This window comes from Nuphar pumila, chromosome 1, assembly GCF_984573655.1.
Source record: "Nuphar pumila chromosome 1, dmNupPumi1.hap1.1, whole genome shotgun sequence".
In the NCBI taxonomy this organism is placed as follows: domain Eukaryota; kingdom Viridiplantae; phylum Streptophyta; class Magnoliopsida; order Nymphaeales; family Nymphaeaceae; genus Nuphar; species Nuphar pumila.
Window position 1 is genome coordinate 177,157,046 of NC_143249.1, and position 121,896 is coordinate 177,278,941.

Sequence of the window (121,896 nt, forward strand, 5' to 3'; positions counted from 1 at the left end):
CGCAGAGCTTGGCGAAAGGAGAGGCATTACCTGACAATACAAATCCGTGGCTGCCACGTGTCAAAAGTTCGAGCCGCTAAGTGCCACATCCTCAGCGGGCAGCCGTCCTGTCTTCCGATCTTCCAACATCCACCTGAAAAACTTGGCCCCAGCCCTGACCCTAACCCTAACCCTAACCCTAGGTTTCCTAACCAGCATAGGTCGTCATCTTCCTCAAGCTTAACACCTAGACCCACTAGTCACGGTTCCTCCAAGCCAATATTTCTGCTATATGTCATTCTGGGTCGTTGAAGACCCATGTGGCCATGGTAGTATTTTTTTTTTCATGCAGGAAATACAAGTCAATGGGTGAATCTTTCTAGACAACTTGCAAAATTATGTTTTAATAAGTTAATTATGGTTAAAATGTAACATAAATAACATGTATCAAGCACCATGAAATTGAAACCCTAGATTGCATATTAAACAAAGCCTCTTCTTAGTTTTGTGTTAATTGTCTTCAGGACATGACTTGGGCTCAAGTGGCATGATTTGAACTAGGGATGGCAGTGGACTGGAGAAAAATGGGAGCCTGCCCCATATCGCCCCATTTGGACCAAGGATGGAGGACATGAAACGAGAATGAAAGTGGGGATGAAGGTTAAAATCAAAACCCATGCAGGGATGGAGGCGGGGATGGACTTACGCTTCTCCCGTCCCGCCCTGCCTTACTCTCGCCCCATCCCCGATCCTCGTTAGTAAAATAACTAAAATGCTTTTAAGGTTGGCAGTGGACAATGGAGGACATGAAATGAGGATGAAGGCGGGGATGGAGGTTAAAATCAAAACTTTTGCATGGCGGAATTTTGAAACGGACCGAGGTGGAAACCTTGTACTCTGCCCCGCCCCAGTCCACTGCCATACCTAAATTGAACATATTCTATTGCATGCACTTGTGTAAGTAAGCTGAAGTTGAGGTGAGATTAATTGTTGGAGTCTTGCATGAAATTAAATGAGTATGAACAGAGTTAAATTGAAGAATTGAAGGTAGTAAAATGGACCAGACAATTATTTGACTAAGCCAAAAATTTCATCTTCTCTGTCAAACAAGGTCCTTAAAGACCCATGTGAATATGGTGGATTTTTTTTTCCAAGTCAATAAAGGAATCATTCTTAGACATCTTGCAAGAATTCATTGTCTTAATAGGTTAATGATCTTTAAATGCAGCAAAATAACATGTTTCAACCACCAAGCAAATAAAACACTAGATTGTATATGAAAGGGAGGGGAACGATAAATGAAGGTCAGCATGGTCTTGGTGAGAGCTTGAATGGTTTTCCGTTTAAAGATGAGTTCATTCATTTCTGCTCAAAAGTGAGACTGGTGTGTTTCTATACCTACCAAACTTTATTGGGCTTGACCTTTCTTTTTCCTACAACAAGCCACATCTCTCTCTCCAACAGGGGCCTCTTCTTGTTTGGTAGGAGCTGGTTACTTCGCGTCACCATGTGTTGAGACCAGTGTGACAAATATCATGAGATTTATGAAAAATCTTGCGATAATATCGTGAGAAATTGTCTGAAAGTTTAAAACGGCAATTTCTCGTGAGATTTTCAAAATATCATGAGATTTATGAAAAAACATAAATACTGTGATTTAAATGCAATATTTATGTTTTAAACAGCTATTTATCGCAAAAAAAATCATGTATTTTTATTTTTGAATATTTTTTATTAATATTTTCTTATAAAAAATAAATTTTATATTTTTTAATTTAATTTTATTGCCGAGATTTTGCCAAAAAAATGCAAGATTTATGGATTTTTTTCAATTTTTTCATGAGTTTTGAAAAAAATGAAAAATTGCAGATAAAAATGTTTGTCACTATGGTTGAGACTAGGGTTACCGAAAGCATCATAGGGCACGAAAAAATGCATTTCAAAAGCACGAAACATGGTGCTTTCGAAACATATTGGAAAGCGCAAAAAAAAATATGAAAACCGTGCTTTTCGTTTAGAAAAAGTTCAAACTCGCATTTGCTTTTTTTTTTTTGTGTTTTTATTTATATTTATTTTTTTCTCTTTTTTCGCTTCTTTCTCGCTTTCTAGGTCGCTTTCGAGATGATTCCAGATTCGCTTCTAAGTGGTCTCGCACTTTCCATTTTCAAAATTTTTGAAAGTGTCTTACTTCTCCTTTCTGAATCGCTTTCTGCTCTAGCTTCTTCAACTGACAACTCTGATTGGGAAAACCCAATAATATGTTGGGTAACTGGTTGGGGTCTGACTAACACAAACTTACCTATAAAAAAAAGTCTCTCTCTCTCTCTCTCTCTCTCTCTCTCTCTCTCTCTCTCTGGCTCTGTGGTTGCATGTAGGTCAGCAGGCAGAGAGCTACAATGACGGGTGGACAGAAGGGGCATCATTTTCTTCCCCTCAAAGTGATGCAAGGGAACCAGCAATCTCTCATGCTTTATCCCTTCCTCTGTATCAATTTTTAACCATTCCAAGGCATCATTACCACATGCAATATCTACCCTTCAAAATTACTCCATAACCACATCACTCCATCCTCATAGTCCACACTTTTCTGCTAGTCCTTGATAAAGTAAGAGTGCAAGCCCAATAAATTAATAGTTGAGAGAGAGAGAGAGAGAGAGAGAGAGAGAGAGAGAGAGAGAGAGAGAGAGAGAGAGAGATTCTCGTGCAGAACTCAGAGTCCACACTTTTCTACTACTCCTTGATAAAGTAAGAGTGTAATACCAATAAAATTAGTAGTTGAGAGAGAGAGAGAGATTCTTGTGTAGAATTGAAGTTCATGGCTTAGCTTGTGGTGCATTCTTTTTGAAATGATATGACCAAATGTGTCATATGTCGAAGAGTAGGGCTACCGGTTGAAGTGTCTCTGTGATCCATGCGTTTGCGTGATATTGTTTAAAGGTGGGCTCTACATAGCGTGAATACGACTGGCCCCACCCCCTCTCTCTCTCTCTCTCTCTCTCTCTCTCTCTCTCTCTCTCTTTCTCTCTCTCTCTCTCTAAACCCTAATTGTTTGTCTATCCATTCATATTGTGTTCCACATGACTATCTGACCATTCCACTCAATTAAAAAAAAAAACTTCAATTGAGAAATATCATAATATCTCAAGAAATTGCCTAATTCTCGCAAGAATTTTCAATTTGTGATAAATATCGCAATATTTACGGTTTTAGTAATATTTATCGTGAAAACCCCCGAGATTTCTATTTTTAAATGTTTTTATTTATACTCTTATAAAAATTAATTTTTCATATTTTTAATTTAGTTTTTATTGCAAAGATTTTGCAGAAAAAAATGAGAGATTCATGAAAAATTTCAAAATCTCCCAAGGTTTTTACTCCCTAGATTTTGCTGTTTTTAACTTTTGTCACAATTAATGCCGATAAGAACCCCAAAAAACAATGCGCACGTTTTGGCACCAACTCCCAGCTAATCTATTCGCTACCTTTCTGTTGGTAAGCTACTCGCCGTGTTTATGGGTTGGGTTTGACCTGGACCCCACCCGTACCATGCCCAATTGGGTCAGGGTTGGTGATAAACAAGAAGGTCCGGTTAGAATCTGGGTCAGACTTGAAGGGTTCGATTAATTTATAAAGCCAGGTATGATTTGTGAAATTTCATACCCGACCCAAGCCCGATCCGACTTTTGACTTAGATTCACAAATTTTCAATGTAAAAAAGATCAAAAATATTTTTTACCGGGTTTGGTTCATGGAATCCTTATAGAATCCTGGTATGGTTTTTCTTATGGTGAGTTCGATTAGACCTGGGTTCGTGAATTATCTTCAAAATTTTGGATGTAATTTGATATGCTCCCTAAAAAAAATAATACCATGTGATCGTGAAATATGTTCAAAAATTTGTAGGTAATTTGATATGTTCCCATGCCAAGTAGATGTTGCATAAAACTAGATCAGGAGATCACATGCTATTTGTTCAAGTTGGTGGATCTGGGACGTCCAATGCTTCAAGATGCACGTCCCATATCATGCTACACCATCTCTCTCTCTCTCTCTCTCCATATACAATTGTACTGTCTGTCTCAAGATGGACGTCCCATATTTTTTTCTTCAGAATTTGCTGATAATAATCAGAATAAAATGTTGACATTTTAATTCAAATAGTAATATCACAGATTTTTGATGTGATATATTGGATTAGAACACCGGTTCAACTATTGCATTTTTTTTTTTTGCGAATTTCAAAATTCATTACCTGTATTTGTCTCAGATGCCTGTATCTGAGATAGATGAGCCACCTTGATCGGGTACCATGAGATGGTGTTTGGTGACCGGGAGGACAGATCTGGTGATACGCCAAAGCATTTCTCATTTGTGCTTCCGCAACAACAACTTGATCTAAACCGTTCATGTGCAAAGAGCGGGGCCCACCATAATGGCGTTGGCGGCATCATTATGACAGGAGGGGTGGCAATCGGGTCGGGTTGGCTGGTTGGCGGGTCGGGTCAGCGGGTTGGCGGGTCAGCATACCTCAACACGAACCCGACCCGTTTATTAAACAGGTCGATTGTGGCAAACACGAACCCGACCCATTTATTAAACGGGTAACCCGACACGACACGGTTAACCCGTTTAATAAACAGGTCGGGTCAGGTAAACGGATTGGCAGGCGGGTTGGCGGGTCGGATTCAGGTAAAAGGGTTGGCGGGTCGGGTTCGAGTAAACGGGTTGGCGGACGGGTCGGGGTTGGGTAAACGGGTTGACGGGTCGGGTTTGAGTAAACGGGTTGACCGCCCGCCTAACCCGTTTATTAAACAGGTTGGCATACCCCTAACACGAACCTGACCCGTTTAATAAACGGGTTAGGTAGGTCGACCCGTTTACGACACAAACCCGTTTAAGCCAAACCCGAACCCGGCTAAGAAGCAGGTTGGCGGGTCGTGTCAGATTTTGCCACCCCTAATTATGAGCGGCCTTACTGGTTGCCATTGATGGATAGGGATGACAGTGGATCGGGGGAAAATGGCACCGCCCCGCCTCGGACTGGGGATGGAGAACTTGAGACGGTGACGGAGGTTAAAATCAAAATCCATACAAGAATAGAGGCGAGGATGAACTTATGCTTTTCCCCGTCCTGTCACGTCCCTGTCTCCAATCCCGGCCTTGCCCTGCCCCGTCCCATCCTCAATACTTTTTTAGGGATGACAGTGGACAGAGGAAAAATGGGGCCCGGCCTTGCCTCGCCCCATTTGAACTGGGGATGGAGGTTAAAATCAAGACCCGTGCGAGAATGAAGGGCAGGATTTTGAGACGGGCCGTTCCCAGCCATCCCTAATGATGGATGGCGGTGCCGATGCAAAAACACCAAGATCGGTGATACAATATATCACGTGATCCCCTTCACTAACAACCATCATGAAGTGTATTTGCCACCTGAAATTGAAGTGTGGGAGCCTTTAACTTGTGGGCTCGGTAAGGGCTTAGGTGTTGGTGACCACCCTTGAGGTTTACTTAGCATGGGGCAGGTCCATTAAGTGAACCTATTTTTGGTAAGAATTTTTTGTCATAAAAAAAGAATAAATTGAAGTGAGGTAGTAAGCTGACTCCTTATTAAGCAGGGATAATCGACAGATTGCTCGTGTTTCTCCAAAAAGATCAGGTGAAAACACATTGCACATTTTAAATGTGCTGCTGCACCCGAAAGCCAACCATCAGCTGTTGTGCATACTTTCTGTTACAAAATTCTGATGCTTCCGTTGACATGATGCTTCAGACCCAAGTGAAACCGGGACTCGATTTTCGGGTATGGTATCGGGTTCAAACCAAAGTTTAATTGAGTTCGCTATAACAAAAATCATACCCGGACCCGATAAGAATTACATGAACCAGACCCGAACCATACCCAGTAAAACCATATTTTTTATCATTTTTACATTTAAGAATTACATGAACCATATCCAGAAACATGATTGTGGATTTGCGGTATTTTTTTTTTTGAAATTCCAACCTCATAGATGTGTTCAGCACAATTGATTTATTAGAAATTGACACTTGGATCATGCTTTTTGAATGAAAAAATGAAATTTGGAGCCACAAAAATTTATGAAAATTGTAGGCTGTTGATTTTTGAAAACTTATAAAAACTTATTCATGCATCATAATCAAATGTTGCAAAAAGTGATCCCTATAAAAAACAAGCTTATAAATCACATCTGTGCAGTAGGAATTTCGAAAAACATCAAAAAATTATGAAAATCAAATATATTTTATTTAGTAGGTTTTGTATAATGTAGGTTTTCATTTCTCATATATATATATATATATATATATATAAAGAAGAGTAATGCATTCCTTAAGCTCCCTTTTTTGTTAGGTTTCCTTAGTCTCTTTCAAAAATCATAGTTTTAAGTATTTTTTTCTTACGTCTAACACTGTAGATGTGATCTATAGGTTTTGTTCAGTGGGAACCAGCTTTTGGATCGCTGGAATCTGACTTGTATACAGGTTTTTGCAATTATCCAAAATTAATGGCAATGAAAGTATCAGTCTTTTCTGGCTCATAAAATGATATTTTTTCATAAAAAAAACATGACCCAAGAGTCACAGATCATGCTAAACACATCTAATGGTTCAGATCTATCACAAAACACTTAAAACTTATATAGCAGAACCAGAAATGAGGCCTAATATGTTCAGTTCTCTATAAAGAATAATGCATAAAATATATACAAAGAGAAGGATGCATAAAACAAAAACTATACATAGAATATGAAATATTAAGTATAATATACAAAAATATATATTTTAAATATAATATTATAAAAGACATATATAGTTTATATATAAATAACATAAAATGTTTTTACAGAGACAGCTCATGTCCAGCTCGTCTCATTCAGGGACAAACACAAACAAGAGCCCAAGTCACGAGCTCAATCCACTGGCAAATGAGCCGGGCCCGAACATGCCCTGATTGGTTCGTTCAGCTCGATTTGTGGGACCCATCTAAAACGTGAATAGCTCTAAATAAATTTGTGGGACCCATCTAAAAAACAAAGTTTATCAATTGATCACATGAATGAATTGAAGGGACAAGTGAGAGTTGAATGAAAACCAAGTAGCATTTGACAAGAGTTAATAATTGAGCTTTTACTTTTCCAAAATAGTGTCCTTAACCAACTTTCCAAGTTATTGAATATCATATTCTCAACATTAGGGTTTACTTGGACACCCTACACTTACCAAACCCTATAGGGTCCGGGTATGGTGATAAATAAGAAGACCCGATTAAGATTCGGGTTAGGACCCGAAGGTTCGATTAATACATGAATCCAGGTATAGTTTGTGAAATTTTATACCAAACTCGGGCCCGACCTGAATTCTGATTAAGACCCACATTTTTCAATGTAAAAATGATAAAAAATAATATTTTTTACTGGGTATGACCCGGGTCTGGTTCATGTAGTTCTTATCGGGTCTGGGTATGGTTTCTCTTATGTTAGGTTTAATTAGACCAAGATCCGAACCCGATACCATACCCAAAAATTGTGGGCCCTCTACAAGCAATGTCACTCAACCTCAAGAAGTTTTTGCAAGAGTGAGAATGACTAAAGCTCTACATCACTATCGTTGTCTGCATTGGAAAACCCAAACTGAAGTGAATTAATTACCAAAGCAAATGGGTCATGATTAATACACTCCAATGGTTTTTATAACCGAGTCTACTAAGCTTACTTTTGGTGAAAGTTAGCATGTGCTTGCTTGTGAAAATGACTACCATTGACCTGAAAATAGTGATGAAATCGTAGCCGCCCATCTCGATCAGAAAATGTTTTGAAAAGGTCATATAGCTTAAACCCTTAATGCTAAATTCCCTTATATAAAAGGCACATACATCATACCCATAAACAATTTTTTGTGGCCCTACATAAAATTTTCTCAATTTTTATAACTCTAGTGGGACTAGGACAGAGTCACAAATCCGTTTCACTTGATTTCCATGAAATCTTTGACTTAAAATTAATGGATCTTTAAAAATATCAGGAAAATCTTGAAATTTTGCAACCCACAATATTAAAAAAAAATGAAAAGGCATAAAAATATGGAAAATTTTAAAAAAGATGATAAAATTGATTAATATGAAAAATAGATGATATCTTGATTTTTCTTGAGATTTTATCGTGAGAATTTCAAAATATCTGTGATGAGTAGCTCTGAAGAAACCTTTACACGTGCGATAGAACACGTGTGCGAATGCGGATACTACCTATGGATGAGTAGATCAGATTCCCCTCGTCTGTTTTTCTTTCCTTTTTCTCAATACCCATCGCTTGTGTAATGCTCAATGTTATCACTATAGGTGCTTATAGGGGTGGAAATCGGGTCGGGTTGCCGGGTCAGCATACCTCAACCAGAACCGACCCATTTATTAAACGGGTCGGCTGTGGCAAACACGAACCTGACCTGTTTATTAAACGGGTTGGTGGGTTGACCCGCCTGCCTAACCCGTTTATTAAACGGGTCAGCCGGGCTGGCATACCCCTAACACGAACCCAACCCATTTAATAAACGGGTTAGGCGGGTTGACCCGTTTATTAAACGGGTTAGTTTAAGCCCAACCCGAACCCGCCTAAGAGGCGGGTTGGCGGGTCGTGTTAGGTTTTGCCACCCCTAGGTGCTTATCGTCCTGTATAGTATGGTACCAATTGTCATGATCTTTTTGCTTAGGACCGTGTGATGCCTAGGATGTAGAATAGGCAAGCTTATAAAGCGGAAGCAACATGCCGGAGCAACGCAATGCGGTGCGTCAAGAGACAGCATTGAGGAGTGAAAGCGAAGTGTGGACGACAACTCTTCAAGGTCACCACATAGGAGCGAATGCCCAATCAGTGCACAAAACACTTGGGAGACAGCTAGGGATGGCAGTGGACCGGGGGAAAGCGGGGCCCCGCCCCGCCTCGCCCCGTTTGGACCGGGGATGAAGGGTATGAAACGGGGATGGAGGCGGGGGTGGAGGATAAAATCCATCCCCGCCGCGGAGGCGGGGCGGGGGTGGAGGATAAAATTTTGAGGCGGGGCGGGGGTGGAAACCTTGTCCCCCGCCCCGCCCCGCCCCACTGCCATCCCTAGAGACAGCTCCAAACTTGAATTAGCTATTTTTTTAATAAATGTAAAAATACCAAAAATAACTTTTTTTATATTATTTTAATAGATTTAACATGTGTCACATTATGATTAACACATAATAATTTTTTTATTTATTTTTAAACCGATACACAACTATTCACTTATGGGTATGGGTCGATACAACTGAATCGGGGGCCAAACGATTCAGGGCCGACCACAATTGGTTGGTCAAGGAACCACCGTGTTTGGTGCACTGTGAACAGCTGGGCCCACAAGCGACAAAGTGAGAAAAATAAGAGAATCATAGGGTTGGGGAAATTTTCATTCAGAGAACGACGCTTTTCTCATTATTCTGAAAGCGACCTCTCTCTCTTTTTCTTTTTCTCTTTTTAATTTTTGACATAAATTAAGTTTTTATAACAATAGTCAAGTAGGGCTGGTAAACGAGTTGAATGAGCCAAGATTGAAGTGTTCGAGCTTGGTTAATCCTTGTGGCGAGCCAAGTCGAGTTTGAACGGACTTGTTTATAGAAAAAATAGAGTGGTTTAAAAAAATACATGTAAAATATATATAATATATTTTTTAATACAAAATGGGCTTAATCGAGTCGAGCTGAGTGGTGTACCTATTATTCACATTCAGCACGCTGAGCTAGTTTTACGAGTTTGAGCAAGCTCTTTCTGAGCTGAGCCACGAGTTGCTTGACTTGTTTCCCAGGAGTACAAGGACTTCTTATGACTTACCCTTACTCTCAACTAGGGATGCACACCGAACCAAGTTGACTCGGGCATGACTCAATTAAAGTTTGGCTCGAGCTTGTCTGCTTCGTAAATGAGTCGAGCTTGAATCGGTGTATGGAGTTCGGACGAGCTATCGAGCCGAGCTTGAATGACCTGTCGAGCTCGGTAAAGCTTGACAAGGCTTGGTTCATTGCAAACCCCATATATATAATATTTTTGCAAAAAAAAAATTAGAACTGCATTGTTACCCTAATGGTTAGGGCGTTAGTTTTTATTAAGAACCTGTTGGGTTTGAATCCTTCTATTAGTGTCTTTTTTCACTGAAAATTTTTAGCATGTATAGAATATTTTCAATAATACTAATTAAAAGATTTGTTTTGGCTTAATGGTAAGTCCTTTGATTAATGTTTAGGAGGGTGGGGGATCTAATCCCTCATTCACAATTTTTTTTTATTAAATCTTGTTTAAGCTCAGCTTGGAACTGAGCCGAGTTCAGACAATGCCTCACAAGCTCGACTCGAGCTTGGACAAAGTGATTTTGAAGTGAGCCCAGTTCGCACATCCTAGGCTCGGCTCGTGTTTATCCTTGCCCTCATCCACTTAAAAGTAAGTATTTTAAAATAGATAATTAAAGTGGCCTATCCTATAGCTTTTCTACTCTTAAGCAGTGTTGTCATATCATTGCCAATTGGTAGATTTATATTGTATGGGCTCGAAATAGATACGGTACATGATTGATTTGGACTATATATTTTTTAAAATTCAAAAAAATAGCTAAAAAGATATTTTTATATACTATTAAGTTAGCATTTTGAAACAAGTGTGACTAGAATATGAGAATTGGAAGTGTGACTAAAATGTCTTTAAGGATGGCAGTGGATCCGGGAGAAATGGGCCCGGCCCAAACCCGCCTCACCCCGTTTGAGCGGGGAAGAAGGACATGAAATGGGAATAGAGGTGGGGATAAAGGTTAAAATTAAAACCCGTGCGAGGATGGAGGGCAAAATTTTGAGACCAGGTGAGAGTGGAGACCTTGTCCCCCACGCCCGCCCTAGTCCACTGCCATCCCTAAACTCAGCCCACATATTTATCTGATCAAGCTCTGGTTGACACACTTTATGTTCATCACTGAAAATTCCAGTTTGGGTTGGATCGTAATCATTTTCTCATGCATGGCAACCTGATCCAAGTGGACAGGTAATTCTCAAAGAGAACAACCACATTTAGCATAATAGTAACATGAGGTCCACTTCTCAGAACTTGGTGTTGGGCTTTCGGGTTGAGGAATTGGAATTTCAAGGAGAAAATCACAGCAAACTCAAATGTAAGAAACTAAATAAAAAGAAAAAAAAGTAAGAAATTCAGTGAGCTACGGTAAGGCCATTTTGACTAATGATATCGGGTCTGATATCCATCCAAATCCGACTCTGGTTAGCTAGACTCAAAGATGTAAGTTGGATCTGATTAATAATTGGATTCAGATTCAGTTTGAGATATTACATCCCAATCTCTAAATTGAAAAGCATGTTAAAATCCAGATTTGGTGCTACGTTTTATCATCTTAAAAAAATTAAATATTTTATGATAGACATGCAAATTCGCTACATCACCAACCATTCACTCCATCCCATAGAGAGAGAGAGTAGCTCTGGGAAACAAGCTGGCTGCTTGTGGCTTGGCTCATGTTCTGCTGGTAAAGAGCTCGTTCGAACTAGTAAAATAGGCTTGGCAAACTGAATATGAACAGGGCTGGAATACGAACAATATGTACTCAGCTCGGCTCGACTCGACTCGACTCTTATAAGCTCGCTTGGTATTAAAAAATATATTTTAGATATATTTTACATGTATTTTTTTGTAATCCTATTTCTTCCTGCCCTAAACCCATATATGTTTTCTATAAACAAGTCTTCTGCTCAAACCTGGCATTTTAACTCGGCTTGAATCCCACAAGAATGAGCCTAGCTCAAACACTTCAAACTCTGATCGTTTACCATCCCAGAGAGTAGGGGTGGCAATCGGGTCAGGTTGGGGGGTCGACCCAACGGGTTGGAGGGTCAGCATACCTCAACCTGAACCCGACCCGTTTATTAAACGGGTCGACTGTGGCAAACATGAACCTGACCCGTTTATTAAACAGGTAACCCGGCACAAGCCGCCAACCCATTTAATAAACGGGTTGGCGGGTTAGCATGTCGAGTTGGCGGGTCAGGTTGGTGGGTTGACCCGCCCGCCTAACCCGTTTATGAAATGGGTCAGCTGGGTTGGCATACCCGTAACACGAACCCGACCCGTTTAATAAACGGGTTAGGCGGGTCAACCCATTTATTAAACGGGTTAGTTAAGCCCAACCCGAACGCGTAAGAGGCGGGTTGGCCGGTCGTGTCAGGTTTTGCCACCCCTACCAGAGAGAGAGGGAGAGAGAGATTAGTGTTCCACTTGTCCACAGTACACGCTTGATTTGGCGGGGACTCTGCCTTCTGGGATACGGCGTTCACCAGTCCCTACCCGGTTCTTACCTAGTCGTCCGTACGTTAGAGTTAGAGATAGAGATAGAGAGAGAGCCTTTCTTATCGCTCTTTGCTCGGAGGACACGCCCAAAAAAGTCATAAGAGTAACTGAGACGTCTTCCTGCTTTTACTGATTTACTCTCTCTCTCTCGCTCTCTCTCTCTCTATATATATATATTCTCTCTCTCTAGTATTTCTTAAGAAACGACTGGATGGTAAAAATCTCGGCAGGAAAAAAAACTCAGGAGATTTTGAAAATTTCATAAATCTTGTTTTCATTTTTGGCAAAATCTTGGGAATAAAAAATAAATTAAAAAATGCAAAAAAAAAAAATTTATAAGAAAATATAAATAAAACACATTTAAAATAAAAAAATAAGTGGTTTTCACGATACATATTTTTTAAAATAATAAATATCATGATATTTGTCACGGTTTGAGAATCTCACGAGAAATTGCCGTTTTAAACTTTCAGTCAATTTCTCGCAACATATCGACAAGATTTTTATAAATGTCAAAGAGGTGTGTGTGGGGGGGGGGGGGGGGTGTCTTGGTTATCACTTGGGTGTTTGCTTGAGCCATACTTCTCTTACAGGAACGAGCCACTGCACGTGCGTGGGCTCTCTCCGGACTCGCCCATCGAGTGAAGAGAGAAGCCAAATGCGTCAAGCAACGTCCTCCTCCTCCTACACTCACACAAATCCCCATTCATAGAGACCACATTTGAGGGAATAAGGAATGAGAATGAAGGCTTTCCTATGTTGCTTCTTCCTCCCTTCACTATTTTTTTATACATATATATTATGTTATTTAACCGCTTATCCTATAGTTTATATTGGGTACACTGACATCAAGGATTCATCTTTGTCCTTTTTTTAAAAAACAAATTCTCTCTCTTTCATCACTCTTGTTACTTTCTTTGTAACTTTCTTGCATATTACATCACTAGAAATGACCTTGTTGTGTATGGTGAATAGCAAAGGTTTTGATGTGTTTGGTGTTTGTTTGGACACGCTTGAGATACACCAGAGTTCATAAACTTGGTCACCTCTGTGAATGGTCTTAGCTTAAGCCAACAAGCACTGGAACCACAGTTCACGAACTTGGTCATGCAAGATAATGTTTTGTCCCGCCCCTAGTGATGCACTAAAATCCACGCTTCAAATCAAGCCACCCAAACATGGGTTATGGCACCAGGCAAAGTCTCTACTATCTCTTACTTACCTTCTCATTATTTATTTTTTTAAATTTATAACCCGAAAAAAACTGCACCCAGTACAAAGACATAGTTATGCTGGCTTAGCCAGACATAGGGTCGTCATGCCGGCAGCGTAAAACTTCGAGGTTAGGACGCCTGCCCCTGAAGCGTATGCTATGCATTGGCTTGCGCAAAGAGGTGACTCCCATGGGTATGGAATCTTGACTGCCCGTCAAGCAAAAAGAGCCCTACCCCACTGTGCCGAGCCACCTTGGGGCAACATCAAAGGACTTAGAAGTGAGTTTGATCGAGCCCACTTAAGACCTACTTGGACTCACCTCTCTCTCGCACCACTTATTGATGGTAAAAAACAGGAACAAGGGTATTTTTGGTAAGAGAGAGAGAGAGAGAGAGAGAGAGAGAGAGAGAGAGAGAGAGACGGTGGTTCAATTCCCTATGGGGATGGTGACTTTCCGTGTGGTTAAAAGTGTTGACCGAGCAACCTGGAGAGCGGGGAGCATTACCTGACAAAACGAATCTGCGGATGCCACGTGTCAAAAGTTTTTCACGCTACGTGCTCTATAGTCAGCGGACAGCTTTCCTGTCTTCCGATCTTCCAACACCCACCTTAGCCACACCCCCCTCTCCTCCTGTGGGTCCCACCTCTGAAAAACCTGGCCCCACGTCCCCCATAAACCTTCCTGTGGGTCCCACCTCTGAAAAACCTAGCCCCACATCCCACGAAACCATCCTAGTGGGTCCCACCTCTGAAAAACCTGGCCCCACGTTCCCCAAAAACCTTCCTGTGGGTCCCACCTCTGAAAAACCTAGCCCCATATCCCCAAAACCCTCTTGGGTCAGAGCCCAGACCCTAACCCCTTAAGTCGTCATTATCATAATATCGCGAGATTTATGAAAATTTTTGCCAAAAAATTACCTAAAAGTTGACGGCAAATTTTCGTGACATTTTCAAAATATCGTGATTTTTTTTGGCAAAAAATAAATATCGTGATTGTTTGGCAAAAAATAAATATCGTGATTTAAACGTGATAGTGATATTTATGTTTTAAAAGGCTATTTATCACGAAAAAATCATGTGGTTTTTATTTTTAAATAATTTGTATTTATATTTTCTTATAAAATTTTATTTTTGTATTTTTTATTTATTTTTGCAAGAATTTGCCGAAAAAATGCAAGGTTTTGAAAAAACTCAAAATTAATCTCACGAGTTTTTTTTTTACTGTCGAAAAAAACATGTTTTTTAAACTTTTGTCACTATGGTAGTTCCTCTTTTTTCTAAATTGTTGATGCAAATGCATATTAAAGCAAACAAGAAGTTTTTAAGCATAGAAATGCATGCAAGACCCATTTTGGTTTGGCATAGGTCGTTTTCTATGAGAGAAAAATTGCTAATAAATCTGAATGAATAGTTTTTTTTTTTCCTCTTTTGGGTAGCTAGTCCAAGGAAAAGGGTTTTGGATCAAAGTGATATTGAAAATCACCATTGATTTTCTAGGGTTTTGTATCTGATGCCAAAACCCTCAAAATTCTTTTGAATGGTGGATTTGGTGTCCCGCCTTTGATCCATCAGGTTCCAAGGTGGATCATGAAAATTTCCATTAATGTTGTTTTCCAATATCACCTGATCTCATCTAGAAGTAAAACCATAGTTGCATAGAAACTGTATTTTGCCTTACAGAAGTAGGGGTGTCAACGGGTCGGTTTTACCCAGTCCCGACCCAGACGAAACCCTATAGGGTCCGAGTATGGTGAAAAATAAAAAGATCCAATTAAAACCCGAGTCTGGACTTAAAGGTCTAATTAATACATGGACCTGGGTATGGTTTGTAAAATTTTATACCAGACCTGGGCTGGACCCGAGTTCAAAGTAAGACCTGCAATTTTTCAATGAAAAAATGATAAAAATAATATTTTACTGGGTATGGTCTGGGTCTGGTTCATGTAGTTCTTATGGGTCTGGGTATGGTTTCGCTTATAATAGACATGATTAGACCCAGGTTCAGACCCGATATCATACCCAAAAATCTGGTCCAAGTCTGGTATAAAACAGTTGAAGTCCCTCCTACCAGCCAGAGCTTACAGTCAGCTTTGACCATGCAGCAAGGCTTTTTTTTTTTTGAAAGGCAAGCTGGGGTTAGGCGGACCCTTACCTGAACAACAGCCGCCCCATGTGGCAGGGGGATTCGATCCTGGGCCTTCAGCTTGACATAGGACCCCACTTACCACATGGATACCACCTCGGTGGTTGCGGCAAGGGTTACCCTCAACAAGGAAGGCTAAGTCCTTGTGTGATAGGTTCTTACTTTTTTTTTTTATTGTAAGAAAAACCATTGATCGGAATCCTCTGGTGTAGCAAATGGCAAGAAACAAAGCCTCTTCTTAGCCTTGTGTTGAATGATCTTGAAGACTTGGCTCGGGCTCAAGTGGCATGAATTGAGGTGAGATTAGTTGTTAGAGTCTTTCATGGACCTAAACCCTGTTTGGAAACTAGGAGCTGGGATAGGAGTTAAAGCATTTGCCAAAAAACTTGGTCAAACTACCTTGTGTTGGTTGTTCGAAAACTGGTAGCTGGGATGGAAAGTGAGGTCCCCTCACCTTTATAATTACACTAAAGAATGAAATCCACAGCTATACATCCAAGAGGTGGTAGCTGCCAAATCCAGGATTTGGAAGCTCCCACTTCCTCAAAAGGCACTTATTATCCCAGCTACTATATATTCCAAACAAGAGCATGAACAAAGTCAAATTGAAGAATTGAAGGTAGTAAATGGACTAGATCATTATTTGATTAAGCCAAAATTTCATGGGTGAAGGCATATAAATACTTCTTCGCCGCCGATAGGACGATGTACTTGCGCTTGCGCTTGTAATACAATTTTCAAATAAGTTGTTATCTAGCAACATCACCCAGGTCTGTGCCATCCATGTAAGTGATGATGTTCTTGGAACCAGATGACTTGGTTTTGAAATTTGTATTTTTTGACCCTTTTAATACTTCTTGCAAGAATTCATGGTCTTGGTGAGTGCTTGAAAGATTTTTCATTTAGAGATGAGTTCAATCATTTCTGCTCAAAAGTGATACGGTTGTTTCTGTACCAACCAAACTCTAATTGTCTTGATCACCTTCCTTTTCCCTCCAGCAGATCAACCATGGCTCTCTCTCTCTCTGTTGGGCTCTGTTGTTGCATGTAGGTCAGCAGTCAGGGGACTACAATGACGGGTGGACAGAAGAGGACAACTTTTTCTTCCCCTCAAAGTAATGCAATGGAGCCAGCAATCTCTCATGCTTTATCCCTTCCTCTATATCAATTTTTAACCATCCCAAGGCATCATTACCACATGCAATATCTGCTCTTCAAAATTACTCCATAATCACATCACTCCATCCTCAGAGCACAGTTTTCTACTACGTACTACTTGATTTAGTAAGACCAATAAACTAATAGTTTAGAGAAATCTAAAAATATGTTTATGCAGAGTTGGTCTAAAGCAATGTTATCAGTATCTGTGGGTATCGGCCTGTATAGGCCGATATACACATAGTATCGGCAGAATTTCAATAGGCTGCAGGGCTAATACGGTTAATTTTTAATAAATACAAAAATACTAAATGTTATTTTTTGATATTATTTTTTATTATTTTTAATAATTTTAACATGTGTCACATAATGACTGACATGTAATAATTTTTATTATTTTTGAGCCGATACAGAACAATTAAGCTGAGTATCGGTATCGATCGCGCCTATACTCAGCATCGGCCTGTACAGCTGAATCGGCAGCCCAACGATTCAGGGTCGATACCGATACTGACAACATTGGTCTAGAGAGCCCACAACTCATGATCATCTCCAAGCTGAAAGGATGTCATGAGTTTGAAACCCACTGATGTGCCTCCCCTTGTGCATCTCGGTGTACTCTATTATGAGCAAGCAGGAGCTTGGATTTTTCTCACAATTCAATGAAGTGCTTTTTTCTCAGTGTCATATATATATATATATATATATATATATATATATATATATATATATATATAAACTAAATAATTTTTTAAACTTTTTACATTTTATTTTCAACTTCTGACCTAATAGATGTGATATACGTACTTAATTTTATAGGACCAGCTCGAGAGAGGTCCATGACTTAACTTGTGGTGCATTCTTATTGTTTAAAGGTCGGCCTTACGTATCATGAACAGAATGGCCCCACCTCCTTCTCTCTCTCTAAACCCTAATTGTTTGTCTATCCCATTCATAACCATTCCACTCAATTAAAAAAAAAACTCAAATTCGAATGTCCCCTTTGTGTAATTCAGTTTTTTTTGTTGAAAGGCAAGTTGGGGTTAGACAGACCCCTACCCATAGTGACAAATATCGCAAGATTTATGAAAATCTCATGATAATATCGCAAGAAATTGCCTGAAAGTTTAAGATGGCAATTTCTGGCGAGATTTTCTAAATATCGTGAGATTTATGAAAAAACATAAATACCGTGATTTAAACGTCATATTTATGTTTTTAACGGTTATTTATCATAAAAAACCTGTGTTTTTATTTTAAAATAATTTTTATTACTATTTTCTTATAAAATTTATTTATTTATTGCCGAGATTTTGCCAAAAAACATGAGATTTATGAAAATTTTCAAATTCTCGTGAGTTTTTTGAAAAATGATATTTTACAACTAATACCATACCAGTTTTTTTTTTTGACAGAGAAAGCTAGGGCGGACCCCTACCAGTTATACAACTAATACCGTTGGGATTCGAACTTGCAACTGTCCCAACAGAAGGTGACGTGCACTAACTGCTCCTGCCAGACAAACCAGAGGCCCCGTTGGTACATATGCCCATACCAGTGATACAACTATACCATACAACTATACCCCATTGGATTTTGAACCTACAACGTCCCAATACAAGGTGACGTGCACTAGCTGCTCCTACCAGACATGCCCCCCCCCCCCCCCCCCAAAAAAAATGCTTAATCGATGTGCCACATGGCGTCATAATGCGACGTGACATCCTTGTTTTTCAAGGAAAAAAAAAGGTTGAATTTTGGGTTCTTATCGGTAACATTTAAGTTAAAAAATGGCGATTACTGCCCTCACTCAGTACAAAAATAAAGCGCATGTTCTTGGCACCAACTCTAAGCTAAAATATTGGCCAATTTTCTTTTGGAAATTATCCATTCTGCCACTCGACAAAGGGAGGGGCCAATCTACAAATTTGAAAAAATAGCCACAAATATTGCTTATATTTTCGAAGGCCGATATAATGCCAGCAGCAGAAGATATATTTTCAAAATATCAACAATTTTTAAAATAACACGTTTTTATCGAAATATGGAATGCGACAAATGCAGTTTTTGGTACTTTTGCATTATTTATGTTTTCTTGGGATTTTTTTTTTGGGAAAACAACAAATTTTAAGATTTTGCAAGATCTTATTCTCTGGCTGAGATTTTCCTGAGAAAAAGTTTCCATCTGATTAGATATGTGACTATGGCTCAAAAGACTCAACCATTGCTTAAGCTGGTGTGAGTCTAATCATGGTCATTCAAAATTGTGATATACCAAGGAAAATGTTAGCCAAAAAAAACAATCAGTCTAGCAAAGATGAAATGAGAAGCAACAAGGGACATGGAACGACTTGATTCATGAATTGAGATAAGAAATGAATGTGGGAATAGGGCTCACAGAGCTCACCCTTTGGGATGGCAGTGGACCAGGGGAAAACGGGGCGCGGTCTTGCCTCGCCTCATTTTTTCGGGGATGGAGGTTAAAATCAAAACCTGTGCAAGAATGGACTTACGCTTTTTCCCGCCCTGCCCTGTCTGCAATCCCCGCCTTGCTCCGTTCTGCCCCGTCCCCCATCCTTCTTTAGGGATGGCAGTGGACCCAGAGAAAACGGAGCCACGCCTTTCCTCACCCCGTTTGGACCGGGGATGCAGGACATGAAACGGGGATGCAGGTTAAAATCAAAACCCGTGCGAGGATGGAGGGCAAGATTTTGAGACGGGGCAGGGGGTGGAGAACTTATCCTCTGCCCCCGCCCCGGTCCACTGCTACTCATCCTTTGGTAGATGGGATAAAGCATGATGATACTTATGTGTCTTTGCTCAATTTGATGGCCATAGGAGCATTCATATGTAGGCAACTGAGAGAGCAGATCAGGTGATCCTTCAATCACTTTAAGAAACTGATTTGACATCTTTGCATGACATCTTGACTGTCCATTGCTTCATCCTACTTGGACCATGCGGTCTTTATACAATTTGTGGACGGTGAGGATGCCAAATCACTATGTTAAAGTAGGGATGGCAGTGGACGGGGGGAAAGCGGGGCCACCCCACCTCGCCCCGTTTGGACCGGGGATGAAGGGTATGAAACGGGGATGGAGGCGGGGGACGAAGGTTAAAATCCATCCCCGTTCGGGGATGGAGGCAGGGATGGACATACACTTTTCCCCACTCCATCCCGTCCCTGCCCCATCCCCGCCATGATCCCTGCCTCATCTCAGCCCCGACCCATCCCCATCCCCATCCCCATCACTTAATATATAAGAAAGAAACGAGCTAGAGAAACATCTTAACATCTCATTAGCTGAATACAACTCACAATGCTCACAAGAACCCTGCTTTCCTGGTTAGGGGCAACCAAGGTTTGTCACTTAATATGGGTTTATCACGGTTCGAAACCCATGGGAGGCATCTCCAGCCATCAGGTTGAAGCTGGGTATACTCCCTGGTAGGCATAGGCAGGAGGTGTAACACCATGGCACACCCCTTGCCCCTAGGGAGTCATCTTGCTTCGGCACTGACCGTGACTTTACATGAGTTGGTGGTGCAAATTCATCCTTTTTTAACAAAACGGACATGCGGAGAGATGTCTATTATTTTATTGATTAAAAATAAGTTTTGCCAAGGTGAAGGCTCAGGTTCGAATCCCTCGGTCACATGGGGCTTAGGAGATATCTGGTAGGGGCCTGCCTAACATCAGCTGGTCTTTCAATTTTTTTTATATTTTAGTGTACAAATATTTAATTATTATAGAAAATATTACTAAAACTGTTAAAAGCTGTTTTACAAACAACAAAACATTGGTGTAAACGTGTCGGGCATGTAATGGGTCATGCCCCTAAAGGTGCCAAAGAAGACGCTTGGCATAAAAAAATATCAATGAGAAATTGTGGACCATGGGTCCTATACTAGGGGCACGTTTGGAATAGAGAAAAACTTTTATAGGGGAAAAAATTGCCGATGAGAGTTTTTGATATGAGAAGTTTTCCAAAAGAAAATTGTTGGCTTGTTTGTGTAGCATGATAAAAACAAGGTGGAAAAATGTGAAAAAAATAAGATAGAGGAGGAGGGTGGCGGTGGGTGGTGATGAGATGGGTGGTGGGGAGTGTAAAAATAATTTTTTTTTTTTTAGAAAACATTCCTCTACCCTCTTCATGGATGAATGTTTCCTATCAAAAAGTGTACCTTTTAGAAAAACTCTTTGGGCCAAAAAGTCTTTCTTGTTTGAAAGGGTTTGAAAATCCGTTTTCATTTTGTATCACTTTTCCTACATCTTTCTCGCTTCCAAACTTGCCCTAAAGGGGACCTTACCTTATCTCATCTTTTTTGTTTTTTTGGTATTTAAACTTAATAATAATAATAATAATAATAATAATACAAGTCACTTGGTAATCAGTGTTAATCCTGCAATTCCTTGGTGAGTTAACGTGCCCTCCAACAAGGCAAGGGCCTTAAAAAGTCTCCCTCTCCATGGTCCTCTAAAAAAATATTTATTATTGCATAAAACAAGTAGGCAGTTGAATGACACATGCGTGTGCCCTAACCCTAAAAGCTTCACAAAATATATACATTTAACAACTAATCACACGCCTTTGTATTCAATGCAAGCAATCTACCTTATTTTGGTTCCCTTTTTAATATTTCCATTTAATTTTTTTTTCTTGGGCTCTCGCCCAATTGCGATGGGTCGTGCAAAGAACATGTTAATAAAAAAAAAAACCCTTTAAAATAATGCCCAATTCAATAGGACACTACATATTCGATACGACCACCATACTCAAAATTTGCTTGCTCTAGCTAATTAACCATGGTTAGGCTTGCTCTTGGATGCCTTCAAACCTTGGTTATGTAACACGACCCCGTCTGGGCTCGGTGTGGGTCCAAGCTTGGCTCGAGCCCATATGGGGTCTGAGAGGATCGATGCCCACCTAGTGGGTACCATAAGTAGCAGCGTGCACCAAAGTTTGTATGCAAAGGGAAGACATTGACTGAATGCGCTATGATGTGAGCTTCCTCGGCAATCAAGACCACCAATTACTCGGCGATGTTTTGGAGTGGAATGCCCTAGAGGTAGGGGTGGACATTGGGCCAGCCCGATCCAAGGCCGATTAGGACCCGACAGGGACAACTCGGTCAGTGCCTACCAAAAGCCTGACCCAGCTCTTGTTGGATCAGGTTGGTTTCTTTAATTAAACCCGAGTATCATGTGCACTGGGTTAGGTCTTGGGCTCCATTCAGATGCGCAATTAGCTTTTATCCCCACTTGAACTCGGTTTGTTTACCGCTAAGGCCAGGTCAATCCCAGGACTTATCAGGATTGGCAGCCCAAACCCGGCGTTTCTTGGATCGGGTAATCGATTACCTTTTGGGTACCAGAGCAGATCCAGTCATCAGCATAGCTAGTACCATGTAAAGGTACCTCAAATGTTTGGATGTGTGGCATCCAGTGATTGGACCGAGTAAGGATCATTGGATCTGGTCTCGTTAGGTACACGATCCATCTAGAGTGAAGACAAGGACATTGCTGTTTCAAAGAGGAATTGGGTCGATTTATAGAGGGGAAGTAATTAAAGGCTTGTGCAATGGGAAAAGCAAAGCCTTGTTGAACTTGGTTGTCTTTCACGTGATGCCAAGCTTTTTGTGGACAGCACGTGAAACGTGAACAAGTTCTTGACAATCTAATAATTTTGCTTGCTCTACAAAACAAACAAACTTCATTGACAAGAAGTAAAGAAGTTGGACTTAATTCATGAACTTGGTCAGTATTGGTATGTTTTAACAAGAAATCCCATCTTGGGTACATACGAAGCATGGCCAAGATCATGAAGGCCAACGCATCTATATGTAATAAAATATCATATTTTATGTTTTATGGATTACTAGCAAAATATTGGAGTTAATTGATACGTTCTGCATGGCATGCAAAGAAGATGTTGCATAGATCATGTTCATCAATTATAAAACTCCCATGCATGCTGACTATGACTAGGGCTGGTAAACTAACTGAGCAGCTCGTGACTTGGCTCATCACAAACTCGTTCGTGATTGGTCTGTATTAATGAAAAATATTGGTGACGAAAAACTAAATTTAAGAAAATTGAGATCTCAAGCCTAGAGGCATGTTTTTAAGATAATTATATTTAGAACTTCAATCGTCTCACTTATAAAATTTCAAAGATGCGAAAAGGGTTTGTTCACAATTAAGTTTTAAGAATACAATTAGGCTTAGAGCCTCAAGAGAGTCAATCACCTTTCCTACGCTTGAACTTGGCAAGCAAAATCGAGAACAAAAAGAATAGAAAGCGAGAAAGTTTGAGAATGAGAAAATATGCTAATCTAAAGACATTTTTGTGAAAAATGAAATAAAAGGCCAAGACATTTTTGTGAAATAAAAGAATAAAAATGAAGACATTTATAGACTTTAAGAAGGCCAAAACATTTTTGTAAAAAATGAAATAAAAAGCCATAAATCCAATGATATGAAAATTGGATAAAAATGACCCTGAACGGTCACCCACCTTTGATTAACGATCAAGGACCTTCAAAATCGTCCAACAATAATAATGCCCCCATAAATGCTATATAAATGCATTTTTAAAGTCTTTCAAATGACCAAACCATTCAAAAATAAAAAGTCAAAAGATGATTTTGGTCAAAACGGACCTCAACACCTCACATAAAAAACCTGCTCAATAAAAAACCTCTCAAACCTAACTAATAAGAAACATTTATCGAATTTTCAGTGTTTTTTCAAATTTTTGACCTTACGATGTGATCTATGCACTTGTTTTTGTAGGAATCAATTTGAAGTATTTGATTATGATACATGAATATGTTTTTATAAGGTTTCAAAAATCAACGGCCTACAATTTCATAATTTTTTGAGGCTACAAATACCATTTTATCTATCCAAAATGCATGATCCAAGTATCATTTTTTAGTAAATCAATCATGCTGAACACATCTGTAAGGTCAGAATTAAAAAAAAAACACCGAAAATCTGATAAATGTTTCTTATTAGGTAGGTTTGGGAGGTTTTCTATTGGGTAGGTTTTTATTTCTCATACAAACATTATATATATTCTATGTAATAATTAACATGAATTATGTTACACGAGCAAGCCTGTGTTCAGCTTGTCTCATTCAGGCATGAGCTGGGTCACGTACTCGGACTTGTAAACGAGCCTAGACTGTTTGGCTTGTTTACCAGGCCAATATATGATAAAGTTCATGAACTTGGTCAGATTCCAATTGCTGTAAGTTTAACAAATTCTACAAAAACATTGAAATTATTGGACTTGATCATTTAACTTCTTGCACTCTACCTGATTATGGCAAATACGGTTCACATAAAAGATTACCAAGTTCATGTTTTTTGGATGCTTCAAGGAATGTCCCAATGCATCCTAACTAGGACTTGTTTTTAGTAAGATGCATACTAGAACACAGTAATGATGTTCTAGAGGTGAAAACAGCTAACACCAAATGAAAAAATTCGAATCCCTAGATGATGATTTTCCAAATGGACGGTGCAGATGCTTGCTGGTGACAGCAATATCCAATTCATGCAATTAAATGAGCACAAACATGCAATGTACCTCCACTTGATGGCATTGCCTTAATCAAAGATCAAAGATTGGTTACAACCAACTGAAGCAAAAATCATAAATTTTCAATTGGGTATTTGTCTTAATGACTACTTTATGTGAGGGATTACCCACTGTATCATCTGGGCCAGGCAACCCCTCATCAAGCACCGTCCATCTTGTCGATGGACAGCACCTAGCTCTCCAACCCCCTGTTTTGTAAAAAGTCATGGTGGTTATGGACTTAATTTAAACTGTGGAAAATGATGTAGGTTTCTTTATTTTGACACCAATTAAAAAAGGATTATAAGATGCCTTTAGTTGCCTTGCACTCATGATAGAACACTAGCAAATGTGTTGATTCAATTATGAAATGCCTAACAGATGCAGCTCATTTTATTTATTGAGTTTGATTTCTGTTGGGAATTTTTACTCTCTATGCATGACAGACAATAAGATGGTTTTAATGCTAATGTTTTAGTTGGTAGGATTTTAAACATAATGAAATAAATAATAAAATGGTTTAGGATGGTTTGGATGAAATGAAAAAATGCAACTGGAGTGTTGTGCGATCGTAGAATGCCATTGCGGTTGAAGGGAAAGTTTTATAGGACGACAATTAGACCCACTTTACTATATGGTATGGAATGTTGGGTTGCCAAGAGACAGCATTTTCAAAAAATGAGTAACTGAGATGTGTATGTTTCGATGGATGTGTGAAAATACACTAAAAGATAAGATTCAGAACGAGAAAATACGTAAGAAGGTAGGCGCTGCATCCATTGAAAATAAGATGAGTGAGAATCGTTTACGATGGTTTGGGCATATTCGGCGAAGGCCTAATGATGCTCCGGTTAGAAGGATGGAGAAATGAAAAAACATATTAGCTAAAAGAGGTTAAGGTAGGCCTAAGAAGACTTGGATGGAGATGATTTTTTTTTTGAAAGGATATGAATGCTTTGAACCTCACCGAGGACATGACATTGGATAAAAATGATTAGAGGAGAAAGATTCATGTGGAGGACCCAGAATGATTTTCTTTTTGGTTCATATCGCCGACCCCAATTGTTTGGGATGAAGGCGTTGTTGTTGTTGAAATAAATAATAAAATCACAAAGGGAAAGCAAAGATAGTTAGCATTCATTGGTCCCTGAAATCTTTGGAAGGTTTGGTTGTGTTTGCTTGGTGAATACTGAATACCAAACATGATCCCTTTGGTGATTTTTAAAATGACCAACGTGTCCCCGAGAGTTAATTAGCCAACTAATGTGTGGTTTGATTGAGAGAAATACTAATGTTTTTGGTTTATGAGTTATCAGGAGGAGGTTTCTCGGCCACGGCACCCTCTTCACCGTCCATCTAGACAATGGACGGCATCAAGTGCAAGCTATCAGAGATCAAAGATCATATTGTAATGCTTGCAATATTGAGCATTTCACCGTGCTGGGTCCTTTTGCTGCAGCAAACTAAACTTTTTACCAAGATGATTACCCTCACTGACTTGGCATGCATGTTACGGTGCTGCATGGGAAATGCACGAAAGATCTCCACCGTCTGTTCTAAAGACCAACGGTACAGATGTTAAATGTGGGGCCACACCAACTGCTGCATGCATGCATGCACAACGATAGGGCTGCATTTCAACAGTGGTAGCTTGCTTACTTTTTAAGTCAGCGCGAACGTGTAACTCTTGCATGTTCTCTGTGAGGCCCACCATCCTGACCGTAAATGCAGAAATCGGACAGCCTAGATAGACGGTGGGGCCCACATTCACGAGGAATAATCATTCGGACAAAAGCATGCTACATTCGACATGATGGATCTAGGACGTTCAATGCTTTAAGATGGACGTCCCGTATATCATGAAACACTTTTTTTCCTCTCTGTCTCTCTCTACATCCTGACCGTAGAAGCCCAAAACGGGGATTACCCAGATCGACGGTGGGACCAACGTTTCATTAGAAACAATCAGAAAAAGAAATGAAATGTTCAAGACGATGGATCTGGGACGTCGAATGCTTCTTGATGGACGTTCCACATCATGAAACACCCTCTTTCTCTCTCTCTCTCTCTCTAGGAATTTTGAAATGACACTGATATCCCATGCGCTGTACCTATCACCAGGCTAAGAACTTATCACTTCCAGGTTCGGTAGGCAAAAGGAGAAAATAAATAATTGTTTACTTATATAAGCCGTCTTCAAAATGACAGTTTCATCCCTAATATCTTTTGGGGATCCGTTTGTCATTTCTTGCGTTGTTGGGAAGAAACCCCGTTCCTCTCGCGGCCGCGAAAAGATCGCCGATCTTTTTGATCGTCTACTGACGAGCAACGTCCTTCGCGTGACCCCGTAAGGGCGCCGTGACCGCGAGAGGAACAAACTCATGAATTCCCTCCATGTCCCCGAACCCCCACGCTCCGTGAAAAAATCGCCGATTATTCACCCCGGCTACAGCTTGCGCGCGGCCTCGTGTGTGTGCTACGACCTGGGTCTCAAACTGAAAATCTCTAAAGCCGGGTCAGAGGTTGACCCCGTTCCGTTCAGTTCCGTTCCGGCTTAAGTTAACCACATAAGTAACTAAAGTTAGTTGCCTAAACAAAAAAATTAACCACCCTAACGAATGCAATCTCTAGAGAGAGAAAACAGAGGTTTCTAGAGAGAGAGAATGAGCATGGAGTCTTTAGAGAGAGAAACAGTCAGACTTTTGCAAGGGTTTTTTTAGTGAGAGAATGAGAAAAACCTCTAGAGAGAGAAAGTTTTAGAGAGAGAGAGAGAGAGAGGGGTGTAGACAAGAAGAAGGGATTTCTAGTAAAGCAAGTAACCGCGAGGGGCGGTCAACGCCAATTGACCAGGGTGGGGAAGGGGTTAAAAAAAGTGGGGAGACTAATTAAAAATTTCGTTTTCCAAAATTTGCTGTAATTTTTAGTTTCGTTATTTTGTTCTTGTTTTTGTTTTTCTTTCCTTTTTTTTTACTGAAGTGGGGGAGAGAGAGAGAAACAAAAGGGAGAGAGAGAGAGGAGGAAAGGTGGGAGGTGTTATTTATTGGGGGTGACGGTGAGGCTGTGCAGGGCGTGTGTGTTGTTGGGGTGTGAGGGAGCCCTTCTCTCTCTCTGTGGATGTGAAAGAGAGCGATTTGGACTCTGAGAAATTGGTTGGTGATTCTCTTTTTGTTGGATATTGATTGTGTTGGGGGTGTAGGGATGCGGACGAGAAGGGGGTTGTGCTACCCAAGAGTAAGGTTGACAGGGGAAAGGATGGAGGAGAAGCGGAAGAGGGTGATTTGGTGTCAGGATTTCCGGCGTAAGCGCCGGAGAACGGAGTCGGAGGGCGACGGGCGGGAGGATTTCTTCGACCAACTTCCCGACGATCTCGTCCTCTGCATCCTCTCCAAGCTCAGCTCCCGAGCGTCGTCGCCGGGGGATTTCGTCAACGTTCTCGCAACGTAGGGACTCGATTGCTCGATAAAAATCTGATTTTTATTCAAATCCTCTATGGTTATATTAGCTCTCTTTTATTCGGATTCTTGTTGTGATTGTTGAGGGGTTTGGTGGGTATTGATTCACTTTTGTTCTTTCTTTGATTGGGTTGTTTCAGGTGTAAGAGATTGAACGGGTTGGGATTGCATCCGCTGCTGTTGGCGAAGGCTTCCCCTGGAGTTCTGTCTATCAAGGCGTCGAAATGGTCGGAATCCGCGCACGGGTTCCTGAAGAGGTGCGCCGATGCGGGGAACGTTGAGGCGTGCTTCACTCTCGGCATGGTGAGTTTGTTTTTTTAGCACGTCAGAATTCCGACCCTCCTCAACCTCCTCTCAGTTTCTGTCTGTACCAGGGGCAGTCGTCTCCATTCCTCCATTGAAAAAGAACTTGGATGGGATTCTTGAAGCATCTCTCTTTCTCTGCTAGTCCATTGAAAGAACTAGAAAATTTAGATTTTCGACAATACCCATAAAGCATCTCTCTCTTTCTCTCTCTGCCAGTCCATTGAAAGAACCAGAAAATTTAGATTTTCGACAATACCCATACAACATCTCTCTCTGATTCTGACGATGGTGGTGCATTTGGGATGGACAGATACGGTTCTACTGCTTAGAGAATCGAGGGAGCGGCGCGTCACTCATGGCAAAGGCGGCGATCGCGGCGCACGCGCCGGCGCTCTACTCCCTGGCCGTGATCCAATTCAACGGAAGCGGCGGCACCAAGAACGACAAGGACCTCCGGGCGGGCGTCGCCCTCTGCGCCCGCGCGGCCTCCCTTGGCCACATCGACGCCCTGCGCGAGTTCGGCCACTGTCTCCAGGACGGCTACGGCGTCCGCCAGAACGTCGCCGAGGGCCGCCGCTTCCTCGTCCAGGCAAACGCCCGCGAGCTCACCTCCGTCCTCTCCGCCTGCTGCGCCGCAGGTGGCACCGGCGCCTCCCTCCCCCACCCCCACCACCACCAACTGCCCCGAGCCAGACGAGACCCTGCGAGGTTCCGGCCGTGGCTCGCGAGCCTCATCGAGAGCCGGTGGCAGTCGGCCGGGTGCCCGCTCCTGAGCGACTTCGGGTGCAACGTCCCGCCGCCCGAATCTCACCCCGCGAACCGGTTCCTCATGGAGTGGTTCGCCTTCCGGCCACCGGAGGGCGGCCTCCGGCTGTGCTCCCACGTGAGCTGCGGGAAGCCGGAGACGCGGAAGCACGAGTTCCGGCGGTGCTCCGTCTGCGGCAACGTGAACTACTGCTCGCGAGCGTGCCAGGCGCTCGATTGGAAGATACGGCACAAGCACGAGTGCGCGCCCATCGGGCCGTGGGACGAGCAGGAGGAAGAAGATGACGATGACGGCGAAGAAGAAGACGGCGAGGAGGAAGTGGAGGATGAAGAAGCAGTAGAGAGAGAAGAGGAAGAGGCAGGTGATGCAGGCTTGATGGAGGATGACCGTGCCATCGTACGGTAGACACAGAGAGAGAGGTGGGTGGCCACAAGGATTGTACAGTTTTTTCTTGTCCTTTTTTACTTCTTTTTTTTCATTTTCCCACTTTTTCTTTAAGTGTGACGGGAGATGTTCTTGTGTACCATAGGATAGAGGGTGAAAACTTGCAAAAAAGAAAGTTAATTTGTTTTTTTTTTTCCTTGGTTTTTTCCCTTCTCTTCCCTGTTTGCTCAAATGTAGTGATGTGGAAGGGGTATCGAGTAAATGTGATGTTTTGCTAGGAGGTCAGAGAGAATCCGATCCCATTTGGGCACACAGTTGGTGGGCTCATGTGCTGGTTGTCTTTGTTGGGTGCGAGGTGACTGTGCTGCAGTTTCTGCGGTGGCATTAGCTGGTGGTTTTGTTCAGATGTATACTTGTTCCATCAGGGCATTAATGAGATGACCGTTTGAAGAGAGAGAGAGAGAGAGAGATGTGATTCTTAAGGAATCTATAGGTATTTGGTTGGTGGAGAAGATAAAGAGATTGTGGGTGTTGGAAGAATCTGTAAAGTTTTTCATGGATTTAAAAGGTTTGTAGTCGCTACCCTAAGATATATACATAGAGAGAGAGACTTCTGCGGAATCTGCAGGTTTTTGGTTGATATGGAAGATAAAGAGATTGTGGGTGTCGGAATGTGCAAGTTTATGGTTGATCTAAAATGTTGAGTGAGAGAGAGAGATTCATGTGCATGTTCATTTGGTTATTGATGATCAAAGGGAGTCTTTAACACGTTTTGAATATTGGTGAAGCTGATTCATCTGTTGTAGGGCAACGAATTGTTGGATGTTTTCCCTGTTTGATCTTTGCCTTGAGGTTAAGAATTAAGAGCAAAGGTTGCTTACGGTTTGAGAAGATGAGGTAATTCAAAGGTGAAGCGGCATCCGAGGCTTCCCTTCACCTTTGGTCAAAAACAGACGGTAAACAGAGAAGCAAAGGTGAACTTGACTAAAAACTAAAAAGTTGGGAACGCTGGGGACACCGACAAACCCTTCTTCTGTTCCTTCAAAACACAGTCTGTCTGTGAGGGGGACAGGATGGCAATGAGTGCAATTGTTTTGAACGATGGGCAGCATATTGCAAGAAACAGTAAAAAAAAATCGTACCTTCCTGATAATCAATATCTCTTGTTCTCTTCTGTGTACGTCGTCTACGCTCTATGTCACGCCTCACTGTATGTACATACGGTCGACAAAGACATCAAGGACACGTTTGGAAGCTAGAAAGATGAAGTGATGAGTTTTCCTAAAAAAATACACTTTTTGATAAGAAAAATTCTTTCAGAGGAGGTAGAGGACAAGGAAAAAATCATTTTTTACACTCACCACCACCCACCATCACCACTACCCACCATCTCACCATCACCACCACCACCACCACCACCCTCTTCCTCTCTCATTTTTCACATTTCCCCACTCTGTTTTTCTCATGCTACACAAACAAATGAAAAACTTTCTTTTGGAAAACTTCTCAAATAAAATACTCTTGCAAAACTTTTTTTTTCCTATGACAGTTTCTCTCTTCCAAACCGTACCCCAAGTGTCTGTCCATCTGTCGCTCTTTTTTCATTAGTAGATCTTTTTGGGTGGGAATCTGTGATTTCTAACGAATATGGAGCTGCTTTTGGATTTTACCGCTTTTGTGTTTTATTGAAATGGGACCCTTCTCTCTTAGGGGTCTAAATGAGACCAACTGTGATAAAGACAGACGTAAATGTAATGTGATAGATTGATAGGTCTGTTTTGTATTGGTTGTGATATCTGTACCGTCCATTCATGGAATGGACGGTGGGGATGGAGTCGTGCTGGGGCACTCCAGATCTTAGTGGGACCTGCAGATCAAGGTGGGGGGGCTACTGCATCCACGTTCTTTGTATAGGCAATGGAGATAAGGTAGACCAAAGTTGTGGATATCTCTGCCAGTGAGAAGATTTTGGCATGAAGTTGTTTGTGTAGCTATTCCTAGAAATTCAAGGGACAAAGGTTGGTTCTCCTCACTTTTGCCATCCATTATAGAAATGGATGTAAGAGATTTAGCTACAAGATGTGTTTTATACAGCACCTGCGCACACACAGACACACGTGTGTGCGCCTGCGGCACACACATTAAAAAAAAATGGTAGGTCTTAACCAGTTCATCCACTAGAGCCATTTTGCTGCTTTCAAAAATTATTTCAAGAGTTTCCTGCTTAAACTGAACTTTAGAGATGCATTTTTAGGGACGGCAGTCGACCCGAGCGAGGGCGAGGGATAAGGTCTCCACTCTCGCCCCATCTCAAAATTTTGCCCTCCATCCCTGCACGGGTTTTGATTTTAACCTCTATCTTCTATTCATTCACTGGTTCGGCCAAGATGCCTACTTCCATGAAAATAATTTGTTCTTTTTCTTCTTCTTTTTCTCACCCTCTTTTTCTCTCACAAACACAAACTTGATTGATACTCTCTTACATACCAAAATACAATTCATTACCTTACATTTTCGTAAGGCTCATATTAAGCAAGGTAAACCAGGATTTTGGAATATACATGTAGAGATTCTTCTCATAAGTTAAGCTGAATATTTTCCTTGACTTCAGCTTGGCTTTAGTTTCTTCATTTTCTTGAGTTGTCACACTTGAGGTGATTCCTTTTTCTTTCCTGATTTCTCTTCTGATTGACTTGTAAAACATTCATTGTTGCGTTGATGGATTTTTCTTCTTTTACTTGTTGCCTTGTTTGGCTTGCTTACCAAGCTAAACGACACATCTTGGTAAGACTTCCTGATCTCTTGATCTTCTTACTTATTTAGTATTGCAACTATATTTAGTATTGCAAAGTTGCCTTTATGAGAATACTTAACAAAATTCCTTAATACGCCCCCTTCAGTCCAACATGTGATCTACATAGGAAGAGTTCTGAGCACCTTCCTTAACATCATGTCCTCTATCCCGGGTCTAAACGGAGCCATGCAAGACGGGGCCCTGTTTTTCAGTCCTTTCGCCACTGCCGCCTTCAGCCATTAAAAGAAAGAGAGGAAGGAGATGAGAGAAATGAGAGCTGGTGTGGCTCATTAGAGGAAGGAGATGAGAGAAATGAGAGTGTGCGTGGCTTGTTAGAGGAAGGCGAGGAAGGAGAGATTGGAGAAAGGTTTTATGTTAGGGTTAAGAATATATATATATATATATATATATATATATATATATATATATATATATATATATATATATATAGGATTTTATAATTTGTATAAGGGTATAATAATAATTTCTTTATTGAGGATCGGGGACGGGATGGGCTGGGGTGGGATCAAAGAGTAAGTTCATTCCCGCCTCAATCCTAGCATGGGTTTTGATTTTAACCTCTATGCCCGTTTTATGTCATCCATCCCCAGTCCAAATTAGGGGTGGCAAAATCTGACACGACCCGCCAACCCGCTTCTTTGCCGGGTTCGGGTTTGGCTTAAACAGGTTCATGTTGTAAATGGGTAGACTCGCCTAACCCGTTTATTAAACGGGTCGGGTTCGTGTTAGGGGTATCCCGGCTGACCCATTTAATAAACGGGTTAGGAGGGCGGGTCAACCCGTTTACCCGAACCCAACCCGCCAACCCGTTTACCAGTTTAAGTATTGTATTTCTGTAAAATAATCCATTAAAAATTAGGACAACTTTGCATCTAGGCGGTTCGATTTCCAAATCTGATGGTCTATACCTACTACTACCTTTGTCTTGCTCAAACAATGAGTAGCAGTAGCGTCAATTGGAATAAAAAAGGAGCTGTCAGTGCACGTCTCCTTGTGGTGGGATGTTGCAGGTTTAAAAGCCCAGTGGTACGATTGAATAATAACTGCAGGTCTAAAAAAGGAGACAGAAGCACTTTGATTGGTGTGCCAAATCAACCTTCATTCTTAAAAGAAGGGGGATCGATGGTCTAGATCACATCTAGAACGTTGGTTTGCTATCCGGACGATGTCAATCTCATTCCACATTACTGACGTGACGTAGTGTTGTTCTTCGATTAGCGACTGATACTGATTATCTATCTGGATTCTTGGACAACCAACGGTCACGATTGCACTATGCCCCCCACAATATTTGAACTGGTGTTGGTAATTTGATTTCGTATAAAATAATGTGCATTTTTTTTCTTTAGTACGTTCCATTCAGGCATCAATAGTGAATCTGAACCCGACCCGCCAACCCGTTTACCCGACCTGACCCGTTTATTAAATGAGTTAACCGTGTTGTGTTGGGTTACCCGTTTAATAAATGGGTCGGGTTCATGTTTGCCACAGCTGACCCATTTAATAAACGGGTTGGGTTCGTGTTGAGGTATGCTGACCCACCAACCCGACCCGATTGCCACCCCTAGTCCAAATGCGGCAAGGACGGGTGGGGCCCTCGTTTTCCCGATCTACTACCATCCCTATGCATTTTCTGTAGATTATTCAGCGAAAAAGAGTGTTGTATTAGGCATTTTCTCAAGTTAGGATGGACTCTTAAAGAACATAGAAATCAATGGTTCATATTGCACCAAACTTTTATGATTAAAAGATCAAGTTTTTTTTTGTTAATTCCATTTAATACAAAGAAAACACTTTTATCGTAAGCAATATTTGTACATCTAAAGGTTCTGTATTTTTTTTAAGGTGCTTAAAACTAGGGGTGGCAAAATCTGACACGACCCGCCAACCCGCTTCTTAGGCGGGTTCAGGTTTGGCTTAAACGGGTTCGTGTCATAAACGGGTCGACCCGCCTAACCCATTTATTAAACGGGCTGGGTTCGTGTTAGGGGTATGCCAACCCGGCTGACCCGTTTAATAAATGGGTTAGGCGGGCGGGTCAACCCGTTTACCCGAACCTGACCCGCCAACCCGTTTACCCGACCCGACTCGTTTATTAAACAGGTTAACCGTGTTGTGTCGGGTTACCCGTTTAATAAATGGGTCGGGTTAGTGTTTGCCACAACCGACCCGTTTAATAAACGGGTCGGGTTCGTGTTGAGGTATGCTGACCCGTCAACCCACCGACACGACCCGCCAACCCAACCCGATTGCCACCCCTACTTAAAACGTTTGTGGATAAATTTAGCTAGAATCTCTCTCTCTCTCTCTCTATATATATATATATATGAGTGATAGGTAGGTGCCTTATGCTTTTTTGTGCCTACCGAGCTTTCAAAAGATTGTTTCTATTTTTTCTAAATGTGATCTACGTGCTTGATTTTGTGGAAATCGAGTTTTGGATCGTCTGAGTCCAACACCAAGTTAGGTTTTTATAAAGTTAAAAAATCAACGGTCTACAATTTAAAAAATATTCAATGCTTAAAAATTGATTTTTTTCTCAACAAAACATTATTTAAGTGTGATTTTCTAGCAAATTGATAATGCACAACACATCTGTAGAGTCAGATTTTTGAAAAACAACCTAAAAATCCCTATCCAAGCTCATTTGGCACATGGTAAGGACAAAAGGCGTAAGGCACCTACCAATCTCTCTCTCTCTCTCTCTCTCTCTCTCTCTCTCTCTCTATATATATATATATATATATATATATATATATATATATATATATATATATATATATGAGGAATGAAAACCTACCCAAAGAAAACCTCTCAAACCTACATAATAAGCAATTATCAGATTTTTTGGTGTTTTTTTGAAATCTAATCTTATATATGTGATCAATGCGCTTGTTTTTATAAGAATCAGTTCTTGGAGCATTTGATTTTGATGCATGGATATATTTTTATATGGTTTAAAAAATCAACAACCTACAATTTCATTAAATTTTGAGGCTCTAAATACCATTTTTATCCAAAATGAATGATTGAAGTATCGATTTTTAGTAAATCAATCATGCTGATCACATCTCTAAGGTGAGAATTTTGTAAAAACACCAAAAATCCGACATGTTTCTTATTGGGTAGGTTTCCATTTCCCATATATATATATATACACACACACACCCCACAGCATATCGTCCCCCTGGGTTGGACGAGGTTGGATACATGGTTCCACACCGCACATCCAAAAAAAAATCAAAAAATGAAGTTTTTAGGTGTTTTTTTACCATTGCTAAAACCCATTTTCACACAAATTTTTGTGTGCCACTTATTGCGTGCACAATCAGCACCACAAAAAACCCCAATTTAGCATTGGATTTTTAAGTGTTTGATGATATAAATTTCTCACATATATATAGTCACAAAAATATGAAAACTATCATGTGAACTGTGATTTTTATAGATTTTTTTTGTTTTTTTTTTGTTAAATTTGAAAATAGATGTGATCTACATGCTTGGTCTTATAACGACCAGTTCTTGATTCATCTGATTATGATGGATAATCAAAGATTTTTTAAGGTTTTAAAATCAGTGGCTCATAATCTTCATAAATATTCAAGTATCCAAAAATAGTATTTTTTCATTGAAAATACATTATCCAAAAGGGTTCCTAGCACATTTACCATGCATGTTAAACACACTTACATAGTTGGATTTGCAAAAAAGGTCTTGGAAATGCCTGGTTCACACGGTAGCTCTCATATTCTATTATATATATATATATATATATATATATATATATATATATATATATATATACATACGGTAGAGGGTAGCTGGCTACTCAGTTTTGTGCCTACTACTAATTAAAGAATGGGAGGTTTTTGGGTTGTTTTTTACAAATCCAATCTTGCAGATGTATTCAAACTAGTCATTTGCTAAGAAACAATACTTGGATCATTTTTTTTATTAAAAAATGTAATTTTTTAAGTCTTGAATATTTATAATATTTTTAAAAATTTTACACTGTCATAATGTGCCAAATTTTTATAACTCAAACAATCACATTTTTATATCAGAAAAGCATGAAAGTCTTGATCCTTAGCAAACAAACCATGCTGTATTCGTCTATGCCATTATATTGAGTCGATACAACTTGCACCTATGATTTCTAGCTCATTAGTTTTGTATCTTCATTAGTATCCAATATTTACCCTTTTAAATATAAGTAGAATTTAAAAGAATGGATAATAGATACTAATATGTCACTGGCTAGCCCTTAACAGTAACATGGAGAAATGGCAAAAAGAAGGGGGTTGTTATTCAACCCACTAGTTCTCTGCATAACGGGTAGGGATTCCATCATTTGATATAGGATTGGTTCTACCCCCACATTCAATTCTAGCCATCCAATCAACGATTAGGATTGGTTCACGATTTCACCTGGATGTGGACAGATCCTAGCCGTTGAGATGGTTCAGGTGGCCGGAAACCATCCTATGTCAAAGGATGAGATCTTTTTTAGACATCCATGCTGTCTATGTGGGTTGGCTTAAGCCATTTCAAGTTGGTCCTGTATCCCTTACCACAAGGCTTAAGCCAATGGAAAACTATCCCCAATCAGAATGAAGGTACTCTTGGAGTTTTGCCTTGTGGAAAATGAAACAGAGCTATGAATTTCCCTCAATGGTTGTATAGCAGATCTGGTTTACCACACTTTATAAGTGTTCGCCCCCGAGCACTGAACCACACCTCCATTGGTTGTGCTGGGGTTAAGTAGAATGAGCTTTATCACTATTTGAGATTAAGAAATGGCGATGACAACCCAAGATGCAAAGGCTCACCACACAAATGTTAATAAAGTGAATAACCCAGAATCATTTTTGTCTCATGCCAGGGAAAGTCAAGTGAAATCTCATCTTTTTCCTCGACAGAAAAAGCTGGGGTTAGGCAGACCTCTACCAGTTATACAACCATATACCATTGGGATTCGAACTTTCAATGTCCCAACACAAGGTGAAGTGCACTAACTGCACCTGCCTGACAAGCTGAGCCCTCGTTGGTAAGTGAAATCTCATCTTAAAGCGTACTTGTCAGTTGAGGAGAAATGAAAACCTACGAAATGAGCACAATGCTAAATGAAACATGTTATTGATTTTTTGGTTTTTTTTTTTTTTAAATTTTAACCATACAGATATGTGGACTATCATTTTGTCAGAGAGAAAACTGCAAAGGGTGATATTGAAGTGTATTTCATTTCGTCTAATAACAAATAGCTGACATCCTCATTAAAGCCCTACTAAGACCAAAATTTCACTATTTCAAAGACAAGCTTAGTCTCTTAAAGATTAGCTTAAGAAGTCATGTGAATGTAAGTTGGGATTTGGGATTGATCCCATATCACGTTGAATTGAGATTCTCTCAATGAGGTCATTACTTAGGAGTAGACTTGGAGATCAAGAACGAAAGGTTTATTCAAGACTCTTATCTTAGTAGTTCAAAACAAGAACTCCTTCCCCTCAAGAAAACTGAAAAAAAAGACTCTTACACTCAAGCTTCATTGTAATCTATAGGGTTTGAAAACATACCTTTTCCTTGAAGCGGAAGCGAAAAAACCGGACCGATGATGCTCGTTTTGCTCAACGGATGTGTGCCCTCACTTGGAGAGAACGACGAATCCACGAGTCCAAATGCCCACTGTGTTGAATCACCACAAAGACAGTTTTTACCTTCTTCTTCTTCTTCTTCTTTCTTTTCACGATACAAAGATCTCTCTCTAATGAGATCTTTTCTCTTAAACACTCACTGTGCACAACCACCCACTGTGCATAGTTTTTCTGTTGTGTTGAGATCTCTCTCAATCACCACCAGCGTACACAACTCCTTGTTGGTTCATATTTCAGATCACATCGTTTCACAATCAACATCATGACATAAATCAAGATATACAGTAATATGGAAATCATGATTAACAGTCGATCGAAACAGAAACATGGAGCAAACATATCGATTTCTGTATGATACCAAAATCCAGACAACAACACATGAACAAGCAGTTGCAAAAAACACAATAAAAATATGTTAATATTGTATAACAGGCTAAGGCATACGAAAGTACTCTCCTTAGAGAAGATTCACCCCCACATACAGTGTAAACAGGGTCCAACGTCCTTCCCTCAGGATACAATAGCCTCGACGATCAGGATCGGTGCACTCCAACGGATCGTCCTTCGAAGACTACTTCTCTGAACCGCTGTTGCAGAAAGCCCCTTCAAGAAAAACCCAGGAGAGAGAGAGAGATCAGTAACAGGGAGAGAGAAAATGCAATCTTTTTTCCTCAAAATTCTGTACGTCTAGCATATATGTAACCCAGCCCTAACCACATTTTTATAACCCACAAACAATTATAAAAACATGAAAGGGATCTGTTATAGAATCTGAGGAGTCGATACCCGTTAACGAACACAGACTACGAGGAGTCATAACCCGTTATCATTTCTCATAACCCATTAATGAATCATATAAACTTTGGGTAAAAAGGTACTTTGGTCTTGATTGGACATGGCTCTAAAGGGCCAATTACCCGAACCCGAGCCCAGCTCGGCCCGGCACGACACAACACGACGGGCGGGCACGCACGTGCACCTGTGTGTGTGTGGTAGTCATCCCATCCTCTTGTTCTTAGGAACAAGTGTAAGAGTTTCCATATAGGTTATAAAGCCTATAACTTTCTTGAAACTCTTCAATATGGGATTATTCCACATCATCAAGTCCAAACTTATTCCAAAAAGGAAAAACAACCCACGTTTTCTTTATTTGAATTCTCTCACCTTTCCTTTCTACATCCAACATTCCCCCACAAATTCAAAGAATAAAAATGGGAGAAAACCAAGATGCAAGATGGGATAATCTGCAGCATGACATATCATGCTTTCAGTAATGGTACCTTCCGGTTTGAACCACTACCTTAGTTGACTAACTTTACCCCCACATGAACGAAGTGAACTGAAGTCTTGAACTTGAACCTTTGGTGTAGGAGTATCCATTAGCAACAACACGATAAAGGTTCTGGTTGTAATCTTTAGGGGCAGCGCGATAAAGGCCATGCACCCGAATTCTGTTTCATGAGTGACTTCAGGAATAACCCAATTTCTTAAACTGCGGCCACACAGTCACACTCACATAGGTGGGCTTCTCCAGAGATGCACTGCTAACATCTCGCCTATAAGGTTTTGAACCCATTCAGAGTTTTAACTCTTTCTTAACTAGCAGCTACAACACCTTTCCAGAGTAAACAGGGGAACAAACACAGATACATAGTATCCCATAAATAAGGTGCTATCCAGTTCACCCTACAGCTTGTTATTACCACATTGAACCTACTTTATGGGATCTCCACTCAGATAGGTTGGGTTGCTACCGTAGATGAACTATTGATGGGTTTCAGTCTCATCCCCTCTCTGGATTTTAGGACTAATAACTTATCTAGTCCTTTCGTTAATGGATCAACTGTGTTCTCTTTGGATCCAACATAGTCCACAACAATCACTAACTGAGACACTAATTCCCTTATAAATTTTATTCTGACTTGGATGTGTCTTCTCTGCTTTTGATTATATTTTGTGTTTTTGATTTTTGCAATTGTGGTCATATTGTCACAATGCACAAATATTGCAGGAATTGGTTTGCTCATTAAAGGAAGTTCCTCAAGAAGTCCCTTTAACCACTCAGCTTCCAATCCTGTGATATCTAAAGCACAAAGTTCAGCCTCAAAAGTAGACCTTGACAAGATGGTTTGCTTTACTGATCTCCAGGCAACTGCGCCGCCACCCAAGGTAAAAACATACCCTGTCACGCCATAATTTTCAGAGTTTATGGGTATCTAGCTCACATCACTATATCCTTCAAGAACGACAGAGAATCTCTTGTAATGCAAACTCAAGAAAATAGTTCCTTTTAGGTACCTAAGTATCCTGTCCAATGTCTTCCAATGAGTATAATTTGGATAACTTGTGTATCTACTTAATTTTGTCATAGAGAACAAAATATTCGGCCTCGTGCAATTTGCAAGATACATCAAACTTCCAATAATCTGGGAATACCTTAATTGAGACACAGGGACACCAGTCATATTCTTATGAAGAGGAATAGAAGGGTCATATGGAGTTGCTACAGATCTCCCTTGGTTATAGCCAAAATTTTCAAGTACTTTCTCAACAAAGTGAGATTGAGAAATGACTATCCCCTCAGCTGAACGAGTCAACTTTAAGCCTAAGATCATATTTGCAACACTCATATCCTTCATATCAAATTTACTACTAAGAAACGACTTTGTCGCATTCACAATTCTCATATTGGAACCAAACAATAGAATATCATCTACATACAGGCATAAAATAATACAACCATCACTTTTAACTTTGCAATAAACACACTTATCAGATTCATTGACAATAAAGCCAAATGATAAAATAATATTATCAAACTTCTCATGCCATTGTTTAGGGGCTTGTTTTAGTCCATATAATGACTTAACAAGTCTACAAACTTTGTTTTCATTACCAGGAGCCACATAACCTTCAGATTGATCCATATAGATCACTTCTTCAAGATCGCCATGCAAGAAAGCGGTCTTCACGTCCATTTGATGAACCGAAAGATCATAAATGAAAGCCAATGCAATAAGCACCCTAATTATGGTCATCCGAGTAATCGAAGAATAGGTGTCAAAGTAATATATTTCTTCCTTTTGTTTTAACCCCTTGGCACCTAGTCTCGCCTTGTACTTGTCAATGGATCCACCTGGTTTCAACTTCTTCTTAAATATTCATTTACACCCAATAGTAAAACTACCACTAGGGAGGTCAATCAGTTCTCAAGTACCATTAGAAACAATGAAGTCCATTTCACTCTTTATGGCTTATTTCCAATGCCTTGCTTCAGGGAAAGCTATAACATCTCGAAAAGTGGGAGGATCATCCTCGATAAGGTAAGTGATAAAGTCACTTCTCAAATCCTTGGTAATTTGTGGTCTCTTGTTCCTTCTAGGTTCAACCACTTCCTTAGACTCAATGAGTCTAGGATGGAAACAAGATTGTTCAACCCCCACATTTGTCATCCTTTCCATATGTTCGGGAATGAAACCAGAAGTTGAAGGTATATCTAAAGAAGAAATATTCTGAGGTACACCAACTTTCATAGAAAATACATCCTCAAAGAATGTAGCTTCTCGAAGCTCAATAATAGAGTTTACATCTATGTCAAATATCTCAGACTTAATTACTAAGAACTTGTAAGCATAGTTGTTCTCTACATAACCCAACAAGACAACATCTACGATTTTAGAACCCAACTTTTTCTTGTTGTGCTCTGGGACAAGTACCTTTGCAAGGCAACCCCACACTTTAAGGTATTTCAAGCTAGATTTTCTATTTCTCCAGAGTTCAAAAGGGCTATTGTCCTTATGCTTCTGAGGAACTCTATTCAGAATATGGCAAGCTGTCTCAACCATTGACATACCTGCTTTACTTGATCTGATCCAAGCATGTACCTTGCCTTTGGTTTCAGTACTTTGCTATTGTACTCTTTGAGTTTCAATTCTGGTCTTTTATATATTACTTTTAAATCTATACGGGCCTTCAGATTATCCTTCATTTTCCCTTTCAGATTCATTACCATATTGAATATATTATCAAACATATTTTTTTCACATGCATCACATCTAAATTATGTCGTGTCAATAAGGTTGGCCAATATGGTAGTTCTTAAAATATAGATTTCTTTGTCCAATTGTGATCCTTCCTAAATCCAAGGAAGGGTGTCGGGCTACGGGCATCTGTCAGTCTACATAGAAAGTATCACAATCTTCTTTAAAATCTCTATGATAGACAATCTTGTGGGTGGACCTTCCATTTCAGTTGTACCTGCTCGAAAAACATTCCTTTATTGTCAAAACAGATGGTCGCTGGGTAAAAATCGACGGTGACAATCAAACCAGCACGATTTCCTTCTATATGTAATCTAAAAGATTTTGTATTCTTCATGCAGTACGGACATGCCAACCTCCCATGTGTGCTCCAACCAGATAACATACCATATGCAGAGAAGTCATTGATTGTCCATAGAACAACAACCTTCATATTGATGTTTTGTTTTTTGTGGACATCGTACGTTTGAACACCGTCATCCCACAATATTTTCAGTTCATCAATCAATGACCTTAAATATACATCAAGATTTTGGCCCGGAGAAGTCTGACCGGGGATCAATAGAGACAAGAAAAGATTTTAACGCTTCATATACAAGCTTGAAAGAAGGTTATATGGGGTGATAAATATCGGTCAACACGAGTATAGGGTTGATCTACCCCAAACGAATTAAATTCATCTATACATAAACCTAGCCTAACATTTCTCACTTCCATTGTGAAGTTCTGATGCGTATGATCAAAGTGCCTCCAAGCTTTCGTCTCAACAGGATGTGTGATCTTGTCTTCATCATGTCGAACTTTATTTGCATGTCATATCATTTGTTTAGTTGTTCTCGAAGACATATACAATCGTTGCAATCTAGAGGGAAGTAGCAGTGTGACTTGTATGACACTTCTTTTGACCTCGCGCTACCATTTCTCCTTGTCTTTGGCTTTAACCGAGGATGTCCACATGATAAACATGATATGCTATTTTTCTTGATCTTTGAAATACATGCAATGATTTGGACAAACATCTATCTTTTGATACCTCATACCTAGAGCATTGACCATAACCTTCACACGGTAGAGATTTTCTGGCAATTTCTCATCTTTGGGCAACATACTCTTAACAATAGAGCACAGACGATCAAAACATGATTGACTCAAATTATACTCTGACTTTAAATTCAGTAGTTGAAGAACTGGAGACAAGATAGTGTGACTGTTGTAACTATTTCACAATGGCTCATCAACATCTCTAAGTAAGTCATAAAATCTACTAGCTGCATTGTTTGTTGCTTTTTTCTCTACCCCAGTTGGTGCATCACTATGTCCCATAGTATAACCCATTTTTGGTCCTGCAACATCAAATATCAAATCCACATATGGATTATCGTGCACCACATCCACCCGTGCATTAAAATTATTCCAAAATTCTTCACTATGAAGCATCCAATTCTGATAACCACTAACAAAACCCTTCCTGTATAGGTGATGTCTAACGCCATGAGGTTCTACAAATCAATTATTCTTACACATCATGCAGGGGCATCTGATCCGACCGGTGGGATCCACTGTACTGACACTTGTCATTGCGAATTCAATAAAACTGTCAACACCATCCATATATTCATGCGATACCTCATTATCAACTATCCTACAATACATTCATTCACGGTTTGCAGCCATTTTGTCCTATAATATTACAGATATTATCATCACCAGTTAAAAGAAAATCATAATAATGCTATGATGAAAAAAATTTCTAATTAATCTATTAATTCTTGTTTGGTAATTGTTTGTGAGCAATTTTTTGTTTCAGTTAATGCGTAAATTTTCTTTCCCTCTATACCACAAACATGCTTAACATAAAATGCAATTCCATGAACTATTATACATGCATTGATAATTCAATATTTTCGTGTGTAACACCATCACATCATATTTATACACATCACGAGAATATTGAGAAATATAAAATCACATTCCATAAAATGATGCATTTATTTGAAGCATGTTTTCATGATACAATTTCACATGAAAGACATAATCAAATGAAAAATAACTTCATGCAAAAATGGATACAGACACATCAAACATTGCAATACATTCATATCAAAACAATGTCAAACATGTATCTGCAACAAACACACTCCAATATCCCGCTAACTACTACCATGCAATTCGAACTCCAAAAATAAGAACACTTCTATTTTTATACATTAAAGTCATGCTCAGTATGATCTCCAAACTCCATCAAAGCAGTCCTAGATATCCACAACTAAGTGAGTGTATGTGATCATCACAAAATTTTTCCTCTCTTGTGGTTTCTCTCTCTTACTTCTCTTTCCCTTTCCGACCTCTATTCTCTCATTTTGAAGGAAGAAAATAAAAGACAGAAAGAAAGAAAGAAGAGAAATGAGAAAAGGAAGAAGAGAAAGGAATTCTTTTGCGGGGTCTCACTTGACCTTAATTTGAAAAGATTTAAAAGATTACTCGCCTCTGTTTTTGAAATATTTGCGGGAAAATTGGGAGACGGGATCCGCTCGTCGGTACGAGGTTCGACCGTTCTTGGCACCTTTACCAGGGGTAATTGAACCAAGGGTCGAATTTATGCCTTTTGCTTTGCCTAAATATAATCTAAGAATTTATTCTAACTCTAAATGCACAAAGAATCATACTTGTGCAATGCAAGGATGTATGCTCCTTTTGAAAATGCTTTGGAAATCTCCAAGTATTTCTGAGATGAATCTGATAATGCAGTGAAGAGATAGTTTTTAACTTAGAACTTAAGGTTTTAAAGTTCTAAGTCTTTGGAATAATCAGAGCTTTGAGAAAAATAAATCTGAACTTTGAAAAGAAAGGTTTTGAAGTTTGAGATAAAAAGAAGAAGAAAGAAATTTCAAAGTTATAAATGGACTTTAAATCAGAATAGAGATAAAATGGAATTGAATTCTAACTTTGAAGTTTGAAATCAAAATGAAATGTGGTAAATCAAGATATAGTTGAGAAATGGGATTGATTTGAAAGTTGGGATTCAAGATGGAATTTGAATCCAAAGTCTGGATTCTAAATTGAGACCAGAATTGAATTCTGGATTTAAAATTCGAAAACAGGAATTGGATTTGAAATCTGGGATGAAATGGAATTGGAATTGAGAATAAAAGTTGATTTGAAATCTGGAATTTAAGATGGAATTTGGATCTAAAGTCTGAGATCCAAGATGGAATTGGATCTGAAATTTGGAATGGAATTTGGATCTGTAATCTGAGATCCAAGATGGAATTGGATTCTGGATCCTAGAAATGGATTTGGATCTGAAGTTTGAGATCTAAGGTGGAATTGGATTCTGGATCCTAAAGGGAATTTAGATCTGAAGTCTGAGATCCAAGATGAAATCGGACTCTGGACCCTAAGATAGATTTTGGATCTAAAGTCTGAGATCCAAGATGGAATTGGACTCTGGATCCTAAGTTGGATTTTGGATCTGAAGTCTGAGATCCAAAGTAGAATTAGGCTCTGGATCCTAAAGGGGGAACTGGATCAAAGATCTAGAACCCAAGATGAGATTTGGGTTCTAACTTTTGGATTTGGATTTTCAAAATTGATTTGAGAATTTGAATTTTGAATATATATATGAATTTCAAAGTCAAATTGGACTTTGAATTTGGAGCTTGAATTTGGAATGAATAAAAAATATAAAGATTTGAATTTTGAAATTTCAAAGTCAAATTGGACTTTGAAATTGAAATTGAAATTTAAATCTTTGAAATAAGATAGAAGAATGAATTAAAATAGAGATTGAAGAAAGATATTTGAGATTACTTGGATTTTTGAAAAAATAATTTAAAATATGATGCAATTCTATCCTATATGATGAATGAATTTAAAGAATTTTGAAATTGGACTTTGAAAAGCTATTTCATTCTTTAAATGAATTAAAAATGAGATTGAAGACCTAATACATCCCTGGCTATGGTCATTGAATGTATTATATAATAACCACATTTAAATTCAAGTGAAGAATAAAATATATTTTTGGTGCTTTTATAGAGTTTAAAATGAAATTAACTCTCAATATACCCTGACTATGGCCATTGGTATATATATTGAATCAATTTTAAACTAAACTCTGATAAAAGAGAAAAATATTTAAAGAAAATATGATGAAAAAGGATCCAGTGTGGATCCAATGTTATTTTATAAAAGATAAGAATCCTAAGTTTTGTTTACATCCTGACTATGGCCATTGATGTAAATCATCAACTTAGGATTAATTACCTCTTATGAAATGGTGCACGTGCCATTCGTGTTCCCATTTGTGAAACTTTGAAATGAAGAAGAATAATGCAACAAATGACATTTATATGCTCATTCATTTTAATCTAGATCTGAAAATGTAAATTCTCATTTGATGATCTAACTATTACATCGTGGATATGACTCCTGAAAGGATGGAAATATCTAACTTGAGAAAGGGAAATCTGTAATCCTGCAAAACAGGATTAACACTTACAAAGGCATAGAAATATAGAGAAAATCCATGCTGAAAGTGATATGCACATAATCACTATTAATGAAAAGATGTCTATACTATATATAGTACATGGTGAATATGTGATGTAGGTGATGGCAGGTGTTTGTAAAAGGTGATATGATAGCTGTAAGTGACAAGGATATGTGGCAACAGAGATAGCTACGTGAAGAGGTGGGTAGGAAAATGGTAGATGATATAGTGCTGGGAAGACATTGAAGGTGGGTATCATGCTGCAGGGATCACACAGGTTGCAGTTGGTCATTGCAACGGTGAATACGTGATGGTGGTCATATATTACAAATAGGAGTGTGGCAATGGATAGGGCAAGGAATAGGTATGTGAGAAGGCAAGTGATGCAGGTAATAGTTGAAGAAGCTGTGTTGTAACAGGGGTTAGGTGCTGGAGGGGTTCTAAGGGAAGATGGGATGTAAATGGCAACGTGTATGGTAGTGTGAAGCTGGGTTAGTAAATGGTAGTTGGAAAATGATGATAGTGAAGACATATCTTAACAAGCTAATGTTAAGAAACCTTATTGAAAGTAAAACTGAGGTTCAGTTGAAGAATAGATTTTCATTAGCTAAAAGAATCACTGGACTTTAAACAAGATTTAGGCTAATCCTTATTTTCCTACAGAATATTTGATCAATCTTTGGTGATTACCCTGGAACAAAATCGGGTATCTAAAATGGCTGAGATAGAGGAAAACACGCTAATACTTCTAGATGCACTAAATATTATTGGTACCTGAGAAACAAAATTTTAAGGTATGAAAAGGGGTTGAGGCCCAATACTTGTCAACCGTGAGATATAATGAATGCCACAAGGGAGTATAGGTAACTGGTTAACTGTGAAAGGCTAATTATTACAGCAGGTAGATGGAGATATGATGGCGGATGAATAGAGGGAAAGTAAGTACAAACGGTATGAGATTGAGGAATTTAAGTCAAGCCAAACACAATGGGAGGCAGTAAAATGACAAAGCTATATTATCTGTGGGTATATGGGTGTCTAAACGGAGAAAAGATAAACAGGCAGTTTAATGATCAAAACAACTGCTGTAATATTATAAAATACTAACCTGGTTGTTATAGGAAGGTTGATGGATGCATTATCATTTACTGACTTTAGGAGAAATTCACAGAGTTTTATAACTCAGAAAATGTGTTCATTTTAAATTCTTACTGACCACAACAACTGAAATTGCTATTAGCTGAAATTACTGACCATCCAATACTGAATTTGATCTTACTAACATTGGATAATTATGAGTAACAATCGGAATATCCCTAACAATCCTGAACATGTTCATATCTGAGCTTTCAATCAGAATCATGACAACTGGTATGCATTGCGAGTTCCATGAGATTCATGTATCCTACGAACATACTAGTCACATGATTCAAGCTAAAACTGATCTTACAATTTATGGCAGGAGTGGTTGATGTTGCGCTGCTGCTGCAACCACAGCAAGTTACTGCAAGAAAAACCTCTCAAATAAATTCATTACAGAATATCAAGATTTCAATACAAGTCATGTAACACCGATTTCCTTTGAATTGATTACTAGCACCTTTCCAACAACAACAAAAAAAAACTCACCTGTATAGCAATCAGCTATATGCATACATGAGAGGGACATTAGGCAGATGGGTATCAAATCAAGTAAACACTCAAAGATCAAGGAAATATTTGGCCAAAATATATACAGATTGCACTAACAATTGCTTCAATTCATCTTATGGGGAAAAGGAAATAAAGAACGCAGGCACCCACACGTACATAAAAGCAGTGTTTATGGCAGGTACTAAAAAAAAAGAAAAATGCTTCCACTGATCCTAGTAGATGAGCAATAGTTCCCTGTAAAAAGGAAAACTATCTAGTTGCTAACTACGATATAACCCCCTTTGTTGAACAGATGGCCAATACACTGATGTTGCATACTCTGATGACACAGGTTTGAATTCCCTCATTGCAATAAGATCACCCAATGGGGTCAATGTAGAATGGGTATCTGTAGATGATCACCCTAACTGTATATAATACTTCCACGTTATGAGAAGGAAAAAAAAACTTTCGAGTGAGCAAACCCATCCAATTGCTCAAAACTAATCAACCAAGCAAAGGTGGAGATACTGCCATGATGAACATCACGTGAGAGCAGTTGATAACATGAATCAAAGTTAACAGGAGCAAAAACCAGAGATCAAGATACAACAGAAAACGACTAAAAAAAAAGGAAAAGGGGAACGACGTATGACCTAAAATCAGATTTGAACAGAAATCAGATGGGTCAAAATTATTAACAGGGATTGGAATATAAACTAAGCAGAGAGAAACAAAAAAAAAAAAAAAACGAGATGAATTGTTGAATCAAGGAATGCAAACGATGTTGTCGTGGCTTAAAATTCGCTGAACAAAGAAGGGATCAGCCTCCTTTGGCTCCATCTTGCTGGTGCGTCACCGTCCAGGATCAAACCGACCTCCCATCTCAGGAAACCGAGGGCATCGTGGCAAAAAAGAAAAGAAAAAGAAAATGCGGCAATACATAAGAAATTAATAAGATGTAGAAATTTTGTAATGGACATCTGATAAATCGGATTAAAAAGCAACATAGTAGATGATTCAAAATATTATATTAAAAAAGGGAAGACAGATGCCATAAATTCGCCATTAAAAGATCAATCAAATGAAATACATTGTAGAATAAAGAAAAGGAAAACGACGATGATATCGTAACCTCAGAACAGGACATTAGCTATGCAGAGACCCAAAAAAAAGAATGTTTAAAAGAAAGGAGGGGAAAACTAGAAGGAAATTCAGAGATAAATTGCAAAGAACAAAAATGTCGGAAAAGAATTCCATTAATGTAACAGTGGATGGGTCGGTCCTACTATAGGCAGACCGATCCCACCCTTTTGCTTTATAAAAAAAAATGCTACGAAAGAAAAACCCGATTTCTATGAAGAACCAAAAAAAAAAAAGGGCAATCACTTACTTGTAACGACAAGAGTTCTGAAGGAGGAAGTTGCAGCTCCTCCAATAGCTCAGAGGAGAGGCTCCCAGGGAGAGAAGGGGGAAGAAGAAGAAGAGGAAATGAAGAAGATGCGTATGGAGGGGTGAAAAACGGGTGCTGATTGGGAGCCATGCACGCTCTTTTTAAAGAGGAAAAGGGGAAGGTTCGGGAGGTTTGTTGGAGATGGGCGGCCAGAGGTGAATCCGTTGGTGATGGAGGGATTAGGGAGGAGAGCACATGGGGAGGAAGGTTTTGGAGAGGGTTTGTGAAGGTTGAGCCGAGAGAGGGAGAAGGCGGCTGGGCGATGAGGGAAAGCAGGCCCTTCGTATCCGACCCCTTGTAAAAAAACCCTAACAAAGTGTTTTTTTACAGGGCCCTTCAGACTTTTCACGCGAATTTTAAAAAGGAGGCTCCTTCGACAAAAATTTTCATAAAAAAATGGTTTTAAAGTGAGGTCTTTTAGAAAAAGAAAAGTTTTTAAAAGGTTTTGAGCTCCATTTTTTTCTGATTTGTTTGGTATTTTTTAGAATAAAATCTTAAGATTTGCGAGGAAATAAGATTTAAAACTGATTTTTGCAAAAAAAAATATTTACAAAAGAGAGTTTTCTAAGAATTCAGGTTTTTTTTAGTTTTTGAAATTTTTCTCAAAGAGGGGTTCAGATCCGATTCGGATCAAAACTGGGTCAGAGATAAGATTTTGGGTCTGAATTCTAACGAATCCAAGAAATGAATGGAGTTTTTGGTTAAAAATTTACCCGGTTATTCAGAAGGCGGAGGTCAGGGGCAAAGAAGGAATTTTTGGATTTTTAGAAAATTTGGGGTGTTTACAGTGTACGAACAGAAAAGTGTTGCATCCAAGAAATTAAATAACATGTGATGCACTTGCATCACTTACTCACTATGGGTATTTACCCGATTTGCATTGCTTTTGCCTATGCATTTTTTCTTCTTTTTTTTTACATTGCATTTTAGCCGCATGCGATGCTTAGCACTAAGTATCACGCATTTAGCTCTGTAACGTACCTGCAAAGCACAAATATACAAAACAATACAGGGAGGAGGCTCGACCCCTCCCTGGTGAAAAAGAAAATAGGGAGGGGTCGGAGTCCCTCCCTCGCATCCTGTAAGATAGGGAGGGGGCTCAGCCCCTCCCTGACGAAAAAAAAAAACCAGAGAGTGGGATCGGCCACTCCCTCTCATCTCGTAAGACAGGGAGGAGGCACGACCCCTCCCTGGCAAAAAAAAAAATAGGGAGGGGGCTCGATCCCTCCCTGGCGAAAAAAAAAACAGGGGAGGGGGCCGAGCCCCTCCCTCGTATCTCGTAAGACAGGGAGGGGGCTCGGCCCCTCCCCAGCGAAAAAAGCACAGGGAGGGTGTCGAGCCCCTCCCTCGCATCCCGTAAGACAGCGAGAAAGGGAGGCTCGGCCCCTCCCTGACGAAAAAGGTAACGGTCGGCAAAAAAGGAAAGAGAGAGGGGAGTCAGGGGTTACCTGAGCCGAAGGGGGAGGTCAGCGGGCGACAGAGACGAAACAGAAAGGGACTTGAATTAGGGATTTAGGAGAAAATTAACGACGAATTAGCGAAGAAAAAATTCCGTCGCTACTTGGCGATGAGGTAGTGATGAAAATTTTCTGCCACTGATCCATCGCTAAGTTGCGACAGAATAAATTTCATCGTTAATTCATCGCTAATTAGCGGCGGATTACCGACAAAATTATATACGTCACAAATAAGTAAAATTTTAGCGACGAATAGCTTTCTCTCGCTAATCTGTCACAAATTTGCAACGGATTATTTTCGAGGAATTAGGATAGGAAAGAGACATAATCCCAACATCGACTTGGTCAGCAAAGGATGAAGAGGAGTCCAGTTGGGAGCACAAGTCTTGTTGGAAGGGACAAAGTGGCAGGTAGGTGATGGATCTCATATCGAATTCTGGTTCGATCCATGGATTCCGGGAGGACCTATTTTTCAGCAAACTTCCATAGAACACTTAGTTGGTGATGTACTCAAACCTTCTACACATCCCATTAATGAAGTCATTCACTCAGTCTGCTTTCCTCTAAACAGGATTAAGGATGGAGGGCTATGTCTGCCTCCCGAGGTGGCAAGAATGGTGGAACACCACACATGGGACCCTGGTATAAGGGGTTCCATTCAATGGCACAGGGGAAGAGAGGTGTTCACTAAGGCAATATGGGAGGATATTAGGGAGAAAGGAATGATAGACCCTGAATCCAAGCTTGTTTGACACAAATAGCATTATTGCCGTATCAGCCTCTATCAGCCGATATGTATTGTATCACCGGAAAATCCATACGATACTGACCTGAATCGGCTATTTTTTAATAAATGAAATCCTGGAAGGACCACACTTCGGATTGGTTTCCTTGAGTATAGGGGCATTTTTTTTATCTTAAAGTTATAAGAATGATAAATTGGTAGTGGTCGGCCAAACCCCAGCTTGACTTTAAAAAAAGAAGAGGAAAAAAAAAGCACCACAGTAGAAGCTCTTACGTAAGATCATTTTCAGTTGTGTATACTGTGGCCAAGTTTTTAAAACCCAACTGAATATTAATTATCAACTGTGTAATGATATTAGTATAGTAAGAGAAGCAACAACATAAACTCTTCTATGAGATAACTGTACAATGATTTAGTTTCAGTGTTCAGTTTTGCTCCTTTGTCTGAATAAAAAAAAAACCATAACTTCATATCTTTTCATTTGATGATTAGGGGCTAAAATACAGGTTCAGTCGACTCCGACCCGAATAAGGCACTTTTTGTTGAGAGAAGGGTCTTTACAATAAGATTCTAACGGGTATATATATATATATATGGGTACCAACCAAATATTTTCGTAGGTTTTTGTACTTTTTTTCTATGGATGTGGTCTAGAAGCTTATTTTTATAGAAACAGACTCTTGAATCATCCAATTACTATGTATATGAAAGATCTTTTAAGGATTGAAAATCAAAGGCTTAGAATTTTCATAAATATTCAAGCATAAAAAATCGCATTTCTTGATCCGATTACAATAATCCAACAGTGATTCATAGGAAATGGACCACGCCAAATGCATCTGTAGGGTTAGATTTAAAAAAAAAAAGCTATGAAAATCTCAATTCATACCAGCAAACATATTTGGTTGGTAAACATATTTCAGTTTCCCTATATATATATATCTTAGGAAAATGTTGGCATATATAAAATATATAGTATGCATATAAATATAAATAAAGAAGCAAAATAATGAAAATAATGTAATCTTTTAGTATCACATTGGACTCTAAAGATGTTACGATAAACCCCTACTTTTGCCGTGCTGGATGAGAATGTGCTGCTCCGGGGTGTGTGAAGACGCTCCGGATGAAGGATGTCGGATCAAATCCCATTGCTACCTCGTCACTTTTTGTGGTTAGTACTGGTCATAGTTGGCAAGCTCCTGGGTCTGAACTGGTTGACTCGGCGACTCAGGCCTTTATTTGTAATTTTATTCAAAAAATTAGCAATTTGAAAAAAAAAACTTTGAATTTAGAGAACCACCTTTAGCTTCATATTTAAAAAAAAAGGAACATTTTTGTATTTATGAGACAATCTTTAGCCTTTAATTTCAAATATAAGTCTCACATTTTTTAAATTTTAGATATGAGTATTTTTTTAGAAACTGAGAGACAAGGGCCTACACTTATTATTGTCCTTAGATCACAGGAGAATCACTCTCTCATTAGTGAGTGATTCTCGTTCAAGTTAAATCTCATGTTCAACCCAACATGAGATTTGAACAGTGAACCGATTTCGAATCTCATGGGTTGGAGTGTGATTTTGAATCACACAATTCAAAATCATACCTGTAAAATACGGGTGAACGTTGGGGTTTTTCCCTCAACGTTCGTCGTGGTCAAATGAGATTTTTTTTTCTCAAATCAACCAAACATGAGAAGTGAAATTTCATGAGAAAGTAAATCATGTGATAGTGATTATCAGGAGATTTACTTAAAAGTTCAAACTGTTTACCTTTTTCTTTTCCTTCCAAGGATGAATAAGTATTTTTAAATTTTCAAAGGATAATGCGGAAAACAAAACGGAATCACGTTTTTGAAGATGATAGATGTTTGACATGAGATCTCTACTTGACTGTTTCAAAAACCAATATTTGCTGTGGAATGACTGAATGTTGTGTGATACAATTATAGTGACAAAAGTTAAAAATGTCTAAATATCAGCAGCCAAAAAACTTGCAAGAAATTTAAATTTTTGTGATAATCTCGCATTTTTTGGCAAGAAACTCGGCAATAAAAAATAAATTAAATCTATAAAAATAAAATTTTACAAAAAAATATAATTAAAAAACATTTAAAAAATCACAGTTTTTCATGATAAATAGCCGATAAAAACATAAATATAACCTTTAAGACATGATAAGTATGTTTTTGATGAAAAACTCACGAGAAATTAAAAATATCAGGAGAAATTACCGTTTTTAACTTTTGACTAATTTCTTGCGATATTTTCATAAATCTCGCAAGATTTGTCACTATGGATACAATTATACAATCAATGTTGTCAGTAATGGGCCGATTCGTATCGGCAGAAAATCGATACAATACTAATTTGAATAAGCTATTTTCTAATAATATTTTAAAAAATGCTTAAAATTATTTTTTTAATATTATTTTAATCATTTTAACATGTATCACATTCTGATTGACACGGAATATTTTTTAGCCGATTCACTTGAAAATCGGTATAGGCCGATTGGCCTGAATAGTTGGCCAAACGATTCGATAGCCGATACTATTTTGACATTGCATACAATTGCTAAACTGGCCCTGTCGTATGATAGAATGGGCAAAAACACTTGTTCATACCATGATGTTATCTGTGTCAAGGTGGCTCGACTGCGGAAAATCAGTTAAAAGTTGATAAGAATTATATATTTTTTATATAAATTAAAATGGTTAAACATGATGCGCAAATCAATCGTTATTGTATAATATTTTTTTATAAATTAAAATATTGATTATTCTTAATATAAAATTATTGTTTATATGAAAAAAAATAGTAATAGAAACAAACTCGATACCCATTTATTAACGAGGCCGATATTGATACTCAAGTGAATCGTTCTGAATCGGCCAGAAAATATTACATATCAATCAGAACGTGACACGTGTTAAAGTCATTAAAATAACATTTAAAAAATAAATTTAAGTATTTTTATATTTATTAAAAATAGCCTATTCAGGAGTAAAGCTATCGATTTTCTGATGATACGATACGTATCGCCGATACAGGCCGATAAGCACTGATACATACAACATTGCCTAAAACCATTTTTTATCATTTTCTTTCTTTACTTGCAGCCTGGTAGGGCTGTAGAAATTTGGAAACTATGTTTGTGATTGAAGTGGTGGAGGCTGCAGGTTCGTCTTGTTTTATTTTTAAGGGACGATTACTAGTAGTACTGTTCGACTTCCTTAAATCATTAAAGTTGCCATGAGAGTGGTAAGACCCCTTGAAGGTTTTTAGTCTTTCGAGAAGCATTTACTCCTCAACTTAGTGCGTTTCCTCTTTATATTATACATCACTCTTGAATTATTGCTTTCTGTTGGAGTTGAAGTCACTCACACACTCTCTTTCTCTCTTAGCATTTAGTTGTTTCCTCTTTATCTGTTAATAATTGTTTTCTCTGTTGGAGTTGAGAGGGGACTGTTTTTTTCTCATGAAGAATGGGAAACCAAGCGACAGTCATTTCGTCTGTCTAAACTCATGGTGCACCCCCAGGGAGTCGCCTTGCTTCGGCACAAGCAAGGAAAATAATGCCCTTGCCCTTTCTTATATGCAAAGAAGAAGATGTGGTTCCTTTTTTTTTCCTGCAGAACATGTGATTCATATCCAAGTAGCCATAAATTTCGTGAAGCAATCATGGTAGTATAAATTCCAAATAAAAAAGATGAAAAGAAAAGAGACTTGCAAGGAGAAATGGCGATCACCTCCCATCAAGGAATTCATGACTGGAAGAGTTTGTCAACTCCCTCTATTTCAGTGTTCCGAAATAAGGAACAAAGGGAAGTGGGAAAGCCAATTCCCTGACATTCTGAATCCCAATATGTATTGTTTGTGCCAATAGAGTAAAAAAGGGAGTTAGCAAGTTGTTGGAGATCTTAAGTTGAGAGTGGAAGTGGCTCAGGTCCAGTCTGGATATGCACCACCCCTACTGGTGATCCAAAAGGCTGTCGCCAACTAGCACGATTTGAACTACACTGATGTTAAATTGATCCGGTTTTATCCAGATATCCAACCTACCGGCTTTTATAGGATCAGTTGACTTGCAGTTCAACCCAGCCAATGTAGTCATGGAAGTAACTCATCTGCTCTGCACCAGGTTGTCATCAGATGCATACCCGATACGGTCGGACTGGAGAACAAGCCCAGTTGGCTTGACCTTTTTCAATGTGAGTCCTAGACTTGCTGGCTTGACCATATGCTGTGTGGAAATTAATTTCCTGATCAAGTACTATACCTGTTGAGCTTATCATCTTTGACTCCTTTAATCACCGGAGAAACAAGTCCTGCCATGTTTTGTTTGATCCCCAGTCCCCACTAACAAATATATCATCTGCTGATAAATAAAATAGCCATAGACCATAGTCTAGAAAGTTGGCAGCAAGAAAATGGTAAAGCTTGATCTTTAGGTGCTTTTCCTTTTCACATCAATTTTTTAAGCTTTGGAAAGATATGAAGAGCTAACGACTACTATAAGTTCTTCATGGTTGGCACATCCCGGGACAACCACTAAACAATAAATGGCATGTGATCCGTTGAGCTTGTGAGCAGTTGTGCCCGACATAGACACTTAAATGTGGAACGAGTCGTATTTATTGAGATCATTGATGGGCCTGTACATGGTGATGGTTGATCACCATCTAAAGCTCGTGAATCCGCTTTTCGAAGTGGTGAAAATAATGGTATTGGTTGTGCTTTCTGCTGGGTTCCTGGCCCCTGCTTGTTATATATTCCTCTGAAGCTGAAGAAACCAACATTTGTGAGATGGGTTTGCAAAGGGTTCCTCGTCTGTTGGTGTTTTTGGTGATGTTGGTGTTGTTTCAGGTGGGTGATTCTGCTGTTTTTATGCGTTTCAACAGCACACCACCAGCTAGAACACGCTTCACAAGTGCTGTTTTCCATTACTCCCTAGTAGACCAGAGAGGTGGCAATCCGTGTGCCGAAGGTGGTTGCTCTGTATACTGTGAGGTAATGTGCCTTCATTCTTATTTGAACTCTGTTTGACTGTGGCTGACTGGACTCTTGCTTGAGCTCTGTTTGATTATGGTTCTGAACTAAGTTTCTTCTTTAAATCATGGAGATGCCCAACTATCATAGAGTTAAATCTGGTGGTCATCTTATATGATGGTAGTAGTAGTATTTCATATTAACTTGAGTTTTGATATAGTTTATTATTGGTTTTTGCTTTCACTCATTACCTGGCTTTACGTCGTTTATCCAAAATCTGTTATATGATTTATTACCATTGATCATTGAATTTCTCCCTCCTGATCTTTCTTCTCTTACATATCTAGCCTTGTTTTTTTTCTAGTATAATATCCGGGTTAGAATGAGTTAGGTTTTCTTTCGATTAGTGAATAACGCCCTTGAAGGCCGCGATCACCTTTTTATGGTCTCTAGATACGTACTGCAAGCTCTTTATCAGTTTTAGCAGTTTTTTTTTTTTGAAAGGTCAGTTTCAGCACTTTTGTGCTTTCCTATTTGACAAATCCTGTAATATGTAGCTAGAAATCTTATTTTAGGTAAACCTTAGTGTATGCAAAGATAATCCGTACTGGTTCCTGGGGAATCCAAGTTGTATATGATAGAGGTCTGCCTAACCCTAGCTTGCCTATCCCCAAAAAACAAGGTTTTCTTTGGATTACAATTTTAAAATGTTGGTGTTACGCTGCATAGAAGCAGCTGTGTATTGCGCTTAGCAGAATGGTTAGGATGCGAGTAGAACCATTATAGTATTCCAATAGATTATCACTATCCGACTGCAAGAAAATGTCATTGATTGCAATATTCCTTGCTTGTGATGATTCAAACTCTTATACATTGGAGCAAGCCATTTTGGTTCTTTGCTTTAGTTAATCTAGATTCATGGTTGGGGAATCAACCGGATATATGAAGTGTTTATAACTTTACTCCTTGCTTGTGGGTTCAAACTCTTATGAAGCTTTCTTGATTCTTTCCTCTAGTTAATCTAAATTCATGGTTGGGCATCAACTAGATATATGAAGTTTATAACTTTATGGTTGATTTAGATGCCATTATCGCCTTCTGAATGCACAAAGCCTGACTATACGATTTTAACAGCTCAATGGTCAGCCTCTAAAATCATGTCCGCTTGGACTTCTAATATTGAAGAACTTGACTGCAAATCAATATCATGTACTGCATCTTAAAGCTACAACCTCAGTTGGAGAGAGAATTTTTTCCTACAAATGGTTCATAGGTAAAAACCTTGTTTATGATCCTGCTACTCTAGGTTTTAATGTTCATTGTATAAACTAACAAGTTTCTCACAGTCCAGTTGTTTGTCTGTCTTATTTTGTTTTATTTGACATATCTTGGCAGATACTGTAGCACCAACTGCTTCGCTTTTCAGTAGAACTGGTTTTACAAATGCTGAGAATATCTCTATTGACATTACTTTTAGTGAGGCTTGTACTATTGGAGGTGGATTTAGGTGTGTAAATGCTTCAAGCTGTCCTGTAAGTCTCCATTTTGTTTTCCTTGTCGACTAATTGATTTTGAACTATTCAAGATGTTGTAAAGCATTTATTCAATGTTGGTACACAGAAGAATATATGTTAAGACAGAAAAAGTCTTCGACTTTAAGTAGAAGCAACTGTGAGCGTGTTTGAGGATGAAGGAAAGACAAGATGAGAAACATAATATAAAAGCGTGCATGCATCACATTCATGAGTTTGTAGGATCAAATTTCACTTCAAGGAATTGTATTGAGTTTGGTGAATCAGAACAAAACTTGTACAGGCTTCCTGCATATTTTTTATATGTATGTTAATTAGTATGAGTGGTGGAAAAACACTACTTCTTTATGAAAAGGTAATAAAACCATGGATTGTTGTGGCAGATGGAGAGGTCTCTTGTTATTCCACAAGGCAGATGCCCCTTTGTTGCCTTGAAAATGCTAAAAAGGGAAAAAATCATGATAAGAAGAAAGAAAGAAAAAGAAAAGACAATAGTATGTTACAAGTCAGTATTTATATACAACCCTATTTGAGTGCATGGATTCAAGTATTATCATTATCACCATCAAGCTGTATCCAGACTACATGATGTCAGCTACTTGGATTTAAATATCATCTTTTAATTTTGCAGCAAATAACAAATAGATGAAATGTATCATGTTAGATTAAGCATCTAACCATATCCTAATCAATTTAAACGTTTTTCTGTTCCACACCAAATTCTCAATTTTTTTCCTCATCAGTCTAAAAAAGGAAGGTAAATTACATGGAAATATGAAAAAGTATAAAAAACAGGATCCGAAAGTATATATTAAATGTGAAAATTAGTGATTCATAATTTTCTTTTTATTTAAGCGATGAAAACATATTATTGGCTTTTGGCTGCCAAAAATAATAACAGGTGGGGTTACTCTATTGCTTCATTTTTAAAAGTTTCCTTATTGCATAAACAATGTTTGATTCTTTTACTTCTTTTCTTATGTATGTATCTTCTTTTCAGGTCACAGTGAATGGACCTGCCAGAATAGATGTATCAACACTCCAAACAATTAAACCAGGTTACAGATATAGATTGGTTATTGATCTCTCCAAGAGCACTCCATATGGACGTGTAGTGGTTGAAATGGCTGATAAGTTCTGTACTGATCAGGCAGGAAACTTTTTCACAAGATCAAATTTTTCTTATCTCATTGTTCGGTTTGGTATGGAACATCTGCTCCTCACTTTTTTATTCTCATATTTTATTATCTGCTGTTATTTTTTCGTGGTACTTAAGTTTATTCCTTTTTGTGATCTAGATAGAAGACCAATACTCGCCAGTTTATGGACAATAATTCCAACGTACAAACTAGAAATCAATGAGATTCCACGAACTGTTCTAGCAACCAATCAGATAGAGGACTTGAAATTTTTCTTGGACTTCAGTGATCCCATTGTAAATACAACAGATGACATATTAAACTTGTTGCAAGTGAATGCAGGTTTCCCCATACCAATCCACTGTAAAAGCCACGGAAATAGGCGGTTTGGTTTTCAAGTAGGTAACCATTTGTTCTGTCAATTCATGCAGTACTGGTTTCTTTTGAATTCTATAGTCAGAATATAGGAACTATTTTCTAGTAAGAGTTTATTGGTGAATAAAGATAACCAGGGATAGCTTTCTGTAATTAATCTGTTGTGCATGAAATATGGATATACCAACCCCCTAAACCCAAAGCACGCCACATCCTATAAATAAATAAATAACAACAATGGTAAAGTGTTGTATTGGGGGTCATTTTTGTTCACAATAGGGTTGACAGGAGTCATAGAGTTGGCCATGGATATTTTATTGATGTTGTGTTTTTTATAAGAGTATTTCTGTTTTGAATGTACGATTATCTTCATTGCACTAATAAAAGAACTGTGATCATTAGAGCTCCCTATGTTTCATTTCCTAATACCTTTTATTATTATTCTTGATCTTCTCTTACTTTGAAACCCACACCCATCACCATAATACCTCAGGAGATCATGTTCAACACCTTTAACTTAGAGGGAGAAGGTTGATGAATATGAACATTTACCAACAGTAGTTCACCAGCTGACGCATACCAATTTCAACTACAAAAGAGTAATATTCTTCACATTTCATGCTGCTAAATTCATAAATTCTCCAGTGGGAGACATCAAGGTGAATTGTTGACTGCAGTTTATCTTAGTTGCAATCTGATCAGACCCCACCATTCCATACCAAAGATCTTTTCTTGCACAGAAATAAGTTGGTCTAGATAAAGTATATGATAATATCAACTGAAGAAATGGGTGCTAGCGACTTGAACTGGCAATCAAAAGGACAAACTGATTACTACATAAAAGTTGCTTTATGCATTGTATTGCTTAGGCAGTTTGACCTGCAAGGTTTCATACTGAGATGAAAGCAATGACTATGCTTAGGACCTACTAAGCTTCAAGTGGAAATCATGAGAAGAAGTGCATGCAGCGGATTGTCAGTGTTTGAGAATCACTTGCAGATTAAAAAAAGAGGGAAAAAATACATTCTCATATGACATGGGTGAAACATGTTCTTTCCTTTTCTCTCTCAAACTATCATCTTGCCAGGTTGAAAGACTTTCTCACCATATAAGCACATCTCTTGCCTAATGATCTAGGTAGCCCTGATTCACCAAGACAAAATTTTCCTACCAAAAAAAATCTCAAAGCATCGCCAGCATTGCTTAAGATGCAGTGTATTTTTTCACTCTGGAGATACATCAGCATTTTTTATAACTCTGGGTTGTCAGCTTTTTAACGTAAGGAGATTATAGTTCAACACCTCAGTTGAATGCATGCTTTAAAACGGTAAACACTTTGATAAGAAAATTAATGTTCTTTATATGCTTGTGTAATTTCTCAACCGTAAAACAAAAAACATATTCCTTCACAGTGCAGAAAGCTTCAAGATTATTGCTGCTTACTCCTTTACACATCAACATCATCCTGAAAGTCTTGCTTTTGCTTCTCCTGAATCCAAATGAATCAAGAAGTCCAGCCAATGCATCAAATATCACCTGTATTCTGCAGGCGTTGCCTTCAATATCTTTGGCTGCTACCATGCATGTGATGTTGCACATCTTAGTTCCTTCACTCTTTGCCATGAAACTCTGAAACCTGAATGCAATCTCTAAGTTTTCCACTTTTGGATTCAACTGTCAGGCTGCAGTTTGTGCATTTGTTCATATGCTATCATGAAAATCCATGATATGGGCATGGCCGATCAATCAGAATGCATTGCAACCCAATCAGTTGCATGCGTTCATAACTATCTCATGCATATTTTATTTCCTGTGTATTCAATATTCTAGTCAATTAACTGCAGTTAATTTTTGTACATTACAATATACTGAATTGGATCTGAATTTCTATTATTGCAAGTGACATGCTTGAGGAATTGCTTTTGTAGCTTAAAAATGTATCCAGAACTGAGATAGTCACAATCAAGCTCCGGTCTGCTTTTCTTATTGGACGAACAGGCACTGCTGTTTCTTATGTTTTACCTTTAATTTTCCTCTATGGTATGTACACACACTGCATGCTTGCTGAAAATTTTGTATTCTGGTGCTCTGGTTTTTATTCTTGTACTGAGGCAATTCCAGGAACAAGACAGATGTTAATTTTCCATGCACATTATTGATTTTATTTTGTAGATTCTACAAGACCAGGAGTAAAGCTGAGCACAATATCCTTAGGAAGAGCTAGAGAGCCTATCATTGATGTATTAATTGAGTTCACAAAGCCTGTCTTTGGATTTGATGCTACTGGGATAGAAGTTGGTGGGGGGAAACTGGCAAGGCAGGTGCATACGAATTATTCTGAGTATAATTAATAATTACTATTGTTATATTATTGTTTGTGTCATTGTCATTGTTGTTGTTATTATTACCATTATTATTTTTTTCCATTCTGTTGTTGATTTAGAGAAGGCATACGATAGAGTACCTAGGGACGTTCTCTGGTGGACAATGATGAAGAAAGGTGTTTCTCTCAAGTACATTAGTATAATTAAAGATATGTATGAAGGAGTAGTAACCAATGTCCGCACTTGTAGAGGGGTGACAACCAATTTTCCGATAACGGTTGGGTTACATCAAGGATCTGCTTTAAGCCCTTTCCTATTTGCGATAGTGATGGATGAGCTTACGAGATCAATTCAAGATAATGTACCGTGGTGTATGTTGTTTGCTGATGATATTGTTTTGATTGATGAGTCTAGAGCTGGGGTTAATGCTAAGTTAGAATTATGGAGACAGACATTGGAAGCTAGAGGTTTTAAGTTGAGTAAGAGTAAGACTGAATATATGGAATGTCGGTTTAGTAAGCAACGAAGTAGTGATGGGAGTGTAGTGAAGCTTGGTGAGCAAGATATACCGGTGAATGATTATTTCAAATATTTGGGATCCATCATTCAAAAGTATGGAGAAATTGATGGAGATGTAAATCATAGGATAAAGGTTGGGTGGATGAAATGGAAAAGTGCTACTGGAGTGCTGTGCGATCGTAGAATGCCATTGCGGTTGAAGGGAAAGTTTTATAGGACGACTATTAGACCCGCTTTACTATATGGTACGGAATGTTGGGCTGCCAAGAGACATCATATTCAAAAAATGAGTGTAGCTGAGATGCGGATGCTTAGATGGATGTGTGGAAATACAATAAAAGATAAGATTCGGAACGAAGAGATACGTAAGAAGGTAGGTGTTGCACCCATTGAAAATAAGATGTGAGAGAATCGTTTACGGTGGTTTGGACATATTCGGTGAAGGCCTAATGATGCTCCAGTTAGAAGGTTGGAGAAATGGGAAAATATATTAGTTAAAAGAGGTCGGGGTAGGCCTAGAAAGACTTGGATGGAGATGATAGGAAAGGATATGAATGCTTTGAACCTCACCGAGGACATGGCGTTGGATAGAAATGATTGGAGGAAAAGGATTCATGTGGAAGACCCAAAATGAATTTCTTTTTTGGTTCATATCGCTGACCCCAATTGTTTTGGGATGAAGGCGTAGTTGTTGTTGTTGTTGTTGTTGTTGTTGTTGTATTCTGTTGTTGATATTGGTATTATTATTTTCTTGTACTGGCAAGTTGGAGAATGCCCCCAAGAGTGTCCTATCAGATGAAAGAGCATTATAAATCCATAGCCATCTGCTTTATCATCTGATAAGGATATATTTTTCCGTGCATCTGTTGGCTAGATGTCTTCTGCATGTATGTCTCACAGCCATGCATACTGTTTTTGTTTAGGCATTGATGTTTACTTTCCATTGCTTCAGTTGGAATTCTTGTATCATAGTGATAAAATCCACCTTATCAATAATAGAAACTCAACCCTGCCTATCTCAAACAGATAGCAACATCAAAAGACTCCTAGAAGGTCCTAGGGCATCCTGTGACAAGCAGTGCATCAAACTGGACTAAGGAAAGATAATATACATATACTAGTTAGTCTGTTCACAATAAAATGTGAAAGAAAACTGAAAGTAACCAAAGCCAAATAAATGAGTCTATGAAATTCTGAACAAAACATTATCAGAAGCCAATATGCCCTGCTGATGTGGTGTTTGCTTCACAAGGAACATACTGACAATTAATGATCAATGTATTCTTTTACCAAAAAGTTAAGTGGCAAGTATTATTGATGCTTAACATGCAATCCACCATTTAGGCTTCAAAGCACCATTTTGATTACTTAGAGAGACTACTTTTCATTTTGAACTTGGCTAGGCCAGATTAATGCCTGTTCCCTCTGCCATTTTCCACAACAGAATGGGCATTGACATCACTGCAAAGTAGTTTCAAAGGAATAAACATGATTTTTTCCAAAAAATCTTCTCTTTATGCTTTGTAGACATACACTCTTCTCTTTAGTTTCAAAGGAATGAGCATGAATTTTTCAAACATTTTTCTTTATGCTCTATAGTTTATATATTGTAAACTGAATTTAGCTGTAGTGTTAGTTCTGAAAAAGTTTATTTTTCCACACATAATTTACAGTTATTTTAACAACTATTGCCAAGGAAGTGACTGTAAAGCTGCAGTAGCAGTGTGTACTTGCGGTCAAAATATTATTCCTTTCTGGTATTATTTTCCATTCAAAAGTGAAACCATAGAATAATTATGATACAAGAGTACATAATTTCTTGCTGTTTAACTAATCATTAAGTATTGCTGCTTAAATGGCACATTCAAGGTAATGGACTTGTACTCTACATTGTAGTTTGTTCTTATTTCATACTGGAGATGCCTAATGAAATTTTTTGCTACGTATAGCTGATTAAATTCTTATATTTTACCTTGCCACTTGCAGGTTTAAAGAGCTTTCAAAAGCTCTCTATTCTTTAAGCATTCTATCTGAATCTCAGAATGTTGTATCTGTACTTATCCCAGAAGGAAAAGCAAATGATATCTCTGGAAATTTGAATCTGGCTTCCAACTACTTGAAAGTGATGTTTCGTAAGAAATGAGTTTTGGATTTAAATTTTAGTTGTTTATCATGCACATACTTTCTTCTGCTTTGTAAAGTTTTCTGTTGCTGAAGCTAGAATTCAAATCTCTTACTTTTTGTTAAACTAAAGTCAAAGACATTTTAGGATTGATGCAAAGATTTCTATCTTTTGTCATTTTAACCATGTTTTTTTAAGCTCTAATTTTAAAAGTATCTTGTACCAAAAAGTTTAAAGAAAGTTCTATATAATGTTAAGCTTTACTTTTCAGTTTTTCCAATGTTCTTTCAGATAGATACTTTACAAAGTGATTGTATATACTAATTATTGCTTGACAAATCAAGGTGGTTGCCACTGTTAAGCTTCATGAGCATGAGAGTCAAAAGTTTGAAACAATTTGGTTTTGATTCACTTGATTCAGTGCACAATAACATCAAAATTTTAGAATTAGAAGTCCCAAAAAGTTGAAGGATCACTGATTTTTGAAATGGGAAGATGCCATTCCCTTCAATAAATGTAATTCCATTTTATTGTAGAAGCATCCAGGACCAGGAAATTAAGTTCTGTTAGCACTCAAGTTTTCCAAATTAGATATTGATGGACCTAGCAAAAATTTGCAGAACACAAGAATTTGCCTTTAAGTTTTCTAAAGAAACAAGTTTCCGTTGTGGACCAGCTGCTGCTCAACCCTCTACACTGACAGTGGGGGGATGAAAATGAACTCAAAGTGATCTTGGACCAGTCAACTTCATTGAATTCTATTTTGAAAAGTTGGTGGACTAACCCATATGAAATATCTTATCTTTGTATATCAATAAAAGATTATTATTAAAAGAAATACTAAAAAGTGTCCATCTCAAAAGAAAGAATAAATTAGAATAGCATCCCCCTAGTAAAGTTCTCTCTAGTAAAGTAGGTATTCTTTTGAGGATTGGTTTTTAAATTTCAGATGGAGCTGGACCACAAAAAGGTATCGGTGAAGGAAGCCATTTTCCATTTATGCATCAAATTACACCAAGAAAAAATGATAAAACCAATGAATTCCAACTTTGGTGTTGACTTAATGTTCCGGTAATCATATCTTGGTACAAAGAACCAAGTCTTGTTGCTTACAATATATATCCATATTGATTTCTCCCAGTTACTGTCTTGGTGCAGATTCCGTACCTGCTGTATCCATGGGACTGTATTCGTTTGTAACCATGGGGTTCCTAGTGACGTCTTTGGCAGCTACTGCTCTTGCACTGGCTTCGACAAATCTTGCAGCCACTGGTGCTTTGACTGAGGAGCTAGCAAGTACCATTGCAGACCCATCTAGAAACCTCCTAGTGAGTGTCATATACGCACGCCTCAACCTGGTTAATGTCAATGAAATGATCTAGTTATGCATAATATAAATCCAATTAGAAACATATTAAAAGTAATTCTTAGTTCTAAATCCTGATATCTTTTTAATTCTGAAAGAGAATTAAGGCTATCAATGTATAGTCTACTGAATATGTTCTTTGCTGACATTCAAATGATGAAAACATCTAATAGGGAATGACTGGTCACCTGCAAGTATTTGCCTTCTCTAGTTGGCTTTCATCAGACCTGCCAGTACAATATTCTCATACAGTAAAAGGTCTCAGGTGGATCATTCCTCATGCATGTGTTCCATGGAAGAAGGAAGATACATTTTTACGGTCTTACAATCAGTATCCATATGGAGGCCCTGATTCAGTGTCAATAAAATATGGAGACCGGTTCCCAGAGCATCCTCTTAGTGACAGAGAAGTTGATGGCTTTGTTGGAATCAGAACCATAAACAACAGCCTCTCTCTTAAGGCCAGTGACTATTTTACATATTTTCTGGTTGGTAGCCCTGTTAAACCTGACGCTTTCTGTTTTTGTGAAGTCATTAAATATGCACCTCCTTTGAAACATTAGTCTCATTTTCTGCACAGAACAGGGAACCATTATCTGCGGCCAATGTGATAAGCAACGTGAACAATTATACAGGGTAAACATGACAAGTTTGTTATGCTCTCTCTCTCTCTCTCTCTCTCTCTCTCTCTCTATATATATATATATATATATATATATATATATATATATATATATATATATATATATATATATATATATATATTGTGTGTGTGTTAGATTTTGGTCTTTTTATGAAATTTCATCGTATGGCTCAATCGACGTTTGAACATCACTTTTGCTAGAGCCTATCCACTTAAAGCATACATTTTATCAATATTTTTAAAAACTAAAGATCTACCTTAATTCAATCTACAATTATATAAAACTTGAATTACAAAGAAAAGGGTTGAAGGAAATCAAAGGAAAACAAGAATGTTTAACAATTCTCTTCACCCTCCTAAACTATTCCTGAAAAGCCTATTTTTAAAGAAAACACTGCTCTCATTGAGATATGGGTATGTTCAGGTCTGAGTCCAAAATCAAATATGTTTATTTTGTAAGGTGACCACATCGGGATCTTATATTTGAGCCTCATATATGTATATCACTGTCACCAATATCGGCGATATTTTGAAAATATCTTGAGAAATACTGATATTTTAAGGTAGCCGATATTAAAGGGAATATCTCGCGATTTTGTCAAAATATCGCCAGAAGACAAACTATCATAATATTATCACGATATTTTTGGAAAAAACTCTTTTTTTTAAGTTTTCATTTTCTATTTTTTTGTTTTTTTTATATTCTAAAACCTTTAAAACATGTTTCTTTATATTTTTGAAAGAAAAATAATGCAAAACTTATTATTTTCTTAGCTTTTTTGTTGTTATTTATATTTTTTCCAATTTTTTAAACTCTCGAGATTTTTCAACATTTGAAAATCTCTCTGAGAAATATCCTCGCCAAGATAATACCTTGAACGATATAGGTGACTATGATATATATATATATATAGAGAGAGAGAGAGAGAGAGAGATGGAGCAAAGTTTTGGAGAGCATCTTATTATCAATTACTAGCATTAAGTTTCTTAGTCATTTTGTACAGATGGCAGGATTTCCAGAAGAACATGTTCTGGCTTGGAACAGTGGGTGGCAGTTTAATTCTGCTGCACCTGTTCATGCTATTGTTCCTAAAATGGAGAACAAAAACATCAGTCAAAGGAGAACTCTCTACTCCAAGATTTGAAATTTTTCTGATGATTATTTTGCTTCCCTGTTTATGCCAGTCATCTGCTTTTGTAATTAGAGGTATGAGCTCTCCTACTAAAATTTCTAAAAGGTTCCATTCATATTAATTCCCGTGCATAAACTCTAATTCCGAATATTTCCAAAAGGGGGTACGACTGGAGGAATCACCATTGGGGCGCTTCTACTGGCTGTTCCTGTTGCACTGGTCTTATCAATTTGCCTATTCTTAACCACTGCAGCGTTCATGGGGAACTTTGTCCAATATAAAGAAGTTATCATTGAAAATGATGAGAGGGGCACATGGTATAGCCATATATTGGATACAATTGCAGGAAAATGTACAATTGGAAAATGGTGTCAAAGGGATAAGTTGCCATCAACTTTTCTTCCAAGATATGGGATTCTGTTTGAGGATTTTAAAGGCCCTCCAAGATTCGTTTTCGTTGAGAATAAGGAGCCTGGGAATATCCCCAGTTGGGTAAGCAGTGACCACAGTGGCATTGGAAGGATGAGGGTCATAAGTTCTGATGATGGCAATGATGATGCTACTGTTCCTGCCATTGAGCGGATCGCTGGTTGTGCTAGATCAGGATATATCATTGTTGATCTTATCAGAAGAATAGCTCTAGGCATCATCTTTGGAGCATATCCATTGGAAAAATCACTTCAGCAGAGCATTCTAGCCCTTAGCTTCACAATGGTGCAATTCCTGTATCTCTTTTTGCTGAAGCCATACATCAATAGGGGAGTTCAGGTGGTGGAGAGTGTCTCCCTCCTCTGTGAGGCTGCTCTTTTTGGGCTTGCTTTCTTCACTGCACATAGGCACAAAATGAATGAGCAGAAGATGGCTGGTATTTGGATGCTTTTTTTGTTGCTAATAAGCTTTGTGGGGCAGCTCTTGAATGAATGGTATGCCTTGATCAAGTGTCTGCTTAGACTTACACAATCTGAGAAACCTTCCTTTGGTTTGGGTATGAAAACTGTTGTAAAAGGCTTTGTTATTCCTTTCATTCCAAGGAAGCATTGGCCCAAATTCGTTGACCGTGGATTCTCTGAGCCCAAAACAGGTCTAGTTCCGGTTGTTCCACTAAATCCAGAGGCAGAACTAGAGATCAGAGGAGCTGGTCCACGGCATGTTGGCACAGCAAGTGCGATGACTGCAACTGTGGTTCCTCTGTGCCTTCCAGATTCGCCAAGTCTCAATGTCCAACATGAGCCATCAATTTCCTTGCAAGAAACTGCAACAGTGGCTCGTTTAGGATCATTCCTCAGAAGTGTCTCAGCAAGCACCAAGAGGAGCAAAGTGAGAAGTCTGGATGAGAAGCGGCCAAAGGGGCTTAACATTGCCTCCAAAAATGAGATGAAGCTCAGAGAGTTGGCTAAAGCTAGTTTCCCAGGAGGGAAGAGGAGTAAAGAGGTTGGTCCTAGTTGTGCTGCACAAGACTGTTCCTTTGGATCAACTGATGGCTCAGAAACCTCCTCTTTAAGAAACAGATGATAAGCTCAACACAATGCAACATCACTCAGGAGAATCTGTTCCACAAACGGTGTTTATGGTTATCAACAATCATATCATGAGAAGGATTCTGACTGCTAGTTGCATGCAAAACTTCAGGCTTCTACAGAAGATTCCCGAGTTACTATCCAATCCTTGGTCTCTCTTCAAACCCCTTCAGTGGATGTCTTTTAGGAGAAAATGAGCTTGTTTGATTGTAGGGTATGTCATAGCCGAGGCTTTCTGATTTTCACACAGCTGGAGGAGAAAAAAAGAGGAGTTTCTTGGTTTAGTAGAGTTGACTTTGTGAAATTAAAAGAATACAAGGTTTGCTCATCAACAGGCAGGCCTAGAAAACTTGGTGTCTCAGTGCAAGAGTGTTCAGTTTGCACTTGTCTGTCAAAAGTGCAAGCATGGTTTGAGAAAGAAAGCTTTGGTTGTGGGCTTCATAGTTGTATTGATCAAAATTGATTTATTATTTCAGATACTTTTGTGTTCTTATTATCCCCCCATTTCAGAGTTAATTTTCATGAATTCTTGCATTTGAGAAAGTATGTTTGCCTTAAATGAAAGTTCTTTTCACGCTGGTAACTCTGCAGAGAAACTATTCCTAAACCTGTCAGTGTAACCCCCTCTAGCTGAGTGAGGATCAGGTCAGGGGTGCTCTTGACTGCAAGCCATCAGGGTCCTTCTGATGCCGCTCATCCAGGCGATGAACGGCATCCCCAACTCCATGGTTGGATTGATAGGTCCCACAATTTCTTTCAGAGCTATATATGTTGGATTAACCACCACGATGTGGATTCATCCCCACATCCCGGATGATCTCTTCCGATAAACTGGCATAGGATCAAGGGGGAACGGTTACGCAAACCGTTCCCACCCTATGCCCTATATAAGGGTGTCATGAGCAACCCTTTGAGGCATCGGTAATCTGCTAAAGAAGGGAAGAGGTCTACTCACCGGCTGCATTCGGAAGCCTACGTTCGTGGTGGCTGCAGCCCGGCTGAGCAGAGAAATCCCCTTTGTCCTGAACGACTATCACCCTCCAGCTGCAACCTTCTCTGCTCCAGTCGAACCCCACCATCGGCAACAACAGCCCAGCAATGGCTGCCTCAAGTATGTAGCGCCTCCCCTGTGCTTTTGTTGTTTACATAACAACATTTGTTTGTTTGGATGCCTCAATACAGGGTCACCGGAATCAACAGCGGAGGCGATATCGGATGACCCCAACAATGAGTTATGGGCCCACACTCCACATCTGCTACGTGGGGTGTGTCCTGGTCGTCTGGCTGTGCAGGTCGTCGGCACCGGCGACTGTCATCGTAGGGCGACAGAAAAAAAAAGGTTTCGGGTTTTTACCTGTGGTCATTGGGCTGCAAGAGCATCAGCCGTCGTCGGTGGCAACCGTAGAATGATGCCGACTTAATGGCTGGCATCTGTCTGGCGACACAGCCAACATCTGTCCGGCGACGCAGCACAATGGTTTTTATGTTTCCTCTACCATCGGGCGAGGAGAGATGTTGCACCGATCCGGGCTTCGTGAGGGTCGCCGGCAGGTGTCGCAGCTCGCCAATAGGCAACATCAGTCACCGGCAAGCGACGTCGGTCGCCGACAGGTAAATGGGGAAACCCCCCTTTTTCGGCTTCTTTCACTGTTTAAAATAAAAAACAGAAACCCGAGGGTTTCTGTTTATAAAAATAGTGAAATCGGGTCCGGATATTGGTTTTGATCCGGGTCTGACTCAGATTCGTCTAGTGCCGGATCCGACCCGAATACGGTTTCCTTTTGGGTCAGACCCGGATCCGGTTTCCTTTCGCATCGGACCTGGATCCAGTTCAAACTGGGTCTAACCTGGATCCAGTTCAAGCGGGGTCCGACCGGATCGAGTTCAAGCTAGGTCTGACCTGGATTCAGTTAAAGTCGGGTCCGACCCGAATCCAGTTTGAACTGGTTCTGACCCGGATCCAGTAGGGTCTAGGCACTATTTGTCCTGAACCGGATCAAGGACTGATTCGGCCCCTTCCGGGATCGGTTCAGAGTCATTTTTTACTGGTTTCTTCCAGTTTCTCACCGGTTCCGATATGCTAAGACTTTGTTTTCATAAATATAAGAAAATACAGGGATTTTGGCGTACGGTTATAGGGTTTTTATGAACCTTTGTTTATACTTGACACCGGTTCAGGCCCTTAGATAACCGGTTTGGGGCAGTTTCAGACCAGTTCAGTGTGCTTTCAGATAGGTTCTTGCTTATGGACTCAGGGTTTTATCCATTTAAGCTTGACTTTTGTTATTGTTCATGCATTTATTTGTAATTATGCATGCGTAAATGATTGTTTAATATTGGCATCAAAGATAGGTTGATGACTTAGTGAATTCATTTCATCAAAGTGACTGAATACACGTATGTTGTCAAAATTTTATACTATCATATGGTTTTAGCCAATATTACTGTTGTACTTAGATTCATGAAACAACAGTAATATTGACCCAAATATAGTTTTATTGTGTTTGAAATTTAAGTAGGGTGGAATAAGGTAAATGTGTCGAGATATATCACACATGTGTATCCAAAGGTACTTTGTGTCGATGGTCTAACTTCACAAGAATCTTAGTTTTACCGAATATGGTCGGTAGGCAAAGTGGTTTCGCGTGTTAGAGCACTTACCAAAGTAGGACTCCGATGACCCCCTTCACTCGCCTGTAAATAAGCATATTAAGGGTTTTTATTCTTTTGCTTTTTTCATTAAAAGTTTTAGCCTCGTACGAATGACTTTTTGATACATGTCTTTTTTCGTGCAGTTTCTAATTTTGTGATTTTAAATAGCTAGTTGTATACCTTTTCTAGATGGATCAAATTTTAGTGATTGAAAAGAGACTGTACTTTTTACATTAGGGTATATGGATCTAGCCCTAAGGATAGAAGAATTTGTTGCTCTAACTGATCAAAGTATTATTGATCAAAAGACTGCTTTTGAGAAGTGGGAGCGCTCGAATAGACTTAGCCTATTGCTTTTGCAATCTAAGGTGGCTAAGAATATTCGTAGTGTCATACCACAATGCAGGGCAGTTAGAGAGTTTTTAAGTGCTATTGAAGCACAATTTGAGTTCAAACAAGGCCAAAGCCAGTACCCTGATATTTAAACTCATATCTATGAAATATACTGGAGGAAAAACATTCATCAGCACATTTTGGAAATGAGAAACATAGCGTCTCAGCTAAATGACATGAAGCTCACCATCTCTGGTTCTTTCCTAGTGCACTTAGTTCTAGCATCCTTACCCTTGGAGTACAGACCTTTCAAAATCTCTTACAACACACACAATGATGAATGAATGTTCAATAAACTTATGTCCAAGTGTGTTGAAGAAGAAGAGAGGTTGAAAGGGAAGAAGATAGAGTCTACATATGGCTTCTCATGCATCCAAGGTAGGACCAAGAAATAATGCATTTAAGAGAAATGCTAGGAAGAAGCCAATAGGGGATAAGACATCTCAAGGCAAGCAATCTGACTCTGATCCTATAAAGTGCTTCTTTTGTAAGAAGAAGGGACGCAGAAAGATAGATTGCATAAAGTACAAAAAGTGGTTGGAAAAGAGATATAATTTGTCATTTGTTTCTCATGAATGTAATTTATTATAAATTTTTGAAAATAGTTGGTGGATTGATTTTGGTGCTACTATTCATATTTCTAGTTGTCTACAGTTGTTTATGAGCAGAAGGGAACCAACAATGCATGAGAAAAGCATCTATTCGGGAAACAAGATGTGTTCAGGTGTTGGAACCTGCAGAATTACTCTAGATACAAGTGTCATTTTGGATCTTCATGATGTCTTTTATATTCCATCATATAGTAGAAACTTAATTTCAATTTCGAAATTGGATAAATTTGGATATTGTTTTAAATTTGAAAATTCCAAATTGTTCATTTATAGAAATTCAATTGAAATTGGTTCTGCATCAGTTTACGATGGATTGTATAGATTGAATGTGAAGATCCAAACTCAGGTGTCTCTGACTTCTGAATACGCATTGGTTGGAAATAAACGTAGCTTGATAAATGATAAATCTTACATGCTTTGACATCGAAGGTTGGGTCATATCTCTGAAAAGAGAATAAAAAAACTCGTAAATGAAGGGATCTTAAAATCTCTAGATTTTACCGACAATGATCCATGTATTGATTGCATAAAGGCTAAGCATACAAACACATATAAAGAGGGTGCCAAACGCAGTAGTGAGATATTAGAGATAGTTCACACAGATGTATGTGGACCTTTTACCCCCTGTTACACAGGCGAGAAATATTTTGTCACATTTATTGATGACTATTCATGGTATATGTATCTCTATTTGATTTTCGAAAAATCTGATATTTTTCAGATGTTTAAGGAATTTAAGAAAGAAGTAGAGAAACAAACCGATAAAGTTATTAAAATAGTCAGGTCTGATAAAGGTGGTGAATATTATGGTAGGTTTACTGAGATGGGGCAAAGGGAAGGACCATTAACGTCATTTTTCAAAGAGGAAGGCATTGCGCCTCAATGTATCATGCATGATAATACCTATCAGAATGGTGTAGCTGAAAGGAGAAATTGCACGCTTAAAGAAATGATCAGGGCCATGTTGAATTATTCAACACTTCCCATAAAGTTGTGAGGTGAAGCCTTAAGGAATGTTGTGCATATTTTGAATAAGGTTCCTACGAAATTTATGCTTAAAACTCCCTACGAGTTGTGGACAAGTAGGAAACTATCAGTCTTATATGCACATATGGAGATGTCCTACAGAGGCTAAGCTGTATAATCCCCACGTTAAAGCCTTTGATGCAAGAACAATCAGTGGATATTTCATTAGTTATCCAGAGAGATCAAAAGGGTACAGGTTTTATTGCTCATCTCATTCACCACAGATTGTTGAAACGGATAAGGCAAAATTCTTTGAAGATGGTTCAGTAGGATTAAGTGCACTTTAACACCTTGGTTTTGAGGAAGTACATGATCCAGTTTTGTCACCTGTTAAGGAAAACACTGAAAGATACTGCATTATTATTCCTAATGATGATATGGTTGATCATTTAGTTGTTGATGCACAAATCCAAAGTGAACCTATTGTAGACAATACGAAAAAGCACGAACAGGATGATCAGGTTCAATCTGAGCCTGAAGAACGACCTGTTTAAAGATTCACAAGAATTAAGAGATCTGTCATACATCCTGATTATGTGGTGTACCTTCAGGAGCCTGGTGATTTCATAGATATGGATGATGACCCGTTGATTTTTATAGAAGTTGTGGAAAGCAAACAATCTACACACTGGATAGAAGCCATGAAAGAAGAGTTAGACTCTATGGCTAAAAATCAAGTGTGGGATCTTGTCGAGTTACCTAAGAGAGTAAAGCCCGTAGGGTATAAATGGGTCTTTAAGACCAAGAAGGACTCCAAAGGTAACATAGAGAGACATAAAGCGAGATTGGTTGCTAAAGGATTCACCCAGATGGAGGGCATTGACTACAATGAGACATTTTCTTGTCTCAACTAAAGAGTCAATGAGGATAATTTTGGCCCTTGTAGCTCATTATGACTTGGAGCTACACCAGATGGATGTGAAAACAGTGTTTCTCAACGGAGATCTGAATGAAGCGGTATATATGAATCAACCTCTTGGTTTCTCTGAAAATGATCGTCTGATTTGCAAGGTCAACAATTTAATATATGGACTTAAACATGCCTCCCGATAGTGGTATATTAAATTTTCCCAAGTCATTGTGACTTTCGAGTTTACAGAAAACATTATTGATCAATGTATTTACCTTAAGGAAAGTGGGAGTAAGTTCATTATATTGATGTTGTATGTGGATGACATTTTACTTGCAACCAATGATATAAAGTTGTTTTCAGAGACAAAATAGTTTCTTGCATCACATTTTGATATGAAAGATATGGGTGAGGCTGCTTATGTTCTTGGCATTGAGATCAATCGAGACAGAACAAAAAGTTTTCTAGGCCTCTCTCAGAGATCCTATATAGATAAGGTGTTAAAGCGATATGGAATGGAAAATTGTTCTCCTAGTTCAACACTCATATCAAAAGGTGACAAACTGAGCCTAAAGGATTGTCCACATGACGATATTGACAAAGCACAGATGAGTGCTTATTTATATGCATCAGTTGTTGGCAGCTTGCAGTACACGCAGACATATTCTCGACCAGATATTTCTTTTGCAGTAGGGGTGCTTGGCAGATTTCAGTCTAACCTAGGTATACCTTATTGGAAGGCTGCCAAGAAAGTCTTGCGGTACTTGCAAGGGACAAAAGACTATATGTTGACGTATCATAAAGTTGATGACCTTGAGGTCATTGGCTACTCAGATGCAAACTTAGGAGGATGCCTTGATAGTAGAAAGTCTACTATTGGGTACGTCTTCTTACTTGTTGGGGGCGCAATCTCTTGGAGGAGTGAGAAGCAGAGGACAATTGTTGCCTACACCATGGAGGCATAATTCATAGCATTGTACGAGACTACCTCGCAGGCTATATGGTTAAAGAACTTCATATCACAGTTAAAGGTGGTTGATTTCATTGTGAAGCCACTGAAGGTCTACTGTGATAATGAAGTTGTGGTGTCCTTTTCGAACAACAACAAAAGCACTACGTCATGTAAGCATATGGAATTGAAGTATTTTGTTGTTAAAGAAAGGACATAGAATCATTTAGTGCATATTGTTAATATCGGTACCAAAGAGATGATCGTTGAACCTCTTACTAAAGGGCTAGCACCAGGATTATATTCCAAACATGTAATAAGGATGCGCTTGTTAAACTCTTTTTGACATATGCATATAAATAAAGTGATCACTTTTAGTTCTTGATTCTCATTATTTTGTGTTGTTAATCTCATAAGGATTAGAGATTTAACTAAGAACCTATAGAATAGAATAAAAATGTCATTTTATTCATCAATTTATTCCCATAAGGTTTTCTAGTAAAAAGGTTTATCGTCAGATCAAGTGGGAGAATGTTGGATTAACCACCACGATTGACGTGGTGGTTATCCACGATGCGGATTCATCCCTACATCTCAAATGATCTCTTCCGATAAACTAGCATAGGATCAAGGGAGAACGGTTACGCAAATTGTTCCCACCCTATGCCCTATATAAAGGTGTCATGAGCAACCCTTTGAGGCATCAGTAATTTGTTATAGAAGGGAAGACATCTACTCACCAGTTGCATTCGGAAGCCTGCGTTCGTGGTGGCTGTAGCTCGGCTGAGCAGAGAAATCCCCTTTGTCCTGAACGACTATCACCCTCCAGCAGCGACCTTCTTTGCTCCAGTCGAACCCCACCATCGACAACAACAACCCGACAATGGCTGCCTCAGGTACGCAACACCTCCCTTGTGCTTTTGTTGTTTACCCAACAACCTTTGTTTGTTTGGATGCCTCAATACAGAGTCACCGGAATCAACAGGGGAGGCAATACCGGACGACCCCAACAATATATGCTCTAGATGAGCGACATCTAAAGAATAAAAAAAAATGCACGGTTGACAACAATCTCAAAAGCATGTCGTTTGAGATGGAAAAAGGCATCAGAGAGCTTATGGACCATCTATATCATAAATAGTTAGAAGCAATGCAATTACTAGGCAACCGTGTGTGCTTAAAGCCTTAAAGTTTAAACAGAGAGAAATGGACTACAGATAGTGCCCAGTCATGCATTATTGTAATTGTTATAATCCAGTGTGACAAATACCGATGATATTTTAAAAAAAATCATGAGAAATTACTTACCATTGTTTTGATAGATATTGGTAGAAATTAATTTTTATATTTTTATATTTTATTTTTTTTGTCAAAATTAATGAAAATTTGTTTGTTTATTCATTTTCTGTTGATATTTACCAAAATTAAAATCTCACGAGATTGTGGCTGCTAATATTTACCAAAAAAATGGTTTGTCATTATGGTGCTGCCAGTCGGGCGGTTGTGAGGGTGCTGAGAGAAAGGCACACGATCAAACCTCTATGGTGAATGGGTGTATCTGTAGCTTTCAGAGATGGGCCAGTAATGTAGAGTTGTCATGGGCTCCACTCAGTTTTTAGTAACTATGGGCAAAACCACTGAAATCTATGGATTTATGTTTAATTATTCATAGGTATGGGCTCTGACCAAAGATCCATGGATATAAGACTTTGGATCAAAGATCCATTAGTGATATAAAACTTTTAATCTCATATCCTTATGGGGATGAGATCTGAGGCTCTTAAACACCCTAAAAATTCAATTTACCATCTTTATAGGCATGTCTATTTTTCCCTCTATGTGTGTTTGAATCAGATCGAAAGGATCTCATCTAGAGATCCTCAGATGTAAGGGTGGCCATTGGGTCGGGTGCCTATAAAAACCCCAAAATTTTCAAAATTTTAAAAAATTCTCTTTTTGCCCTTAGCACTCACCTTCTAAGTTATTCAGAAAGACAATTGTGTAAATTTTCATTCACTTCTCGGATTCACTGGTTGAAGATCCGAAATCCAATTTCATTTCCTACATCTAACCCATTTTTGGATCCAGATCAGATATTTGAATCCAATTCTGAGCCTGATTCTCCTGTTTTCAATTCAAAATCTAAAAATACAAAATGGCTCAGACATTTCATTTAGATTCAATATCCATTTGGATCCACTCTTCTCTTTTCCTCAATTCGAGGTCCAAACTCTAATGTTTACTCAAAATCTCGGATCCAGATCCATTTTGAAACTCAATTCTTAAAAATTAATTCTGTTATTTCAAAAACCCTCTTTTGTAAAAAACTTAAATTTCAAAATAAATATCTTACAAAAACTTTACTAAAGATTTCATCTGGATTCTCTCTTTTTCATATTTTAAATTTTTTCTTTCAAAAACTTAAAAGAAAAAATTTTAGAAAATAGCTCTGCCCTCTTTTTGAAAAGTTCTTGTAAATTACATCCATCTTTTTGAAAATTCTTTAAACCATGAGGACCCATTTTGAAATTTTTGTAACGGCTCTCCGCTATATAAAAAACACAGAGGGGGTTCGATCTTCTCATCCATTTTTCACCCCATCATCCATTTCATCTATCTCCCACCCCAACATCCACACATTTCCTTCCTCTCTTTCTCCTTTCCCTTTCATTCCCTCCTTTCCTTTCTATGTTTTCTCTTCTTATCTTGAGAAGAAGCCTAATCCTACAACAGAAGCATCCAGAGGAAATACTACCTCCTCTCGATCAATCCACAGTGAGTATCCCCTCTCTCCCTCCTTGCTTTTTTCGTGAATTTGTACTTGAGCATTCCTTCTTCCTTTTGTTTTCTTTTTGCATAGCATTTGTTCTTCATCCCTCATTATATATCAAAAGCACATGATGCAGTATTGATCTGCCTATAGCAGCATCGATCTGCATATTGCGACAATGGTGTTGATTTCCTTTTGTTTATTTTTGTCTTCATATTGCTTCAATATTCTTTTCTTTCACAATTCATTATTTCCATGGTTCATTCATATATTTTCCGCATCATTTTAACTATATAACACCATTTTGCATCGTAGCATTCAGATCATCACAACATATGCATTTGTTGTTCTTTTCTCATCCTGCTTTTGTATTTCTGCAATGAATTGTTGCGGCATATGGCTTAATTCATGTTAATAATACATATTCTGTACCTTATTTGGCATATGGTTCATCATATTTCTGGTTTAAATGCTCTTTTGTTTCATCGTGACAAGGTCTCTGGAACTATTGGAAAAATTTTAAATCATCACCTGTTGATGATTTAGAATCCCTTTCCTCTATTTGATTTCATCATTCAGCAGTCATACATTTCATCACATTCAGTTTAGCGATTTGTGGGTGCCTTGTTCGTTCAATTCATCGATTTATGCATGTCATTTCTATTTCATCACCTTCATCGTCATTTGCTGATATTTCTGTTTAGCATCGTGTTTTACCTCACTTGTGCTTCATCCTCTGCTTTTAATCTGCATCTGTGTTCCATGTTGCACTTCATTTCCATTTTCTTTAAGGTTTACATTCATACTTCTGCATTTAAATTACCTATGTGTTCATTGGTTCCTCTTTGGGATCTGAAGCATCCACTTTCAAAGGTATTGATTCTCATATGTCTACAAAGGTTGTTGATGCAAGTAAAGAGACAATAGCAGACATTTCAACTTCTGATCTACTGATAGAGTTAGATTAATTTATTGTTCAAATGATTAAGAGGTCCTTGTTCAGGGAGATTCACCTAAAAACATGATGGTGTATTTACTGTATATGCAAACTCTTCTAATATTTCTAGGTCCAATCATGTTATTTTTGTATTGTTAGCCCAGATCCTTCTACTCGTGCCTTTGAAATTTCGAATCCAATTCATGGTTCTATTGAGTCTTTTCAAAATTCAGATCACGAACAACATGCTCAGTTCAGTCCTAGAAGTAGTTGTGATAGCTCTAGGCCTCCTTTCGACCATTTGCTTAGCATGTTCGATCATTCTCTAAGCTGTCTCGACTTCCTTCTATTCTCAAATCTCATTTAAATGATTACGGACTATGCTATGAATAACTGTTAACTGGAAGCAGATCAGTCCATCCTCAGGCGTTATTTGTTATAGGATTGTGAGAGTTTGATACCTCCATCTAGCCAGGTTACGATTGATGTAACATTGTCAAAATCAAGCACGCAGAGGTCAATATCACAAATTGCTTCTACGGATCATCTATTTGTTGATAGAGGGTGTTGTGCCTCACATGCTGCACCCGATAAGGCTAGTATCGTGGGTGCTGCCTCTTTTAATTCTTTTGAATCAACAAGCTCTGGCTCATATGCCAATGCTGATCTGAAGGCATTGGAGCGCCAAGTTATTCAGCAATGTAGAGTACCAAAGCTTTCAAAATACAATCCAAAGGAAATTGGAAATGAGATTGCTGAGAGGCCAAAGAAGTTTCTCTTTTCATGTGACATGTTTGTCAAGCTGTACAATGATAAGGTGGAACTACATCCGGTTGGACTCACCAACCATACCTTTACATTTCAAATTCACTTGCTATTTTTACCAAATCACTTGCCATCTTCACTGATTCATCTATGATTTTCATCAGTTCATTTGTTGTTTACTTAATTCAGTTGTTTAGTTCACTTGCTGCTTACCTAATTCATTTGCTTAGTTCATTGGCTGTTTACCTAATTCATTGGCTCACTTGTTGTCTGCCTGATTCACTGATCCAATCCCTGTGATCTGATTGACTATGTTCTTCATCAGAGTGTACCACTCTTGATCCATTTGATCTAAGTAATGTTACAGAATCTGAAGCTTCATTTTGAGCCCAAACATCTGTAAATTGGGGACTGTCAGATTGGCTGGATAAGGGAGGAGCGCCCTCTTGCACCTTCACTGTTTCTGTGTTTTGGTTCCTCTTTTGTCTGTTTCTTCTGAAATTCAGCATTTATGTTTGATTTACTATGAATTGCATGTTTGATTTAATGTGAATTCCTGTTTTGATTTGCTGTAAAATTTTATTTCATTTACTGTAAAACTTGTTATGATTCACTGTGAAAATGCTAGTATTGCTGCTGCAAATATAGTTGTCACATCATCTGCTATTTATATTGTTGCCATAGCTTCACTCAGCACATCACTACACTTCACTTCCTACACCTTGTTTTGCTGTAAGCATCACTGCCCCCCACATATCAATATCCTTCTATCCCTATGAATCACTTTCATACAGCATCACTCCACTTCCATTTCCTGCATCACAACACTTGTTCCATTCTCATTTCCTGTGTCACAGTATTGCTGCATTTACATATCAGTCACCAGCATGTTAACACCACTTATGTGCATCATTCCAACATTAGTATGCCGGTTCATCACCTGTGTTAACAATTATTTTGAAAATCATTTGATCACCTACATGCAAGTCAATTACATTAGGCATACTAAATCTGCATATAAAGGTAGTCATTGTTGCATTGCAGCACCTGTTCCACTCCAGTCTCTGCATCTTGATGCATTTGCATATCATATTAGGTTTCAGTTTTGCATTTCATTACATTATTGTACCTCCCTTACCCACGTACCATCCAGTATCTGTCTATCCATTCCCTGCACCATCAAAATTAGCTACATATGCATTCATATGCATTCCCTTAATCTGTTGTAGTTGCATATGCATTCATATGCATCCCCTTAACCTGTTGTTGATGCATATACATTCATATGCATTTTTCTAACCTATTGTAGTGCATGTGCATTCATATGCATTCTCTAATATAGAGTAGCTCTTTAAGCATTGCATATGCATCTCTACTGTGCATACGCAATCCCAGTTTAGTAAACCATATGTATTCTTCCATTTTTGCATATATGTGGGCATTTCTCATTAAGCATATACATTCATTTCACATTTGCATAGGCATTGCATTTAGGCAATTCCATATGCATTTCTCATTTAGCATGAGCATCATAATTAGGTATAATCATATGCATATTAGCTTTAGCAGGATATTTTCGATTTATTTCCTATATTTTGTATTTCTTTGCTTGTGTTATCTTATGTTTGCAGGTAAGCTTGGGAGATTCTGATTTCCTTTCTTAGATTAGGAATTTTTATGTAAGACTAATAATTTTATATCAATGAGAATTTCTATTTTTCTGCTTAGATTAGAATGTATGAGCATATAGTTATGCTTTAAATTCTCATAATTTCTTGTGGCATTTCACTTTATTCTTCAAAAAGCACTGTGGTATAACATGAATGACACATGCACATTTCTAATAAGAGGTAAATAACCCTAAGTAAATGATTCACGTTTATGACCATAGTCAAAATGTGAACAATACTTAGGATTTTTATCTTTTATGAAATAACATTTGATTTCCATCATATTTTCTAAATATCTTTTCTTCCTCTATCAGAATTTAAGATATATTTGTGGTCATAGTCATGGATATATTAAAAGTTAATTTTATTTTAAATCCTATAAAGGCACAAAAAATTATTATATTCTTTATTAGAATTTAAATAAAGATTATATTATATTTGTGATCATAGTCATGAATGTATTATAATTTAATCTTATTTCAATTCTATTCAAGAATGAAATTTGCTTTTAAATTTTAATCTTTAAAACTCTTTTAAAGCATTCATCATTTAGAGTAGAATTGTATTCTTTCTCAAATTATTTGAAGTCATCTTCAAAATCTCAAGTGATTTTGAAATAAACTTTCAAAAACCCAATTTTTATTTCTAAAATCAAAATTATTTTCAACTTATATTTATAAATTTGAATTCGTCTTTTATTCTCAATTCCATTCAGTTTTTTAAATCTTATTTCAAATTCCAACTTTCAATTCTTATTTCTGAATTTCACCTTTCTGAATTTCACATTTTAAAACTTCAAATCTCATTTCAAATTCAAATGTTAAGTTCAAATTCTTCATTTCTTTTCAAAATCTCAAATTTCTAATTCTACTTTCATTACAAATTCAAATTTTAAATTCTGAACTTTATTTCAATTCTCAATTTAATTTTAGTTTCAAATTCCAAGTATGATTTAAAATTCTAATTTCAATTTCGAAAACCCAAATTTCAAAGTTTATTTTTTAAAAAAAATCTAAATTTTCAAGTATTAAATTCATTTTAAATTCCAATTTCAAATTCAAATTCAAATTCAAATTCAATTCCAAATTCTAAATTAAATTCCAAATTTCAAATTCATTTCCAATTTCAAAATCAAAATTCAACTTCAAAAAACTAAATTCAAATTCAAATTTCAAATTTTAAATCCAAAGTTCAAATCCCAATTTCAGAAATTCTCAAAATCTCAAAATTCTATTCCAAACCTTTGAATTTCAAATTTCTTTTTCAAACTCAAATTCACCTTAATTTCCAAGTTTAGATTCAAATTTCAGTTTTTTAAATCAAGTTCAATTTTTGAACCACTTCTTCAAGGATATTTCCAAACTTGTTTCAAAATCACTTGAAACATCCAAATTCCTGAAATATTTCCAAAGCATACATCATATTTCAAATTATCATCTTCATTGCACAAGTATGATTCAATCTGCATTTAAGATTTCAGAATAATCACTTAGACAAATTTAGGCAAAGCAAAGGCATGAATTCGATCCTTGGTTCAATTACCCCTAGTAAAGGCACCAGGAACGGTTGAACCTCGTACCGACGAGCGAATCTTGTCTCTCCATTTTTCTCACAAAAATTTCAAAACGGAGGCGAGTAAAATTTCAAAATCAATCTTTCTTTTAAAGAGGTCAAGTGAGACCTTGCAAAAGTGTTTCCTTCTTTCTTTCTCTCTCTTCTTTCTTTTTTTCCTCAAAAGGAAAAAAGGCTGAAAGGAAAAGGAAAGAGGAAAGAAATTTTTTGCAACGATCACAGTGCCCGACAGGCTATCAGGTACATGGCCCGTAATAGGTCGGGTCGGAGCTGCATCTGACTGAACTTTGCAGCACAGGGCCTATTGAACTCTGGTCCAGTCCGGTTTGCAGGTTAAGTAATTGGGCTCGACAGGCTTGACCAGAACCCGACCCAAGCCCGATTGTTATTGGGTGGGGTTGTGCTCAGGCCAAGATATGGGTTGGGCCTGTCGGGCTTGGCTGGGATGGCCCGATGGCCACCCTTACTCAGAGTATCTCAAATCCAAGGATCTCTAGTCCTATGGCACCCCTGGCCCAACCAGATCGAATTAAGGGTCAGCCCATGCCATGATCATATCTGTGGATCCCTTCAAAGACCCACCACACTGAAGCAGACTCTTAAAGAATGAATGAAATTCCAACACCATCGTTCACTTATTTTACTTTTCATCCAAATAATGTGTAAAGTGGAACTTGCAGAATTCTCACCCTCGGGGTATCCCAACACACTCAAGTAGTCTCACCCTCAGGGCATCCCAACACACTCAAATAATATGTGTAAAGTGGAACAAGAAGTGAGTTTGTTATTCCCTAATAAAGACCTGTCCACATATCAAAACTGGCGAATCACCGTGCTCCCCAGGATCTGAACTGAAAGTTGCATTTTCCCTTAATTGCCCGTTACAAATTTACAGTGTCCATGAAGAGGGTGACTCATGTGAAATCACATTATACACTTTGAGTGTGCCGCTGCACCTGATTGCCCTCCATCTGAAGAATGATCAAGTGCAATGTGATTACACACTTTTAGTGTGTTGCAGCACCTGATCATCCACCATCTGATGTTGACAGCTGACGACTGTATCCTAAAGATGAAGGGTGATTAGGTGCAGAAGCATTCTAAAAGATCTTATCTGATGTTGCACCTGATCATCCCTTCCTCCATCTCTAGGGTAGAGCTTGTCACCTAACCACTCATAAAGATCTTATTCGATGTTGTCAGTATCGGCAACGAAAAGCGATAGGCTTTACCCCCCTGAATCGGCTAATTTTAATAAATATAAAAAATACTTAAAATTATTTTTAAATATTATTTTAATAGCTTTAACATGTCATTTTTATTGACAAGTAATATTTTTTAAATTATTTTTTGATGAACGATTCACTTGAGTATCGGTATCGGTCGATTCACCTAAATCGTTGAGTTGGGTCTATTACTGAGTCATATTTCCTAACTCAGTTAGGGGCCGAATATGGGATGACTTGAGTCATGAGTTGTCTCACCGAGTTTGCTATGGTATTCCTATCACACCTGTCTAGGGTTTGATTTCAAACCTTGATCATAAGAATTTTTTTCTCGTTTGGAAAAAATAGAGAATTAGTATTTTTCTTTCGCTCCAGTTTGGACATATTCGACGAAGGCCTAATGATGCTCTAGTTAGAAGGATGGAGAAATGAAAAAATATATTAGTTAAAAGAGGTCGGGGTAGGCCTAGGAAGACTTGGATGGAGATGATAGGAAAGGATATGAATGCTTTGAACCTCACCGAGGACATGGCATTGGATATAAATGATTGGAGGAGAAGGATTCATGTGGAAGACCCAGAATGATTTTCTTTTTTGGTTCATATCGCCGACCCCAATTGTTTTGGGATGAAGGCGTAGTTGTTGTTGTTGTTGTTGTATTTTTCTTTCGCTGACACATTTTTCCCACTTTCAGACGTGTCGTAAATGCAGCCTTCCAGTAGACTTCGGATCCAACCCTCTCAGCCTTGGTGAGTCTGTCCTAAAGGCACAAAATCAGTGAAGAACTCTCTCTCTTAGTTTTTCTAATTTCTATTGTTTGACAGTTACAGAGAAATGCTAAAAACAGTTGAAAAATGGATACACATGCAGGGTCGGATCCAGAGAGTCTGAGATGAAACCAGCAAGCAGAATTGGTCCACTACAGATGGGAAATGTTGGGTGCTGTTGGGATCTTCATCCCTGAATTTCTTTACCAAGATAGGCACCCTCAACAGCCCATCATGGTACACTGCTGGAGAACAGTACTTTACAGACAAAACCACCCTCTTTGTGGTGGAGCTCATCAGCATAGGATGGGCTGAAGGGAGGAGATGGGCTGATATCATCAAGCCAGGGTGTGTCAACCAAGACCCAATCTCTCCTAACAACAAGCTCACAGGAACTGATGTTGGTTATCCGGGCGATCTTTGGTTCGATCCCCTTGGGTGCGGCAGAGGCTCACTTGAGAAGATCAAGGAGTTGAGGACAAAGGAGATCAAGAATGGAAGGTTGACCATGTTAGCTATGATGGGTGCCTGGTTCCAAGCTATATACACTGGCACCGGCTCCAATGACAATCTTAGCTCATCTTGCAGATCGTGGCCATGCCACAATCTTTGCTGTAAGTACTACAACTCGATTGCATCTGAGCAGGGATCCAGAGAGCGGCTAACTGCCATGGCTATTTGACACAGGCAATCACATGACTGTATTTCATGGGGGGCTGCACTATGTAGTTGTGCCCCCCCCCCCCCCCCCCCCATGTGATTAGCTAGTGTCACAAACCCATGTCACTTAGCCGCTCCTTTGATCTCAACTCATTGCATCTAGTGTTTTAAGTCCTCCAACTTCTTGTGGACATCCTATGATCGATTTTTCATGTACGCACTCATGTTAAGTCAATAAATGCCGGTGAACCTGGAGTTTTTCTGTCCAAGCAAGGGGTTGGTCCACGTGGGATTTAAAAAAGTACGAAGCCTATCATTTGACATAGGATGGGTTTCATCCTGCACTCAATCCTAGCCATCCAACCAATGGCTAGGGTTGGTCCACATTCTCATCTGGACGTTAGGATTGACATAGGATCAGATTCTTTTTCGATTCAAACCCACCTGGAACAGTCTGACCTCTGAACAGGTTTCCTCATTATAAAAAATAAATAAATAAAAACTTTTTTCTGCTTATTGTATTTTCATCTAATTTTGAGCATCTAATTAATCGTTAAAAAATGTTCTCTGTCACAGGCCTTCACCCCCAAGAGAAGAAAAATGTGTTGTTGTATATCATTCATGGCTACGGATTCCAGAACTGAAACTGCGAAGGAGTTGCATGTGTACCATCTAATGTAGGGTTGTATTATGGTTTCACTTGGATCTTAAACAAATCAATGCAGTGTACAAAACAATCTGTTTGATTCTATAAAAGCATCTGAAGTCTTAGGTCATGTTCTACACTATTTCTGACTGATTCACCAAATGGAAAAAGCAGAACGCATGTCCAACAAAGCTCAATACCCAAAGAAAAATTTCAAAAAGAGCAGACTAAAACGCTTCTCTCAAACATATTGGTCAATTTTTTAAACAGGAATATGAAGGCAGAAATTCAATACCTGGTTTTTGTCCTACGAACTCAAAGAAATGGAAACACTTCAAATAGAACAGTAGGAAATAAATGAAATTAAGGGGCTGTATTGGATGTTTTTGTTTATCCTGAAATGTGAGATAGGTAAGAATTTGCATTATGGAGCATTATGAAAGTTCCCAAATTAACGACGTTTTTCTAGATAAATGGGTGCATCCAAACTCCACCAAAAAATTGATTAACATTGTTTAAAATTTGTAGAAGCAAAATATGACATTGTTATCTCTAGTAAAATTTTGAACTGATAACAAATTTCTTGAAATATGAGGCGCATGCAGAATTTTATTTAATTTAAATATTCTCAACAACAAAAAAACCAATATGAAAAATAGGCCAACCTGTCTTCAATCTTGACTACATCATGGCCTTAATAGTCACCATGAATTGAGAGATTATTCAAATCACTAGTAACATGGTGTGATGCCCCTAAGTCGGGATACCGGTTATCATCCCCGAACATGCCAACTTGGAGTAGAATCATATGCCTAAGGAGAGCTTTTTTAAGGTCAGGAAGTTGAGATTTAAGTTGTATCACTCTTGTTCCAGAGTGAACAACATATGATTGTTTCAATGTTGTCCATACATCATAAGATGAATTCAAACCAACTATTTGGCTATACATTGGCTGAATAAGAAAAAGACAATCCAATTCAATAATAACTTATTATGGGTCCTGTCTTATCCAATCTTAGAATAGACTCAACACTACAAGAAAAACGTTAATTAGCGACGAAAATTTGTGATGAATTATTTTCATCATAAATTTGGGACGGATTAGTTAGAGAAAATTAGCCATCCCTAAATAAAAAATTAGTGACAGATTAGTGACGAAAAAATTTTGTCACACAATCCGTCGTTAATTAGCGATGGCCAAATTTTGTCGCAAAATCAGTCGCTAATTAGCGATGAATTTGTGATGAAAAAATTTTGTTGCAAAAATTGTCACTAATTTTCGATTTAAACTGGCCCATTGTAAACACCTCGAATTTTCACTCACCTCCCCTTCACTTCCACACAGTCATCGCAACTAGTCTTTTGAAGTCTTCAAAGGGCAAAATGGTTAATTCTTGAGCCTGGACCTTACAAAAGTCCAAATTTTATCTACAATTCTCTAAATTTTCATATTTTGGCTCAAAATTCACCTCCAGTCACGAATTTTCAAAGTCTTATTCATATCAGGAGACTGAAATCTCCAATCTCTGAGTCAGAATTGTTAGGTTTTCTAGTCAGCAAGAAAGGGATAGAAGTAGATCCCGCTAAGGCCAAAGTCATCATCAACATGCCACCTCCGACTAATCTCAAAGAGTTGCGTAGCCTTCAAGGACGTATGTAATCAATTCGGTAATTTATATCCAATTTGGCCATGAGATGCGAGCCTTTTAATCATCTACTCAGAAAATGAGTAAAATTTGAATGGGGATCAGAGTGTCAGCAATCATTCGATCGTATCAAGAAATATATTCTCAATCCTTCTGTCTTGAAGCCGCCAGAATTGAGAAAACCCCTTTTGCTATACATCTCAGTTAATTAAGTTGTCTGCGGTGGATTCCTGACACAATATGAAGAAGGCAGTCTGATCGAGCATGCCATCTATTATGTGAGTAAGACTTTCATCAACTATGAGAAAAAATATTTTCAAATAGAAAAGACCTGCTTAGCCCTGGACTGGATGTGTCAGAAGTTGAGACACTACTTGCTGGCATCTGAAGTTAAGATCCTGTCAAAATTAAATCCTCTCAAGTACATTCTTAAACAACCCTTTCTCAGCGGGCATGTCGCCAAATGACAAATCCTACTAATGCAGTATGACTTGGAATATGTCTCTCAACAATCAATTAAAGGCCAAGAAATTGTGGATCAACTAGTTGATTTTCCTGTGGCATACAAAGTGAAAGCCGAAGATGACTTCCCCGATGAACAAATTTGCAATATTTAGCAATCGTCAATATGAAATTTATTCTTCGATGGTTCCAAAAATATAGCAGGAATAGGCATTAGGATCTTATTAATCACTCCAGAGAAAGAGGTGATTCTCTTTTCCCTCAAGCTTGATTTCCCATGCACCCATAATATGGCTGAGTATGAAGCTCTGATACAAGGCCTAAAAATTCTACAAAACTTCAATGTCAAGAAAGTGCATGCTTATGGCAACTCATTGCTCATCGTTAATCAAGTCCAAGCAGAATGGCAAGTAAAAGATCAAAAGTTGCTTACCTATCAAAAGATTGTCTATGCTCTTGCCAGCAGTTTTGAAGAGTTTCAACTTTTTCATATCAAGAAAGACTTCAATCAGATTGCAGATAGCTTAGCCAATCTAGGCTCCATTATGGCCTTCAAAAATGGAGAATCATGTCACTCTTTTGAAATTGGCAGACTTGATCAGTCTGCCTTTATCCCAGCAGAGCGGATCAATCAGGTTGAGCAAAAAAAGAAGCCTTGGTATTATAATATCAAAATTTTCATAGAGACTGGCGAATTTCCTCCAAAGCTTTCAAAGAAAGAACAACGAGCAATTCAGCGCATGTCTACTCGCTATTTCATTTTTGCAAATGTCTTCTATTGTCGTGGATTCAGTCCTGAGTATTCTAGATGCTTAGACGAAGATGAAGCCTAAGAAGTTGTGTGGGAAGCACACGTAGGCATTTGCGGTGGCCACATCGGCTACCAAACTCTTGTTAAACAGATCATCCGAGCAGGGTATTACTGGAAGACTATGCAACAGAACTACTATTACTTTATGAAGAAATGTGTGCAATGTCAGATATATGCACCTATTATCCATGCACCAGCAACATACTGGCAATCTGTCGTATCTTCATAGCCATTTTCTATGTGGGCCTTCGATGTCGTAGGCCCCATCACTCCTTCTGCATCAAATGGCCACAAGTATTTCCTTGCTGCAACTGAATACTTCACCAAATGGGTAAAAGTTGTCACTCTTCGTGCAGTGGAAGGATGGCACATGGTTTCATTTATCCATAAAAATATCCTTTGTCGCTTTGGCGTACCGCACAACATCGTGTCAGACAATGGCAGTCACTTCAAGAATGAAAGAATGAAAACTTTCTGCTCAAAGTTCAAGATTCATCATCATTTTTTTGCTCCTTACTATCCTCAAGAGAATGGTCAGGCAGAAGCCACCAATAAGATCTTAATTCGTATCTTAGAGCGAACAGTAAAAATAGGCCGTAATTGGCATGAAAAGATCCACGATGCACTCTAGGCATACCGAACTACCATTCGAACTCCAACAAATGCTACTCCATTAGAACTTGTCTATGGAACAAAAGTAGTATTGCCTCTGCATGTTCAGAAACCTACTCTGAAATTTGTATCACTTCTAGAATTACCTCTTGATCAATACCAACAGCAACGATTGGTATAACTCGATTTGCTCGATGAAAGAAGGCTAAAAACAGCGGAGCACGCTCAGTCCTACCATCAAAGGATAGCTTGGCAGTACGCCAAATCTGTCATAGAAAAAAGATTCAGAGTTAATGATCTAGTACTCAGATCCACAACTTATCTCAAGCATCGTCCCGGTGGCAAATGGTCGCCAAATTGGGAAGGCCCCTATGTCGTCAATGAAGCGTTACCTCGCAATTCATATCGGCTCATCAATGCTGATGGGGTAGAATTGCCAGATCCCATCAATGCCAGACATTTTAAAAAAATCTATGCTTGAAACACCTATTATTCCCTTTGTAATCTCCTTCAATAATGATCAAAATTCTCTCTTCCAATTACACTGAGGTATTTAAAATTTTTATCACTATTCAAAAATGTCTCATATGCAGGCAGGATAAATAAACCTCTCATTTTGCACACAGGTACACCCATGAGCGTTAACTTGCATTCATTTGCATTGACTCATATTCATTTGCATTCAAGTACATTGGTCAATGTTTAGGATAAGGGTTAACCTCGAAACCCCGGCAATCATTCCCATCACAAATCTCAAAAATTGCGAAAGTGCCAGTTAGTCATTAGCACTGATACATCTTCAAAATCCAGTGCTCGTACTGGTGCATTTCCAAAATCTTGTGCTCGTACTAGTACATTTTTAAAATCTAGTGCTCGTACTGGTGCATTTCCAAAATCCAGTGCTCGTATTGGTACATTTTCAAAATTCAGTGATCGTACTAATGCATTTCCAAAATCCAGTTCTCGTATTGGTACATTTTCAAAATCCAGTGCTTGTACTGGTGCATTTTCAAAATCCAGTGCTCGTACTGGTATATTTTCAAAATCCAGTACTCGTACTGGTGTATTTTTTAAAATCTAGTGCTCGTATTGGTATATTTTCAAAATCTAGTGCTCGTACTGGTGTATTTTGAAAAATCCAGTGCTCGTACTGATACATTTTAAAATTCAGTGCTCGTACTGGTGTATTTTTAAAGTTCAGTGCTCGTACTGGTATATTTTTAAAGTTCAGTGCTCGTACTAGTACATTTCCAAAATCCAGTGCTCGTATTAGTACATTTCCAAAATCCAGTGCTCGTGCTAGTATGTCTACGAAATCCAGTGCTCATACTGGTACTTTCCCAAAATCTAACCCTCGCATTAGTGTCTCATCAATCGCATCAGTCGATCTTTTAGGTTCAGTCTTCGTACGAACCTCTCACCAAAATTCAACTCCAAATTCGGACTGCCAGGTCAGCCAATTTCAAACCTTCAGGTTACCAATTCTATCTCAATCTTTAAGGCCCATGGGCCATGTTCGCCAATCATGGTCATGCATGGTTCGACCTTTGCGTCGGATACAGTCCGTCAATTGGCTCAATATCGATTTCAATCATTTTCTCTTGCGAGAAACCCTTGTTATAGGGAGAGTTCGAGGGAGCTTGTTCTTTTCGCACGCTATCACTCTTTGTTCACTTAGCCCCTTTTTAGGGAGAGTTAAAGGGACTCGTGTCTTTGTGAACCGTTTGCAAAATAATCTTTCAATTTCATACAAGGAACCCTTTTTATAGGAAGAGGCTCGACGGAGACTCGATTTCCTTGTGCCCCCCTTAATTTTCATACTAGGTCATTTCGTCATGAAGGACCCTCCTTTTTAGGGAGAGTGTGATGGACTCGCTCCCTCACGACCCAACTATCGACCTCACTTCTTTCGACCCTCTTTTCATAAGAGAAGCCTAGTGTTAGGGAGCTTTGACGAAAGCTTAATTTCTCTTCGAAAGTTCGTTTTACAAACACCTCCTCTTCAGGGAAGAGAGGAGTATTTTCCACTTCCCATTCAGGTAAGGGCTAAACCTGAACCTTCTCCTTTGGGGAAAGGAGAACGAAATTTTTGTCACAGAGAAATTAAGTTGAACTTCAAATGCTCTCTTTCACCATGGATTTCAGGAACATTTTGTCAATTTATTGTCAAACACTTGTTGATTTCAAAATCTTCATTGCACAAAACTTTACCTCAATTTACCTTCAACATTACTTCCAAAAGAGCAAAGCTTTTGCGGAAAAGAGATTCAAAATTCAAATTTTTTCTATTGGCCAACCAAAGGGATGAAGAATAAATCCTCGATATGGCCAAGCAAAAAAAATCAATATTATCACAAAGCCATAAGCGATTGATATTGATCATAGCTATGACACATATTTAAAGACCATTCTTGTAAAAATGAGGCAGTGGAAATATCCTGAGCGATAGAAAAAGAGAGAATTCACCCAATTCATATCTCCTCAAATCGCCAAAGCTGCAATTAAATATCTGCAAAAGGGATCTCTCAATCATCGTCAAGTTGAAGGCTGGTAAATGAGTTAGATCCCCGGGGCCAAAGAAGATTTGAATCATCTCCAAGATGAAGGAGTTTGTGACAGATCCTTCCAGGAAAAGTTCAGAGCACCATCAAGTTGAAGGCGAATGCGATGAACCTCTCGACAATCCCTAAAAGATATTTGATTTCTGCTATCATCAAAAGATCTGCAACCAATGAGCCAATATCATTAGTACATGTCCTGAAACAAAGAAGGCTCAGAACATCTTCAAGTTGAAGGAGTTTGTGACGTACCCTTCCCAACATAAAGAATGATGTAATAAGCTTCTCCTCAAAAACCCATAAGAGCTCAAAAGAGTGAAAAAGATGATCATGAGAAAGCACCAAGATATCAAACTATCAATTCTGCCAAGATTTTTTTTTTATTTTGTGAAATTCTATTATCAATAATCTTTCATAATTTTCTTTCGCAATGTTAATTCTTTCTTTCCTGCTCATATCAAGGAAATTGATAGCTTCCTTGAAGAAAGTCAGTCGCAAGCAATTTGAATTTGAATCTTGATTCTACGAAGTTAACCCGATTGGAGGTAATACTTCAGGTAAAAAAGAGGAAATATTTTTGCACCGATGTGCATCATTTTCAATCACTTTGAATCAACAATAATTTTCAACATTTGACAACATTTTTTAGCTATCTCGGCAGGAAGCGAGAGCTCGATGTTCGGTCTAACGCATCCTGACACCATTTCAATCCCTCTTTAGGACTTGATTACAGGAGTTTTCAAAATTTATTTTCTTCTTTTTTTATAATTTGAGCGCTCGGGCTCTCAGATTCGCACACTTCCCTGTGTTCTCCACTGTCCCGTCATAGACAACCCCATTTCGATTCAAGGTCGAACCAACAATCATTCTCTAGCAAAAGGCAACTAATTTCAAAAGCTGGCTTAGTCTCATCAATGAAACGCCCAAGATTAATCCCTTTTCAAGCTTGAGGGACCCTCATTTTCTTTTTTTTGCGAAACTCCTATTGGATTTATTGTGCGAAATTCTCTATGCATTTAAGATAGAACATCAATTTTGATAATTAAGTTAAGCTAAGCACTCTTTGATCATTGGTTCGATAACCCCTGGTGAAGGCGTCAGAAACAATCGAGCCTCGTACCGACAGGCGAGTCCTATGAATTTTTTCGCTATTTTGAAAACGAAGGCGAGTATTTTTAAAATAATTTTCAAACTTTAGTCGAGTTTGACTTCGAAATGATTCATCTCTCTCTCTCTCCTAGGAAAGGAAAAATTTTTGCGACCATAACACCCATCTAGGGCGCAGAATTCTCCCTCCCTCGCTCTCTCTCTCTCTCCCTCTCATTACCATAGTAGACGTCGGTGAAAGGTAACAAAAAGTGTTTTTTTTTATACAGGAATCGCCCAGGCTGAAATCGCCACCGACGGTCAGCCAAAGCAGTTGGCGGCAACGGTCGGTGGATGGCAACCAGTCATCGTCTTCTGCCGCTGTCTGTCGGCAGTTGCAATAGCCGTAAGCCTCCAAAACCCAAAATCCCCTATTTCCCCTTTTACTGCCTATAGACACAGCAACCGTTGGTGGCCTCCGACAACCGATCCTGAATGTTGTCGGTGACGGCCATCCATCGACAGCCAGTCGTTGAATGCATCGAGAAGGAAGATGGACGGAGCAGTGCCTTCTGTTATGGTCATAAGGAAAATAAGAGGTTCAATGGTATCTTAAAGATGTATGTTGGTGCTCATAATTTTCATAATTTAACAACACAAACAAAGGCAGAGGATCCATCGGCTAATCGCTATATTGTGTCATTTGAAGCCAGTGACGTTGTCGTCGTTGATGGTATTGATTTTGTAAAATGTGTAGTCGTGGGGCAGAGCTTCATGCTACATCAGATCCGCAAGATGATCGGGCTTGCTGTTGCAGTCATGTGAGGCTGCACTCCAGAGTCGTTGATAACAACAACTTTGAGGAGGTAGACTTCTGTTTGAATTTCAAATTTCATCCAGTTTTTTGTGTGATCAGTTCATACTGTCGATTTTGGTCTCTTTCTGGTTTTGCCATTTTAATTTTGCTTTCTAGTCTGTTGTTTTCTTTGAGAATTTAGTGAAATCGGTACTTACAGGAAATGCTAAAGTTTCATGTCCTTATTCTAGTGTTGTTGAAGCTTTCTGTTAGCAAATTTATTACAGAGAGCAGTTAGAGAAATTGATACTTTCGCTTAGCTATTCATGGATGCTATGATGCTCTTAGAGCTGATGACACCTTTTCATGATGTTTTCTTATATTCAACTGTGAATAATGTTGTACTTTCATTTGCCTTTGGTATCTTCAGGGATGTGAATATCAATGTTCCTACAACCCCTGAGTTGGGTTTTTTTCTGTATGAATGCCTGTATACTTCATATAATCAGAAGTGGGGAGATTCTCATGAGGAGTTGTCTTTGAAGGGATATGCTGAACAGGTGGAAGAATTCAAAATGAAGCATATATGTGCTCACATTGCATCAACTGAACGTAAGGAAGGAGTTGTAGCACTTTGGCTTCACTCTCTAAACCATTGTAAGTATCTTGATTTCCTAATGGAACATCCCAATGGAGATAATGATACTGAAGTAGGCATGCAATGTAAAAATGGTGCCACGAGTGAATTGGTCTGATATGATTGGTTGCCATGGCACATAAGTTTTGTTATTTCCAACTTTTCCTTCCAAAATGTGGATGGTATAAAAAGCTGCCATTTTTTTAGCAGGGAGCGTGTTCATCCTGTATTATTTATAAATGCTCACTACTCTATTAACATGATTCTTTTTTTTGAATGCTATACATTGCCAAGAATTGTTGCAAAGATGTTGAGAATCCAAATAGCAACCTAAAGTTCAGTTTATATCATACTGTGCAATTGTTTATGTTATATCTTATTAGAGACAAAATTACACAATCCACCAATCCTGTATTAAAAGAGACTTTATGATACTATGTTGTATTCTTATGTAGCATTGGATGCATACTGTAGGTATAACATAGAAGTAGGCCAGTTATTGAAATTGACCGTGATCACACATTTCATAGTGATTTTCCTTGCCAACATATGCACAAGAGCATTTTGATGGTACTCATGACTGTCGTTGCATCTAGAAACTTGGACCTCCTTTTGCACTCAAACATAACGTAGAAAGGCCTTCATTGCAAACACTATGTAGTCAAAAGCGCTAGGCGGTTCCTAGTCGGTAGACCCCTAAAAATCCACAACCATTTACTTGTTCTTGATTCTCTTTGTGGATTTTGCATTACTCAAATTAGCTTTCTCTTTTAAAACTTGAATGGGTGTTGTATGCATTCATTTTCATGCTATTATTGCGTAGGTGTGGGGGGCTTAACTGGGGGGCTCAACTGGCACGATACAATTATATATTGGTTATCAGGTCAGGAGGAAGCCTAAAATGGAATGATGAGCAGTTCTGAAGTAAATCTGCTTGTACATATTTCAAACAATTTGTTTAATTTTTTTTTAATTTTGTGACGGATTAGCGATGGATAATATATGTCGCTAATTGGTCGATAAAATAGCAACAGATTAGTGACGGATATGTATCCGTCGCAAAACCAAAACTGTGCTTATTTAGCGACGAACTCATGATGAATCATGTTCGTCGCTAATTAACGATGAATTAGTGACAGATAAGTTCTGTAGCTAATTAGCCACTAAGAATATGCGACAGACGCTATCCATCACTAATTCGATTTAGCAACAAATTTACGATGGATAGCATCCATCGCTAATCCACATTTTTCTTGTAGTGTTCTCTTTGAGCTTTGAGCTCCATAGTGTTCTCTTTGAGCGTTGAGGAGGTGATTTAGAGCCATCAACGAACCCTATAAGATCGTTGAGCACCACTCTCCCATAAATGATAACTGTCGACGTTCATAAAAGATAATTGTCTGCATTGAGCTTAATTGAAAAAAGAAAGTGGTGCAAAAGAGGAGCCATACCGAATACCTGAGAAGTTGCAGATAAACTTGATGCCATGAATATATTCAAACACGATGAGCTTTGGACACCAACCTGGTGTGCTCTGATACCATAAAAGCATGAGAGACTAAGGAAAGCAAACACAAACACACTCAAACACATGCAAAGATTTACATGGTTTTTGGTCAGGTGTGACCTACTTCCACAGATAATTCTCTCTCAATGAATAAGAGGAGAGGAGTTCTTCTATTTATGTTTTCATATTATATGTTTGGCAAAGACAATCGTGTTGGATTAACCACCACGTAAAACGTGGTGGTTATCCACGATGTGGAAACACCCCACATCAAGGAATGATCCATCCCGATAAACTGGCATAGATAAAGGGGGAACGGTTATGCAAACCGTTCCCATCCTATGCCTATATATACAGGGTTTCATAAGCAACCCGTGAAAGTGAAAAAACACAGTGCAAAACTGTGAGAAAAACAGTAAAGGGAGGGAAGAAGGTCAACTCACTGTCTGCATTCAGAAGCCTGCACTTGTGGTGACTGCAAATCGGCTGAGTTGAAGATCGCCCTTCTCCGGCAAACGTCCTCCGCCCTTCGGAAATGGCCGCCTCAGGTATGCTGTTGCATTCTGTATGTTTTGCTTTTGCAGGGGCTCTGATAGATCTGGTGTTTGCTGAGACGCCGACGACTCCGGGCCGACGGTGGAAACCCCGACGGACCCAACAATGGGTTATGGGCCCACACCCCGCATCCGCTGCGGGGTGTGCCTTTTTGGTTGTCCAGCAAAGCAGGTCACCGTAGGGTGACACTGCTGCAGGTCGCCGGAAGCCGGCGACTATCGCCGTTGGGCAAAAAACAGGCAGATCAAATAAAAAAATCTTGTGTTTTGGGGGTTTTTTCTGTCGGCGAGGACACCGTCGGCGTTTCCCTTCTCCATCCGCCATTAAAAAGCTGCAAGAACCGTCGTCGATGACTATTGAGTCGCCGGATTTTTGAAAAGGCTTCTGCGGTTTTTCCCGTTTTCGCCGGCGGATGGCTGATTTTGCCGGAGAAGAAACGCCATCAGGAGCGACGTCGAGGGTCGCCGGCAGGTGACGTTGGTCGTCGGCAGGCGGTGTGGGTCGCCGGCAGGCGGCGGTCTCTCTCTGCATCTGGAGTAGATAGAACGAAATGGGGTTTTCTGAAACCCTATTTCGTGTTTCAGATTATTTTAAACCTATTTTGGTTTTTCGGGTCCTGTTTTAGATCCGAACCAGCCCCACCCGAACCGATCCATAAGGCTCCCAGGATTGGATCTGGGATTCGGGTGGGGACCTGCTCTGGTCTGACCCAGGTCTGACCCGGATAAAGTAAACACCGGGTCAGACCCCGATCCAGTACGTACCGGGTCCGACCCCGATAAGGTAAATATCAGGTCAGACCCGGATCCAATACGTACCGGGCTGACCCGGATAAGGCAAATATCGGGTCTGACCCGGATCCGATTAAACTCTGGGCTAGATCCGGATCTGCTAGCTACCGGGTCTGACCCGGATGCAGTTGTTATCAGGTCTGACCCGGATCCAATAATACCGGGTTCGACCCAGATCCAGTTACAAACCGGGTCTGACCCGTATCCAGATATTACCGGGTCCGACCCGGATTCGGGTCCGACCCGGATTCGGTTCCAACCGGGTACGATCCAGATATTACCGGGGCCGACCCGGATCCGGTTATAGTCGGGTCTGACCTGAATCCAGTAGGGTCCAGGCATTATTTGGCCTTAACCGGATCAGGGACTAATTCGGCCTCCTTCTGGGATCGGTTTAGAGCCGTTTTTGACCGGTTCCTTCCAGTTTCTCACTGATTCCAAGATGCTAAGACCCTGTTTTCTTAAATATAAGAAAATACAGGGATTTTGGCATACGATTATAGGGTTTTTATAAACTTTTGTCCATACTTGACCCGATTCATAAGGTTCAGAACCGGTTCGGACCCTTGGATGACCGGTTCAAAGCTGTTTCAGACCGGTTCAGAGTGCTTTCAAACTGGTTCTTGCCTGAGAACCCAAGGTTTTACCCATTTAAGTTTGGCTTGGGTTATTGCTCATGCATTTATTTGTAATTATGCATATATAAATGTGTATATAATATTGGCATCAAGGATAGATAGATAACTTAGTGTATTCATGTCACCAAAGTGACTGAATACATGTATGTTGTCAAAATGTTGTACTATCATATGGTTTTAGCCAATATTATTGTTGTACTTATATTCATGAAACGATAAACGACCCAAAGGTAGTTTTATCATGTTTGAATTTAAGTGGGGTAAAATAAGGTAAATGTTTTGAGATACATCACACATGTGTATCCAAAGGTACCTTGTGTTGATGGTCAAACTTCACAAGAACTTTAGTTTTACTGAATATGGTCGGTAGGCGAAGTGGTTTCGCGTGTCGGAGCTCTTACCAAAGTAGGACTCTGATGACCCCCTTCACTCGCCTGGAAAGAAGCATATCAAGGGCCTTTATTCTTTTGTTTTTTCTATTAAAGTTTAGTCTCGTATGAATGCTTCTTGATACGTGTCTTTTGTCATGCAGTTTCTAGTTCTGTGATTTTAGATGGCTCTAGCTCTATACCTTTTCTTGATGGATCTAATTTTAGTGATTAGAAAGAAACTGTTCTTTTTGCATTAGGATATATGGATCTAGATCTGACCCTAAGGATAGATGAACTTGCTGCCCTCACTGATCAGAGCACTGCTGATCAAATGATTGCTTTTGAGAAGTGGGACCGCTCGAATATGCTTAGCTTGTTGCTTTTGCAATCTAAAGTAGCTAAGAACATTCGTAGTGTTATCCCACAATGCAGAACAGTGAGAAAATTCATGAATGCCATTGAGGCAAAGTTTGTGAGTTCAAACAAGGTCAGAGCCAGTACCCTGATGTCAAAACCCATATCTATGAAATATACTAGAGGGGGGAACATTCGCCAGCATATTTTGGAGATGAGGAACATAGCATCTCAGCTGAATGACATGAAGCTCACCATCTCTGATTCTTTCATAGTGCATTTAGTCCTAACATCCTTACCCTTGGAATACGAACCTTTCAAAATCTCGTACAACACACATAATGATGAATGGACATTTAATGAACTCATGTCCAAGTGTGTTGAAGAAGAAGAGAGGATGAAAGGTGAGAATGTGTAGAGTGCACATATGACTTCTCATACGTCCAAGGTAGGACTAAGGAAGAATGCATTTAAGAGAAATGCTAGGAAGAAGCCAACTAGGGATAAGTCATCCCAAGACAAGCAATCCAACTCTGCAACCATAAAGTGCTTCTTTTGCAACAAGAATGGACATATAAAGGCAGATTGCATAAAGTACAAGAAGTGGTTGGAAAAGAGAGGTAATTTGTCATTTGTTTCTCATGAATGTAATTTATTATATATTCTTGAAAATAGCTGATAATAAATCTTACGCGCTTTGGCATCGAAGGTTGGGTCATATTTTTGAAAAGAGAATAAAGAGACTGGTAAATGAAGGGATCTTGAAATCTCTAGATTTTACCGACAATGACCCATGTGTTGATTGCATAAAGGCTAAGCATACAAACACATATAAAGAGGGTGTCAAACGAAGCAGTGAGATATTGGAGATAGTCCATACGAATGTATGTGGACTGTTTTCCCCCTGTTACACAGGCGAAAAATATTTCGTCACCTTTATTAATGACTATTCACGGTATATGTATCTCTACTTGATCTTTGAAAAATCTGATGTTTTTCAGATGTTTAAGAAATTTAAGAAATTTAAGAAAGAAGTAGAGAAACAAACCAATAAGGTTATTAAGATAGTCAGGTCTGATAGAAGTGACAAATATTATGGTAGATTTACTGAGATGGGACAAAGGGAAGGACCTTTAGCGCGATTTCTCATAAAGGAAGGCATTGTGTCTCAATATACCATGCCTGATAGTGCCCATCAGAATGGTGTAGCTGAAACGAGAAATCGTACGCTTAAAGAAATGGTCAGAGCTATGTTGAATTATTCAACACTTCCCATAAAGTTGTGGGGTGAAGCCTTAAGGACTGTTGTGCATATTTTGAATAAGGTTCCTACGAAATCTGTGCCTAAAACTCCTTACGAGCTGTGGACAGGTAGGAAACCATCATTGTCTTATATGCACATATGGGGATGTTCTGCAGAGGCTAAACTGTATAACCCCCACATTAAAGCCTTTGATCCAAGAACAACCAGTGGATATTTCATTGGTTATCCAGAAAGATCAAAAGGGTATAGGTTTTATTGTCCATCTCACTCACCATAGATTGTTGAAACGGATAAAGCAAAATTCCTAGAAGATGGTTCAGTAGCATTGAGTGCACTTCAAAGCCTTGGTTTTGAGGAAATACAGGATCCAGTTTCGTCACCTATTAAAGAAAACATCGAAAGATACCACATTGTTATTCTTAATGATGGTGTGGTTGATCATTCGATTGTTAATGCACAAATCCAAAGTGAACCAATTGTGGACAATGCGGAAGAGCATGAACAGGATGATCAGGTTCAATCTGAGCCTAAGGAACGACCTGTTTGGAGATCCACAAGGATTAGGAGATCTGCCATACATCCTGATTATGTGGTGTACCTTCAGGAGCCTGGTGATTTCATAGATATGAATGATGACCCGTTGACTTTTATAGAAGTTGTTGAAAGCAAACAATCTTCGCACTGGATAAAAGCCATGAAAGAAGAGTTAGACTCTATGGCTAAAAATCAAGTGTGGGATCTTATCGCGTTACCTAAAGGAGTAAAGCCCGTAGGGTGTAAATGGGTCTTTAAGACGAAGAAGGACTCCAAAGGTAACATAGAGAGACATAAAGCTAGATTGGTTGCTAAAGAATTCACCCAGATGAAGGGCATTGATTATAATGAAACATTTTCTCCTGTCTCAACTAAGGAGTCAATGAGAATAATCTTGGCCCTCGTAGCTCATTATGACTTAGAGCTACATCAGATGGATGTGAAAACAACGTTCCTCAACGGGGATCTGAATGAAGAGGTATACATGGAACAACCTCTTGGTTTCTCTGAAAATGATTGTTTAGTTTGCAAGCTTAACAAATCAATATATGGACTTAAACAGGCCTCCCGACAGTGGTATATTAAATTTTCCCAAGTCATTGTGACTTTCGGGTTTACAGAAAACATTATTGATCAATGTATATACCTTAAGGAAAGTGGGAGTAAGTTCATTATATTGATGTTGTACGTGGATGACATCTTACTTGCAACCAACGATATAAAGTTGCTTTCAGAGACAAAACAATTTCTTGCATCACATTTTGATATGAAATATATGGGTGAGGTTGCTTACGTTCTTGGCATAGAGATTCGTCGAGACTGAGCAAAAGGGTTTTTAGGCCTCTTCCAAAGATCCTATATAGAAAAGGTGTTAAAGCGATATGGGATGAAAAATTGTTCTCCTAGTTTTACACGTATATCAAAAGGTGATAAGCTGAGCCTAGAGGATTGTCCACATAACGACATTGACAAAGCACAGATATGTGCTTATCCATATACATCAGTTGTTGGCAGCTTGCAGTACGCGTAGACATGTTCTCGACCAGATATTTCTTTTGCAGTAGGGGTACTTGGCAGATTTCAGTCTAACCCAGGTTTACCCCATTGGAAGGTTGCCAAGAAAGTCTTGCGGTACTTGCAAGGGACAAAAGACTATATGTTAACGTATCATAAAGTTGATCACCTCGAGGTCATTGGTTACTCAGATGCGGATTTAGGAGGATGTTTTGATAGTAGAAAGTCTACTACTGGGTACGTCTTCTTACTTGCTGGGGGCGCGATCTCTTAGAGGAGTGGGAAGCAGACGACCACTACTGCCCACACCATGAAAGCAGAATTCATAGCATTGTACGAGACTACTTCGCAGGCTATATGGTTAAAGAACTTCATATCACAGTTAAAGGTGGTCGATTCCATTGAGAAGTCACTCAAGGTCTACTGTGATAATGAAGTTGCAGTGTCCTTTTCGAACAACAACAAAAGTAATACGTCATGCAAGCATATGAAATTGAAGTATTTTGTTGTTAAAGAAAAGATAGAGAATCATTTAGTGCATATTGTCAATGTTGGTACAAAAGAGATGATCGTTGGTCCTCTTACTAAAGGGCTAGCATCAGGATTATATTCCGAACATGTAATGAGGATGAGATTGTTAAACTCTTTTTGACATATGCACATAAATAAAGTGATCACTTTCAGTTTTTGATTCTCATTATGATTGTTGTTAATCTCATAAGGATTAGAGATTCAACTAAGGACCTATAGAATAGAATAATAAAGGTCATTACATTCATCAAGTTATTCCCATAAGGTTTTCTGGTTAAAGAGTTTATCGTCGGATCAAGTGGGAGAATGTTGGATTAACCACCACGTAAAACGTGGTGGTTATCCACGATGTGGAAACACCCCACATCAAGGAATGATCCATCCCGATAAACTGACATAGATAAAGGGGGAACGGTTATGCAAACCGTTCTCATCCTATGCCTATATATACAGGGTTTCATAAGAAACCCGTGAAAGTGAAAAAACACAGTGCAAAACTGTGAGAAAAACAGTAAAGGAAGGGAAGAAGGTCGATTCACCGTCTGCATTCGGAAGCATGCGCTTGTGGTGACTGTAGACCGGCTGAGTTGAAGATCGCCCTTCTTCGGCAAACGTCCTTCACCCTCCAGAAATGGCCGCCTCATGTATGCTGCTGCATTCTGTATGTTTTGCTTTTGCAGGGGTCTGATGGATCTGGTGTTTGCTAAGACGCCGGCGGCTCCGGGCCGACGGTGAAAACCCCGATGGACCCAACAAATCGCACTTGCTCTGCTTGTACTTTTTTAAACAGAGAAAGCTGGGGTTAGGCAGTTATACAACCATACCATTTGGTTAGAACTTGCAACATCTCAACACAAGGTGACGTGCACTAACTGCTCCTGCCAAACAAGAGAAACCCCGTTGATTCTGCCTGTTATGGTCATTGTTTTGACAGCGTAAAACTCAACTCCAAGGGCTTACTACTTTCCCCCAGTTCTGCAAGAGGTGATGCTCATGAAATTTGAACCTAAACCACCCGCCTAATGCCTAAGCTCCGTCCCACCAAGCCAAACTCGCTGGCATAAGGCTCTTAATATCATAAATATCCGGCGTTAGACCACTTCCTAACGAGCGAAAAAGAAAGGGTGATTTCGTTTATGATAGCAGATCACGATCATAATGTCAAACTAAATGAAACCACGCAGCAGATCGATCCCAACAAATAGAAAACTGCAAAACCATCCACACACACACACACACACACACACAGAGAGAGAGAGAGATTTCCTTAATAGATCTGTTCCGTTCAATATACACATGTACTTCAATTCACTACCTAAAATCAACAAATATCATCGATCATCTGGCTATTTGGTTGTTCACCCATCAAGGACTAAAGAAGGGAAAGAGAAGGAGACAGAGTTGAGTAGAGAATTTTAGGGAAGGGGGCTGTTTTTTCTGACTGACAAGGAGACGGGAATGGGGCGACCTGTGCCGGTGCCGCCGCAGCTGCTGCAGGCCCTCATGCCGGAGCCGGCGCACGTCCTGCATCCGACGTCCCCATCAGACCAGCGGCCGCAGAGGCAGCTGACGCGTCCCGTGCCGTTGCAGCTGGCACACCGAGGCCGCCACCCTCCGGCCATGGGCTTCTGATCCATCGCCGACTTCACCAGCATGGCTCCGGCCACCACCCCCAACCCCGTCGCCAACTGTGTCAAGACGATCGGCTCCATCCTTGGCTACCACAGAGAGAGAGAGAGAGAGAGAGAGAGAGAGAGAGAGGAATGAAGGGATCTTGCTGAGGAGAAGGAATTTAGGAATTGCTATTTGTAACGAACGAAAGGGAAGGGGACGGTGTGGGGTGACGGTTCGTGCTGACTTGGTTGGTGGTCAAACGGGCGACGCTGGAAAGAATGGCCGCAGTTGGCGGGCGCTTTGGTTCGGACGCATGCTTGATCTTTCCCTGTTGATGTCGGAGAGCCTAGAGACTCTTTGTCACAAAGACACGCGAACTCGATGACGCATGATGCGCGTTCGACTTTTAATTTTAATTTTTTTTTTTTTATAAAATAAGACAGGAGGATGTGTAATTTTTTAAAATTTTAATCGTGAAACAATATGAAGAACATTAAAATATTATTAAACTAATTGACTTTATGTGTCGGTATCCACACTAACTACAACGTTCCCCACTGGGTTTGAACCTGCAACGTCCTATTTACAAGGAGACGAGCACCGACAGCTCCTACCAACCACGCAGAGCCTCCTGTTTGTGATAGATTTCTCTTTTACTAAGTTTCAATGCGCAAGCAGAAGCAGGTAGATCAAAGAAACAAGAAGAGAAGAAGAACAAAGGAGGAGAGAAAGAGAAGAACAAAAAAGGAGAAGGAAGAAGAAAAGGGAGGAGAGAGAGAGAGAGAGCTCGCTGGGTTAGGCAGACCCTTACCAGTTATACAACCGTATACGGTTGTGATTCAAACTTGCAACATCCCAACACTTTGTAGTTATGGGTCAATATTTTGAAATTTCTGACTCTTAAGTTAGTCTCATCTTCTTTTTTACAGTAATATTTGTATGTGCTTGGCTGATGTTACGGCATAGTGGTAGGATTTGATCAGGGTTTTTTTTTTCAGCGGTTGATTTTTTTTTTTAACAATAGTATTACTCAGGAAATGCAACAAAACCATGAGAAAATGTGAATTGTATTGTTTTTTAATTAGGTTCGTCACCAATTAAGCTAACAAAGTTACCAGCATGTACCAGCATGGCTTATTGAATGTTACAAGTTTGAAGATAATTGTGTAGGATATGCACGTGGGATCTTTCAATTGATGTTGGAATGCATATAAAGGAGTAACCACAACACATAAGATATTTACTTTTTTTTCCATTGATTAACTGTTTTTTCTTTGATTTTTATTGATTAGGGCTTTTGCTTATTTTTCATTGATTAAGGTTTTAAATCAAATATCTTTAAATAGGGATTTTGTTATTTAATTTTATTAGGGCTTTCCTTTTATTTGATTTGGGCTTTGAATCAAATACCTTTAATTAGGGTTTTAGATATTTAATTTATGGTTTATTTTTCTTGTAGTTTAGGATTTTTGGTTTATTTATAATTTATTTTCTTGTATTTTAGGGTTTCGGGTTTTATGTATATGAATTCTTGGATTTTGGTTTTTGGTATACAAATATGAATATGATTTATTTTCATGCATTTTTGGTTTTTGGTTTGTATATAAAATGAATATGAATATGCATTTTAAGGTTTTCGGTTTGTATATAAAAAATATGAATTCTTATTTTTTTCTCAAATTACCAAAAAATTTAACATTTTTTTGCACAGTTTGAGATCTATATTTAAATCTAAAATCCATAATTTTTTGATAAATTTTCATAATTAGATCCAATAAGACACCGATTAAAGCATTTATATATATATATATATATATATATATATATATATATATATATATATATATATATATATATATATATATCCGACGTTAAAATCCATAATAAACATGTTAAAACACTCATATGGTTGGGCGAATCGGGTCATATGATCCAAAATAAAGTAATCCGACTCATTATCCATGATTGTCCAAGTTGTTTGCATCGTCATAAAACAACAGACATTTGAAAAACAACATCAGAGTACAGTCTAAACAAACGTTGGACTTGGTACAGTTGTTATGCAACAAACAAAAACAAGATTATGTTGTATCTTTTTTTGTTAATTTCATCCAATCTTAGACAAGCCATCAAACATACCCTGAGGTGCAAACTCTATACGTTATGACAGTACAAGGTCGAATATTTGACTCAATAGGGAACTTTTCAAAATTTGGATTTCGGTGATTTAAATGGCGATCTTTACTAAAAGAATGATGTAGATCACATCGGTAGAGTCTGAATTGATCAAAATGACTCGTAACAATGAAATTCCACTGAGGGTTATTAAGACAAGATGGCATAGGTGATGACGATTTGTCAAAAAATTTACATATTTTAGTTAAATTATGTGTTGTAGTATGTAAAGTCTATCAGATCCTATAATCCGATAAATATAATGGCTCAAACCTGACTAGGATGTAATGGGTCTCTTATAGATGAATCTTGATTCGGGCATGTAGGATTGTGCATATCATGCTCAAGTGCAGGAATCACAAAATGTGTATGCAAAAAAATGCCATAATGACTTCGATCTTCTTGCACCCGGGCCCTAAATATTGGTGCCCTTGAGAATTTTGTAAGAAGATCCAACCTTACAAGAGTGGCCTAAATAAAAAAAATGCAAAATAAGCTGAAAAGGGGTTTCATCTAGCCGATTGCTAATTCTTACAAGTTCTGATCATGAGCATGCAAACCCGAGTTACAGACCTCAGATGGGGCTCAAATTTGGACACATAGGGCATTATACATTACTTGAACTACTTATAAAATTTCAGCAAAAAACTCAAGAGTAAAAATGGTAGCTTTAGTGTAAATCGGCAAATTTGCCTAGCTGATCACAAACTTGTGCATACTTACAAGATTGTGCGCCAAGAACCTCCCCAAGGGGGGTTTATGTGCAATTGATAATGCACAATCCTAAGGACCAATTACACGATTCTGGGCTTGTGTTTTATCAAGAATGCATGAAGCAAACCTTGATCAAGATTCGAGTAAAAGTGGTCGTGCGTGGCATGCAGCTATGAACTTACTATAGAAGTGGCTTCAACGGGGTGTGCAGCAATGTGGTGCGGCTGCATCAACTAATCTCCAATTCACCGATCAAAAAGCTGAAGTTTAGCATCAAGAGCACACCACTCACATCCACAATCATCCCAAGTTCCAAAGAAACCGAGGATGATAGTGAAAAATGAGTTTGATTGATGGATTTAATGGAATTGATTGAACACCTAAAAAGAAAGCCAAGGTACTCACTAATTCGTCAGGCAAGCACCACAATCTTTACAATCTTTCATAGTAGAAATATGTTGAAATGGATGATGAAAGAACCGTTGTATTGGCTGCACCCTCACGAGCTCCACACGTGGGTTGAGCTCGCCAATGTCACCTACATTTGCCAGTTGTGCGATGAAACACTTGGTTCTCTCCAAACTCGTTGAATCCTCAAGATTGACAAGTTGTTCCAAGGGTCTTGAGTTCACCAAGAATCCCACTAATTAAATTTTTACTCAAGCAAAGATAGAAAATTTTCCACAACTCATAAATTGTCTTCTTTAAAAAATTATTCACAAATAACAAAAGCTTCTTAGCTTCTTCACACCTTGGCTTATAAAGGCCTATTGTTAGACCCTCAATAATTTGGGCGGCGCACGCAGCATGCGCAGTGCAGGCGCGGCATGTGCGGCGTGTGGCATGCGTGGTGCGGCGCACGACATGCGCGGCGTGGGCGCGGCATGCGCAGCGCGTGCGGCATGTGCAACGCGCGTGCGGCATGTGCAACGCGCATGCGGCATACGCAGCGCGCGCGACATGCGCAGTGCGTCGGGTGCGGCGTGCATAGTGTGGATTACGAGGCAACATGCGGAACGAGGCATGGCATTTGAATGGCTGGTGCGTGCGGCGAGGAGGCGCTTGCACTTGCAAAGGGGTGTGACCCAAGTGATTGTTGGTGGCAATGGGTGAGCAGGCACCTGTGTGCATGAAGGGGTGTGACCCAAAGGATGCGATGATTGAAGGCATGTCCCTTGAAAACTATAAATGTGTAATGTTTGGGCATTGCAAGGCATGCAAGCCAGACCAGTGTGATTATATTTTATGTGAATAATACAAGTGTGGGTAATTGTTTGCATTCGGCTTGTGTCAAAGAAAGACTTCCGTTGCTGTGAGGTTGAACGAGGTCGGGGTGATCTCGTGTCGGCGCAAAGCTAACTTCAAAGGCGAAGTTTAAGCTTGTGACAAGTGGACTCAGAGCCAGGTTTTGCCTATCATGTCTAATAAGACTGCGGAAATGATAGGACTCCTGGTGGAGCGACTGGATGCATGGGGCACTCGGTTGACGCTTTTGGAGACCCGAGTTACGGAATTCAATGTCTGCATGAGATCTTGGGAGGAGAAATTCGAGAAGTCTCCCGGGGAGTCTTCATTTCTCACCATGATTCAGCATGATGTCAAGTCCTTGGGAGATGAGGTAGGCCTTTTGAAATTGGCGCTACTTAGTAATTCGGCTGGCACTGAGATGAGAAAGATCAAAGTGTCAGAACCTAAGGCATTTACTAGTGTGCGTAATGCCAAGGAGTTGGAGAACTTCTTGTGGGATATGGACCATTACTTCAAGAATATCAAGACACCGGACGCTGAGAAGGTTGCTATGACCAGCATGTACCTGACTGAGGATGCTAAACTTTGGTGGCGCACTCAGTCTGGGGAAACTGGACATCCAACCATTGCCTCATGGGAGGACCTTGTTCGAGAAATGAAAGAGCAGTTCCTTCCTAGCAATACTGCATGGGTGGCAAGGAATGCTTTAAGGAACTTGAAGCAGGTTGCTTTTGTTCGGGAATACGTCAAGCAATTCTCTTCGCTCATGCTTGATGTCAAGAATATGTCTGAGGAGGACAAGCTCTTCAACTTCATGTTTGGGTTGCAGGGTTGGGCTCAGACTGAGTTGAGAAGACAAGGAGTGAAAGATCTTCAGGCGGCAGTAGCGGCGGCTGATGCGCTCGTCGACTACAAGTTGGCATCATCTTGTTCGAATGACCAAGATGTCAAGGGCAAGTCAAAGGGAAATGGCAAAGGTAAGGGCAAGTTTGAAAAGAAGCCCAAAGAGGATGCAGGCTTTAAAAAGACGGATAAAGGCGGGAAGAAAGCTTTTGGCTGCTACATCTATGAGAAGCTAAATGCTTTGGTGGGGGAGGAAGGACCCACAAAGCAAGTCCGTGTGAATCCTCTCCAACTTTTCAATACGTTGAGAAAGGAGACTGTGTGGAATGAGTTAATCTATGTGGAGGCAAAGATTAATGGAAAACCAGTAAAGGCTATGGTTGATACTGGGGCGACCCATAACTTCATTTCTACAGAAGAAGTGAAGGCGTTCGGCTTGCCGTTGTCTAAGGACGGAAGTTGAGTGAAGGCAGTTAACACCAAAGCGTTGCAGGTCGGTGGCATTGCTCATGTCCAACTGCAAGGTGGAGAATAGGTTGGCAGTTGCAGTCTGATGACAATGCAACTGGATGACTTTCAGGTTATACTGGAGATGGAATTCTTGGCAAAGAATGCGGTCATTGTTATGCCGCATCTAAAGAGCATCCTCATCACAGGGACGGGGGTGCCTTGTTTCGTTCGGGGCTTGGAAGAAAATTCAGTTGAGGGCTTGCTGTCGGCTCTACAACTCAGGGATGGAATCCGAAAAGGGCTTCCTACCTATGTTGCAACATTGATAGAAGATGGTGGATCGAATGGTGCGGAACAATCAGGAGAAGTGAACGATATTCTGTGGGACTATGCGGATGTGATGTCTGATGAGTTGCCAAAGAAGCTTCCCAAGAAGCGAGATATTGATCACTCGATTGATCTGGTTCCAGGTGCACTTCCCCCATCTCAGATGCCTTACAAAATGCCTCCTCCGCATTTGGTTGAGTTACGGCGGCAACTTGATCAGTTGCTGGATTCTGGATTACTAAGGTCAAGCAAGGCACCGTATGGGGCGCTTGTGCTGTTCCAGAAAAGGCAAGATGGATCCCTTTGAATGTGTGTGGATTATCGTGCTCTCAATAAGGTAACCATCAAAAACAAGTATCCAGTGCCTAACGTTGAAGATATGTTTGATCGCTTAGGGAAGACACGATACTTTTCAAAGATGGATTTGCAGTCAGGTTATTATCAAGTCAGGATAGCCGAGGGTGATGAACCAAAGACTACCTGTGTGACTCGGTATGGGTCTTTTGAGTTCCTTGTAATGCCCTTTGGGCTAACAAATGCTCCTGCAACTTTCTGCACTCTAATGAACAATGTCTTTCGAAAGTACCTTGACTTGTTTGTAGTAGTGTATCTTGATGATATTGTGGTTTATAGCCAATCTCTTGAGGAGCATAAGATGCACTTGAAAATGGTTATGACCAAACTGTGGGAGAATGAACTCTATCTCAAGCGGGAGAAATGTGAGTTCGCAAGGAAGGAAATTCACTTCCTTGGGCACATTATCGGAGAAGGCACAGTAAAGATGGATCCACAGAAGATTCAGGCCATTACGGACTGGCCAGAACCAAAGAAGGTCTCGGAGCTACGGTCGTTCCTTGGCCTTACGAACTACTATCGTAAGTTCGTGAAGAGTTACTCTAAAAAGACAATGGCGCTTACTGAGTTGCTCAGAAAAGACAAGACCTGGGATTGGTCTGCTGAATGCCAGGAGGCATTCACTAAGTTGAAGAGGGTGGTAACATCAGAACTCATCCTTCGTTTGCCGGATTTTTGGAAGGCATTTGAAGTTCATACCGATGCATCAGACTTTGCAATAGGAGGGGTGTTGGTCCAGGAGGGACACCCAGTTGCCTTCGAAAGTCAGAAACTCAATGATACAGAGAAGAGGTACTCTGTTCATGAGAAGGAGATGACGGCGGTGGTACCTGTTATCATCGCAAAATTTTTCCCCTCCCTTGCGAGAGAGAAACGAATTTCGTGAGTCAAACTCGACCAAAGTTTTGAAAATGGTTTTGAAAATTACTCGCCTCCGTTTTGAAAATTTGCGGGAAAATTCCGTGGAATGGGATCTGCCTGTCGGTACGAGGTTCAACCGTTCCTGGCGCCTTTACCAGGGGTAATTGAACCAAGGATCAATTATGTGCTTTAACTTGACTCAAATATCTAAATTATGCTCTATTTTTTCTAGAATGCACAAAGAATCAGGCTTGTGCTATGAAATTTTGAAAAAATGCAAGTTTGAGAAAATATGATGTTTGCTTTGGAAAATTGAAATATGCTTGAAAATTGATCGAAAAAGTACTTGAAAATTGAATTCCTGGGAAAATCATTGAATTTCATTGGAAATCAGAAATTTGCATTTGAAAATGAATACTCAGGAAAACTTGTACTTTGGAAAATTAATTTTGAGATTTAGATTGCTTTTTTGAGGAAATGGATTTGAGAATTCTAAGAAAATCTAAGAAATTCATTGGAAAATGACTTTTGAAATGAAAAATGGATTCTCAGGAAACTGAATTCTCAGGAAAATGAGAAATCTGAGAAAATCGATCTTTTTGAAAACTTGAGACTTTGAAATTTGAGAATTTTAAAACATTAGAAAATCTTGGTTTGAACTTGGGAAATGCTTTGAAATCTCTTTTGAAAACTCAGGATTTTGAGAAAATCAGATCCTTAGAAAGACTTGGAAATTCTTGAGAAAGCTGAATTTTCTGAAATTGAAATTGGAAAATGAATTTGAGAATAATGCAATTTGAATGATATGAATGAATGAATATGAATTTGAAAAGGGAATTTCAATTGAGGAATTGGAAAATCCTTTTAAAACTTTGGGAAATGCAGTACATTTTGAAGTTAGCCTAAGTGTGTAGGCTGAATGTGGCTAATACGAAGATCATAAATCTTGGTTTTCTTCGTATTCTGACTATGGCCATAAATACGAATCCCACCGAGTTTATAAACTCCATAAGAGCTTGTGCACGTGTCATTCGTGTAAACCATAGTGAATTTGAAATAATGTGCATGAATGATACATCAGATATTGAAATTTGCAGAAATTAAACTATATCCAATGCAACCCTATTCTAAGCATAAATATAACTCTTATTCCAAATATTACATTCTTTTTACATTGAATTGAATAAAATAAAGAAATAAAATAACTAAGTCTTCTTCTTGGATGTTCCTGCAAAACTAGAAAACAAGGTTAGCACAAAAATGTAGGTTTTTCTGAATTTATCTGAAAATATGGGAAATTATCGGATATTATTCAGATATAAACCCAAATTCATACCCCCTTTGATATAAACATGATAAATAATGAATAAATTTTGAAAATAAACTTGAAAATTCGAAATTGGGGTCAAAATGACCAAAATACCCCTGATGACCTTGAAATTAGGGTTTTCTAAAAGAATTTTATAAATTTTGGAATTTTGAAAATCAAATGAAATAAATCAAACATAATATGATAAAATATGATGATATGCATGAAATTTTGGAGAATTAGAAATTGAAATTTCGAAATTTAGGTCAAAATGACCAAAATACCCCCGATAACAAGACTATGGCCTTGAAACCAGGGTTTTCTGAAATAAATTTTGCAAAATTGACAAATATGAAATGCAAATGTGATTTAAATTCACCCTAATATGATTCTACATGCTTATGTACATGATAAAAACCCTAAAATGGCGAAAATATCATAAATATCAAATTTAATCTGATTTTCGCCTGATTTTCGCTTCTGAATTTAAAGATAAACTCACACATGAAGCAAATGAACTTGGAATTAAACCAAATTTAGCATGGACACCTAAAATAACCCTAGAAACATAATGGAGCTTGAAAATCTAATTTTTTTGTACTTTTAAATATGGAAATTCAAATAAAAACCCTAAATTTTGTGTTTTTTGCCTAAAATGTTGATTCTAAAGGGGCTTTAGGATATCAAATTTCCTTAAAAATTTCCCAAATTTTATGGGGTGACAGTGGACAGTAAGGCAAGTATTTTTTCCTTTTACACTTTCTGGTTTTGACCTATGGTCGGAGCTGTGACACTCCGGCAAGTCGGATCGGAATCCGGCGACTCTAGGATTTAAGAGAAACAGACATGTTTCGATAGAAAACATGGGGAAAATGGAAGACAGATGGGAAAAAGGCTGAAATTGTGGGAAAATGTTCCTGATAAACAGAAAAAAATTTGATCTTATGACACCATTAGGATTCGGGTTATGGTTTGGAAAAAGTTATACTGTTATCAGAGACCTAAATCTCTGAGATTTCTGGACATTGGAATCTGTTAGACAGAAAGGAAAAATCCAAGAAAAATAATGAAATAGATTTAAAAATTCCCAAATTTTGGGAAATGATAGGACATTATGTTATAAACAACTTTTATGTTGAAAATTTTTGCAGACGGGTTACAGATTGGATGGACTCGGTGCATTAGGGTCTATCTATACCCTGACGAAAGAAAATTGATATTTTCCCAGGGATCTGAGAAATCCGATTTTTTACAGAGACCAAAACTAATTATAAAAACCTAAAAATTTCCAGATCATTAGTAGATTCACTCATGAATCTACTGTGATTTTTTTTAGGATAATCCGGATCTCCCACGAGGGTGGTGTCGGAGGTTTTTGTCTGCTAAAGCGCAAACTGAAAGTTCAAAAAGACAGAAAACCCGATGTAGAGTTTGATCGGTTTAGAAGAATTCCGAAACCCGAATTGAATCAAATTTTCGGCAGAATATCATAGACAAACGAAAATGACTATCATGAAAATCTCAGGATTTATGAACAAAAGTTCATGCATGAAATAATAATTGGACTGGACGTCTAAGCTAAAACATGATAAACTGCTAATATAACTAAACTAAGTAATGCAAAATGATGAAATAAAATCAAATGCAATGCTCATAATCATGGAATCTATTCAAAAATGACAAAATAATAATAATAAAAAAAAACTATTAGAGAGTGGTAGAAATTGGTTTAATGTGTGCTATTGATGAGATGGGATCCGATCCATCTATCGGATGGATCCCTTTCTCTACGTAGCTTTAATCATAAACAATCAATGTTTCATGTTTTGATTGTTTTTCCAGCCATACAAACATAATTTTTTTTTTTAACTGATCTCAAGTTGTATTTATGAGAATGCCTCACAAAAAATCCCATTGCATCATGATTAATCCTTGGGTTTAAGAAGATCAAAGTTGAAAATGAGGGTTTTACCTTGGTTGTTGGGCGCCGGCTGGAATGGTATATACAGCAATAGAGGCGCTGTTATGGTTGGCAGGGGTCTTGAATGGGGTAACACCGGAGGTGCTAAGGCTGTAAAGGTGCGCCGACACAGGTGTTGGTGTTGGCATTGAGGGCGGATTGCTTGTAGGCTGCTGGAACAAATGTAGAGATGGACAGCACTTTGTGCGTGATGGAACTTCGGTGGTGAAGGGGACTTAATCTGATGGTGGCATCACATGAATATGCTGCTGAAGGAGACTGTTGTGGCGCTGGTTGATGGGATGCAGCAGGCTGTAGGAGGTTGAAACTGAAGCAAGGTGGAGGTGACTGCTGATGGCTTGAACCGGCTGGACGTGGAGGAGGACTGTGGTGCTGTGGTGGCTGAAGAAGAGCTGCAAGGTGATGGAGGATGGCGCTTCAAAGTGGATCTGCTGGCTAGAGCGGCTGGGATGGAAGTGCTGGTTGCTGTGGTGGCTGAAGGTTGAAGATGGTTTTGGGCTGCTAAGGAGAGAAGAAGGGAGGTAAAAGGGAGAGAGAGAGATAGAGAGAGAGAGAGGCGTGAAGAGGTGGGCAGCCGTATGGCTTCCTCCTTTTTTTTTTTTTTCCTCTTTGTTGAACTTAGGTTTTAATTCCTTGTACCTAGGGTTTAATGAGCCAATGAAAAGGGGAAGCCCTTTACGTGAATGGCTGGGCAAGAGGGAAAGGAAGGAAGGAAGGAAGGAAAGAAAGAAAGGAAAGAAAAGAAAGGAAAGAAAAGGAAGAAGGGAAAAGGAAAGAAGAGGAAGGAAAGAGGGAAGAAAGAAGAGGGAAAGGAAGAGAAGGAAGGGGCTTACGTGAGTGTGCTGGAGAGGAAAGAAAGAAAGAAAGAAAAAGGAAGAAGAAAGAAAGAAAAGAAAGAAAGAAGAAAAGAAAATAAAAAAAAAAGAAATGGAGGAAGAAAGAAAGGAAATGGAGAGAAAAAGGGGCTGGGGTGGTCGACCCCCTTGTGGGTCCCACCTTAGGAAAATAAAATAATAAAATAAAATAAAAAATAAAACAAGCAAAAAAATAAATAAAAAGGTAAAAAAAATCTTTTTTTTTATAAATTAAAATAGAAAATACAAATGGATGGGCCATCTCAGAGCGGGTCCAAATTCCACTTTTGAAATTCATTTTGACGATTAAAGGGGTAAAATAGTCTTTTCAGAAAATTTCTAGACGAAACGAGCTATTTTTGGCAGTTTTTTAAACGAGCTCGGATTTTGAAGTTCAATACCTCGTTGCGAAGCAAATCCAGTGTAGAATTTGAAAATTTTATTTTGAAAGAAATCCAGATTGTTTTTCTCGAGAAAATGCTTCCAAATCTATTTTTAGACAAAACGAGCTATTTTTGGCAGTTTTTTGAAACGAGCTCGGATTTTGAAATTTAATACCCCGTTGCGAAGCAAATCCAGTGTAGAATTCAAAAATTTGAGTTTGAAATAAATCCAGATTATTTTTCTTGAGAAAATATTTCCAAATTTAGACTTCCGAGGGTAAAAATGTCAATTTTGGAAACCCGAGGCTTTGAAATTAATTTCTAAAAGCTTTTAAAACTCGATCTGGATTAAAATTTATAAAACTAGAGTTCTGGACTTCGAAAATGAAATGAAATGTGATGAAATGTTATGAAATGTTGAGAAATGATATGAAATGATGAGAAATGACATGCGAAATGCAGACCCTGAATGAAGAATTTTGGATGTTAGACCCCGATTGACACTTGTACGAGTTCAAAAAGCATTAAAATTGATAAAATTTGCAAAATAGCTCAAGAAATGATTTTTGAGACTCTATTGCGTCAGAGTGACATTGAAAATTGGGGTTCGAGCTGGACTGAACTGAGATGAGCTAGATTGAGCTGGATTCTAGAGTTTCAGAACTCAAATGAACTGGCGAGATACTGACTCAACTGACCTTTTCGACTGAATTTTTAAGAAAAGCTGTCATTTTTAAAGAAATGGTACGGAATGGTCACTGGTGTGAAATGAATTACGAATTTGAGCTGACTTTGAGCTAAAAAAAAAGTCAATAATACTGACATGAACTAAAATCGAAGCTCGAACACTAGCTCAATTGGTTGAACTCAGCTCAATTTCAGCTGAAATGGACTAAAATGGGATCCTGGACACTTGGAAATGGTTTTGAACTGAAACTGGAGCACTTGAACTTCTGGTGAGCTCAAGTTAGACTCTGAGGAATATAACTGACTGTAAATGACTGACTCGGAGACAATTAGCTTGGATTTGGGTGAGAAATGAGCTTGTTTCTGAAGAAATGATCCCATTTTAGCAGGAATGGTCAGAAATGAAAATAACCTTCTCACTGTGAGCTCGGGTGAGCTTGAAATGATTGGTATTCTAACTGTTCTGAACTGGCCAACGAGCTTGGTTGACTGCGACTGACTGGGGTCTGGGATGACCTAGGGGTAAAATGGTAATTTTTATAATGAAAATGGGTAAAATGGTGATTTTCTGAAACTGACTCGGGGTTTGACTCCTACACTGACCTGACAGGGTTGGCACCGCATGAGGACGGTTGTTTGAGAATGGATGTGGAAAATTTGGGGTGTTTAGAGTACATTGCCTACGAACATGGAGGCACTACTTGTTAGGATTCAAGTTCATAGTTTGGACAGACAATGTTGCTACAAGTTGCTTTGCGACTCAAAAGAAGTTGACGCCTAAGCAGGCTAGGTGGCAAGACTTCTTGGCAGAGTTCAAATTTGAGTTGCAGTATAAGTCAGGGAAGGAAAACTTGGTTGCTGATGCCTTAAGCCGCAAGGAGGAACCTGAGGTGGTTGTTGCTTCAATCACGCAAGTATTTGGAGATATCTTGCAGAGTTTAAAGGAAGAAACTCAAAAGGATCCAGTCACTATCCGCTTGTTGAAGCAAGTGGAAGAGGGGGTGACAAGGCGGTTTTGGATAGAGGATGGTGTTCTCTATGCTAAAGGAAGGCGACCCTATGTGCCTAAAGGTAGTGGCTTACGAAAGTTGTTACTAAGGGAGGCGCATGATACCCCATGGACGGGGCATCCGAGACAGGAGCGCACGATGGCACTCCTATCATCCAGTTACTACTGGCCGCGGATGGAAGAAGACACTGACTTATATGTCAGAACTTGTCTTGTATGTCAGCAAGACAAGACAGAGAGGAAAAAAGTTGTTGGGTTGCTGGAGCCCCTACCAACGCCGACGAGACCATGGGAAAGCATATCGATGGATTTCATCTCTGGATTGCCCAAGGTGGAAGGGTTTACATCGATTATGGTCGTGGTGGACAGGTTTTCGAAGTATGCAACGTTCATTCTTGCTCCAAAGGAATGTACAACGGAGATTACTGCACAATTGTTTTTTAAATAGATTGTGAAGTATTGGGGATTCCTGCTGAACATTGTGAGTGATTGTGACGTACGATTCACTGAGAAGTTTTGGACCACCTTGTTCGAGTTGATGGGCTCTACGCTTAACTTCTCGACAAGCAATCATCCACAAACAGATGGTCAGACAGAACGCGTTAATGCTTTGTTGGAGGAATATCTCAGGCATTACGTGCTGACCAACCAACAAAATTGGGTGGATTTGCTGGACATTGCGCAATTCTGCTACAATCTGCAACAGACCTCGACGACAGGTCAGAGTCCCTTCGAGTTGGCAACGGGGCAACAACCCTTCACTCCTCATGAGGTAGTGAAGCAGAAGGACCAAGGTCGCTGTCCTGCGGCATATCGGTTCGCAAGAACGCGGCATGAGAGGATAGAAGAGGCGCAAGATTGTTTGGAAAGAGCCAAGCGGCAGATAAAAAAGTGGGCAGACGATAAGCGTCGACCACTTGAGTTCCAAGTTGGGAATAGAGTGTGGCTGAAACTCACTCCCCAGATTTGGAAAAAGATCCTAAGGAAGACAACACATAAGGGACTCATTCCTCGGTATGACGGACCTTTTAAGGTGACCAAACGGATTGGACGCTCGGCTTATAGGCTGGAACTTCCAGAAATGATTAAGGTACATCCAGTGTTCAACGTTAGTTTCCTCAAGGAGTACCATGAAGACTTGGAAGAACCTTCGCGGATGGTGCCACGACGTGCTCCACCAAATATACGAACACAGTTTCAGAAGCAAGCTGAGTTCATCATGGACCGATGAGTGAAGGGTCAAAGCAAGAAGAACCGGAGGACCTACTTCATTGTCAAATGAAAAGGACTGTCGATAGAGGAAGCAACGTGGGAGAAGGACACTACTTTATGGCAATTTAAGGATTTGATCCAAGCCTTCTTAAAGAAGATGAACCCGACGAGGACGTCGGATTCATCTGGTGGGGAAGGCATGTTAGACCCTCAATAATCTGGGCGGCGCACGCGGCATGCGCGGCATGTGGCATGCATGGTGCGGCGCGCGACATGCGTGGTGCGGGCGCGGCATGCGCAGCACGTGCGGCATGCGCAGCGCGTCGGGTGCGGCGTGCATAGTGCGGATTATGAGGCAGCATGTGGAACGAGGCATGGCATTTGAATGGCTGGTGCGTGCGGCGAGGAGGCGCCTGCACTTGCAAAGGGGTGTGACCCAAGTGACTGTTGGTGGCAATGGGTGAGCAGGCACCTGTGTGCATGAAGGGGTGTGACCCAAAGGATGCGATGATTGAAGGCATGTCCCTTGAAAGCTATAAATGTGTAATGTCTGGGCATTGCAAGGCATGCAAGACAGACCAGTGTGATTGTATTTTATGTGAATAATACAAGTGTGGGTAATTGTTTGCATTGAGCTTGTGTCAAAGAAAGACTTCCGTTGCTGTGAGGCTGAACGAGGTCGGGGTGATCTCGTGTCGGTGCAAGGCTAACTTTAAAGGTGAAGTTTAAGCTTGTGACACCTACCAAGGTGGTTACAAAACCATGGACTCTTAGTAGTTTAGGAAACCCACGAGTGGTATGAAAATGGGCTAACTTCTTAATAAGGAAAAACGGCTTGGCTGATGTGGTATGCGCACATGCCTCGTGCGTTGTGCATGGAGTGCATGGCGCATGGCGCGTGCGCATGGGGCGAACAGTGCCTTGCTCATGCACGGCACCCATGCGTGTGGTGCGCATATGCATTGTGCATGTGTGTCATGCACAGTGCGCTGCGCTTGTGCGTCGCGGCGCATCAGATGTTATTCGGGTTCACAGTTTTATGCCAAATCTGAAATTTTGGGTTCCAGTCAAGTTAGATATACACAACACATAGTGGGCCATTGACCGCCTGGTCTACATCCCCTATCGCGCAAATACTCGTACGAGCATGGGTATGGCTGTACACTAGCTGGACCCAGTCTTGCACGGACTTGGATTTGATTTTGAGGTGTCTATACCTGGTCATGGATCCTACGTGTTGCTTGAGAGGTCCCACTATGCAAGCTGAGTTTGAGTCGTACCCAATTAATTGGGTAAAACACTTGTTAGGACTATATATATATATATATATATATATATATATATATATATATATATATATATATATATATATATATATATATATATATATATAACATTGTTTTTGGTATTTTTCTCACGTTTAACACCATAGATGTGATCTATAAGTTTTGCTTAATTAATGAGAACCGGCTTTTGGTTCATCGGAATCTGACTTGTATACAAGTTTTTTCGGTGATCCAAAATCAATGGCTATGAAGGTATCAATTTTTTTCAACTCACAAAAATATGTTTTAAGTCAAAAAAATATGATCCAAGAGTCGATCCTCACTAAATTGAGCATGCTAAACACATTGTAGCGGTTCAGATCTATCGTAAAACACTTCAAAACTATGGGTCTGAATGAGTAATGGGGTCTAATATGTTCAGCTCTCTCTCTCTCTCTCTCTCTCTCTCTCTCTCTCTCTATATATATATATATATATATATATATATATATATATATATTATTTATTTTTTTATTTAAGAGTGAGCAGGTATCTTTAATAACTTTTGCCCGAACCACCACCTATCTCACCACCACCACCAAAGATCTCACCATCACCACCATCTTTTTTTTTCACATTTTCTCACTCTGTGAGAACTTCTCATATAAAAAACTCTCCTAGGCAAAACTTTCTTTTCCTAAGAGAGTTTTTCTCTCTTCTGATCGTGCCCTTAGTTTTGTGCTTTTGTCGCTTAAAAAATCTGGTGTTTTGATAGAAATCATGATGCGTGATTTTTTCAAGTGAGTGCTTACATGGCACCTGATTTTTTTTTTCAGACGACAACGTAGATATGTTGTCTGACCAAGGCGCCTAATTTTTCAAGCTACAAAGGGCAAACCATCAAGGAAAAAATCAATTGGCCAATTTTGATATTGTGCCCAAAACTTAATGCCATCAACGTCTTTATCAATCATACTACACAGACTATAGACTTGGTCACATGGACGTAATTTGAAGTATAGACCAAAGACTTGGAGATATGGGAGTCATTTAAGCTGTGTTTCAGAGCTGTAGTTGGGAGCAAGGTTGTTAAATGCGATGAGGCCAAGCCAGCGCTTCGCCTCTGAGGCTTACGCCTCTCACAACTGGTATGGAAGTGAAGCGTTGGGAGGGGAGGCAGTAAGAGAAGGACCACGCGCCCAGCTTGTACGGAAGCGAAGGATATGCCGGTCGTCCGGTGGTCAGAGAAGACTGAGCAGCAGTTGCAGCACAGCAACTCCGGTGGTCGGTGGTCACAACTGGTCGGAGGTTGATGAGGGGCGCATCACAGCAACGCTTCAGTACCTTGAGCGTGCGCCTCGCCTCTGAGGCGTACGCCTCTCACAACACTGGTTGGGAGCAGTGATGGGGGGATTCACAAGCATCTCCGTCCACCTTTTGGGAGGGGAGAGAGACGAGAGGGGTGTTGGGAGGGGTGATGGTGTAATAATAAATGAGTGGATTTTAATGCCCTCGTCAGGATGTTGTTGCCAAATCCACTGATTTCTCAATTCCATGTTGATAAGGCTCACCCCTCTCTTCGGTAGATAGTTAATATGTTACCGCCAGCAGTTGAGCACAACGATCCTCTACTCT

The 121,896-nt window shown here is 39.1% G+C and overlaps 3 protein-coding genes and 1 pseudogene across 3 annotated transcripts; 3 read left to right on the plus strand and 1 right to left on the minus strand.

The window, feature by feature from the left end:
• Positions 1–27,522: 27,522 nt before the first annotated feature.
• On the plus strand, positions 27,523–29,566 carry LOC149851399 (F-box protein At1g67340-like). Its single transcript, XM_090014927.1, has 3 exons — positions 27,523–27,898; positions 28,051–28,213; positions 28,527–29,566. Exons 1-3 carry the CDS (start codon positions 27,657–27,659, stop codon positions 29,385–29,387), a joined length of 1,266 nt encoding a protein of 421 aa, XP_089871053.1. The 5' UTR covers positions 27,523–27,656; the 3' UTR covers positions 29,388–29,566.
• A 28,929-nt stretch (positions 29,567–58,495) lies between these two features.
• On the plus strand, positions 58,496–69,897 carry LOC149851400 (uncharacterized). Its single transcript, XM_090008356.1, has 11 exons — positions 58,496–58,567; positions 59,177–59,378; positions 59,475–59,713; positions 61,619–61,730; positions 61,863–62,007; positions 64,520–64,665; positions 65,814–65,983; positions 66,195–66,509; positions 66,602–66,657; positions 67,669–67,871; positions 67,958–69,897. The coding sequence occupies exons 1-11, from the start codon at positions 58,496–58,498 to the stop codon at positions 69,307–69,309; spliced, it is 3,012 nt and encodes a 1,003-aa protein (XP_089864482.1). The 3' UTR covers positions 69,310–69,897.
• A 929-nt stretch (positions 69,898–70,826) lies between these two features.
• Positions 70,827–86,843, plus strand: LOC149851401 (chlorophyll a-b binding protein, chloroplastic-like; annotated as a pseudogene).
• A 17,547-nt stretch (positions 86,844–104,390) lies between these two features.
• LOC149851402 (uncharacterized) lies at positions 104,391–104,730 on the minus strand. The gene has a single exon (XM_090008357.1). It carries the CDS (start codon positions 104,685–104,687, stop codon positions 104,391–104,393), a length of 297 nt encoding a protein of 98 aa, XP_089864483.1. The 5' UTR covers positions 104,688–104,730.
• Between the last annotated feature and the right edge of the window lie 17,166 nt (positions 104,731–121,896).

What these genes read in the sequence shown, in the direction of transcription:
- LOC149851399 (XM_090014927.1), top strand. Translation starts at nt 27,657, where the DNA reads ATGCGGACGAGAAGGGGGTTGTGCTACCCAAGAGTAAGGTTGACAGGG. An exon ending in TTCGTCAACGTTCTCGCAAC is followed by an intron (nt 27,899 to 28,050) that starts GTAGGGACTCGA and finishes GGGTTGTTTCAG; the next exon opens with GTGTAAGAGATTGAACGGGT. An exon ending in CGTGCTTCACTCTCGGCATG is followed by an intron (nt 28,214 to 28,526) that starts GTGAGTTTGTTT and finishes TGGGATGGACAG; the next exon opens with ATACGGTTCTACTGCTTAGA.
- LOC149851400 (XM_090008356.1), top strand. Translation starts at nt 58,496, where the DNA reads ATGAGTGGTGGAAAAACACTACTTCTTTATGAAAAGGTAATAAAACCA. An exon ending in TTATCTCATTGTTCGGTTTG is followed by an intron (nt 59,379 to 59,474) that starts GTATGGAACATC and finishes TTTGTGATCTAG; the next exon opens with ATAGAAGACCAATACTCGCC. An exon ending in ACTATTTTACATATTTTCTG is followed by an intron (nt 66,510 to 66,601) that starts GTTGGTAGCCCT and finishes TTTTCTGCACAG; the next exon opens with AACAGGGAACCATTATCTGC.
- LOC149851402 (XM_090008357.1), bottom strand. Translation starts at nt 104,687, where the DNA reads ATGGAGCCGATCGTCTTGACACAGTTGGCGACGGGGTTGGGGGTGGTG.